We start from the raw sequence: 144179 nt of genomic DNA on the forward strand, positions 1-144179 counted from the left end.
GTAATTCGTGAAGTGATAAAAGTATTTTTTTGGTGACCCTTTTATGATATCACACTCTTTTTTTCTTTTTTTTTTGCTGTTAATTACAATTATATGCAATGAAATTAAGACTAAAAATGGATTAAACGTAGAGAGAAAAATAGATAGAAAATACAGGGAAAATTTTTAGATCTAACTCAAACTTCAGGGTAATTTAACTTATAAGTCTTTATATTTTCCCCACGTCTTTAAAATCACTTTGATGAATTAAAACTTGAGTTTTTCGAACATAGATATGAATACTTTTTAAAATCCCCAAACTATGTAATAGAATCCTGAAATCATTTTGTTTGTTAGATCTTTTCTCATATAGTCTTTTTGGACATTAAACTTTTTTAGGTCTTTTTGAAAAGAAAAATCATGATTTTCAAATAAAATATTAGATTAACTTTTTTTTTTATATGCAGCTCAATTTTTAATAATTTTACATAATTCTCCAAACTTGCTAAGCGCCAAAAAGAAAATGAAAATAAAAGAGTTTCAAATGAAAATAGAACATTATTTCGCAATGAAGTTTAACATTATTTTTTAATTAAACAAAAAGTAAAATTCTCATTATATTTGCTTATTTTTAACCAGAATAAAGCAAAAAGTATTTCATGTATATTCTACTTTTAGTTATTACCTTTGGAATATTTGGGACATTCGATTATGGAATCGAATTTCCTTTATAGCAACATATTTTTTGAAAAGCTTTGATACAATATTATTCAACTAATATGCTTATCACTATTTTTAAGAAAAAAAGAGAGGCATAAATATAAATTTTCATCTATTCTTTTATCTGTGCAACTTAGCACTCTATTTGCTTTTTTTAAATTGATTCTGGAAAGTTTCAGAATTTAAGAAATGTACTCTTAAACTTGATTTCGATATATTTTTTTCAATTCTTCAAGTAAGTAAAACTAAAACCAAATAATACATATATGTATTATGGAACTTTGTTTTGAATGATGTTAACATCAAATACCCCTTTCTATCCTAAGATTAAATTTCTTACATTCAAACATTCAAAAAATATATTTCTAAGTAAAAAAGCGTTGAAGTAAGAATTACATTTTTGAAGTTTTAACTTATGTATGAAATTATTGTTTAAAATTGTCGCAAATTATTAATAATGAAATTTTTAAATTCATTCATTCAATTTAATAATGAATAATAACATTACCAACAGTTTGGGTGCCACTGCGTTTTTTATTTATCTATTGATCTTTTACAACCACACGTGCTTGTTTTTTCGCTTCGAGTCAACAACGGTACTGCTTAAAAAACAAATCAAATAATTTTTCTCTTATGTTTATGATGAAAAGGTTAAATTGGAATATAAGTATTGGATATTGGATATTAATATTGGAAGATATTGAATTGGAATATATTGGAAGATTGATATGTAAAGTATTCGAATACATATTTCATGACTATCCCTTTAAAAGCAATAGAAAAGAAATAGGAATAAAAATGCTGTGAAATTGTTTTTTAATTCAAATTCATAACTAAATGGAATCTTTCATTCAACTCTTAATATTACTTTTTACGTAACATACGATAGCTGCTTTCAGTTAATTTGTTTTATTCAAAAACCAAACTAAGAACTGAAGAAAATATCATTTATTGATTTTAGAAGATAAATATAAAGTATTTGTGTCAGCTTTTTTTTTGTCTTCTCGTACACGAGGCACATTAATACAGAGTATTACAATTCGAATTCCAGATTTTTAAGAATCTCTATGTTTTAGACGTCCGTAATTCAAAATTACATTCAGCAAGACGGATGAAATGTGTTTAATTATCTTTACAGCATATTTATAGAAAACTTTCAAATTTTGTACGAAATCCATTTTGAAGAAGTCGCTCTATTCGGCTGTCCAAACGCAAAAGTCGACACGATTACAGCATACTGGTTTTATTTATGTATTATGCTTTTTTAATATTATCATCAAAAAGAAATATTCAAAATTTAAACGGCCACGGCTTAAGAAAATCTTTGTCTACCTGTAATAACAATTTAATAAGAATCTGTTAACTCTTGACGTCGTAAGTAAAATAAGTAATAAACTACCAAATATACCTACTATAATAAACTACCAAATATTATTTTTTTTTAACTATCGCAATATGCAGTCACTGCCATTTGAGAATTTCATTTTTTTTAAATTGGAAAATATTGAAATGTACGCGTAATGAAATTTTTATAATGTTTTAAACGCGTAAGAACTTATTGCTGAGGACACATCGGAATATGTGCTTTGCTAATGCACCAGGAATTCTTATGTCGATTTGTACATTGAGTAGAAGAATAACCACACATTGCATTGAGAAAAGGGCATTAAAACAATTTTGATGAAATAACCTCAATTACTCGCTCTCGGTTTAGGGTCAAAATTTACCTCTTTCTTTACTCTCAAAATTCATTCTTACCTCGGGTCAAAATTTACCCCAAAATTTATCTTATTAATATTTCTCTATTATGTAACTTCACATAAGACAATGGAAATATCAAATTTTACTTAAGTTACAAACTGCTATTACTAGAAACAAACTATAAAATACAAACTACTGTATTCAAACGAAGAACTTGTAAATTTTTCTTACTCCCATCCAATAAATCCTACAATTTTAGTGTTTAATGTTGTTGCACTGCAGATGGAAATGAATTAAACAGTGATTAATTTTTTTCAAGCAAAAGGGACTACATCAGAGACAAAGTACAAGAACGAAATGAACAAAACAAAACAAGTACTAACATTAAAATGACACAAAAGCAACACAGTAACAGGAAAAAAAAATAGGAGAAATGTAAAAATACTTCAAACAGAAAAAATAAACAGAAAATTTAAGTCGAGAGGATTTGTATGTCAGTTCAAAAGGATTTGCGCTCATTGACTTTTCATTAAAAGGAGATTTTTCTCAGTACGCATGAGATGAACTAAAACTGGAAATCCGTTTCTTTGAGGCTGTTTTTAGTTTATTTAGTTTAGTATTTGGAAAGTCCATTAGACTATTAGCTTACATTTCGAAGTATAGAGTATTGGATTTCTTATCCGCAATAAAGAAGCCACTCACTAATTCAGAGTGTGTGTGTGAGAGAGAGAGATCGCATCACCCTTAATTCTAAAATGTCACTGATTCATTTTATCTCGGAAACTACGATAAGCAAAAAAGTATTTATTATTTGATTGTATAAAGACTTCAGTTTTGTACAAAATAAATCTATATAAACCGAAAACATTAAAAACTCCAAAAGGACGATAGTATCATTTTATATAAGTTTATATGGATAATAAATTTTAAATCTCAAATGTGCAAACAAATAATATAACTTCTTTTTATTGCTATTTTCTATTAAAGGTCAAAGAGTCCCTTCTTTTTTTTTTTTTTTTTTTTTTTTTTTGAAATCTACCTTTATTTTTGAAAAGGAAAAAATGGACTTTAAATTCTAAAACATCCTTATTCGAGAAGGCAGAGAGCACGAAAAAGGAAATTGAGAAGGTATTTATAACCTGTATAGATTCAGAAAGGAATTTGCCGGTTCGCCGTTTCTGTTCTGTGAGAAAACAATACGCAATGCAACGTGGAAGTTAGCTAGAGTGGAGCCACAGTTCGAATGATTACACACTACGTAACAACTGTATGAAACGCAAAATTGCACGTGCTGTTTACTTTTTATAAAAAGCTTGCCCTAAGCTTCGCTATGCTGTCTAATGATGTTGATGTACTATTAACCTTGTTAAAAAAATTAAAAAGATGACTGAAAGGTATTAAAAATGTTTTTATTTCTGAAATATTCTAATCATGTATAATTAATAAAATATATGACTTTTTAATTTCTTTATGTGAAAAAACATAAAAGTTTTGGAATTTTTTGCAATGAAATTACGGTTCAACTGAAATTACTATTTCATGAATATTCGTAAAAAGACGTGAAACCAATATTTTAAAAGTAATATTTTTAATTAAAACACAAATTAAATTTTTATGGCTTAACAATTGCTAGAACCCAAACAGAAAGAAAAATTTGCAATGAGAAAATGTGCAATTTTTACTAATCTAATTATTTTTTTAAAAAATTCTGGCTTTTTATGGGGAGAATGAAAGGAAGAAAAATTCACAGAGATTGAAAACTGTAATGTAGTATTTGATTTAAACAATATTGCTTTTAAAATAATTAATTGACATTCGGCCTAATTGGGATAGCTATCCAAAGCGAAAATTTGTTTGATCAAGCAACAAGTGCCTTTTCATCTCCCTTCAACGGTCAATTATTTCGCTTCGAACAGTTGCTGGGAGGAGGCGCTGCAATCAAAGCACTCACTCCCGCGCTAGTGGACCAACAGTTTGACTTCAGAATTGACAGGCAAGCGTTTGAAGTCAGTGTGGAAGTGAATGGATATTCCAACAGCATGGCTGGACTAATAGTTTTTCTACTTGTAGTAATTGCTCAGGGTAAGTAGGAAAATATTTATAGTGTTTCAAAAAATGTTTTCATAAACAAAAGAATGTTTTCATAAACAAAAGGTAGAACTCAGTATCCATGAAATATTAATTAATATGCTGATTATAAGAAAATGTTATTTTACTTTATAATCAGATGATGAAATGATTTTATGAATATAATATATGCAGAAACCATTTATGTGAGTTGAATGTGCAATTTAAAATATTATTTATCATAATCAAGAATAAAATATTATTTCATATTATAGCAATTAATAATGCATTATTTCTTATCACGACTATGATTAAATGTTATTATTTAGCAATTTAAAAAATGGTGATATAACGTTACGCTAAAAGTATAAAACTAAAACCTTTTTTTTTAAATATGTATCAGAAACTCAACGCTTAGGGTGTTTTTTTTTACTTATGAAATTATTTAATATGGTGATAACTATTTTTTCTGAAATTTATTTATTCTAAAATATACGAATTCATTTATTTGGAATAAAAGATGATTATATTCAAATGTTTCGTTTCAAATAATTCTCTCTTTTTTTTTTTTCGTACGGGAATAAACATGTGCAAAACATTGCTATTTTCCTAATTTTCTAGTAAATCTTACAGTAATTGGTTAAATGGATTTTTGAATAATTTCCGAAATATAATTAGTAGGTAAAAAACATAAATATTAATTGAACATTTTTCAATGAATTAATTTTTTTCATTAAAAATCAAATTAAATTTAAATAATAATAAATTTATTTTGTTTTATTATATATATATATATATATATATATATATATATATAAAGTGTAAAATTATATTATTATTACATTTATTACCACACTATCCTCTGTGAGAAACAAGGAAGTTAAACAATATGACGATAATCTCTTTTATTGTAGATATTTTCTTTAATGGATTGATCCCCATGATGTAGCAATTTAAATAGTTTGTTATGCAATTAAACTAATGCTGAGATAAATAAATTTTAATAAAATCCTTTAGAAAAGCACTTTTTTATTACTGTAATAAAATATGCATTTTTTCTTTTAATTAGTTTCTATTTTTTTTAGTTCCCAATTTAAAAAGCATTTTAAAAATTATTTTTAATTGAATTATTTCTGTATTTAAATTTTCTAAATTCAATTTCCAGTGCATCAGATATTTTAATAAAAATTTATTTAATTTATCAATCGATAATTAAGTCTAAAAATATAAAAGAAACACATTGTCAATGAGACACAAAAGAATACAAAAATTTAAATATTTAGTCCAGGTAGTCTCAAAAGAAATCTCTAAGGATTTGTGCAGGAAATTCGTAACAAAGTCCATCTTTAAAACCATGGAACATGTCATTCAATAAAAACATTTAAAAACTAATCTAGCGTTTGCTGATAAATTTCCAATTAATCAGAAATCAGAAAATTGAAAATAAATACAATTTTTAACAAAATTATTATGCATTTTTATGCTAATGTAATAATTTTTACATAATCAATTTATTTTGTTTATTTGACAAAAGCTTATTAGAAAGAAAATTCTATAACTTTTCCCACTCAATAGAAAGTTTCTCTTAATGTTTTAAAATAGCTACTCTATCAATTGTATTTAGAAAAATATTTTAATAACACTGTGTAAAAAATTTAACAATCTTTTCTCAACATGCAATTAGGAAAAAATAGTTTCTTTGTAATACAGTGTCAAAATTATGACTTTTTTGCTTATTGCATGTAATATATTATTACACCACGCCACCGTCTTTCTCTTTGACAGGGACATGGACAGCAAAGGTTAATAGTAAAAATGATTTGGATTAAAAATAATTAATTTCTAGACAATTCTTCAGTGAAAATTCTCAAAATTTAATTAGGAAGAAAAATGCTTATTTAATTTGAACCACAAATTCATGAAGTCCAGACTATAAATATATAAAAGCAAGAATCGCAAATATCATAGAGCTCTCTAGTCCTCGCCATGCTCAGAAAAAGGACCAACCCGAAAACTAAACTTCAACTAGTTTTCCATCTTTTATAATACAATGAAATGAGTCTGTCTAGATATTTTACCGCATCTCAAGAACTAAGCTTTATTGAGATACGTGACATTTCTAATGTTAAGAGAAAATTTGGCACCAAATACACTCGTTAAGTCAAAAACGCTATAACAACATTATCCATTTATCAGCAATCGGCAGATTATCATATACTACGTGGTTTTAATACAAATTCAAAATATTCACTCTGATAGCTCTCTTAATAAAATTTTTCACGTAATCTAACATATTATACTATATTATTTAATACTGTAATAAGAATTGTTTTTCAGTTCTGATATCTCCTTTTAGGAAATTGAGTGGATTATCTATACTTATAATAAAGCTCAATATGTGTGTGTGTGTGTGTGTGTGTGTGTGTGTGTGTGTGTGTGTGTGTGTGTGTGTGTGTGTGTGTGTGTGCGTGTGCGTTGGCGCTCTACAGGCCAGACCATACGACTTATAGCTACCAAATTTGGCACAGGCATACGTTGGAGGTCAGAAATGTGCACTTGGGGGTCTCTTTTTTTGAATTTTGAATTAGAATTTTAATTATTAATTAAAAACTAACTTTCCCGCCAAAAAATCTTTTCATTTCCCCCAAATGTGTAAGATTTCAGTTTTTTTCCCACACTGATGAGATTAGGCTTAACATATTTTCGACCGATTATTTCAAACGATTCTGATTATTTTCTTAATGTTTGATGCATTTAAAATTAAACATTGTTAATTAATCGATTTTTCAAGATTTATTCTGAAGTACTTTTGAATTAAAATAAAAAAGAATAAAGGAAATTAAAAATTTCTAATCTGCGTAGCGTTACCGCAACTGGCGCAGAAAATTCACGCATTTGCGTTACCATAATTGGCGTTGAAAATTCATGCATGCGCATTGTGTTCCGATTGTTGACAACTATTTTCAACGGATACGGACTTGGTTTTGACGGTTTAACATGTTTTCGACAGATTATTTCAAACGACTCTGTTTACTTTCTTAGTGTTTAGTGCCTTTAAAATTAAACATTGTTTATTAATCGATCTGTTTATGATGAATCTGAGAAAGTTTTGTTGAAAACTTCTTGAGATATTACATAAATTATGAAGGATATTCTTTAGTGCCCATAAGGTTTAAAATACTCAGTAATTCTGTTTTCAGTACTCATATTTAAAAAAAAATGCTTCGTTTCAGTAAAAAAAAAAAAAAAAATACTATATTAATTGCAGTTTAATTATTTGCACTTTAATTTAAAGCATAAATTCTACTGGAGCTAACAGAAAATTAGAGATACATATTACGTTTTGGCTGAAGGCTTTTATAATATTATGAGTGAATTATATGACTATTAAAATTTGAAGCTTTAAAATATTTTGATGAAGAATCTATTAAAATAAAAGTTACATAAAATATTTAATAATTAAAATTTTAACGAGCATTAAGATGGGCAAACCGGCTGGTCGCCAAAGGCGGCTAATATAAAATAAACATATGTAAATAATTTATTAATAAAAAGTCGTTTGCCCATGCGTAGGAAATTATTCTAAGCTATAATTATTTCTAATACTTAAAAATAAAAAAAAATATTCGTAAACTACTAAATATTTTTCTTTCATATATTTGATTTTTAAGTTTTACAAAGAAAATTTTTAACATATGTTTAAAAAAATATAAACAATGCATCTATGCGAAAAAATAAAATAATAAAACACTTATATAAAAGTTAAAATTATTTTTTAGCAATAAATTCACATGTACAGAGCTTGGAATATATGCTATGCATAATTAAACGTTGTTATATAATTTTGTACCTACTCAAAAATATTTTTTTCTGATAAATTACACTTTACAATCATTGAAGACATAATACTAATGCTTAAGTTTTTCAATCTAGCCATTATTATCAAATACATGGGAATTGTTTTAATTCTTTATAGAGAAACAGTAACTTAAATTATATTTTACAATAGTGAATCTTAATTGATAACAAATAGTGGCTCGTTCTAAATAATTTAAAAATTCTTAATGTGTTTAAACCAGATAAATAGTTTTACTCAGACGAAAATTGAAATTAAAAGTCTTATTCACAAAATGTCAAAAGAATTCAAATGTAACTGTAGTTATAAAAGAGACATTTCGAAGTTTAAAAGAATGTTTAAATTCGGTGAAATTGCATATAAATATTTAATTAGACATTACCACTAAGAAAGCTTGCTCTTCGGAACAATTGTCCTATCGTATAAATGAATTGTTCGTTTGCACACAAATCTAACATTATTTTTTGAAACAATTCAAAAGTATATAACATTTCTCAATAATTTAAGATGTCTCTTCTAATTTATAGAGCCTTTCTTTCCTTTAAAGGGAATTAAATATAAAGCAAATAAAATCTTCAAAAATATAATTTATGTTTGAATTAAATCACTAGTGTATGAAGGTATATCGGTTCCTTAATCTTTCTCTTTAAAAAGATATTTGAAAATGTTTTAATTGATTGTAATCTGAAACCTTCTTCATTTAATTAAAATCATATTAATTTGATTAATTATTTGAAGTCAATATGCATTGAAATCTTTCATCTCAACTTGTAAACTATTATTAACCAAACATATTATTTAGTTTTCGAACCAAAATTTTAAAAATTAAACAACCCGGTTTAAATTATTAAAACTCTTTTAAGCGATAATAATATTTCAGTTAATAAATCCTAAAAGTTATATTTTTATTTTCTATACAATAAATTATTTGCTTTTGTATTGTTATTACAAAAGGGAAATTGAACATCCATCAAATACTTTAATTTAAATGAATGATTAATTATATTTTAATGAAGGAATTGTATATTTGAAAGTATTTATTTAATGAGGAAACAATCCTTGGTACCGATAATCATCTGTATCAAATTATCGACTTTAAAACTTTCGAATTGCTTGCACTACTTATCTCCATTCCCCGTAATTTTAATCATTAGTTCACGAAAATACAGAAATATAAAATTTTATCTCAAGGAAATATTAATAAGGTCTTAATTAAATATTATTTTCGAAAAGTATTAATTTCATTCTGATCTCAGCTTGTCCAACATATGCTTAAAATATCCATGTCATAGTTTACATTTTTAAATCAGGTAGCTAAGAAATTGTAATGTAAATGTAAACGAATTCATGAATAAATCTTTAAAAGCATGAAATTATGTTATTTAATGGGGTTATTTATAACTACTGTATATATTATCCTATGATTTGTATTTTTAATTTAACAATAACAATAAAATTATAAATTTAGAAATATCCCATAGTCAAAAATTAAATTTTGAATGGAATTAACTAATGATCACATGATAATATTGGCATCCATTCTTCAAAAAAGTCTATGATGTGCAATGTAGTGTAAGATAAAATGCATTTGTAAGGCACATATGTCAAGAATTTATAATACCATCCAAATTGATTCCATATTTTCCTCTCGATTCCTTGCAAATTATACAAAAATGTAGCAAAGATATTGAGGCATTTATAAAAGTTTGGCATCTGACATTAGGACTATATTTTGATTTTTTCTCTTTGCATAATAAAGCATAACCATAAAATTTAATTCCCTGTTTGAAGGCATCTACATCTAAAGATAATGGAATGACTGAAATCAAATTATATGCCGAATCTTAACGCCCCCCCCCCCAAAAAAAAATTGCCAAAAAGAACTAGAAGACAAGTTTCCAATAAGAAATATTTTAGCTCAGTCAGATTCCAAACCCGAACTAGAAATTTACTCATAGAAAAGAATGGATTGCGCCTAGATTCAATTAAAATTCGACTGAGAAAAAATAGACAAATAGATGATAATATCAAATTCGTTAAAAATAATCTTTTATTAAGAAAATCTCCCTCTGCTAGTTGAAGCACGCCATTTTCTATCGTGAAAAATGATAAATCGCTAAGAGTTTTTGTACTTTTTTTGAAACGGCGGCGGAACTATCTCATTCGAAGTCCTTTTTTATGAAATTTGGTTTATTTCTTGGTGACTCAGTTCTAACATATTGAGCTTTATAGTTAGGCCTCTATCTACTAAATTCTAATAATAATAAAAGAAAATCTACGAAGCTGAAGAAAGGGCTTTAAAGAACTAATTAAACTAAATACAAAGAAATTATATATGTGTGCGTGTAAAGAAAATCAAAAATATATGCATTATGAAATTTCAATTAAAATTGAAATTCATTTCTGAAAACAAACTAAAAAATATACAATTGTATTTGGAGAGCTCTAATGCTGCTACTACTAATACCAAGACAATATTAGCAATATATATATATTGAATCATAAAGGAAGAAATTAAGAATCCGGCCTGAAAACTTTCTCATGGTTCACCCTCAGGTGGGAACTCAAACAAGGGATTTTTTCTGTGAGGGGTCCAATTTTGTCCAACAATACTGACCCACGTGACCCAAAAATCCCCTGAAATTGAGGCCTTAGAGATAAACCAGTTTTTACATAAATGAAACAACAAATTACAATATCTAATTTAAGAGAAAATTATAATAACATAATATAAACTATAAAAGAACACTCACAATCAATTATAGAAATAAAAAGGAAAGAACATACCAATAGCAGGTCAAATCTCTACAAAAAAAGGCTTTTATCACGTTTCCCACGTCCTTACTGCATAAAAACGCCTCGTCATTAAAAGTAATAAACAGTTGGTGGGTTTCAGCGAGTTAGTTGACATGTAACCGAAAATCTATTTTTAGCCTTGCCAAAAGATAAATAAGATGTCAATTCTTCTCTTATTAGAACTTCTATATTACATCAGTTTCTGGGAAATTCATTAGTAGTTAAGTTTTTAATGAGATTATTTGTTGCTTCAATATAAGAAATTTTGTTATTACAATCTCTTTTAATCTAATTAAATTAATCTAATAATCTTGTGAGAAAAATTAAATTTTTGAAAATTTTAGAATTTATATTAGAATAGTAATTACTAAGCTTAATTATTTTAAAGTTGAATTCATTCCTTTTATCATATCTTACCAACTAATGTTTTACCATTAGAAATTTCGATTTTTAAATCCAGATAGGTAGCTTCAAGTTGATTTGTGTTTCTTTCAGTTAGCACAAAATCTTTTGGATAAAAATTAGTAACAATATTAGTATTATCTAAGTTCAACAAAAGCAAGTCATCAGTATATCTCCAACCATTTATTAAATTGTGTTTAATTATTTTTTTCTCATAGTAATGTAGGAAAATATTGGCTAATACACTTCAGAAAGCTGTTCCCATTGGAATGCCCTTTAATGTTTAGAAAGATTAATTCCATTAAAAACATAATTTTCTGAAATATTAAATTTACATAATTCTAGTCAATTATTTTTTGTAATAATATCTTCATTTAAATATTCGTCATATATAAAAGTATAGACATTTATGAATTTTTCATGAAGCAGAATAGGGTATAAATTTTCAAAATCATAAGTATTAAGTTTATTAATGTTGTTATCGTTTATAAAATCCCAAACTTCTTTGTTACTATTAATTATAAAGTTATCTTCATCTTTAATTTTATTTAGGATAATTTTCAAGTATTTAAAGAAATGTTTTCCCGTATAGTTATTACAACTGCAGGTACTACAAGTCACAAATCTGAATTTTAATGATTTTTTGTGAAATTTTATTGTTGGGAACAAATAAGAATAGTTTAAAGAGCAAGTTTTAATTTAAGATTTTTTTGCGAAAACTAGCATTATTTTATCAAATTCCTTTTTCCGGTTATTCTTTAAAATGTAAGTTGCATTAGAGTTATATTCATTATATTATACTTCAATTGGCTTTTCATAATGAATAAATTTAAATTTAATTTTTCACGAGAGGGCAAGTTTTGTACAGAGATGAGATTTTGTTAGGGATTTTTTTGACAAGGGTCGATTTAGAAAAGGTATCTTTAAAAGAAATCCATAGGCGTTAAAAAATTTTATTCCTTCTCACAGGGCGTGAGAACTGCACTAGTCATCAATTTCTAGAGAGAGTGTCAGAAATAATTAAACAAAAAAAGTGAGATCAAAATAATTTCTTTAAATAGGCGTGCAGTTTTTATGTGAGTTAATTCTTTATTGTATGCTACTACTGCTTGCAAATAATGATGTACTGTAAGTAATGTAATATTCTCGTAAATAGTTAATTTCATTTTTCTTAAAATACTGTCATCGAATAAAAATATTATCCTATAACAAATCTGTAATACTCCTTTCCTATAGAATATCTGTAATACTGCTGTCCTGAAAAGACGGATTTATAGTTATTCTAAATGAAATCCAAATGGATGCAAGTTGCCTAACCTCGGTAATAACTTTAGAACCTTGTGGTGACTTTGGCGATAACGATAAAGTTTCTGGAAAATGCAAGTATTATAGTGTTATCTCCATTAAAAGCCAGTATCTGAAAATACTTCCTATTTTATCATCGCATTCGGATATGTAATTCCTATCTTATAGAAAATCGCATACCAGCTTGAGAGACTATAAATGGGAACTGGCACTAGGAGTAATTCCCTCTTTGAAGTGTCCATCTCTTTCTAATCATTATTCCTGTTTTCTCTTATACAATCTGCCTCCTGCTTGTGTTTAGAGCTTCAACTGTGAAATTTATTACCTCTGATTCATATTTTTCATGAAATTAAGTGTCGTTTCCCATTATTTTAGTATTGGATTTTGTCATCCATAGGACGTTTTTCTGTAACAATACTCAGAATAAACATTTGATATAACAATTTTGTTTCTGGAAGTATGAAACAATATTTTGTGAAAATACACTTTACACTTTGAAATCGTTACTGTGAGTGTTACGTACGTTGAAATTCTGTGAGTGTTCTGATCTTGTGAAACATTTATATTTCTAATTTATATGAAGGATATTTTCAATACATTTGTTGAATATTACGTCGCCAATTTTTTATTCGATAGTTACTTAATTTGAGTCTGTGCTTCTTTTTAACGTGATGCTCTTTACGCTATCCGTAATTTCACTAAAAACTGTCGCACTACAAAAAAAAAGAGAAACTTTTTCCATAATTTTCTCAATAACTCTTGCTGCTCTTCTCAATCACAAAGCATAGTTTGCTTAAAATCTGCTGCATCCAATTTGGAAAAATAGAATTAGAAATATATCAAAGAAGGATTCAGAATATAATATAAAAAAAATATTGTATTTAAAAACTTTTCCTTAAGGATGAATTAAAATTATACATTATTGAATTTGAAAATTTAAATGATTCAATGTAAGTAAAAACTTGGTTTTGCTTTTCACTCAATATAGTTTGATGAAATTCGATCTCAGAAGAAAATATAAATTTTTCCTCTTCCGATATTTTTAAAACTCTATTGTCAGAGAACATTATTTTATTATTTTTTAAAAGTTAAAATTGTCTGCTTCAAAAAGAATCATTTAAGAATTTTAGTCAATAAAAAATATATTTCTTATTACCAAATATATTGATTTCATAATTAATGATCAAGGATAAGTCTTTCTTTTTCATTTCAAAAGCCTTTTGAATTTAATAAGAAACAGTCTTTTATTAAATTATTTAAGGAAAAAGAATAACTCAATCGAAAGCATAAATTTTATTTGAATAAATAAAGTAAACGATTAAAAATTAAAAATAATAATCTGATTTCCTGCAATTTCTGATTTAATTTAAATTATTTGTTTCGGTAAGCATTTTAAATTATCGAAACATACTTAACGTTAATGGAACTATAAAAAGTTTATTCCTAAATTTTTCATTTTACTTATAAAATATTTTATTTCTTCTTCTATCCATATAAATTTTAAAGATTATTTTTAAATCCATGCCATGATTTTACTTAAAATTAACTATTTTCAATTTCAAAGTAAGAGGTTTGGTTAGAAAATAAAACATGCTTTACTAAACTTCTTTTGAAACATTTAAATATCTAGTTTTAAGTCTCAAATAAATTATATTCCTTTACCAATTTGTAACAGAAAAAATATAATTTTATCCAAAATCCTAAATAAAAAATTATCAAGAAGCTTATTAAAATGGTTATTCATTATAATTATTTTAAAAGAATTCCTTTTTAAATTGATTAGATGCGTTTGAATGCTTTTTTTACATTTTTGCTGAATATTTCTGATTTCAAATTTTCATACCTATTTTCAAAATATTAAATTTAACATAATTTTAATTAGAATTTATATGAATTTTTAAAAAAGAAATGCATTTTTTCAATGCTTTTGAAATGAAAATTAATATATATGTTGGTTAATAAAATGAAAATAAAAATGCATGTCCTTTTCTATAATGAGTTTGCTGATGTAGTCTACAGTAACATACAGTGAGTTTGCAGTTCTGATATATTTACTTTAAGGAATATTAAATTTAAAATAATTTCAATTTCACTTTTCCTGAATTAAAAAAAAAAGAAATTCATCGTTTGGATGTTTCTGAAAGAAAATTAGCATATATGTTGGTCATTAAAATAAAAATTAAAATATACATCCTTTTATATAGTGAGTTTGCTTTGTCGCTTAAAAACATTATTATAATACGAGATAAATTATATTTAAGAAATGACTAGATTCTAAAATTAAATAATTAGGTAAATTATAATCCATAAAATTTTATCATATACCGAATAATAAAAATTAATGCTCCAGTCTAGAACTGACATGTGTTTCCGTCTGACACAAATGGATGATTCTCTGAAAAATAGTTATTGAGAAAAATTATCACATATCGATTGAATTAGAGAATGATTTTTCCTTGCACATTGTGAGTAATATACATATTACTTATCTTTATTCTATACTGGTGAAAATATATATTTTTTTCTCTCAAATTGAAAGGAATATAACTATGTGAACATTATTATACTCTTATATATCTAATATATCTTTAACTTATCTCTTATATATCTCTTAATATATCGTTATCTTATACTCTTATATATCTTATATATAATATATCAAAGTTAAATCTCCATGTACGAATAATAATCTTTAAAGAAAAAGAAAGAATAATTAATCTTTAAGGAAATATTAGATGAGTATGCGTATAATATTTCAATGAAGTTTAATCTGTATCTGATTAAAATCGTAAGAAGCAATTTTCTAAAACAATCTAATACTCTTTCTAATCAGAAACAATTTTCTAAAGCAATTTAATACTCTTTGTAATCAGAAACAATTTTCTAATACAATCTAGTACTCTTTCTATACAGAAGCAATTTTCTGAAACAATTTAATACTCTTTCTAATCAGAAACAATTTTCTAAAACAATCTAATATTCTTTCTAATCAGAAGCAATTTTCTAAAACAATTCGGTACTCTATCTAATCAGAAGTAATTTTAATAAACTAAAAATATCAGATTTTGAATCCTGTTGTATTTGCTTTTATTCTCCTGCATTTTAACGTATTTGTGATTCCACAAATGAGAAATCTGCATAGTTTAGAAGTCAATCTCATTAAATTGCATTGACACGGATGTGTTACTTCTTCAAAGTTGAAATAATTGCAATTTATATGAAATAATTTCGAAAGGATTCAGATGGTTCTGTAACGAATTTTGAAGCTACTGAAACCAAACATTATTACATTGTTTTAGGACTTACTTAAATATAGCCATAATAAAATAATATATTAAATAATTCATATATGCTTCCAAATTGATAGATACAAAAAGTAACAGAAAACACGTTCTTTTTTATTTTCAATATAAGGCTAATTCTAATTATTTCAAACCAATTGCACTTGATAGAATAAATGTATTTATTTTATCATTTTTAATGGTTGAATAATATTATTTATCTGTAAAATCCATCAATTTTATGTGAGACATGAAATATATATACATCTATAAATTTTCTTCCTTATAAAGAAGAAATTTTGGCATAGGAAGTAAAATTCTTTATATGATCTTAAAGAACCATCCTATTCTGGGTCTTCCATGAAGTTGGCTGCTTGACATTATGTACTTCTTTATTACCAGGAGCAATTGAAAGTAGCGGGGAGAAGAAATAAATGTGAGAGGAGAATAAGTTCGGTCGAAATAAAAAACAGTATATGAAGTCTCGTGGAAACGCTATTAAATAATACTAATGTAGATCAGTTAAAAAAGACTTAATTTACTAGCCAAAAGAATTACTGTTGATTATTTTTAATTTGGTTGCATACTGAGGCAAAAATAGGAAAGTTAGAAATTGTTTTCTACTCTACATTCGAATTGGTAAATAATGTTTGTTTATTTTGCAGGAAAAAAAACTTATATTTTTTAAAGTTCTGTGATTTTCATCCCCTGTGGCAATCGGGCAGTTTCATTTATAGGTTAAATTATGTTAAAATTTTTGAATTTTCTATTGCCAAGTGTAAATTTTCTTGAAACAATTTCAAGTTTTAACCGAAATTTCAAAAAACTCTTTATTTCCTATTGTCTATTAATTTCTGGAAACAACTTTCGGTGTCCTTTATAATTTACTACAAAAGAAAATATATACCCTTTGGGAACCATAAAGAAATGTTAGCAGAAAAAAAAGGAAGGTTTCAAAATAATATATATATATATATATATATATATATATATATATATATATATATATATATATATATATATATATATATATATATATATATATATATATATATATATGGAAACACAAATTTTTGAAAATTCTTCATTTCCTTTTCGAAAAAAATATTTTTTAAATTGCTTGCTCTTTGAACGAAATATAGAAAAATAAAGTAAAATAAAGTTTTTCCCTCCATCAGCAGATTTTTTTTTCCTCTTCGTTCTTATAAGTCATTTTTTTACACGTAAGTTCCTTTTATTATCTACCACTGCAATACGAAGCTTTCGTTAGAAATCTATGAAATTTAGGGATAATCAATGTGATTATCTATTCAGTATTCTAATGAATACTGAATCAAATGTTAAACCCTTCGCTTGCACAACAAGAATCATTTCACTGATTTTTCCAGATAATGTATGCCTTTTCTTTGTTACTTGCATTAGCATGGATGTCTTATAAAATCATGTTTTTTGAAGCAAAAAATTTGCTTTGAATTTTGTTCTAAGCGCTTAAATGCTGAAAAACAATTCCCGCGGAAGGAAAATCGAATTGATTGTTTTTCTGTTAGCATACGAAACAATGAAAAAAAATGCTTGTTTCACGTTTCTCAAAAATATCGATTTTTAACATTTGACAGACTTTTATATGTCGACTTTTATTTGAAATCAACACTTTTATTTGAAATTTAAATAGCATGAATACTTCCAAATTCTGTTATAACATGACATATTTTCCTTCATCTGATATCGCTGGACGCCCCATTATTTTTTTTTAAAAGCCAATGCAGGAAAACATTTGTATTGCTTAGGTATTCATTGCCAGCCGAGAGACGAAAAATTTTCGTTGCTCGAAAAAAATAAACAAGCCTGGAGTTTGTGTCTAAAAACAGAATTAGCAAATAATATTGTTTTTAAACTCGTTTGCTCTTAATTTGATGTTAATTTAATTTTTTTTTTTCATTTTTGCCACCATATTATCGTGAAGTGCAATATAAATTCTTACTACAACACAATAAAATTTTCTTTAAATATTTCGAACAATGCTGGTAAAACAAACCTCAAATATCATCGGTCATATGACTCTCTCACAAATTAGAAAGCGAATAAAACGCAATGATAACTTAATTTTTTACATATAATTTATAGATATCACAAGTTAAACCCTTCATCTGATCTACAAGAACCATCTCCTTAGTCTGGGTTATTCCATTAAGCCGGCTCTACTTTATTTCTGTACCACCACATGCAACGGTAAAACCCCAGAGAAACATAAAGAAACCTTAGAGGGAAAATAAAATACAGAAAAAAAGTGAGAGATAGAAGAAGAAGGAGCAAGCAGGGTTACCCTCCTAAACGGCCACGTGTTCGCTATTTTGCATTATCTATCTTTTGCCACCTAACGCATGGTGTAAAATTTAAGCATAATAGCTAGTGCCTTCCCCAACGCAATGAAAATTGATCGGCTTGCCTTTTCCACCCCTTAAGTTACATGGAAAAGGGGAAAGTGTTCTATAATGAAGATGAAAAGTTCCTAATGCGGTGGGCAGGAACGTTCTTTGAAAATTCGTGAAGATTACGTGCTTTAATAAAGGACAGATGTGGCAATGGGGTAGACAATATTTTAATGCTTTTAATGGTCGATGTCAATCATAAGAATGGTCTCAAGGGAAAAGAGGCAATGGATTTTACTCTAGGTAATAAAATCAATGCTTTACTTAAAAGTGAGAAGAAATACATGCTTATGGAGCTTTGTTCATTGATGTTTATGGTACTCAAACTCTGATGAATATTACAAGTAAATGAAAAACTGTATATTATAAAGCTTTAAAAACGTTTTTCTTTTGAAACACCCTATTGGATACAAAAACGTTGCATAATTACAAGCAGTGTGTCTTATTATCAACAGTGCTGTAAAAATATTTATCAAGAAATTTCATTTTTAAATGATGATGCTTCACTCATAACGTGCCTAAATTTTTAAGTCAGATGTAAATTTGTTGTTATCAATCATCGCTATATTTATATAAATTCTTAAAAGTTTTTCTGAATTATGGTACCTTTTTTTTGTTTCAGGAACATGACGTCATCAATAAACATTTCTACATTAAATAAACATGAGAAGCAAAATAATATATTTACATTATGGCTGTATAACCAATCACGTTTAAAATAAATTTGACAAGGAAATCTCCGCTGATGTTATATTTCCCTACTTCGAAGCTTTTGGACAATTTTTAGGTTATATAGTAATCACACCGTGCGGTGTAGAACAACGGCGTTTCTTATAATCAATTTTTAAATCAGTAGAAACTGCGAAATTTTTTTGAAGATCTGCAAATTTTATCGTCTTTTTTACGTGTAATAATTAGCAATTGTTGATCCATCTTTATACAAATTTTCATTTGAACAATATTTTAAAAAATTATCTACTTACCTTTTGGTAAATAATATATCTTATTAAAGATAATGGGTCTTAACAAATATTAGAGTAAATGAAGAATTAATTAATACAATCGAAACAAATCTATATTCTTTCAACAAAAAAAAAATTTATTATCTTCCAAAATTTGATATTCATGGATGCTTTAAAGAAATAAAAAAATAAAAATGATCAAAAAATGTATAGCATTACTAACAATTGATATCAGCAACCCTTACTCATTATCAAAAGATATTGAATCGTATACTTTTGTGGTTTATAATATATAAAATCTTTGTACATTTATTGGCATATATTGAGGATCAATGATGATATGGATTTATAAAATTTTACGTGCAATGTATCAGTCATAAACCCTAATAATGATATTCATGCTGATTTTTCTAATATTGATATTCTTCTTTCCGAATAAAATTCATTCAAATCCATTTAAAGTAAAACAAAACACTAAATATAGAATAGAATAGAATATACATTCAATAGGAATCAGTTTCATTCTCCAACTGTATATCTTTTAATATTTGCGGATACAGATATCTGAAATATCTTTAAAAGTCAATTATTTGCAATCAAGGAAAGATTAAAAAGATATTAATTATATAACCAAACAGAAATAAAACGTTCTGGTCACGAAACAAAAATACCATACCTGTTGATACCATACTTTAACAAATAAATCGATGCTATTGTTAGTGTGATTCATTGAAAAAATAATACAATGATAAAAGAAACTGTTTGAGAACATTCAGTTTGTCCTCTTTCATGAATGAACTTAAATGTTAGAATTTTATTTAAAAATTCATTCAGTATCCCAATACCTCTAAAAATTTTATAATCCTTTATAAGTAGTTTAGATTTGAATTAAATATTATTTATTCATATATTTGCATGCTGCACAAAGAGAAATAATAAGGTTTTGAGACTTACAATTTGTATCTTATTTTTTTTCATGAAGATTACATAAATTAACACATTAATTTATTTAAGTTTGATCACTAATACAATATGAAGGAATGTTGATAAATATTTTTTAAAAGACTTACCAAAAAATCACAAATTATTAATTTAACCTAAACCAAACTGAATAAACTAAAGTAACTAGCTAATTATTAACCTCAAAAATTACAGTTTAAGTAATAATAGAAAATAAATTTTCTATTATTACTTAAAGTAAAAGGATTGAAAAAATTAGTTCTTTTCAAAAAGTTCATGGTCTTTTTACAAAAAGATTCATTCTTTAAAAAGAGTTTTAATCAATTAAATAACTTTCAGGATTATGAAAGTATTTAAGAATGAAAAGTTAAAGCCCTTTAAGTAATTGATTGTATAATAATAATCAGAATCTTAAACAGTTGCCTCGTAAAGTATGTACTTGACGTAATGTTGCATACATTTTAACTGCATGCCATTGGCAAAAATACTCGAATTTTTAATTATGAAGGAATCTATTCGCTTGCAATCATTGGCAGTTTTTCTTGGTGGATAATCTCTGGCAATTGGTTAAAATCCAAAACCATCAATGAGAAAACTCATAGGTTGTTTCAAAATTTTATTAAAACGAAATTTCTGTCTAAGGTAGAATCTTAACCTCAATTATCAAACATAAATTATTATTCCTTTCTCATATACGAAATATACAGAAAATATTATAATCATCACAACATTTGAACTCGAGATTTTGTCGAATCTCCATGTTCCAGATCTCCTTAAATTCAAGAAATACTTATTTAGCATTATTTATGTCTGTGAAAGCATTATTCAAAACCCTGTTTCTAGTTTGGATGAAATTGTTTATATGGGTCACATTTGTAGATCTCTGTCAAATTTTGAATAAATCCATTCAAAGGAAATCTATTTGTCTGGTTGTTCGAATACAAGTGAACCCGAACTTCCAAAATTCCTCTGAAAAGTTAACATAAAAAGTGAACCTGACCTTCAAGCGCACTTCAAAAGGGCAGAGCAGAAGATAAGTAAAATTTGGCATACAAGTTTAATATGAAAGATGTAGATTCTCATCAAAGTTTGAACGGAATTTGTCAATTGGTTGATCATTCATGAGTCTGCATTTCCATTTGCATATAAACATAGTTATATGCATATATAAAAAGGGTTGTGACGTGTATGGAGCTAAGTCGTACTCTTGGCTCTAGATAGTGGTACTGAAAAAACAAGAGACGCACTCTTGGCATAAAATTACTGACATCTAAAGTCAGTGGAAAGCCATTAGAAACAACAACAACAATAGTTATATGCATATGTAAATACAGACCCATACATGTTATGTTTATAGTAACTCATAAACACACAATAATTCCTCTGAGATGTGATCTTATAGCTACATCTATAATTAAATATATAAAATTTTGGTTATAATCGGTCGTAAAAAGCCGTCCATATTCGTTTGATAGAGTCTAAAAAAATTAGATCAACGCCAAGGATCTTATTTCTACGATTTTCATAGATTCACATGCCAATGCAATGCAAGCATCCTGGGTTATCCACAATTTTTTGCTTTGAACGATGGATAAGATGTTTATTGAAGAGTATGCGGGGAAGTTTCGTGAGATCGGGGTCCACTGCCGCTGGTTTCATATTATTAAGCGTCATTTTTAATAGTATTACAGGATATAAGAAAAAGGTATCTCGTTTTCTTTTGTGAAAAATAATGGTTCCTCAAGTTGTGTTTGAGATTATAAATAGAGAAGACATACTGAAATTTCTTAAGCCTTTATTCTAATCCAAGACTTATCCTTAAGTAATGCATCTCTCTCATAACAAACGGAGCTCCAGTACCTTCTGGATTCTGGGCAAAACTAATCCAATATCATTCTTTCTTCAATCTCCTATGAATTATATGCTATTATTATTTTTTTTTCGAATTCTATCTGTACACTCGCTTTTTGCATTATTAAATCATTTAATTTAAAGACTGATTAAATATGCAAATATCAAAAACTTCTAGTACTTAACTCAAAATTATTCGTTAAATTAATATGGAAATTTTTCAGTGCAAAAAAATGTATTTTCTTAATACTGTGAGACAAGAAATAATATGAATGATGGTAAATGCGTTGTTTCAACAATTTACGCAGTTTCCTATCGGAAAATGAGTCTAAAAGCTTGGATAACGTCATTTGTAATCCGATTTCACAAATATTCGAAAGATTTTTACAATTCTTTTATCGTTTAAAAATATTTTAGTATATAAAAAGAAATCATATCTGTCATTTCAGTACCAATGTTATATCAGTTTCTAAAAGTTTCATTGAGGCAGTATGAAGACAGATAGATGTATCAATGTTATAATCTATCTTTACTTATGAATGGATTTTGTAAATTTAAATTGTAAATCATCTCTCAGAAAATAATTGTAAAACAACATTTAGATTTTCCATAAGAAGAAAAATTTCTAAATTTTTATATTAAGTATTAGATTTTGTTGACAATTCATTATGCCACTAACTGCTTACCCCATCTTTTTGCCTTGAGATCTAAACTAGGACCAAGTACCAATCTAGTGGATTAAGAAAAAAATGTCAAGAATCTTATTGCAATTCATCTTGGAAAACGAAGACCTCCTTTCGCCAAACCAGGAAATAGAATAATTTTTTATCAATATTCCTTATATTTCTTCTTTAAGTACCTTACGACGAATTCCATGAACACATTCCTCCTCGCGAAAACAGAATAATTTTTTATCAATATTCCTTATATTTATTCTTCAAGTACCTTACGATGAATTCCATGAACACATTCCTCCTCGCGAAACACACTCGATTTTGTCTAATTGAAATGTGTTTTTAAACATAGTATTTAATATCTATTTTGTTGTATAATAAAGCCTTTAAAATACATTGTTTTTCCTTTTTTTCTTTATGGTTTTCAATAAATCTATTCGTGTATATACATTCCATTGATTGGGAGTTTTAGATGTCCGAGTTCAAAGGTTTCATTATCCTGAAAGGACAGAAATGATATTATTTGTATGAGTGCATTGTAATTACAAAATAACACGGACACTTAAGAAATAAAAAGTTTACATACTGATATATCGAATGTACATAAAAAAATCTCGTTTCATTATCAAATTCATAAACTCATATGAACAATACTATTCCTTTTTCTGGAGGGTTAAGCTGGATGTCGGCGGGAAAAAGAGAAAAATATCTGCAATAACTTTTGTATGACAAAAAAAAGAAAGAAAGAAAACCCTTAGAAAAAAAAGTGGCATAAAGAATGTAATGGGCACGATTTTCACATTCCCTGACTACATAATTCCAAATTCTCTAATTAAAAACAGCGTAATTAATTGGTAAAAAAATAACATTATTGATAAAATAACATTTACACATAATCAGAAATTTAGATGATATTTAAAGACATAATTTTTTCATTTTTTTAAAATAATTTCAATTACACTGGAAAAATTAACCTTTATACAAACAATTAATGGTGCTAATTCGTTATATTAAAATTATTTTAAGACATAGATAAATATTTCAGGCTAAAATTCAAGCATTTTTTTTATTAAAACTGCATTTGCATTCTTGATATAGTATATCATACTAATATTTTCTGAAAATTTATTGTTCTAAAGATTTAAAATCATGTTTTCGTCGCTATGAAATCTATTTTATGAAATCGTCTCGTTGTATGAACTATCGTAATTTGATGTTTGTAATTAACAAAATCCTGTTTTATGACATTGATTATTACAAAAAACTTTATCATTAAGATTAATGTTAGTCTTATAGTTCAGGATGTGCATAATCTTTGAATTTCTCTCAATATAGCTTTTAATATTGTATTAACCGCCTTTTACGATGAGTTGATTGGCCTGAATTAGTGAGTTCTGAAAATTTCAATTAAATATTATGCGCAACTTGATTTTTCACATTTTATTTGACATGTAATTCATACTGGTTTAGAAATATCGTTCTCATCATACCGTCATATATATATATATATATATATATATATATATATATATATATATTATAATATCAATGAAATCAATAATATTTTAAGCCTGATTCATTTTGAAAACTGATGTAAACTTGGTTTAAATTATCAAACAGAGTTTTATTCCTTTCTCCGATGAATGTTTTCAATGAATTTCAGCTTGTGACTTATTGGAAATTCGCAGCTCTGTATTTTGCGCTTGCACTTCAAGTACATCTAGGATATATATGCCATTTGGCACTGGAGTGGCGCCAAATCTTTCCAATAACTAATGCTGCTATATTGCGCTGAAATTTTATTTGCGCCTTCAGGAATGAAAAACATATTTATAGGACGCCAACTGCTTTGTTCGTTTCAACAGAACCGTATTGACAAAAGAAGCGAGAAATGAGAACTAGATTTCAGCGGAGCAGCAATTTTTTATGGTTGGTTGAAATAGTGATTTCGTCTTTGAAAGGAATATCTCACACACTATTGATTTTAAAATTTTCATTTTTACAACTTATCAATAAACTGTTTATACCATAGAAATATATTTTCAAAATCGATTCTTCACTAATTATTTCTAGCTAAAAATAAATAAATAAAAAGGAAATATTTTTTTTAAATCTTAACTCTTTGTTTGTTTTAATTAGTCACAAGTCGTTTGCTACTAACAGCCATTATGCAGAATCTGTTTTCATTATTGAAAACTGTATCTCAAACTATCGTTTGAGAAACCGAAACATTTACCATCGTTGCCTAAAATACTATGTAATTCAATGATTAAATTTCCAATGAGCAAAAGTGTTCTATTTTTCAGTAAATTGAAGAGAATAGATTACACTTTCTGTATCTCTTCATTTGAGCAAAATAGGGCCAAAGTTTATCACAGATGACATCAAGAACATCCCCCCACCCCCACCCCAATTTTATTTATTTTGTTAGGTGAGTTTTTTGGATTGTTTTGTTCACATGCTCACGAACAACTTAGTAAAGGATTATATATTTTTTAAAATTTGAAACAATTGAAGTTAATTTAAAGTTTAAAACAGCTATTATAGTAATAAAACCAAAGGCTAAATTCACTTCTCTCTCTCGTTTCTCGCTCATGGACGAGATATAAACATTACTAGGAGGATTTCATCTTCGTTTTGAAATAACGCAACAATTTTCGTGTTTAAATCTCCTACCAAATTTAATTAACCTACCTTATTGTGCCTTTAATTATACACAAACTGACAAAATGATTTCAAATTTCATTTTTAGACATAGAAATATCTTGGTTGAATTTCGTAACGATTTATGGCTTTCTTTTTATATGCTGCATTTGTAATAAACATCATGTTATAAGACAAGACAATAAAAATAACTAAAAGTTTAATAACAGGTGAATAAATTAATTCTAAGACTGAAATAAAATTAGTGGCATAGTTTCTGATAGTTCAACAATTGTTCATTGGCATAGCTTCTGTTATCAAACAGAATGTTGAGTAAACATTCTGCTCGTGAAACAGTTTAAAACACATAAGGAATATTTTTAAAGTACTTTTATATTCCTATTTAATTTCCCTTTTTATATTGGTAAGAATGATTATTTTAAATCGATGTTCTACATATTTTGTACGATTATAGAGCTTTTGAAATTTTATAAATTTGTATATTTTTAGTGTTAATGCATTACTTAATTTTTTTAAATTTAATAATTAATTATGCAATTGATTTAATTAATTTTGACTTCGATTTTGGCGCCATCTATAAGTAAATTTGTATCAAAAATGATATGGAGATATCATAATATTATTAATAATAATTTATATATTAAATATTAAAAAAATTATAATAATTAATAATATTTATTTTTACATAAACATAATAATATAACTGTATTTTTAAGAACAGTTTTAGAGGATTTAATTTTAATTCTTAGCTAAGAATATTTTGACTATTATAACTGAAATTTTATTTTCAAAGTATTCATCAAAATTGCAATAATTCTGTGGTAGAAATCAAAATCATAAGTAATGATTTTAAAAATGCATAAGTATCTTATGAAAGAAAATGAGGAAAAATTCATTATATATATCTTGCTTGAAATGCAAATAAATATTTTAAAAACCAGTTCACATTCAAACATTTATTAAATGGCTTGCTCACGAATTCAGAGTAATGTGCATTATCTCTTATCTTTGTATTGTTAATATTAAAGTACATTCTAATTTTCTAAAAAGCATTTTTTAAAAGAAACATGAAAACTCGAGTTTTTACCTGGTTTACTGATGCATTAAATATTTGAAGCAGGAAAGGAATTTAAATATAAAGGACTTTATTTTACTCTGCATTTAAATATACAGTATTCGCTTTTAAAGGAATATTATTTTTCAATATAAATAATTTTATTTTTTTAATATAAAGAATTTTTTAGAGTTCAGGTTTTATTGCGATATTTGTATTGATATTGAAGCAATATAAATATCTCAAAAGAATCACACTTTTGCTATCGTTACCATAAAACAAACTATATAATATACTTTCAATTTCAGGAATTCTTTTTTTATCTTTAGTATTTTAAAAGACTAAAAATATCAATATAGATTCAAACTGAAAGTCTTTTTTCGTAAACTATTATTTTAATTATTTCATTTTCATTTAAAACATTAAAGAAATTATTTTACAATGTATTCAGAAATGAATTTTTATGATTCTACAATGTAATAGAAGATTTTTCTTACTAATTTATTTTACAATTTTATTCCTTGTAATGAAAATTATTGGAGATTTTAGAATCATTTACTGTCAAAACATCAACAAACAGTATTCTTGTGAAGTAAACTCAATTTCTGAAATGGAAGTTGTTAACTTAGATAAAACTTTCATTGAAGCCTAAATATATTACATATGTAGACGGTTACATAGCGAAAAGAGGGTAAAATACCATGTTGTAAAAATCCTCTCTATATGCATTCAATTACCGCAGAAGAAACTTATTTCAGCAAGTGGTAATAAAGTATGGACAAAATTATAATAAGAAAAATGCATTTAAATACAACAGTTAATATAAAGTACCAAAATGTTAGATTGAATAAAATAAATTTCACCAGAAGCATCGATATGTACTGAAAGGAAGTAGAAGTAAAAGGAAACAATGTATACATGAAATTTCTTCTTTAATTACAAACTCTATATAATATTATTTCTTACTGGCCAAAGCGACGTCACAGAAATAATAATGTGATTACTCCTGATTATTTGTATCATTTGATGTTAACAGTGATGATTTAACAAGTTATTTATCTGTCAAGTAATCATTATTCCTAAGGCATAATGCCAATGAATTTTGACAATTCGTTTATTCTAAAGGATTAAGCGTGACTTTTGTATAGGTACTTCAAGAGTAACGTGACTGTGTGATCAAGATAGTTTATTTATTATTTATTATTTTTTTATGATAAAGAAAAAGTTTGGATCTTATGTTGTTTAAAAGGAAAGCATTAGATCGCATTTCCTATTATTCTTTTTTACCAATTACTCTTTATTATTTCTCTACTTTTAAAACTCATCGGCTTATCTAGACATTTAAAGTAAATGATTTTAAGTAATTAAATAAATACTAAATTCTAGGAATTTACATTTTAAAAAAATCTTTTTTTCTGTTTTTTGAAATAACAAGAATGTTTAAGAATCATTTTTTTCTTCTTCAAGGATCAAGATTTCTTACAATAATGGTTCCTATTAATGACATAATCTTCAAAACAAATCCACTTTGTAATATACGAGAAGTTAAAATAAACCGCTTAAATATTTTAACGCCGGCCAGGCTATTTCGAGACTTGTCTTCTTTTATTTTCACTGAGAGAAGTGAGTGTTATTGTTGACGTTACATTTGTAAAACAGACACCTTAGGTTCTTTCTATTGTAGACGATGGTGTGAAGCACTTAAGAAGAGATCGTTAAGCCCTTCTAGGGTAAAAGCTTTTGCCGTTAATCCTATTAGTGAAAAAACCCTTGGAAAATGCAGTTTATTTTTTTATTTTTTTTTTTCTGTCTCAGCAAACAACGCTACCGAAGAAAACTTTCCCTCTTCGCCCTTTTATTCCATGAATAGCTCCAGTCTCTTTTGTTGTGCAAGGATGTTAATTTGACTTTTAAAGATACAAATATGTCACGGTCTTTCTTGCCTGAAAGCTATTATTTCATATAAAAGTAAATATTCAGTCGCATAAAATTCCAGGAAATACGTTGAATGAAATAGAGTAGAAGAAATTTCTTTCATTTTTTAATTTTTTTATTTGATCGATATTTCGAGGTCTCCTCTATTGGAGTTATAAGATCTTATAAATAGGATTTGCTGTTTGAATAGAATGCAAATTCGAAATAGGTTAGGAAAGTTTCTTGTTTGTGTTTTATTGAATTTTGGGGTTTGTAGGGATGTATTGGATATAAAAATTTATTAAATCTTGTTAAAGAAAATATGTTATGGATTTATATGACTATTTGTAGTAATCGCATTATTTTGCGATTATTTGTTGCATTTCTTTAATAATAAGCTTAGAAATAAAAAAAATTCAGATACAAAGATAGTTATAAGTAAATTATCATATTTGAACTTTATCAAATCAAAATATGGATCTTTGCACCAATAAATCTTTGATACCAAAAATTTTGTAATTTGATTATAAGATTTTAAACAACAAAGCTTCTATAAAATTGTATTCCTTACTTTATTTTTTTCCTTTGATTCTAAATCTTTTTTATCCGTTTTACAACTCAAAAATCTTTACAAAATCGCAGTTACTTGATGATGAATAAATTACATGTGCACAGGAGAGAAAAGTTTTGTTTAGTTAATTAATTCATATTAATTAAAGTACAATTCAAACACGAACGTAAAGATGGTCAAAAGCTAAGGCATTTTCTTCCAGATTAATAAAGTTTTGAGAATTTTTCTGAAAAGTTTCTGTTAAATGATTTAAGAAACAAAAAAAATATTAAATTAAAGATAACTGGTAATCTTTTAAATTTTTAATATAATTTAAAACTGCAATATATCCAAAATTAAAATTAGAGTAATGAAGACAAATGTGGAATATTATTTATATTTAGCAGAGAAATTAAGGCTAAAAATATTGATTTTTAAGAATTTATAAATGAAATTTTTCAATGAACTGTTTACGATGTACAAAATATTTTCTTCGTAATTTGAGAAAAAAAATATTTAAAACATGTTTGTTTAGTATAAAATCTTACATTTCCTAAAAAGGTGAATAAATATAGAAACATTTAAAACTCTTTGTAGAGAATGAACAAAGACTGCCAAAAATGCAATAGGAGTGTAGAAGGACATAAATAACAAAGAGTATTAAATATATGTATTTGTTTCATTAACATAAAATAATGCATAATAACGCAATATGTTTATTTAAAGAAGAAGTTTTGAAAAAAGAAATATTAAATTTGATTGGAAATTACAGAATACAGAGAAAATTTAGAATGTTGTATAATGTTTATAAAAAGTGCATACGATAATTTCCTAAAAGAATATTCTGTGTTAATGCATTTTTTTACCTAATAAGAATTGGTGTCACTCTTTTTATTTGTTGTCTTAAAAAAACTTTCCAATTTAAAATGATTTAATATTCTTAGATTGTCAGAAGAATCTCGGACACTATACGAGACATAAGAAAATCCTTTGATTTTTTTTTTTTTTTTTTTTTTTTTTTGTGAAACGTTTTTTTAACCCTTCTTTATTTTTGAAATACCTGCTTTGAGTTTCAGCAGTTCATTTCCAATATAACAAATATAGAATAATTATGCATTAAACAATTGATTTATTAATCATTATCGATGAAAATGAACATCAAAATATACTCTATTAGCCTGAATAAATACTACGTTTTAAGCATAGCACTATGCTAACATGAGTTTGAAATTACATTGAAAGATACACCTATTTTTAACCTTATAAGAATATGAATCACTCTTTTTTATCTTTGTCTAAAAGAAAATTTCAGTTATAAAATGATTGCTCGGACTAAGGGATTCTCTCTCTCTCTCTCTCTCTCTGTCTGTGTGTATGTGTGTGTGTGTGTGTGTGTGTGTGTGTGCGTGCGTGCGTGCGTGTGTGTGTGTACCAAGCAATTTCTTTCATAAATAAAGGTTTATTCGGTTTATAGGAGAGGGATTATTCGATTGAAAAAATATCTATAAAAATATATAAATATCAAAAATGTCAAGCAATTTCAGACTTTCTAATTTCCAGAAATGTCAAGTTAAATTTTTTTCTGATTTTCATTTACTTTAAATTAAGTATTTTTACAGTAATGTATCATATTGAAATATAACTTGAGTCAATATCTAAAGATATCAAATTAAAAATGTGAAATTGAGCTTATCTCTAAATACATTCTCAAAAAGCGGATTTCGATGGTTTTTAAAAAAAGGAATTTCGATGGTTTTTTAAAAAAGGGATTTCGATAGTTTCTCAAAGGATGGATTTCTATGGTTTCCCAAAAGAAGGATTTCGATGGTTTAGTGGTGAAATGATGATGGTTATTAATCATGAATTACATATTTAAATATCATTAAAGGCTTAGATTTTTATTTGAGACTTTATTGATTAACAATCAAATTGATAAAAATAATTTTGTTAAAATATTCGGGAATTCCTTTTACGTATATGAAATAGTAATACAAGCTAGATATGATTGATTTCCATGAATATATATTGTTGAATTAAAAAAATTATAAAATTAAAATGTAGTTTTAAAAATTATCATTGTATATAACTGCCTAAACATTTAATTTGTTTGTCTGCTTATAATGGAAACTTTTAAATAACGCCAATTTAATCTGATTTTAGTACGATACAAAATGGGACAATTCCTAAGCATTTAAAAGTAAAAAGATCAATTTTGCGTTAATAAAAGAACTATTTCTTTATTTGATTCCAGCAAAAATGAAAAATAATAGTTATTATTAATAATCCCAATATATAAATCCTGAAAAATGAATCACGATTTATCAGTTATTTTAGCTAAATCAATATAATATTTGGTTATTTTACACTCATCTATTCAAGTAAGAAGAGAATATTGCCTCTCTCAAGTAAATCAGATTAATCTTTCTTTCAGTCAAAGTTCCTTTACTTAGCAGTTCCAGTTCTTACTACCCCTAATGTCATCACCTTCCTCAAATGAGTTCAGGTACGAAATCCCAGGATTCTGTTTTCTTTCTTCCACCTTCTTTTAGTTTTCTTTTACCCTTCCCTTTCTCTCTTTTCCTATTTCTTCCAATTGTTATTACCTTTAAGCCCACAGAAGTTGGATCAACTTGGGCACTATCACTTTCTATAGCCAATAAATATCAATTATATGTTTTTTCTTCTACGTTTCTTAATACTACCCCTGCATGAAATTACAGGTTATATCAAGGCTAACAACAAATTATATTGGTATAAATGTAAAGTGAATAGAATTTTTATTCATTCGTTAGAAGGCTTCGGTGACCTCCTGGTTTGTCGACAATTTCGATTGCATTTAATTTCAATTAAATTTCATTTACATAAATTAGATGATCAGGATTATTTCAACAATTTCCAAGCATAAAAGTCTGATAAAAAATAATGCCATGTTATTTCAATTAAATAATTAATAATGTCATTTAATTTGAATACCTTAAGTATAATTTAATATTCGTTGGCGGCTTAAAGGAGTATTTATAAGCTTTCAACGGCAACAGATACGATTTCATCAAAATATGATAATATACAGGGAGGTATAAACCTATAAACAGCAACCTTCCCCTACAAACAGCATCCTACAACGTTTTGCAGCGAAATTTGGTATGTATACTATACACGAGATGCTCTGATGGAATTTGGAGAAAAAAATTAGTTCCAAAATGTCCAACAGAGGATGCCTTTTCCGGAAAAACATTAAATTTAACACCATAAACTACCAAAATGGAATACATAAATAATATTAACATTTATTGGCTAGTTTCTGATCAGTTTGTCATCGAACCACATTAAGTAAAGGTAAGGAAAAAATACGCTGTACGCTAACAGTACGCTGTTAGAGAAAAAAAAAAGATTCAGTTTGCAGAAACAAGAACAGATTAGGAAGAAATTGCACGAGAAGAGCAGCCGTTAATCGTGTGTAGGACGATGTAGAGAAAGGTGCACCAAGTCACCACCCTCATTCCCCTGCAAAATTTCCAGTCGGTGGATAGTGTGTTCAACAGGATATCATAACAGCAACTGGTCAGTTGTGGTGCTTTCCACATGAAGCGTTATGGAGTTTCCAGCGTTTCCTGTTTTTTTTTTTTTTTTTTTTTTGTTTTTTTTCATTACTCATATTTCTTTTTCTAGATTGTTAATATAGTTTTTGTATTCCATTTTGGTCATTTATTGTGTTAAATGTAATGTTTTTTCGGAATTGACGCACTCTGGTGGACATTTTGAAACTAAAAGAATTATATATTTTTTTTCGAAATTCCTTGAGCGCATCTCGTATATAGTCTATATACAAAATTTAGTTGCAATCCGTTCACCCGTTTGCGTTGTAGAATGCTGTTTATAGGGGAAGTTTAATTATAACCATCCTGTACATATAATATCTCAAAGTAATGCAAGGATAACGTAAGAGCATCTTAATTTGAGATTTTTTGTGAAAAGGCTTTATTTACATATTAATAAATACTTGATGAAATATAAAAGAAAAAAAACATTAAAATTTTTACGAATAACATGATGAAAAAGCAGAATCTTCGTTCTTCGTTTGAAGCGATAAAAATCAAACAAGTAACCTGAAGACTATTTATTTTGTGGAGCATTTTTGTTTAAAGGTAAGACGATTTGAATTTCATTGCAACATTGAAAAGTATTCTTGAAAATAACACATAAAATATTTGCATAATTTTATTAAAAACGGAGGAATAAAATTGGACTTCATTTGACTGGATATAACTGAAAAGGTGATTTTTTCTTTTGTTTTAAGCTGGGTTTTTTTTTAAAAATGTTTTTGTGGTAGTAAAGTATTTTTTAAAAATATATTGAATACTTTTATAGATAATTAAGAAAAAAAAATCTCAAACTTTTGCAAAAATTTTAATAAAATAAAAATCTAATTAAAATTCCAAAAAAACATATTTTAGAGATGAACATTTAAACCCTGTAGAGCACATTTATGATGATTATGCTTATTTTTGATAAAAGTGATCAAAATGTAAAGCACATATTCAAAATAAGTACATATGTATTTTTAGAACATATGTTATGATATATGCTTTTATTACTGTATGCATGCAATGCTATGGAAATAGCAAATAGAAAATATTAAAATTGACAGTATTTATATAAATAGTATATAATTTGACCGCCGATTTTGAGTGAGTTCAAATACCGAAATGTGCACTTCTGCATCTGTTAGGATACAATCCCCACCCACCCACCCACATACACACACAATTGAGCTATTTTATGATTTTACTAAAAAGTAAAATCAAAGAATAAATTCTTCCACAAGCATAAACACCGTAAAATAGACCAGTTGAATTGTACTTTTTCCAGGAAAAAATACAGAACAAAATATTTATTGATTTAAGTTCTTGACCAAGCTATCAAAAACAGATTTCTAAGTTTGTATCCGGAGAAGTTATAGAGAAAGGCAGCAAGACGATGAAAGTTAATATATTGACTTTTCACGTTGAAATAAAAAAGCTAATAATCTGTGTTTAATCAGGGTTTAAATGAAAAAGATTTAGGTATTTAAAGAAACCTATGAAATACAATCCGTCAAAAGTTAATTAAGTAAGGGTTAATTTTTTTAAAGAACATATTTGGAAAAAAATCATTTTTCATTCTTTTTTATAAATTAGAACAAAAGTTTTGAATGTATTCTAAAATACGTTTTATAGTGATACATATAAATAATTAAAATTGCAGATCAATATATGTATAATTTTTTTAAAAAAAATGGAATTTGTTGAAAAAAAAACAGTTTTTCCGAAAAATGTCCATAAGTAACTTTATATTACTCACAATTTGAGTGCTAAAATAAATTCCATTTTTAAACACTTCCTTATTCTTGTTTTGACCAAACGCTAAATGTATCATACTGCACAATTTAAAAAAAGAACGTTTCAAACTACATTGTCACAAAGATTTAAAGAACTTCGCCCTTGATTTAACCAAACAATTAGATTTATTAGAACGAAGCAACTAGCAACAACACGAGACTCAGAACTAACTCATCACTGATGGGACTTAAGTTTTATATTTATATAGAATGTTCGAGAACAATCAAATATGAATATTTAAGAAAGATATAGAGCCTTCCAGATCTTACATAAACGATAGATAACATTTTAAATAAAACAATTACAGTTTTTGGATAAAACACAGTTGCCCGGATTCGAACCATGGACCAACCAAATAGAAATAAGATGCTCTGATAATGAGATTTTTTTTCTTTTGAAATATAATCTTTATTCCACCATTATAACTCCATTTGAAATCGAGGAATAGTACGTTTAGAAGTTGATATTTTTCTTGGCCTCGAATTCTGATGTATTTAAAACTATTTATAGGTATTTTTGAATGCACTACTTTAAAAAAAAAGGAAATTTAAGAAAAATTATGCAAATATTGATCTGGGATTTTTACCAATTATTTCCTCCTTTATAACATAAATGAAATTTAAAAACATTTCACTCAAATTAAAAGAAAAAAATTTAAAAAAACTCTTCATACTTAGTGCGTTTTTAAGAAAATTATTCCAGATCAAATTAAGTTATCATTAAGTTTTATAGCTTTGACTATGATGCATAGAATTTTCTAGGATCTACACCTTTTTAATTTAATCTTTCTCTCAAAGATTAATATTTATTTAAACGCAAAAAGAGGGTGTGAAAATTACCATCCCTTATCTAGTAGCATATTTGAGTGCAAACTTAGATACCTGCTTTAGATAATCAGCTCAAAAATTTAAGCCGTTAAAATTGCTATTACATATTTTTTTCGATATTTTGATTACTTTCATCAGAACTTAACTGAATTATAAGTATATATAATATAAGTTGAGTATACGCATGATTGTAAAATCGACGAGAGCACAAGATTTGTCTTTTAAAGGAATATTCGTTGAGATCTGCCCATGGACATTTAAAGTATCTTTTGTCATATGTTTCTGAGAATGTTCATTATCAACCAAATTCATTCCTTTTATTTCTTATTTATTTATTTTTCATGGAACATTTTTTGGTACAAAATAACAAAAATATCGTTCCACTTGCACAGATAAATTCTTTTTATGTATTCATTAATACTTCACTTTTCAATGTTGTTATATAAAGAGCAAATCAAAAGAAGAGCGAACAACTAAAACTTATATCTCAGGGACAATTCAGCTAATTCTAGATTTGAAAAAATAATAATCTAAGATTTTCTTCTTAAGGGGATTACATTTTTCCTTGATAATATTGTTAAAGGCCGAAGATCTCACCTTCTTCGTTTTGCTGCTAACAAAATCAATTATTTCAAAACGCATCATACTTCACACAAGCTAAAAATTATTCTTCATAAAAGAACATGCCTATAAATTACCTCGACGGCACATTTACGCATTTATTATGAACCATAAATAATGACAACGAATGATCTCAAGAGGAACTTTTTTTCCTTTGAATAATCCACTTCGCAATAAATGAGCATTTGCATGGATTAAAAACATTTTCTCGGATTTAATGCACAAAATCCCTCCAACTATTCAACTTCCAGTAACAAAATATGCATTTAGGTTAGAGAACAAAATCCCTTTCAGGGGCAAATCCTTTCCCGAGGGGCCCTCCACCCCGTCCCACGTGCAGTGATTAAAACGGATTAGGAATCAACAATAGGAAGATACCTGATCCTCCCCTTGTGCGGGGATCCTGAATCCACAGAGAGGTAATGCGATTTCAGTTTTTGAACTGGAAGAAGACTCATTCATTATTCGTGAACAAAATGTATACTTCTAAAGACAGTTTTGGAAAAGTGTTATTTTGTTAAAAATCTGGTGCAGTATGGAATGAATCAACTAAAAAGAAAGAAAGCAAATTATTTATTCGCATGTAAAACATTAGTCACCCCTTAATAAAAGTACTGATAATATTATAAAAAAAAGAAAGTACAGTGATTATTTTACTATTTATAATTAAATATTTCAGTTTATTTTTAATTTCAAAATCAAAACTAAACTTGTTGAAAATCTAAATAACAACCTAAATTTGCATAAGTGATTTACATATAATTGTTAACTGTAATTCAATAAAATTAAGTCACAGCCAATAATACTTCATTACGAATGCATACTTGTGCATCCTTTGCGACAATGAATATTGTGAATAAGGAATTAATTAATTAAAACCTGTTGCTGTCTCTCCCATCTTCAGTGAAAATAGAGATATATTCTTGCCTCCATAGCTCTCAACATTAAGTGTCATACTCACAAAGACTAAGGAGAAAAACAAGTACCACAGTCTCTTATCACACATTTGCATTCATAAATAGCAATCAAACAGAGTTTATCTTTGTTTCCATTAACAAAATTATTTTTCATTTCATTTTTATAACTGTATCCTCATCTACTATGTTATGAAAATAAGTGAACACAGAATATATGTATATTTTCATTCATTTTATCTTCCTGCATATTACTATTCTAAATAATTTTTCAGAGTTGAAAATCTTTGTAAACAGTTTCATCTCAATATCATTTCTTATATGCTTGTAAATTCTGTACATAGTTATTTTTGTTTTTTTCTATTGTAAATATTTTGGTACATAAATAAAATTCCCGTAATATGCCCACCAAACCATTCAGTGACCAGAATGGTCACGGATACGGGGGTATGAGACAGTGATCTGTTCTGTTCTGTCTCTCCCATCTTGTCATGTATTTGTTTTTAATGTTAAATAATCCGCTACTAACGAAGTTCACATAAGAGCCGCCATGTAAGTAAGTGCTAACCGTGCTAAATTCGTCTCCAGCTGATTTGGTACAGCTCAAATTTTATCCTCGTCATTTGATCATGCTTCAAAATTACAGATTTTTTTAAAAGATCTTATATTGCTTCAAAACTAAAAGAAAATATATTAAATTTCTGCTGACAAATTTTTTTTGTAATAGTAAATCCATATACATTACATTTAATTAGTAATTACTAAAATATAAGTAAAAATATAAATATATCAGGAATTTAATAATAATCTTAATAGCTACCTTCAGTGACCAGTTGTCTACTAATCATATAATTAGAATTGCTCTGGTCATGTAAACTAATTTGATTTAATATATTTTTTCGCTGCAAATCAAATTAATATTTTAAATTAAAAATTAAATGATAAATATTCTACTTTGTTAGTAATGACTACAAGTAAGCAAAATAAATTGAATAATAATCTTGATGAAATCAGTCGAGCTTTTATGACTTGGAACTCTTCTCAAATTTTAATTTGAAACATTTCTGAAGAATTTAAGCGCTAATAGTGGTGAAGACACCATTGATAATCCACCTAGGTCTCAAAACTTTTTATGCGAAATATAAATTTTCAAAAACAATAGAATGGTCGAAACCAGAAAACTATTTTTCTGTTTTATATACCTATAGAGAATGGATAATTGCGCATTTTCTTGAAACTTCCTTTAGACTGGAGATGACGAAAAACAAGCAAATTTTGATGACATATATAGAAGTCATAAGATTTCATGCGATATAAAAAATGTGCGAAATCGGTTAAGTGGATGAAAATGGGTGATTCCTTATCGACTTTTCGAAGTATTTTAAATAAAGAGATGTTATTGATTTATCTATCATCTTATGCCTTTCAAGATTTTGGCATTAAATCAAAAATAAATGTACGTAATAATTTATTTCCTTCGAAATTATTTTCATTATAATTAACTCTATGGGATGTTGTTGAAGTTTGTAATTCGAGTGTGATGGTAGGGAATCTAGAGAATGAATTGACTAAAATGTTTTCTCATTATTACATTATGGGTCAATATTATGAGATTAAATCTCAAATATACCTCTATAATTTCAATGTGAGATTTAATTTAATCAAATAAAAAAGTGTTTTATTTAATTAAAGACAGAAGAAATATATATATTTTATACAATAATTTCAAAGTTAATCAAATATCGTTATTTAAAAAAATTATGTTAACATTTTTATTTTATGGTAAAAGTAAATACATCCAAAAATGGGAAATTAAAGATAAGAAATTAAACTATTAAGGTAATGAACCGAAATATATCGATGCGTGGCAAGAAATCTAAATTAAACCGGAGGTGTTTAAGAGCTCTTTTCTTGGCGTAATGCTTGAGCTTGCTTGCTGCTTCATAATCACAGCCAAATTTTGTTTACGTACTTTCCTGAGTATGCGGCTTTGTTTACAGAAGAAATAAAAGTTTATATCTTGTTCGATACGGATAAAATGATATTACAGTGTTAGTAATCTGCCTAAAACTGAAAGCATTCAAAATTCTTCACCCTCTCAGTCTCTCTCTCTCTCTCTATATATATATATATACATATACATGTAATTTTTAGATGTAAAATGTTTATTTGCCTCTCTTACGTTTAATCTCTATTTAAATCCAACGCTTTCAAATAAATCCATTTTTTTTTGTAATGAAACGATATCCTATTTGCATGTATATAACTAGACAATATATTTCAATACTATTATTTTTTAAGTTGATCACTCGGAAATCGCAGGATGCAAAAGAAAACCTACTAATTTCAACCCAAATAATTCATGCTGAATTCCGCGACCGGTAATACAAAAAGATTCAAGATTTTATTTAATCGACAAAAACCAAATTATTATATATTACCAACTATAAACAAACGCAGCCACCAAAAGCGCCATTTTTATCTCAGCAGCATTCCACTCCAAGGAAGGAGGACCAAACTTTAAATAAGAAAAAGGATATCTCACAATGGTTAGATATCATCATTTTAAAAGGTATTCTCATACTCGTAACGTGCATAAAGGAGATGTTGTGTCTTTACCTTCAATACGTAAGACCCGCGGATACTTTCGCTCTGCTTTCATCTTCTTCCCCCGCGCACGTCAGAAAAGTTGTGCACACGAGACCCGAATAAAAGTAAATCCAGTCCAATGGCAGCAGTGCGTGACTCTTATTTTTCAAGGGGTCACGTGCTTTTATATTGGAAAGAATACTTTTACGGTTCCTTCTTGGAGTATTCGGTGAATAAGCAGAAATAAGAGATCACGTAGAGGGTAAGGGCGAGGCTAAAAAAATATAAATAAATATAAAAATATTAAAAAAAAAAAAAAACGTTGGAGTGGTAAAGCTGTTGCTCGTTGCGGACCCGGGAGAGTATAAACTTTTGTTATTTACTACATCTGCAATTCTTTCGTGGTCCTATGGAATATATGCCATTGTGTCTTTTTGGTTTGGGTTGCATTGGTTTTGACTTCTTTTTGTACTTCCTGGGATGCGAAACTTCTTTCGATAAGAAAAACATTGGTTCAGATATTTTTTTTTCTTTGAGCAATTCAAAGTGATTAGTTGTTTGAAATCTATTCTGGTGTGTATATATATATATATATATATTACAAAAAATTACAAAAAAATAATAGGCTATTTTTGTCAAATTCTAAATCCTTCTTGACCCAATGGCACACAGGTTGCACTTGCTGATTTCTTTTGGTTTAATTAATTTTTTTTTTTAATTTTCGGAGATTTAAATTATCTGAAGGACGAATGTCTTTTGTTAAGAAAATTAACAACTATGTTTTCTTTTATTTGAGTCCTTTAAAGCGTATATTATTATTTTTAAATTTTTCAAAAATATTCTTAGCTTTTTGTCCATTGAATGTGATTCTGTATATATATATATATATATATATATATATATATATATATATATATATATATATATATATATATATATATATATATATATATATATATATATATATATATATATATATATATATATATATTTACACAAAAGTATTAGAATCAAGTTAATAGGAAAAACAAAAATCAAATAAAAATTAAACCAAAAAAATATAAAAAAAGAATCTGGCCTGAAGACTTTTTCAAGGGTCACCATCAGGCAGGCATTCAAAGAAAGGGATTTTTTCTGTGAGGACATACAGACATTGTCTAATAATGATTCCTCGTGACCCGAAAATCCCCTGAAATTATGCTCAAGAGATATACCATTTTAACAGAAAGGGAAAACAAAATAACAAATCAGAAGAAAATAACCACAACAAAGTAAAAATACAATAACAAAAATAACAATAAAAACAAAAACTAGCACTAAAATTAAAATTAAAAACGAAAAGGCCAGTACATACCATCCAACAGTGAAGGAAACTTTAAACAATCGATTGTGATTTCCTGTTTTTGAAAGTTAACGGTAAATTATGTAAACAGAGGTAGGCACCCAGCGCCATCTATTGAGTGATCCAATATGCAAGTAAATTTCTATTTTTATTTAAGCCAAAAGATTAATCCCAAACCATACCTTGTTTAATTAAAAAATTGACATTACAGTAATTTCTAGGAAAATCATTTTTAATTAAATTTTTAAGGAGGATATTTGATGCTTCAATATAAGAATTTTTATTATTGCAAACCCTTTTGATCCTGTTAACTTGTGAGAAAATTAGATTTTTGAAAATTTTAGAGTTTAGATTGGAATGGTAGTTACATAGTTTTGTTATTTTAAAGTTGAAATCATCCCTTTTATCGTATATACCAACTATTGTTTTATCATTAGCAATTTCGATTTTTAAATCCAGAAAGGTAGCCTCAAGTTGATTTATATTTGTATCTTTTAGAATTAAATCTTTTGGATAGCAATTAGTAATAATATTAGTATTGTCGAAGTTAATCAAAAGTAGGTCATCAATATATCTCCACCCGTTTATTAAATTATATTTAATTATTTTTTTCTCATAGTAATGCAGGAAAATATTAGCTAAAGCACTTGAGAAAGCTGTTCCCATTGGAATGGCCTTGACTTGTTTATAAAAATTAATACCATTAAACACGTAATTTTCAGTAATATTAAAATTACATAACTCAAGCCAGCTATTTTTAGGAATGATATTTTCATTTAAATATTCGTCATATATAAAAGTGCAAACCATTATTAATTTTTCATGAGGTAGATTAGTGTATAAATTTTCGAAATCAAAAGTATTAAGTTTATTCATGTTGTTATCTTTAAGAAAATCCAATACTTCTTTGTTACTAGAAATAATAAAATTGTCTTCATTTTTTATTTTGTCCAGGATAATTTTTAAGTATTTAAAGAAATGTTTACCCGTATAGTAATTATAACTGCCAGTGCTACAGGTTATGAATCTGAATTTTAATGGATTTTTATGAAATTTAACTGTTGGGAATAAATAAGGATAGTTAAGAGAGCAAGTCTTAGTTTTGGTTTTTTTTGCGAAAGCTAGCATTCTTTTATCTAATTCCTTTTTCCCGGTGTTCTTTAACATATAAGTTGCATTAGAGTTATATTCATTAATTAAAAGTTCTTTATAATAATATTTACAAATTAAACAGAAATTATTTGCTGATTTATCTATTACTGTAATAACAAATTTTTCTTTTAAATTTTTTATTTCGTTTTTTAATGTTTTACTAAAATTTTAGTAAAACATTTATTATTTTGTATTATTATTTGTAAACATTATTTATTTTAGTAAAACATTAAAAAACAAAATAAAAAATTTAAAAGAAAAATTTGTTATTACAGTAATAGATAAATCAGCAAATAATTTCTGTTTAATTTGTAATTTCTGTTTAATTTGTTGCGATTTCGAAACTGTTTTGTTTCGTTTTCAAACTTTTTCCTACTTTAGATTGGTTATATATATATATATATATATATATATATATATATATATATATATATATATATATATATATATATATATTAAATTAATTGTTTAGGCAAAAGTTTAATTTCAAATTATAAAGATATATTATATTATCTTTGTCAATCTGCAAATATTTATTATTCTGATGGAATTATATAATATAGCTCGCGGCATACGCCCCTTCAAATTTCAGTGATTCCGGTTGATTTATTCATGTTTATTACTTACGCGGATATGAGATATCACTTGATAAGGAAGAAGATGTTTTGCGAATGAAGATTAAATGAATTCTGGTGCATATTTTATTTGAAATGTTTGTTTTGCAATTCTTTTCATTCTTTAATCAAGATGCCCAACAAAATTGCTGCGATATCTTCACGATATTGCAAGGTATTCAGAATTTTGAGTAACATCATGGTGATATCATATAATATCTTTCTAACGTGGATATGGTATCCTTTAATTAAAACGCAATAAATAAGAATTCATTAAAAATACATTTGAAAATGTTTAGTTATTTTAATAAATTAAATGATTAGTTATTTGAGTTCAAATTAAAAATAAATTCATTGGACGATTTTCATCGATTAAATCGTTAATCGTTGTGACTTTTTGAAAGTATGGGCTATGATGATTTTGAATATTTTGGTCACTCAAATTTTCTTATAAAAGAGAAATAATTTTAAGGCAAGTATTTATTCATTTATTCTTGATGATTCGTAGAGTTCTAATCACCCTTTTTCAAACAAAGAGTGAAATTAAATTAAAATATTGAACGAATGAAGAATGCTTTTTACAAACACAATAACAAATATAAACAAGAAATAGAACCATGGACATATTTCACAGTCTCAAAATAAAGTTTAAAAATTCGTTTATATTTTTTGTAAAGAAAAACGAGCATGTACCGCGAACAGGTAATGTTTTCCCGGATCTTATATTTTCAATTTTTTTTATTTATTTTTATTTATAAATTTAAAGTAAGTGACTACGTTAAAAAGTAGTTTTTTTTTTTTTGCAAAATTATGATTTTTTTTTATTTAATACTTTTAATGTTTGAACACGTTTCTTTATAAAACTATTAGAATTTTCTTCCTAAGTCTGGTTTTTGGGGGGAGATGAAATTATGACAAAACCCTCATAAATTAAAATCTAATGCATATTATTTTGTTCAAATTTGGTATAATAATTCTTTAATATGTCCTGCAGTTCTTGAACTGAAGAATAAGTAAGCTATTCATTTAGAAATAATTCATATATTTTTTAGTGTTTCACAATATGAAAAAAATTGAATTCGTGTTATTTATCTGTAAAACTCTAATATTTAAAAAAATTGGATAGAAATGCAGTTCATTTTTTTTTAAATTCAGGAACTAGATAATATATTTCTTAAGCTATCACCAAAATCTTAAACAAATCATATGATAAATCTCTAAGCTAGAAATTTTTGCTTAACACCTCTTTTTAGTCCCCCCCCCCAAATGCCAATTCTTCCTCTTTTTAAAAAAAAACTTTTGCCACTTAACTGGTATATTTTGTTTTCATAGATTTTTTTTTCAATTTTTTTAATATAAATATAGAAAAATATAGAAAACTATTAAATATAAAAACTATTTTCGAACCTTTTTCGAAGAATTCACCCCGCACGTTGTCACAGGCCTTATGTAAAATTTTACTATCGAATAGCCATGAAATTTCGTGATGAAAATTCATATCATATTGTTATATATCCTTCGACTAATTTAAAATTCAAATCACAATAAAATACTCTGGCATTTTACCGTGACTAAATATTCAGTGAAAACATATTCCATTTTTTTTCTCTAATTCCATCACTACAATAGACTACAGCTCATCTGAAGACCTCTGAAATAGTTTAAACAAAAATAATTAAGTTCAAAAGGCAAGTATAACAGCTTGTACAAGTTATTTTTTTATTTTTTCTAATTAATTAGTGATTATGGAGGCCAATTCAATTATAAAATCATTAAAAAGAGGCTAATTTATTGACTACTGATATTACGAACTACAGGTTTTGAATTTAATGAGATTTCATGCTAGGAAATACATCAATGTTTGTTGAAGTTCTGCCCGGCACTTTGAGAAACTCTACAGTACGTTAGATATAATGAATTGAATTTCAGTAAAGGGAATTCACAGCCGGTATCCTAGTAGAATTTAATGAATTGATTAGTATTGATGTGTTCTGCCCTTTGTAACTGTATTGCCCTTGAGATTCCCTTCTGTAATCTACGTTTAATGGAGTTGATAAGAATGGATTAAGTGCAAACTTTCTATGCTTAATACTCATATGCAGGTAACTACAAAAAACTTGGCGATATATGAAACTCTAAAGATCATGCATTTCAGGTGTAAGTGTTTTATTTATCCAATAATGATACGAAAAACAAGAGATAAATTCTACTGGCTACTGTTACTATGACAAATTGTTGATAGTTTCGAAGAATTGTATCTCCTTTTTTTATTGCAATATGATCTTCAGAGTGAAAAATCAATTGGAGTTAGAAAAATTATATCTGTGCTACGTGACAGGAACTGCAGTACGATGTGTTATGTACTAGGAAATTACACTTGAAATAATTAAACATAATAGAATATTTAACATTTCTATCATTTCTCAGTTCTTGTTGTTTGCCTTCATTTCTTAAAATATATGTCTAGACTTGGGGTTACATGTTTCAGGTGTCTTTCTAATGCCATTTATTAGTTTCCAGAATGAAGATCACGTAATGATTGGAATTAAAAAAAATAGCTGTTATCTTAAATGATTTATTAAATTTTTCCAGTGTAACTGTAAGAGTTGGATTGTTGTTCTTTAGAGCATATGTTAAAATATTTGGGGGGAAATGTAGTGCCATTACCTTGAGCGGTATGATAATAAGAGATGCTTATATTGGCAAAGTTTCTTAAATAAGTTTCTCCTTGCTCTGAAAATTGTCAGCAACTCAATTTGACTATATTTAGAAAGCCAAGAGACATTCAATTACAGATACCTTGCATAATATGTTTTTTCTTCTCTCAGGTCTGAAAAAGAATTTCTTTAAAAGAAACCATTTTGTTTTTGAGTGTAACATAGAATAATGATTACGTCTGTTTTAAACTGAGGAGACTTTTGTACTTTTGTGATATAATAATAATGAAACAATAGATAGAATTACAAAATAGATTTTTTTTCTGTTATATCTACTCAAATCTTGGTTTATATACTTATACTATTATTATATACTATTATACTATTATATTATTATATACTATACTTATATACTATTATTGGTCTTTCTACTAAAAATATGGTTTATACTTTCGTTTTAAGACTCCTGCAAGTTTTACTTGCATATAAGCAAAAGAACATGAAATTGAAATTATTTCAATTGTTCTTGTGTCATCTTGCTTATCGAAATTTCTATAGCCTAGTAACATTTTGAAAGTTTTTGACATTTTAACTATATCTACTTCAAATTTGCTTTATTAATGAATAACGAAGATATTTTGTTTTTTTTTTCTCTAATATTGACTACATTGAAGCAATGAGAAGGCAGATAGAAATATGAAAATATATATTTTGATAAAGTTTTCACAAAAATTTCATATAGTGTATAATACCAATCAACATTTAAAATCAAAATCACAATTAAATTACTGATGCAAATATTTTGATTGAATGCATAGAATCAGATGGGTTTTTAGGAAAAGTGTGTGTGTGTGCTCGTATGTATATGTTTATATATATATTTTGAAAAATTATGAAATATCAATAGTTTAATTCTTTTCTAGGGATTTTCTTTCGTGCAATATATGCTTAAGTAAATTGCAAAAAGCCCATAAAAATTAATATATAGGTATACGTATTTCTAAATTTATTCTTTTTTAATTTAATCCTGATCTAATTAAGCTATCATGGTTATCAAGTTAGTGGCCCATTTTATAAATCGCCTTAAAAACTAATTTTTTGTTTATTTAAAGTTTTCCTCTCAGATTAATAGCATTTTATTTATACACAGAGAATTAATGTTTAAAATGTTTTTCTTCCTCTAACCATTTTACTACTCCTATATTCATAATCAAATGTAGTATAGTGGTCTGCTTTATATAATTAATTCAGTAAGTAAAAGCCGCACATTTTTTTTTATGTATTTTTTTCCATATTCTGATAGATTTCAAGACAGATGAGAGAGAATAAATTTAGTTCATCTTCTAAATGGGAAAAGATTATTCTTTAATTTATTCTTCTTCTTTATTCTTATTCCTTAATTATTTTATTTTTTAAAGCTATGACCGAGAATACTTACATACTGAGAGAGAAATATTTGGCAATTGCTAAAGAAAACAAAACTATGTTAAACGGCGTTTAAATTAACTTTTTATAAATTGAAAATAATTCTTCTAATTAAAATTATCAGTTTCACTATTGAACATTGGAGGTTAGAACATCAAGCAGTTAAAGCAAAATTGTTCGCCTCTTCATTGTGGAACCAATAATCGCAAATCAACTAGTGTCAACATTAGTCCATATTGTAGTTCAAGTACTAGAATTTATGGATTACATTTACCACCATAGTGAAGCTTTGCATTTCGCTCTGAATACAGCTCTGCTGTGTTGCCAGAATGTTAAAGTCATATTGGAACTATGGGTTTTCCAATCCGAATTGACCACTGAGATTAGTTAGGCACCGTTAATTGAAAATGCTTTATTATCTATAATTTCAAACAGCTGTCTAAATAATGGCAATTGTTGATTCTTTTTCACAAGATTATAACAAAATATCAATGCAAGTCAATCTTGTTGTGATAGCAATTAATTTGATGGAAAATCTGACGAAATAATCTAAATAAAAAAATTTATAAATCCTTTCACAATTTTTTTTCACTATTTGTCAAAATAATGGTTGCAAAAATTAATAGCATTCATAGACATGAGTCAGACTTTATTTCATATTACTTTTAATTAACAATTTTTTGTGAAAATTAGTTGAAAAAATAAAAAAAGCGCAAATTTACATAAATATTAAAAGAATATCTGGAATTTTTTTATGAATTTTTCAATAATATTGCATTTCTGTCCAAAATATTCGCACAGAAAATATGAAATATTATTCGGAATAATTTTCTGAAATTGAATCTATTTAATTAATAGATTAATTAATTTAATATATTGAATTTGAGAAAATATCTATATAATTAATCAGTTTAAATGGAACCATTTACGCAATTATATCTAAAATATTTATTGAAAAAATGGCACTTTCTCAAAGCATAACAGAAAAATTTATATTGCTGTAAGTTATTAAAATTAAAATTCTTCAATCCATTATTGAATACTGTTTATTGTCTTTACTCTCAAACTTCTCAAATATTTCTCGTTTGTGAACATTACATCATTTTTAATGCCTATTTTTGTTGGACAAGGAATTTTTGGTCAATAAATGTAACAAAGCAAAATGATTCCAAGAGCGTTCACATGAAACACTTCAAGTATAGAAGCTAACCGATTCAACTTTCATGAAATGTATTCGTTTAGTTTGTTATAAGAGGAAAAGAAAACAAGAAGAAAAGGAAACGAAATTAATTATCTCTTTCCCATTGGGAGAGAAAATTAAATCTCTCCTTCCACGAGGATAAGAAATTCAAGCAACCATGATTACTATAGATAAAGAAAAGGGATATTTTCATCTCAAGCATCGATTTTTAATCTCTAAAAGATCTCCAAAAGAGTTTTTTCTGTATACAAAACAGCTTACAGAAACGTTGGGTCTGCAGGATATCGAAAAATTGGGTAGAAAGTCTGTAGGATATTGAGAAATCTGGTAGAAAGTTTAACGAAACAGCTTACAGAAATGTCTGGTATGTCGTATATTTAAAATCGGGTAGGAAGTTTGCCGAATTTTTCAACTGTGGGAGAAAGAACGTAAATGAACAAAATTTTTAATCACTAGCCCAACAGATATTTGGAAAAATATTTGATATTATTGTGCATTCATCACTATAAACAAATTAATTGCGGTTACATTTTTCTAATTAAAAAGCAAAATTTAAAAAGTTATAGCGAATTATTAAAATTTATCGTTTCGGAAATAATAGCTAAAGATTAATTTTGACAAGTATTTTCTGTTTCAAAAAAAAAAAAAAGTATTGTAAAACGGTCAATGCCTCCGGTAGCTGATGTTGGAACAGAGGATAGCCGCTGTAGGGAACAAATCCTGTCGGTGCTGCTACGTTCAGTGGTTGCGGGGTGGTCGGCTATACGCAAGAAGAAACCGCTGTAAGGAGGTTTTTGCTGAACAATAAACGGCATGCATTGAGAGAATTTTCCTTAATAAACTTGAAATCTAGAAAATGTTGGAACGTAACCGGTTATCTATTTCTATCTAACTAACTATATACTAAATTTTGGGCACTTAAACTCTAAAAATTTATTTATTTACTAATTTGCTGCTCATTTTGTGTGGAAGAAGAGTTTATTAATATTTGAATACTATTTTTTTTTTAAATCACATACCATTTTTACCACAAATACTATTTTTTAAATTACAAATCAATGTATTTATACTTTCATTAATGCATTCATTTCGGAATTGATCATGTTTACAATATTCTGCTATGATTTTAAATTATACAAAAATGCGAAACTGTGACAGAAAAGAGATGTAAATGAAATGAGTAGTCGAATGTAAAAAAAGGTATTCCGGTAGTACTTCCATTGTCTGGAATTCAATACAAAAGTTAGGGAAAATAGTCGCGCCGAGTGAAAAAGTGCGATACTAATATATTTTCCTCGGAATGAAACCAAATTTCGGTTTGCACTTTGCATTTAAAAGAACGCCGAAACGCGTAAAAATAAATCCATTTCTTTTCTGCCTTTTAGAAAGGTATCACAAATATGACACTCTTGAGAAAATATTAGAAAAAAAAGTACCTAAAATTTTGTAACGCGTGTTGGTGAGTTCTGCCGATTGAATTTGTCCCCATATATTTTAAACTCTCTACATTTTATATTGTTCTATTTTTGTTTTGTCATATAAAAAGTACAAAATATAATATACAAACAAGTATAAAAAGGAAAAGTATTGCAATATTAAAAAAAATTATATTTTGACAAATATCTGCGTTTCAAGCCAGCCTGAGACAGAAAAAAAAACATTCTTGGTGTTTCATTATTCTATCTGTGAATACGTTACTAAACACACGGATGGAATTTAGTAGGTTGTCTTTGCACTAAATACTATCATTATATTTTTTATATTAGATTTATATCTAATTCTGAACACAGTAAATTTGTCTGTCTGCATATTTTAGTGAAATTCAAGATGATAATTAGACACTGCAAAGAGTTAAAAAGATTGATAAAGTTTGGCACATGTTTTTATATAAACTTAAGATCAGTATGGAATTTTAAATTACATCCGTCGTGGGTTTGATTGTTTATTGGTGTGTATATTTGCATACATATAAACGCGATTATTTAAAAATACAACGACATTAGATTGATGCAATTTAATTTTTGATATTGTTACTAAAATTGCAATTCTATGTCAAGTTATATTTTCAATCCATTCGAAAAAGCGCCCAAAATGCGTATTCGTTTTTTTTCCATTATACTATGAAACGTACAACCATTTTGTCAGAAATATAAAATAAAAATTTTTGCCCCCATGACGTCCATGGTTTTATCCCTAATTCTAAATTTTATGCAGTAGAAAGGGGGAGAGAATAACAATTTTATTATTCTAGAAAGAAACAAAGCATGAGATAAAGTTTCAGGGACACATCTCCCACTGGTTTCTGCTATTAATCAGTTTTGTTCATCGAAAAACTATTTTATCAAATTATAATGTATTAAACTTTTACATTCATACACTCACTATAATATTTCGATTAATACAATATTCGAGAAAATTTCAACAAAATAATAATTTTTAGAGAATATATATTAATTAAACCGCTGAAATATCCTTAGTGGCTGGGAGATAATAGTTGCTTTTTATTTTATTTTTGTTCTTACTGGATTAAAATATATTAGAAAGCACCTTTTAAGAAAATATAAAGAATTAAATGTGTATTATAGGCGTTTCATTATAAAACAGCTTAACAGGACTATGCTATAGCCCGTTTCTCTCTTACAATATTCTAATCTTGAACACAGTCTCGTCCTGCAAGATATAAGTATAGTATTTTAACAATATTAACATTAAGTTATATCCATGATTTAATTTATCCAAATGCCATAATATTTTTTTTCACTCAATAACGATTATTTCCTTCGACCTTTACATAAATGCTTCAAAATTTCATTTACTGTGCATCGCTGTATGAAAACATTACACAATGAAAGGCCGATAATAAATTCACAGTAATCACATAGTCATAAAAATTGGGATTCTAATATTATTGAAAATTTATCCAAAAAATGAATTAGGTATTATGAATTCATTGGGAAAATACATGAGTGTAGTTCAAAGTAATAATTTAATCAAATCAGGCGTAAGCTCAAAAAATTAGACAAAAATTATTAATTCTTTAAGTGGAGGAATGTTTGATTTTAAGACTGTCGAGAGTATTTAGTCATACGATCAATAGTTGTTTAATTAATCTTTTACTACTGATGACAAAAAAGATTTATAAAACAAATTTGATAACAAAAAAGACTGTGAATAGGCCAATGCATTTCGAAAATTGGTAGCACAAATAGAATGAAGAAATTAAAGAATGGAATAAAAAATTCATAGAAAACAAAAAATTGACGGCATTCTTCTATGTAAAGAAAATTAAATCGAGGAGTATTTCACACTAAAATAATTACAATATTGTTACGAAATTTCCGGGTTCGTTTGGATAGTGGGAGTTATATGGTGTGGAGAACGCTCAATCAGCAGGCGGCAGTAGAAAATAAAACAACGACGTTTATTTACACGAAGACACACAGCACAGCACAAAGACGACAACTATATACAGCACAAAGACGACAACTATATACAGCACAAAAGACGATTATCTTCAGCCGAGACGTGCATCATACAACAAGTCTCTACTGTAGACTGTAGAGCACAGATTAGTTCAGCACTAGCTTCACTCCGTCGTTGCTCCGCTTGTCTCTGGAAGGCCAGTTCTTTACCGTCGATCCCGACTACGACGACCCTGGCAGCCGCGGCCGCCTCCTTTTATAGGTCTCAGGGGGCGGGGCTAGAAGCCTCTCAACCAATCAGGGACGTTCGAGGCGTATCTCGGTTCCTACCGGACGGATGGGGAAAATTCTCGATGTTTCGGGTATAATCTATTTTGGCGCCAAAGTCGCCAAATTCGTCGCCAGGTTGCAAAATGGTCGCCAAATTTGTCGCCAAGCTCTGGGACCTCCTATGGAACCAACTATGCTGGGAAGCACCATCACAGGTTCGTAACAATATTAACTCTTAGTTAAAAAGAAAACACATAAGCTAACAGATAACTTTCTAACAACAAAAGACGATTCGTATAATGCGGCATTTATAGAGAATTAAAAGACAGGTTCAAAAGCAATCATTAAGTTTCTAAAAATAACAATACATGTTTGTTACAAGTATTTTTTATTACTTGTAAAATGCAGAGAAAGGTTAAACTGGTATTCATTTTTTTAAATTTTCAATAAGTTCTGAATATATAATTTTTAATTAAAATTCATTAGGTTTCGAGAGCCTTTTCAGAAATTTCTAAACGTGATATACGTTTGTAAAATGAAAAGCAAAAAGTAGCAAGTTGTTTGTAAACTAAATAAACCTTATTCGGTACAAAATTATAATGGCTCTTTGGTGTATGGAAATCTGCCACTTTTTTATTTTCTCGTATATGTAGTACAGAGAAAGTTTAGTCGTCAAAAATTTCGGACTTCAGATTTTGATGAACTTTCAAGTTTTAGATCCGTCTGTCTATGACAAAGATAACTAAAAAACGCTTTAAGCTAGATGGTTGAAATTCGGTATACTGTCTTTACACTAAATTTGAATATTTCTTTCAATTTTTGAGTAAATTCTATCAGAGAAAAACCTTCTGGCCGACTGTTCGAATGAAAGTTAACATGATAATTACAAAACCAAGAGAGCTTGATAGATAAAATTCGGTACACAAATTTAAGATCTATTGTATAGGAACTTGTCAGATTTTGAGCCAATTCAACAAGGAATTTACCGTCTGTTGGTTGTACTTTCAGAAACATGAAAACCCTATTAACTGAAAAACGCAATGACTTATGTATATCTAATTTGGAAAGGGATTTTGTGGCTACAAGTGCAGTTTTTTTTTTTTTTTTTTTTTTTTGTCAAATTTCGGTTTCAATTGGTTGTTAAAGCATGTCTAAAAGACAAATGTGGCTTTGGGATTCTTTTAACCGTATGCCAAGGATTAATTGCCAAAATTCTCCTCAAGGATGATACGAAAATGCTAAATTCGCGCCAAAAGTTAATATTTCGTAACTATTGTACTGCAATGCCGTGTAAGACGTCCTCAGGAATGATGCCTTTAATACAGAATATGCGAGAAAGTTTTTGGGAGGCCACTACCGCTCGTCTAATATAAATTTGATGTCTCAAAAATATTCATAGTCTAGTTTTATTAGAATTAAAAAAATATTCACTCTTTTACTGAATATTCCAATCTCTTTAGTATGTATAATCATTTTTAGTTTACATTATTAAAGCTTAACGTACGTCCAGTTAAAATTATTAAGTATTTATTATTAAGTATTAAAATTATTAAGTATTAGTTATTATACTTACATACATTCGAAAGTACAAACTGACTGATTTTATTCATTTATGTTATTTACCTTTTATCGTATTTGATTGAAAATTTGATATAGATTTATATTTTAAATTCTAACTGTGCCTTATTATACTTACATACATTGGAAAGTACAAACTGACTGATTTTATTCATATATGTTATTTACCCTTTATCGTATTTGATTGAAAATTTGATATAGATTTATATTTTAAATTCTAATTGTGCCTTATTATACTTACATACATTCGAAAATACAAACTGACTGATTTTATTCATTTATGTTATTTATCCTTTATCGGATTTGATTGAAAATTTGATATGGATTTATATTTTAAATTCTAATTGTGCCTTATTATACTTACATACATTCGAAAATACAAACTGACTGATTTTATTCATTTATGTTATTTATCCTTTATCGTATTTGATTGAAAATTTGATATGGATTTATATTTTAAATTCTAACTGTGCGTTATTATACTTACATACATTCGAAAGTACAAACTGACTGATTTTATTCATTTATGTTATTTATCCTTTATCGTATTTGATTGAAAATTTGATATGGATTTATATTTTAAATTCTAACTGTGCGTTATTATACTTACATACATTCGAAAATACAAACTGACTGATTTTATTCATTTATGTTATTTATCCTTTATCGTATTTGATTGAAAATTTGATATGGATTTATATTTTAAATTCTAACTGTGCGTTATTATACTTACATACATTCGAAAATACAAACTGACTGATTTTATTCATTTATGTTATTTATCCTTTATCGGATTTGATTGAAAATTTGATATGGATTTATATTTTAAATTCCAAATGTGTGAAGTATATTTTAACTAGATAATACTGAATGTACTATTAACACATGAACTAATACTTTTCGTTCTCTGAGATGTGTTCATTTATAAAAAAAACTTTCGGCTATTACAATTGGTAATAGCCGAACATACGGACTTGCTCTGAATGGATTTCGTTTGAAACTTGATATACATTCTACAAATGTAATGTAAAATATATATGCCACATTTCATGTATCTCGTTTACAGTCCTTTTAAGTTGTTTACAAATAGACCAACAGGCATATTTCAGAAATGTGTTTTGCAGTCTCACAGAGGTCTGAAGCAAGAAGATTCGACAAAATGTTACAATTTTACAAATACAAACTTCTTTTGACGATTATAATACTTTCTCTTTGCACACTCGGTATACAAAAAAGTAAAAATAGTCCTGTCTAAGCCTCCCATGAGTCCACAAATTATATTGTTAAGTAAAAAAAAAAGAAAAGAAAAAAAGAAGTTACGATTTCAGTTACAATTTAAGTAAAAAAAAGTTTACTTTCTGCTTTACAATATATTCAAGAAAGGCTGTTTTCTACATTACACAATGATAGCCAAAAACCTTCAATTCTTAATTTATCTCAAAATTTATTATCACTATCAGGTTATCAAGAATTAACTATACTATATATTACTGATATTTCAATATTCCATAATACTCTGTCATAATTGTATGGTGGCTTCATACAAACAGAAAAATCCACTTGTTAAAAAATGCCATCCAAATGCTTTCACAATTCACTTTTAAATTGTAAGAAAATGATGTTTCGATGATATTTAAACTGATGTGTAAGTAACAAATGGAAGCTTGTATTAAAGGTGGGGCACAGTGAAGTGTTCTCTAAATCATCGATTGAAAAAAAAAAGATCAACTCCCACTTTCGACTAATTGGTCAATTTTGGCATTTGGATACACGATCCATTAGAAATGTTTAATAGTAATAATTTTCAAATTAACAGAAAATAATGTATATACCAGCGAGAATTCTCTCGCCTTTCTCGTATGCTTCTAATGGCACTTTCTACTATAGACAATATAGTACTTTCTTATCGGTTCATCTTATAAGAAACTATTTCCCCTGAATATATTAGAATGGTAAGAAAAAAGGTCAAAAGGCATGGCAAAGTCCGTAAGAGCGAGTGTCGCCATCATCCAGTTTTTTTTATGTTTCAAATGCATGTAAATATATAGACCGATAGATTCTTACTTCGTTGACATGAATGACAGCATGACATTGATTTGGATCAAACCTTAAATCATTCATTCTTTCTGATATTAAAAGTATTATTTAACTGTAATAATATTTTAATGCCCCAAACGCCAAATCAACGAAATTAAAGTAAGTGCCCGAGGCACATAGACATCCTTGCGAAATTCCTTCCCTTTCGTTAAGTATGATTGATTCAATACCTAAGGCACGTGTAGAACCGTTCGCTCAGATAGATTTGAGGAATAGTGAAACTTTTAGAGAGCACTCAAAGATGATCTGGTCATACATCTGTTTAATAGTAATCACTTAAGTGGGATAACCTTCAATATATGAACCTCTTCAGAATATTAACTGTCATTGCAGATTTGAAGGATGCAGAAAAATTTTCTTACCTTTGAAAGAAAAGCTTAGTTATTCCAATATTCGTTGGCACTTGAATGCAAATTACCTTAGGAATGAAAGAGTTAAGTTTTATTTATCTTTCGAATTTTGTTTCAATTTGTTATTATTGAGTTCATATGCGTATAGACAGATCTAAAAAATGCTTTACATCTAAAATTTCATAAAATTCTGAAATTTTGTTGTTATGATCATTTCATCTGACTTATTAAGTTTCTTTATATATATCGTTAGTTATATCGTTCGATATGCGTTTCTTCGTTAATTCGATATTTAACTCCAAAAATATAAATACCGTATCAGGATAATCTAGAACTTGAAGATTCATCGGGAACTTGAAATGATTTTTGTCAAGACATTACCTTTGTAAGGTTTCTAAAAAAATTAGCCACAGAAGTTTCTCCCTTTATTATTTCGTATTCTTTAACAAGACGAACTATTCAGAGTTAATTTCGCCTTAATTTAAAGAACTTTACACATTCTGGAACAGTACCTCTTTCAGTTCATCAGTTTTCATTAAAATTAGATACATATCTACAATTTTGCTGTGCAAATTTACTATTGTAACATTGAGGAATTTAATTTGAAATGGAATACCGACTTGCAATTGTAATATAAAATCTACGTATCTAATTTCTTACGTATTTGTTCTGTTATTGAATAATGGCATTCATAAACGCAGAAAGACATACAGACAACTAGAAAAAATACCAAATATGTGTTTTTTTCGGAATTATTGTTTTATTTTCTGAAAAATATAAGGAATTGGCAAATTCGATGCGGAAACTTTTCACTATAATGTCATCTTTTCTTCATATAGTTCTTCATACTTAGGAAAATGTATTAGCCATGTCAATAAAGGTCCACCTTTCATCGAATAAAGAAAATGTACTCATTTTCATTCAAAATAAAAAAGAAACTTATAAAAATATCTTCCATTAGAGGTAGCACTATTTGTAAGACAAAGCAGCTTTCAAAACTTCTCGCATACTCTTTGGTAAAAGTTTTGGAGGCCGCGGTGACAAGATCTCGGCTTCAGAGCCGGAGGGTTTCAGGTTCGAGACCCGATTCCACTGAAGAACCGTCGTGTAAGGGGATCTGTTGCACTTTAAATCCGTCCTGACTGAAGATCCTCCCACTGGTGTGGTGTGGTGTGGAGAGGGGGCTGCCAGCTCAGGTGTCGCCCTCGTCATCTGACCGCGGTTCAAAATTACGAGGTCCGTCCCAAAATAGCCCTAGTGTTGCTTCAAACGAGACGTTAATATAACTAAACTAAACTTGATAAAAATTTTATCACAGAGAACACCTTGAATGTCACTGGTATGCAATATTTACGAAATATTAACCTTTGACATGAATTTAATATTTTTAATGAACCTATTGTCTGATCCTATGGGAGTTTTAGTAGAGGGACGATCAGTACCTGGCGTGTTTTAAACCGGGTTTTTCCAACCGATTGAAATAAAAATTTGACACAGAACTTGTTGTTACAAAATCACATACCAAATCTGATATCTTTAAGTCACCGTATTTTTGATCTATCGAATTCACATGCTTCTGAAAATACAGACCGACAGAGGGTCAACCCTTGTTATATTTAGCTCAAATCAAATTCGATAGGTGTCTAGATTATAGATGTTATGTCTCTGTATCACATTTGTTTTTCATGTAGACTTATTCGTTTTGCAGTTATATTGTTAACTGATTTTCAAGCAACCAGTAGACAAAATTTCTTTGAAAGGATTTTGCTCTAAATTTAGTAGAAATCTAAACATTTGGTGTAAAGATAATATACTAAATTTCATCACTCTATCCCAATGCATTTTTGAGTTAACTTTGTCACAGGAAGACAGAGAGACGGACGGACCTTTTACAATTTATTTTATTTATTTATTTTTTATTGGGGATGGTCTAAAACTTGGATATTTCTCAAAATGTCGAGTTCAGATCTTTTGACAATTGCTATAATTTCTCTATACTTGTATACGAGAAAATATTAAACAAAAACAATGAACGAGAAATGATTGCATTAAATTTTATCATCAAAGCAATTTTGATTCTCCGCATAAGACAACCGTTCTACAGAAAAAGCGCTCTGCATTGATTAAACAAATGGTAAACTAAGGGAAGCAAGAACTACTGAATTCAGTTGGGAAGGGATTCAGGAACTAAAACCCAGAGATGCTTTTCTAGAGCTTCCTTAATTGATTTCGCAACATGTGGCTGAACACTAACAAGTTGAAAACAACCTTTACTGACTTTAAGCATATTCTAGATGTTGTTTCTGCTTAAATGCCCATTCATATCCATTTATTGTAACTTGTTACGTTTACCTTTCAACGGTCGAGAAATTTCCAATAGATCATGGTAAACAGCAACTTTAGGGTCTCTTCAGATATACAACTTCCCTTTATGAACGTTAATGTTCTGTTTCTGTATTGATAAACCTTAGAAAAGAAACTGTATTTTCAGACGTTAGAGATGGTTCTAATAAAACCATAATTTTCTCTTACATAAAAGATTTTTTTTTAATTCGATCAATTTTCTGAACATTCAGGCCTTGCCCAATATATGCAGATATAGTGAAGTGATGTTTGGACAACATTTAATCAATTGTGATTATATTTGGTGAGAAATTTTATAATGCTTTCATTTTTCTACTCTCCATTTTTGGTAGTTTTTCAGTGTTCTTTGCTATGTATCTAGAAATAAACTTCTTTTTAATCGTCAAAATTTTTTGGAAGCTGTGTTTGATGAAAAATGCTTATCCTTAATTTTCAAAGAAAATACAATGGTTTACCTTGTAAAATAATGAATATTATTTTTTACACCTTTGAATCAAAGCTTGACATCTTAATAACATTAAAATTATTATTGTTCATATTTTGAGTTAAAAAGGGATTAGGCTTATGCTAATAAAGACTTGACTCGAAAATAAAATATAAAAGTTGCTATATTTGAAATTCATACTAAATTGAATTTGTTAAGTTAAGGTAGGAATCTAAATAACTTTTATAAACTAAGCTCACTCACTTTTATAACTAAATAACAAAAAAAGTGCTTATGCTGATAAAGACTTGGTAATAAAATATAAAATTTGTTATATTTGGAATTCTTCCTAAATTAAATTTATTAAGTTAAGATATGAATCTAAATAACTTTTACTGTACCAATTTCTTTCCACAGTTATTGTTTCATTATTGATGTAATTTTTTAGCCTTTACCAAAGTATGAAACTTATATTTCCAACAAGTGTTCGTGGAAATCAAATTTATCTGCTCTATTTTTTTTTCTCCTGGTATTTTGAAAATTTTTATTACAAAATTGATGTTACCCTTGCACAATTGGATTTATTTTTCTCCAGGTATTTTGAAATTTTTTATTTCAAAATTGATGTTAGCCTTGCGGAATTGGATAGATTTTTAAAATACACATATACTCACCATTTCAATGATACTTTCAATCACTAATAACTGATACTGATCATGATTTCCGGTATGTATCTATTTTATTTTATCTATGTATTTAATACAAGAAAATAATTTAACATAATTCAATATCAACATGTACTTACACTCACGTTATCAAGATAACTCACGGTTTTCCAACAAATTTTGCCAATAATATGTAGAGCGTTTATGATAAAGGAAAAAATGGAAATAATAAATTTTGGAATTTAGCATATTGTTGGTTTGGGAAGAATCAATTAATCATCATTGTAAAGAGAAATGTCTTTAACCCTTTCACTACTGAACCGCCACAACCGCCCGGGCAAATTTTTAACTTGTGTATTGATTTCTGTTTCAAACGAGAGATGCACGATTAAAAAATGGTTATCAGCAAGGACGCCATCGCTTAACATACTGCACCTCTCGTATGAAACAGAAATCGGCAAACCAGTAAAGGATTTGCACTGCCGACTGGCTCAATCATTATTAAAAGGATTAATCGGTACAAGAAAGATAAATTGAATTAAAATTATTTGGAATGTTTACGAGCACCTTTATCATATTGATGATATTCCTTTAACAGTTTTTCACATCATTTTCTGATATTCTGTTGTCAGACTAAAGTACATAGAACTCTGAATTTAAGAGTGGAAGTGAATATGGCGTAATCTTGAACACCATAAGAGTTCTCTGAAAGAGAATTTGGTTTTGATTTTAAAAAAGTTATTGAACTTCACTGAGAAGAATAATTATTTGATTTGTAAAGCTTGCCAGCCAAACGAAGTTTCAAAACTTTTAGGTTCTAAATTAAATGAAAAAAAAAAAACTATTTAAAGTAACTGCTTTTTAAAAATAAAGAATTGTGGCTAATTTTTTTAATTAAATTAACAGTTTATAGTATTGAGGAGAAGAAATATTCTCAGCAATATAGTCAAAATAGAGAAAATTTATATTACAGTAATATTCTTTCCTACATGGAATTAACTTTTTTTCATACATGGACAAAATATGAATCAGGAAATTGAAACTTTAAATGCTCAGTATTGGACAAAAAATTTGCAATACATATTATTACATATGGACGATCATTCCTCAAAATATTCATTTTGAAAAATTTTAAGAAGTATCTAATGTAAGAAGTAACTAATATGATCATAAAAGGGTATTTTCTACATAGTCACTGTGAATTTTTTTTAAAAAATAAACTTCGGTCATTTTAGTGAGGAACAAGGACACAAATTCCATCAAAATATCAATATAATAATCTCAATCTGTAGCTTGCAGGTACACAGATTACTGTTGAAGTCTGAATACGGAATATTTATTACACATAAAAGGAAATCATATAAGAAGTATATTTCCATAAATCCGTTGTGAAAGTTTTTTCTTCTATTTTCATTTTATTAGACTTAATACATCATATTGAATTTTGGCATAGAATTATTATTTTAATATAACATTACTCTTTCTATTTTAATATGTAGAACTTTATTTCTTTATTTCATTCATTGATATTGCTTTAAATTTTATTCATTAATTTACATTTGACAAGTATTTCATGTAGTTATATTTACTAATTTATATCTCCAACTGGGAGGTGCCTCAAAAATGTGGATGAGAAGCATCAAATATAGTGGTTGGTTCACGCCAGCCTGGTGGTCAGAAATGAGGCTACCTATCAATGATGGGACATGCTTCCCACGGGATGTTTTGTACCGTGGCCAGTGATGGCCCTTAAGACTAAACCATCGTTCCCGCCTGAGTTGCGGCCAAGGCAGTCCAGACATCTTTTATCCAAATGCCTTACTTAGGCGGGGCGGGGTAGCCAGAGTGTTTAGCAATTTACAATGCAATTGTTCTAAACGGATTCAATCGATCAACTAATTTAAATTAATCTTATTATTGATTTACTCACGAGGAAGTTTCAATGCTATTTGAATGCTGTTGGTATATCACTAATGAGATGTAATTTCCCCTTTGTATCAAAAACAAGAGATAATGTTATAAAAACTATGTTCCATTTAGAATCAACAACTCAAAATTATCTTCAAATTTCTTGAATACCAATCGCAATAAAATCAGTTTTCAATGAAGTAATCATTAAGATTAGATTGATTCTATTATATTATTTGAAGCAGAGACTGTAATAAACTACATTTTGGAGTTTCTTGCCTCTTGGTTTGGACTTTGTTTCTGAAAAGGAAATTTATCTTCTTTGAGGGTTAAGTTATTCCCAGGATTGTTCAAATTAGTAATTTTATGATATGGGATGTGGTTCTGGAGATTTGCTTCCACCCTGTATAAGATTAGATTAATTTAAATATCAGCTTCTATTACCACGAATACATTATATTACTATCGTGATCAGGATGTTAACTTCTGGTAAACAGTAACAATTGCACTGCCCAGAGTATAAGGGAAGATTGAACTCATGAATGAAGTTGTTCTGTGTAATATTTAAATGAATTCATCCACATATATTTAAGAATATATATATATATATACTCATGTCCATAAATTAAGGATGATTCAGAGTCACGCGGAAATCAAACTCTAAAATACATATATAACCTCTAACTAAAATAATAACTCTAAAATACAAAATGACTACACATGTCTTCAAAAATTATATGCAAATTGCAGGAAGCCACCAGATGACACCGATAGTACTTCACAATAACGAGAGTGTAGTATAAGGAATGCAGGAAAAGAAATAAAATCGTTCACAAGCGCTTTCTAAGCCTTTAAGTGCAATAACCGCATAGTTAGGAAACAAACGACACATTTGGATGTTTTTTACATGGTAGAATTATCGGACGTCTGGAACGTGGCCATACCCAGCTGGAAGTATCCGAGGAACTTGGGATCGCCCAGAGTGTCATATCTAGGCTTTGGCAACGATTCCAAGATGATGGTAATGTCAGTAGACGTAACAGCACAGGTCGCCCCTGAGTTACAACGCCGAATGAGGACCGGTATTTGGCAGTTACTGCCAAAAGAAACGGACGGACCACAGCATCACACTTGTCTCGTCAGCTCTCTTTAGCCACTGGTATGACAGTTTCAAGGCAGACCGTGTACAGGCGCTTAGGGCCAATTGGTCTATATGCTCGTAGGCCTGCCAGATGTGTTTCACTTACTGCAACTCACTGTCGCCTGCGGTTTACCTTGAGCAGAGAGCATGCATTGTGGACACGGCAACAGAGGGCTTGTGTGATGTTTTCTGACGAGTCCAGATTTAGCTTGCAGTCTGATTCTCGGCGGAGTTTCATATGGAGAGCGCCAGTTACACGTTACCACCAAGAGAACATCACAGAACGACACCGTTATGGTGGTGCAACACTGTTCGTTTGGGGACGAATTATTCTGGGTTGCAGAACTGACCTGCATGTTAAAATTGGAACCATGACAAGCCAAATCTATCGGGACGTCATTCTGGAACAACATGTGCGTTTGTTTCGGGGCGCCACGGGCGCAGAATTCGTGTTTATGGATGACAACGCCCTGTGGGACTGTAACTGTCTGTCAAGTAGTTGAATTCAATTTGATTTAAATTCTTTTTCATTCTGAACTTTGTCAGACATTTGAATATTTGTGATTTCACACTAGAATCAAAAAGATCTCTTCATATTAACAAACAAAACTTTGCATTATTGATATTAAATAATTTGTTTTGTTAGAAACTTAGGAATAATTCTTATTTAAATCCCACAAATTTAATTTTTTAAAACGAGTTTTTATTGCTACTTCAATTGTTACAGTACTTATGTCAAAAATGTAACCAAAAACCATATTTATATTCCAATAATCTCATTTTGAAATTGAAACTAACTTTAATTTTAATCATTCAGCAATACGAAGTAAAAGCATCGGGTTGAAAAAGAGAGCTTTCACTGAAAATCAATATTTTTGAGAGAATCAAGAGTGTTTTATTTTCGTATATTGTAAGAAAGCAAACATCAGGGGAAATGTAAACATGTCTTTTCTAAAGAAAATTCATCATATTTCCTTTTCTAATTTTTCTTATTCAAAAAATACAGAAGTTTGAATTGCAGGAAAAATAGAAATAAGGATCTTTGCTGCTATTTTTATACTCCTTTCAAATGCCAACTATTTTATAAGAGAAATGAAGAGAATGATGGTGCATATTTTTATAGTGCTTAACACATAGTCATGCTATTCTTTTTTATTATTACTCAGCAGTGGATAAACTGAAACTCGTCGTTTTGAATTTTTGTTGCCATTAGAAAAAATGAAATGTTTGTTCATCTGATAATTTCAATTTTTAAGACAATTTCATTTCTTCCACCTGTGCTTATTCCGCATTTTTTTAGATAACACTAGGCCTTTTGAGAAAAAAAAATCATATTTATTCAGTTAATCAGCTCGTTAGCCATTCTTTCAGAAAAGAAGAAACTCATTAAAAAAGAGAATTTTCCAAACTAATTTATTACGCGACTTTATATATATATATATATATATATATATATATATAGTGGTTATAAAGCATTTTTATAAAAGGTATATGAAAGAGAAATACCTTTCAATCAGCAGATCATTAAAATAAAATAATAGAATATCCCACCGACTAGGAAAAAGAAATAACCTCATTAGTGCCATTTATTATTTAAAAAAAAGGGAAACATTAAACTTAGTGTGTTATCTCAAGATATAACAATATTTTTCATATATATATTCAGCATCCAACTGCCTTGAAATTTGTATTCATATTAAATATCATAACTTCTTTAAAGGGCTTTTTAATCCTGCTGTTTTACGAAATCAAAACTTTGAATCATGTTTCCGTTTGCTTTAGATGTGTTACTTTCCAGCGCAAGCGAAAATATTATTCAAAATTTTGATTTCGAAAATCAGGTGAACTTAGGATTTTATGAAGAATCAAAGCTTTGCTTGTATCTGGATTACAAACACAATCAATGCTTTAGCTCTTATGAATATAATTTTTTTCCTCATTTTTTATTGATAAAACTGTGTGATTATATATAATATGATGTGAAAGTCATATAAAAGGTGTGTGTAATATAAAAGGCGAAAATAAATAAAACTTTTGGTGTCAATAAACACAAGTGTCATTAATCTCCATTGGATTTTCTGTGGAACGACATCTCTATCTTATGAAGAAATATCCAGCTCTCGAAGAGTGCACAAATATTTAAATAACATTGTGATGTTTACAGGCCAAAAAAGATATGATGTGTACACTGTCATGATATTAAAGGAATATGTGCATGTTTGCTATGTCTTACTGCACTGCGTGTTTGCTTGGTAGGTCGAGCGACATCATGGCTCTGAAGTTTACCGACAAATGTTTGTCGGGAGGTAACTAAATTGGATAATGGTGTTCGTCAGTAACATTCGTTTCAGATTCATTCCATTTTGGATACGACATATCATTTTTTGTTATTAGATACCAAATATGAAAGAGATAAAAAAAATGTTTCTAAATTTAAATTATAAAAAAATTAAGAATTCTTCTGTATTCTCATATAAATGGATAAAATATTTTATATATTTATGTCCTTTCCCACACCAAAAGAATAAATAAATAATAATTAAATTATTTCAGAATAAAAAAAAGGGATAAATAAATAGATAAAATCTTAATAAATGGATAAAAAATGAGCGATAAATTAACACTAATAAGTGCATAAAATGGATATAAATAAATGGATAAAATATTTTATATATTTATTATTTTAAATATTTTCCTACCAGTAAAATAGATAATGAACACTGAAATATATTTCTTTATGTCACAATTTTTTTGTGTGAAGCATTTTTTTTCTGTAGGATTAAAATGTGCTGACATTCTATTACTATATTGTTAAATCACAAACTTTGAAGCTTCATATTCCCTTAATTTTGTATCTATAACCAATTTTGTAATATTACACAAATATGGATATCAGTTTTCAAAAAAAAAAAAAAATATTCATACAGAACTACAAATAGATTGGTGGTACTAGGATATCGAAATTCTAATTTTGAAGGCGGTTAGTTCCAAAATTGTTTCGATATAAACGATGAAAGGTGATTTCTTTTAAGCAGACTCTTCAATCATTTTAATTGTGTGCGTATTTTCGTTGGAGCCTCAAATTTCTGGTAATAATTTTAAAATCCATTGTTTTATTGAAAATCTTTTTTTTTAAATCTGACCGATATCAAATTTAATTTAAGAACAAACCGGTAAAGATGAAAAAAGATATCAATAATAATAAATTAAAAGCACATTTTAGTTCAACAAGATGAGCTATTAAAAAAATGAATTTTAAAAAGCTCTCTATGCTTTTACGGAATGTTTTTTCCAACTTTGAGTGTGAACACTCAAGCATTGGAAAGCAGAAATTTACTTCATTTTAATAAGTTTGAAATTTTTAATACTTATTTCAAGTTTTTCACTATCAATTCATTATTAGAAATATTATAAAATCTCAGAATGTTAATGAAAATTATATTTTCAAATTGTTGAAATAATTTATTACCAACATGAATACATAAATGAGCAAATTTTTATAGTTCTGTCACACTAGGAAATGAATAAAATATGTATTAAAAATTTCGTCATGAAATAAGTAATTAAGTCGAAGTTTTTGAATTAATATCAATTAAATTAACTTTTATATAGGCTATTCGAAAAGAAAAAAAACTATTTTTTTTAAATTTAAATTGTTTTTTTCTATTTTTAGTCTTTAATTTTTAATTCATTTTTGTAAATATGATGTAATCTGGAAATCATTTTTTTCTCGTATTTACTACTAGGTGTTCTTATCTATTCAGCATAAAAGGTTAGTTTAATTACTCTATTAATTTATAAAGAGTTTTTAAAATATTAAAAAAAATAATATTTCCATCAAAAGCACACAAAATTCAAAGGCTTCAAAACAAATATAGGTTTGGAAGCAATTAAAACAACAAAACAAAATTTCATTTCCAAACGTTAAGCAAATCAAGTTAAATACAAATATATATTAAAAAAGATGCCCGATGTAATTCCTTAAATGCGAAGCAAAATCAGTTTCAAATTAGCCTTCCACTTAAACTTATAAGTTTGAAACTTTAGTTAAGCGAATTTATTTTATTAAATCGATGTTCAGTAGCATTCTCTAGAACGCGAATGATGACACAAGAATATTGGAGTGATAACCACAAAGAGTGAATTTCCTCGAATTTGCTCAGCCAACAAGCGTGATAAGAAAACGAGATAAAGATACATGATGATTTTACTTTTAAATTTCCCTAAAAATCCCCCCAAGAATATGCTTTTTGGATTCAAGGATATTAAAACATAAAAATTCTTTAAAATCTCGAATTCGAACTTTTTTTCAATTAAAATATCTTCTCTTTGCATATTTTGTATGCAAGAAAGGAAAAATATAACAATAATCTTCAAAAGTCTTTTGTTAGATATCTACTATTTAACCATAAACTGGCTATACTGACTAGCCGGATGGCACACGGAAGAACTTGAATGACCAGACCTTCGCAGCAACAACACTGACGTGAATTGTGATTGAAACCTAAGGGTATTAATGACCACAATACAACCCTTTCCTGAGGAAGTATGTCCTATTGACGATGGGAGAAGCAGACCCCCACCTTTTCGTGTACCCACAAGGGTGGCAAGAACTAATCACCATACCGAAAGTTTCTCATCTTCATTACGAGGTGTCTCTTGTGGGACTCTACCTACTACCTAAGAAGCAATTACATTTCATAGTTTGAGCTCTAGATCAAACGGTCCACCCTACAGAACGCTTGAAGTATTTTAATATAACACATGTCGCAATATACAGAAAATAAATACATGTTATCAGATTAAACTGTAATAAATAAACATTTACTTATAATTTTCCAAGTAAAATCTTTCCGTTGTCACATTTTATGGTATTTAATTTTTTTCTCTGTTTGATTAATAACTAAATATATTATTTCTCGTTGAATTATTTCGATATTTAAACGTTTAATCAGTGACTGCTTCATTTAAACAAAATTTTGAAGTTATTACAGAAAGCTTAAAACCTTATTTAAATGAGACTAAATTCTGAAATTGCTTAAGAATTATTTGCAACTGGATTCTCCGAATTACTTAAATGTGAAAGTCTGCTAAATCCATCGAAAAAGATCCTGCGGCTATTGACTTAATATTGCAATCCATCTTTGTGAGTAATTTATTCCATGAACTCAGATTTGAAATTAATTGTTTGAGAAGCTAAATATATTAATCCCAACATCGCTGGGGTTTTAATTGCCTCTAAGCAAGAATATAATCATACCGAAATCGTTCTGTCGGACGATTAATGGATTTAAGGGAAATATTATGTCTATATGTTTATTGCACAGTCTCAAACTTTTAAACATCGTGCTTACTAGCATATATTTAATAAATAAAATAATATATGTAAATAGGTTTTTTTCGAATTGTTTGTATGTAAGTTGCTTTGCTTAAGAGTTGTTTCTATTTTTAATTCAGATATTTCACTCTTAAATCTACATTGTGTAATCATGTATGAAATGTGTATTCAAACATAAGACTTACCGTCCCTTAAACTATTGTTGTATAAAATATTAATAGACTGAATAAAATAAAGTTTTGCTTCTAATCTGCTTTTTTTAATACGAATTTAGAAATGCACTTTCTACACATATAAATGCGTAAGTATATGTACGTAAGTGTATCGATGATATAAAGAACAACAACACACTTCGTTGCTACACAATTTTACTTTTTCGTATACATAGTATAGAGAAAGCATAATAACCTTTAATATATTGGAACTCCAGATTTTAACGAATCTCCAGACCTCACTGAATTCAAAATACACATTTTTGGAATATGTTCCTAAGCCTCTCTGTGGCAAAAATAACTAAAACCGCTTTGGGCTAGTTTTTGCTATGTGAAAAAATTATTTGCTTTGCAGTTGAAATTCGCTATGTGGTCTTTATGTGGTACAGGTTATTTATTAAATTTTGAGTAAAATCTGTTCAAAAGAAGTCCATCTGTCATGCTGTTCTAATATAAATTAAGACGATAAGTAAAAAACGAAAATAGCAAGATAGATAAGACTCGGTGCAGAGATTTAAAATTTATATTGTAGAAATCTGTCAAAATTTGAGCCGAAACTAGTAACGAGTTGACTGTATCTCCATTTGTACTTTCAGAAACTTGTAAACGTGGTAATTCAAAATGACTTAAAATTTCAAACCTAATGATTTAAAAATATCTAATTTAATATGTAATTTTCTGACAAGTGCAGTTTTATGTCAATCTTTGTTTCAATCTATTGAGAAAAAAGTGTTCAAATTCGATTTTCGGTAACTATTAATTGCATATCAGGAATAAATCTCCAAAAAAATCGCCAAAGATGACACGATAGATTCAGTAAAAAGTTAAATTCACGCCAAATGTTAATACTTCGTAATTGTTGTATGCCAGTGCCACACAAGACGTTCTAATGCATGGCACGTTATGGGGATGCGAGAATGTTTTGGTTAGACCATTCACGCTGGTTTTATTTTGCTTTATCAAAGGCTACTCATCTAGAACGACCAGTTGGTTTAACGGAGATAGATATGATTTTATGCTCATGATTCTGTCAAATGGCCAGGCATTAAAATCATACCCTTTTAATTATATTGCATATATTCTGTTTATTGTGTACATGAACATTCAAGAATTCTTTCTGTTCTTTTTATATAATTACTTTCCAAAATTAATAATTCCAGCTCCAAAATATTCTATATCGGTTTATTTTTTTCTAATTTATGCAGTATCGAAAATTCACTTTATATTAGTCTTTTATACGAATATTAAGGAATTTTTCATTCATACCTTTTAACAATGGAAGAAATCTCATGCTTAAATATTTCATTAAATAATAGAAGCTATTTGAATTTATTGTCAATATAAGTTATTAGAAATCAAGGAAAAAAGTATTTTTTTAAATTGTTGAAACTCAGGAAATATTTGAATGATTATTAAATTGGTATCAATAGATCATAATTTCATAGATCTTGAAATATCATGAAAACCACTTATTCTACGAGCTTTCGGAAATTATCGTGGGAAAATGTCAACATTTTTTAATTAATTTTAAATTAATTAAAATTAAAATTTAAAATTTTTTTTAAAGAACGCCGAGGTTTACATTTCTAACTCCAACTTATATATGCACCAAATTTGGAGCTGTATATTGAACGTTCTAACCTGTAAAGCTCTAACACACAGAGAGAGAAAGATATCCAGACACATGCACATTAATCTTTATTATTAATAAAGATTGAATTGCTGAATTTTTTTACCATTTTTGAAAGCTAATTATCTGAAAAATTTACATATTGTTTCAGATAGCGAAATTAAAGTACCTCAACGGACAATGTGTAGTTTGAAATAAAATAACCAGACACTTAAAATGTTAAGGGCACAATGATGTCAAAGAACTCCGATTCATTAGATAAACACTTTTTTTAGATTACCATGAACATCGAATTATATATAAGATATTTAAATTAAATTAAATATAACCAACATTCCTGTGAATAAGCTAATCGCCAACGGTGGATACGTTTTGAATGAAATGTTTAAAGAAAAGTTCGTACTTAAACGATTTCTGCAAACTGTTGCGAACCAATTAACTATCACAAATTTTGCAGTGTAAGATAACATGCATTTAGAGAATAGGCACATGTCATTTAATAATAAGGGAAACAAAACGCTCATGGGATCTATTTGGCACATTACAAATGATAACTAAAAGTGAGATCAAAACAATGTTCAATACAATGAGAAGTTCACGTCATGCTCTGTTCTTTTAATCAAGTGACTACAACTGCATATAAATGAGCTGCTGAGAGTAGATGTTAAAGGTTGTCTAAGACGGTGAAGTCATTATTTTTTCGTTAGCGGGTCCCAGATAACCCCAAAGTTAGATTGCAGGCGCTATTGAGTTAGCATCACCATTCAACGCCAAAAGGTCACACGTCTTTTTTCCAGATCTCCAGAACTGAAAACTACTAGGGATCAAATGTACTGATTCCAATAAGGTTGCAATACTGTGCTTATAATAAATTACTCAATATTCATTTTTCTGTGTTCTAGTTATATATTTCTTTGCACCTCATTATTCAGATTTAGTATAAGCTAATCTGCTAAACGAAAGAAGGTGACAAAAGACGTCATTTGGACAGTAAAAAAACAATAGTAATCCTAACCTATTTCTTATTATTTGTAACTTATAGCAGAATTAATGAATGTGCTACTATTTGGTGAAAGTCCGAATTTATAACGATTTTATACAACAAGCACACATTTTCGTGTACAACAAACACACATTTTAAAAGAGTAAAGTAAATTATATAAAATGGTACCATTTTTAGCAGGATACGGGAATTTAAAACGAGTTAAAACAAACGAAAGAGTAAATTTCGCTTGAACTAAAACATTGAGAATATTATTGCACCCTTGTTCTAAAGCTGGTAGAATGAACAAATGTTTGGTAAATATGACAGATTACAGGTAGAACGGTATTTGCGATATTCAATATTAAAGATTTTCAACAATTCGCATATTCAATATTAAAGATTTTCAACAATTCGCATTTTCATTTCGACAAGCTGTCGGGTCTTATTGTCCAACTTTAAATCCAGGTATCATGCATAAATTGAGAAATCTTATAGAATTTATCCCTGATCTTTTATAATATGTATGCACCCTCTATAAATCATGTAATCTTTGTTATGCTTTTAAATATGCTTTATGTAAATCATGTAATATGCTTTTAGATCAATAATGTGAAGAAAAGAAAGTATTCTTAGAATAAATATGCTTTTAGAACAATAATGTTGAGAAAAGGAGGTATTTTTAGAATAATAATACTTTCTGAAAAGGAAAGTATTTTTTCCTTTGCAATGCATCTTTAAGTGTAGGAATGTAAGAAGCCTTTTAAATTATAACTTGTTCCCGATTTGTAGCAAATTCATTTTATCCACCATATCATGAAAACGATAAGAGATAGGATAGATTTTCTACAGCGTTTTGTGATCCGCATGAGCTCTTCTACTATCCTCTTTCGTTAGACAGACTAGGTTAACTCATCTTCTTTATGAAAATGTACTCACTATGCAACTGTTCAAAAGAATATTATTTACTTTATATTTTATTTGGTGGTTCATTTTTTTTTTTTCATTTTAGATTTTTTTTTTCTAAAAGTATTATCCTCGAAATTTTGCACCATTTTTATGTCTTTCAGCATGGAAATGAGGAAAAAAATAAAAGAATAATACTAATAAAATTTGTCGTATGTCGTGATACGTCGAGTTGCAATTCCTTGACTTTTCATATTATTATTCCCCTTCGACTTCGATCACCTGCCATTTTGCAATCTGGTATAGACTTTAAATTCATAAAATAGACTAGTCATTCTTTTTCATTACTAAGCTGGAAACAAAGTCAAAACTAAACAAATCGCATATTTAATAGGAGAAGCTATCGATCTTACTAAGCAATTATAATTCACATTTGATGGCAATGATATTAATAAGCCTTTGGACTCACAAATATATAAAAAAATGTACAGACATACATGAGGAAATCGCTCCTTTAGGAATCAATACTTCAGACCCAGATAGTCTAGAATAGTAAAAGACTTAATAGTTAGAAAGGATAAGCAGAATAGTAAAGGATTTGACAAAAACTAAGTTGGATCTTGGTGCATTAAAAAAGGAAAGGTATTTTCTGCACAATAAAATTTGATAAAAGACATAATTTCTTAGCCCGAAAAATGACTTTTTGTAATTATATTTGTCTATAGATAAGGTAAGTTCAAAAAAACTTTGAGCTTGTCGAAATGAAATTTAGTACGTGGATTGTACACTAAATTTTTGGATTTCTATCAAATTTTAGGCAAATCCAACCAATGGAATAATGTCTACTTTCATCTGATCCCGAGTACAGTGGGATATGATTACTACTGAACGTAAGGAATAAAATTTATTACACAGCATTATCATCTCAAAAGTATTCTTTATTAAATTTTGAACCAAATCTGACAATGGGTCGACAATTTGTTGATGTATATATTCGTGAATGTGCAAATGTGTCAACTAGAAAACGCAACGACATTGATAGTTGAAATTTGGTCAAAATTGTTGTATTTGAATTTGTATCAAAATTTTTTCAGGTAGCGAAAAGAGGTCGAAAAAATGAGCACTCGGTTTTCTTCAACTTGCTACGAAACCTGAAACGCTTACATGCTGAATTCTAAGGAAGATACTCTGCTTATGTTGTACCGTCCTCGTTCTTTCTTTTTAATTTGTTGGTTACATTGTAATAATATTTGGTCTTTTTCAACACCGATGTGAAATAAATTGGTAAAATCGTTCACATCTGTGAAGCTAAAGCACTAAAGCAATATTAAAAAATGTTAACAGTTTGAATTATTTTTTTTCTGAATTATGTAGATAGGAATTTGTGGTACATGTACCCCTAATCGTACACTGTATTATATCTGATAGTACAATTTCCACTCAAAAATGTTAATGAATAAAAATACAGGATCCATTTAAACAATTTGTTGCCTTTTATAAATTTAAAAATGTTTTTTATTATGCATGCTTTATTTAGGATATAGTGATTTCTAATTGGAAAAATGCATTTAAGATCGACCATACATTCTGATTCTTATATATTTAGTATAAAATTTTGAAAATTCGAGATCCTGATAATCCTTTTCTTGAAATCAAAAAAATTTTGGACTCGAATTTCAAGATTCAAATTAAAATGTTCGGAGTGAAATAACTCTTTCCAAGTTTCTCAGTTTGGCATTTCATTTATTTATTTTCCATTTACGATGAGACCGTGTTTCCAGAATGCTACTTTTTATAATTTTTAAGTATTGAAGTGCTATTAACCATAGATACTTGAATTTTTTATTGTTTGTTTAAAAGAAAGAATTTGACAAATATATTTAAGTATTACGCCATTTCTCCAGCTTTCTCATTTTGGGTTGTTCCTGACTACTACTGCTTACTTATTTACGAAACCTAAAACGCTTGCGAAAATTTTGCGCCGAATAATCTGCATCGATTGCGAGCTTCCTCCATGGACAGGTCTCCAATTCCTAGTGTAATAAAAATCTGAGCTCTGACGTTCACAGCATTGTCCAAGGTTTAAATTTTTAATCGCGGGTGGAATAACACCGTTATAGGAGTATAACTAAAATTTTCATGGAGATGGCTCCTTCTTGTTATACTTTGATATATATTTTCCATTGATATATATAAAACATATTACCACTTCGTTATTAAATAATTTTATTCAGTACAACTGTTTCATAACTTCTATTTCTTCTAAATTCGTATACTTTTTATACATATGTCTTAGAGCTGTAATTGTAGATCAAAACTATAAATTTTCATAAAAATATTCATCAAATGTCACAGAGATGAACAGTTCCTTTTATGTAAGGAATATGCATTTTTCTTCATTATGCTGTGAAGTTACATAGTAAAAAAAACATTTATACATAGGTAATATTAAATAAAGAATAATTATCTTCATTGAAGAAAAATATTAAGGTACATATAAATTTTTTTACGTAAACATATTTACATATATACAAAAAAAATTATTCACTTTCAGATATTGTATTTATTTGCACACATTTATTATTCAAATTAGAGAGTATTAGGCATATTTACTTTCTGAATAGTTATCTTGTTTATAATTACGTAGGCTGTCTAAAATGTTTACATTCATACAAAGAAAAAGGATATTTTTACACCAAAATCTTCTACAAAGACGATGATTATACATTTATTTTTTCTATTGTTTTAACCCCTCCAAAATATATGTGAAATCTTTTTCTCCTAAACAGTTATTAACGTAGTTCACAACTACTTCATTCAACTAAAATATTTGTCCTCTAAGTGCTTAGTTTAGCTTAGAGAGCAAAAAAATAAGATTGGAGCCATGACTGGCAAAGAGTGTCATTCGTCCCCTCATTCGTCGAACTTCGCCATTGTAACCTCTGAGATATGAGGCTGAGAGAAATACACTTTTTCTTTCGTTTTCAAAATGCGGCCATTTGTCAACAATTTCTCGTGTCAGCTTATCAAGTAACATTACATAATATGCTCAGGTAATGAATTGTCACTTTTTAGGAAAATATATTAAGACGATTCCACAACCATGCCATAAAACTGTCGTCATTATTTTTTCAAATGAAGAACATATTTTGCTTATTTTACTGGCAATTCTCCCCTTGTTGTCCAATGTTTTGACTGCGTTTTTATACCTGGGCTATAATGACGAATCCAGATTTCATCTACAGTGATTGATTGGTGAAAACATATTGATTCGTTGCGCTTGAATTGCGCCAAATGCCCATTCGGAAAACGTGAGCAAACATGGCACCCAACGAATAGCCAGCTTACGCATACTTAAATAGCGGTTCAATATACAGAAAACACGTTCTTTAGTTAGTTCATAACTTCTGAAATCTCTTTAAATTCGACACGATGGTTGTCCAGCACCATTTGGCGAATTTTGGCAATGTTTCGTCAGTGGTCGCAGTTTTTCGCCATCCTGAACGTTCATTCTCGCCCAAAGTGGTACTGCCATATTTAAATTCAGCTTCCCACAATTTCACAATGGTCAATGATGGTTCAGAGTCCCTGTGCACAGCGTTTAACTTCTCTTTAATCTGTACAGGCATATTACCTGTCAAAAATAAGTATGCCAGTATCATGGCCTAGGATCCTGGTCTTTCCCGTGATATGGACGTCCCGGCTTCGATTCCCGGTTCGAGTATAGTTGTTCTTCCCCGTGTGTTCTATCTGTCAGGTGTGTGATAGCGCCCTCTCCCCCTGTAAAAAACGGGGTTGTGCAAGCGACTGTGTGAGTGTCATCATTTGACACCATAGTTAGGATAATAAAAATTCTATTTTTCAAACTAAACTGAGTAGAATACAAAAATATGCAGCAGAAGAATTCAAACATTATCGGTTTTTAAAACTCTATATATTTTAATTAACTCATAAAAATCTATTTACATATTTCAAAAAGAATTTGTGTTTAAATTAGCTTACGGCTGTTATGTTATAGGTCACTTTATGTTGCAGTATCAAAGCTAACATAGAAATTTTTAGGTCTTTCCGTAAAGTTTTAAATTTTATCAGTTTTCTATGTAATAAAACGTTAATTATTTGAACCGGTTCTGTTTTGTCCTAAGTGAATATCTATGCAGAAAATAAAACTAAAAAATGTTTTTTATTCCTCTGCATTTAGATGTGTCAAGAATTTGAAGCAAAGATTATTTGAAAAGATTATTCTTTACCATTTGGAAACTCACGTGTATAAGGATACCTGCAGAATGTAAATAAAAAGTAAACTCTATTTCCAGTCTCGTCTCATGAACGTTTTCCCAAATAAATTATACTTAATTTGATGATCTTCAATTTCTTGCAGATGTACCTCGTCAAAACCATTTTCATTTGCTAAAAATTCATGTCTTATATTTCATTAGAAAAAAGTTATTATAAATTTATTTCGGCCTTTTCTTTCTTTCTCTGGAGTAATGAGCTTTCTAAAAATAATTAATTTGGTCTAAAATTCCATTAACTGATATTTATCAGAATACAGAATAAGCACAGTTAAAATCATCAACAGAATTTTAAAAATTGAATTTCTTTTATTAATTTTGGTGATAAATTAATACACAAAAGAGAATGAGGGTGTGGTGACTGCTGGTGTGAAAAGCAGGCGAATTACTTTTATGTTTGCAAAACGATGCTTCGGAATGAGAATCTATCTATTAAAGTTTTGTTTACTTTCTTATAATTGAAACTTAAAGAGAGAGAATATTGAGATCATCAAAAAATTCGAACTCTAGATTTTGATGAATCTCTTTACTTTTCACTGAAACTGCAACTTTTTTTTCAAATTTTGATTGAAATTTGTCTGTAGAAACTCACTTTATCTTTTAAGTGTATATCAGTAAGATAATTCAAAGATGCTATTAGCTAAGCAAATGCAATTTCGTCGCATGATTTTCATCACTAGAATTTATAGATTTGTATCAAATTTTTTGACTAAACATTTCATGAGATTAACAATCTGTCGGTCAATATAATCATGTTAATGTGGAAATAACTTAAAATCACGATAATGTTAAATGAAGGAATTTTAGCATAAGAGTTAAATTATTGGAGGTCTTTATTTAATATTGTATTAAATCATCCGAAGGTGAATCTTCCTGTCTAATAAGTGAAAATAGAGACCTATTCTTGCCTCCAAAGCTCTCAACATCAAGTCTCATACCAAAAAAAGACTAAGGGAAAAAACAAGCACCGCAGTCTCCTGTCACACATTTCAATCAATCAGAGATTGTCTTCATTTCCATTTCTCCAATTATTCTCCATCTGATTTTTTTTACTGCATCCTGATCTACTATATCATAAAAAATAAGTGAATACAGATTATATGTATATTTTTACACATTTTATCTCTCAGCATTATATTTCTAAGTTTATTACTACAAATTATATTTCTAAGTTTATTACTACAAATTATATTTCTAAGTTTATTACTACAAATTATATTTCTAAGTTGAAAAATTATGTAAACGGTCTCATCTCAATATAATTTCTTATACAATTGTAAATTCTGTAAATAATTATTTTTGTTTCGTTTCCCTACTGTAAATATTTTGTTAATTAAATAAAATTCCCGTAACATGCCCACCAAACCGTTCAGTGACCAGAATGGTCACGGATACGGGGCATGAGACGGCGTTCTGTTCTGTCTTATGATGTATACATGTTGTGTCATAATTTGCTAAATGAAATATATTTTGTGGCCTTTTCATCAAACTAATAGATCTATAGTTAATTTTGGAATTAATTTGTCAGAGTAAAAAGATCCAAAAATACTAATTCTGTTCTTTCCATTCACTTAAGAAGTTCGACTTTGTGGTATAAATAAACAAAAATGTTGATGATGGTACACTGTTATAGGACTAAAATATATGAAAGACTCATTATTACGATTTGAAGAAGCTAATGTAAATATTTTTTTGTATTTAAATTAACACTGATAATTTATGATAGCAATTATTTATTTCCTTTTAAAGTTATAAATATTTAACAAGCATATTTTGAATCTATTCAGTATCATTTAATCTAAATGAAAATATACTTTTAATATATCTACAATTTATTAATATATATACATATGCAATATTTAGAAAATATACTTCAGAAGAAAATAATGTCCTATAAATTTTAATTGCATTTGAATTTATTTAGGATGATAAGTGACAACTAAAGCATTCAATGTATTGAGCACATTTCCAAGGTTCATTATGTTGCACTTAGCAATCAGCCTTCCAGATGCTTATCAAATAAAATCAATGACACTCCAACAAGGAACTACAAGTTTGCATGTAACAGCATTAAAAAAAAGAATTCTTGGAAAGTTAAGTAACGGATCGCAAGAATTGCCTTTTTGGCCTGCAAATTTGACGTCCACCTCTTCTTGGATAAAAGGGCATTTTACTTCTTGTCGAATCTCACTGCAATTATATGGGAATGGAAACACCTGTTCCGAAAGTTAGCAGCGTGCTTTCACAATTATGCCTCTTTATACGCCCATCTCTTAGTTTGGAGAGTTATTGGAAACGCTTCTTACACGGAATGAATTTTTTATCAGACAAAGAATAGTTTTGACACTTTTGAAAGCGCCGCCTTTTGAATATTAATTCGTTGGTGGAAAGTGGTCTATGGTCACGTGATCACTACTGAGCCTGTCAGAAATTTCACAAAGATCGATGGCCCTTGCTTTCCAACTTGAAGTGGTAGCTCATTGTTTTTATTTTTGGGGGCCTCTACTGAATAATATTTCTTCCCATTTTGCTCTCAGATGTCTCATTTGACACCCAGGAGAAGATTAAATGCAGATTGCTCAAAAACTCTTCAACATTCAGTAATTTCTCAAAGGAGCCTCTATTATAATTTTTTTTATTCTATTTCTTTTTTGTTTCCTTTTAAATTAAAAAAAAATGTGGGATGATTTATTTCTCTATGGCGAGTGATAATACGCCAATAATGGTTCTCTAAAGTGTTTATAATGCTTTTTAATTAATAGAGTTTAAACATGCAACTTTGGGACGATATTTTTTTAATAAAATTTAGATGAAGAAAAGTTACAACTTCGTGACTTATAATTGTTAGCAAATTTATGTCAGATTAAAATTATGTTATTAAGTACTTGCTATTCACAAGAATTTTAAAAAAAATTATATTAGCAGTGCTTAGCTTTTGAGCTTGAAATTTTGTATTTTAACTCATTTCTTTTTTAAAACCTGTTGAAAATTAACGGCACCTTACATTTTGAGCAACAGAATCCAGCAGCAACGTAAGAAATCGCTTTCATAAAAAATAAATTTATTTTAATGTTTAAATTATTATAGACATAACGTTATTAACATCGCATAATGGCTTGGCTATGAATTAAATTTACAATTATAAATATTATGAAAAACAATTTTTTTATTCAGGACAAAATCAACGAATAGCATAAGCGCTCTTATTAAAAAGAAAATTAATTTGTGTAATCGATTAGATGCCTGCTGTTTTATTAAAAATAATTAACTCTCTTAACTACTGAATTTATATGCTTGCTTTTTTTTTACTTTTTATTATTAAAAAGATTGAGACTGTTTAATATCGAACTATATTTTGTACAGTCACCTTATTCGTATCGCATGAAAGAATCAAGGCCAAAGTATATAAAGAGAAAGTTCCATTTATAATTTAGAATTACTAATTACTGCGCCTTACTTAAATATGAATGTACGACCTTTCCTATACGAAATTATCTTTTTACCAGATAAAGAATAGTTTTGAATAGTTTTTACTTTTGAGAGAAATAGCTCTAAGATAAAGAATAGTTTTTACTTTTGAGAGAAATAGCTCTAAAAATCTTTCTAAAAAGTAAAATTTAAAAAAAAATATATTTAATTAATTAATTATTAGATAAATTATTAATTAAAATTACTTAATATATTAATTAAATTTTAAAAAAGTAAATTAAATGTTATATAAAGTTTAATAAAAATAATGTTTTCATTAAACATATTCAAATAACAGTAAAGGAACTTAAATCCTCTTATTACTTAAATCATGTTTTTGTGCCCCAAATGTTTCTTTCATATTTTCAAGATATAACATAAAATGCTTTTAATCAATATTTAAAAATAGGATATCTACTTTCTAGATTTATCCATTTTGCTTTTTCATTTGAATATGAAGCCATTTAAGCGAAATCATCTCCTCATGGCTCTTGACTATTATCTGAATGACAGGTCTCAGATATAACATGTGCATTGAGCTATATTGCACTAGCCCATGCATTTGACCGAAATACCTTCAGGATTATGATACGGCCATAGCATAGCTGTATAGGCCATAGCATAGAAGTATCCTTCACAAATGCTAGAACATGCTAACTTATCCCGAGATTATTCATCCATATTTCAGGGTACCAGCAGTTACCTCTCCTTTCTGAAGAGAATCGTTAAGAAGATAACAAAAATTAGACAATCTTCCAAGATTTTCTTAAGAATCTCCTCGTTAAGATTTCTTTAAATCTGAAATAAATAGTTTCTACGTTATGTTTGCATGCCTGCCTCGCTGTCCGTCTGTATGCCAAAGGGATTCATATGTTTCAATAATGGTACGAATTATACAGATTTAATCTAATGTACAATAATTTTGCCGACATTGCATATCTGTATCGAATTTCGGAAGAATATATCAAGGTAAAGACTAACTGCCCTTGTGCATATGAACTAAGTAATCTGAAAACACTAAAAAAAATAATAATAAAATTTGACATTCAGTACTTTTATCAAAACTGTGACATTAGTAAGGTTTTATGAAGCAAAAGTAACCTTACTTCATAATCAATCTTATCATTGAAAATGAATCTTATCAAATGAATTATCTTAATCATATATGATCAAGATACTTCAAGCAATAAATTTATGCATAGATTGTATTATATTTTAGACAAATCTGTAAATATGTTTACTCTTGTTCCCAAATGCGTATCCAATTCTTTCCAATATTTTACAGGCAAATCTAAGAATGTAACATGACATGGAAATACAGAGTGCGCCATAAATACATGTAAACTTCAAAAAAATCATAATAAAAAAGTAATGTTCGAAGAAAATTACGGTTTGCGGGAATTCCCTCAGAGAGCCTTTGGATTTTTTCCATAATGATTCAAAAATGACTGACCCATTGTCTCTCATATATCAAACTGAAATGGTTTATACAAATCAGGAAAAGACAGAACAGTAACTTTTAAAACAAAAGATGTTCAATATGACCACCATCATAAGGTATTAAGCAAGTGAGGCGTGTAACCACCTATTGCAGTGTAGGACGCCGGCATGCTGTAGACGACACGTTTAATGGCATTTTCTATCTCCACCTAAGTGGTTGGAGAGTCTCTGTTGACACGAGACTTTAGGTATAGAGGTATGGTAAGCATAATAGAGTCGTGAGGGATACTTATACATTCGGATTATCACTCAGTCCTCAATTAATGTGTCGATCAGGAACGTTTTGACAGTACGAGAAAACGTGACGCGAAGTACCCTCCTGCAGGAAGGTGATGGCAGGTAAGGACGATCCAATATGGAATCGCAAAAGCGTAAGATATATCGTTCTGCAGTGACGGAACAGGTTTTCTGTAGAACATATAGGACAACGTTTTTCAAAACAGAAAGGGCTCAAAATGAAAAACTCGTTGAAAATACATCAGACAGCCACATTCGGGGAATGTAGTGGTTTGGTCGTGTACTCACGAGGGTTTGATATCGCCCAGATACAACTTGCGTATTGACGTCACCAATCAATGAAAAGTGGACCTCAGCAATCCATACATCTCAACATCCACATGATGCTTAACGTTCCATTTAAACAAGCGCCAATTTTGCAAAGGTTTGTCTTACATTGGAATCTGCTAGAAATAACTGGTAAAGTGCCTTTATATAGTATGGATGCATTTTCAAGAATCTGTGCAGAATGCGTCAAACTGACGTTACTCATTACTAATTACTCTCTCCACTTCACATGCACTGCTGCCAAATTTCCCATGATACTTTGTACAACAGGGTTGCGGTCCGCACTGACGGATAGTCTGAAACTTTGTGGATGATCCTCCAAACTCCCCAATTCCTCAAAACGCAGTACTAAATTCAGTATTTTTTTTCAATGGAATAGAACATTTATTCTCCATGATTCCCACATTTAGTGCAGATTCACAGATTCACGGTTCTTATAAAAAAGTTTAACTATCAATATTCATTTCGGTAAGCGATAGTATGCTTCTGGAATCAAATAATGTATCCATTTCAAATTTTGGGTTTTATAACTATCCTGACATGCACAAATCGTCTCACTTTGACTTCATTTGATCATATGTCATATCATTACATAAACTCATCTCAATCATTTTTTTTTTCAGATACCCTATCTCTTAAACTCAGAGATTTCAATGTACCAGCAGTTGTCATGAGAGGTGATCCGGTTAGGCTCAACTGCTCTTATGATCTAGAAAGAGAGGTATTATATTCCATCAAATGGCACAAGAATAACGTAGAATTTTACAGATACTTACCTGCCGACAATCCACCGGAACAGAAATATGAACTTCCTGGAATATTCTTAGATGTAAGTACAAAACATTCAAAACTATCTATTAGTTTCCAAATTAAAAGAAAAAAAATTATTTAAAATCCGTTCATTAAATTATCTACGAAACTTTTGTTGTTATTCAAATAATTTAGAAAGAGCATTACTGAAGTTTTTTTAAGCTTTTGAATACAACATTGTAAAATTATAAAATAATCTTAAAAATATTATGACAAATTAAATGATATGAAATAAAAGATTATCAACAATTCAAATTTAATATAAATAAAATGTTTTTATTTTTCTGAAATTTGTGTTGCTTTTTTAAAATAAACAATTTTTCTGTTCAACTAAGGAAGTAATTATAATATTTGAACCTAACATATAAAAAATTGTGATAGAAATCTCTTTAACCAACTTTTAAGATATGTCAGACATATTAAAATACTATTTTTACGATGTAGACAGGATTAGAAATGCGAAGAAGGCTTAAGTTAATTATATGAAAGAAAATGCTAATCCAGATAAAATGCAGGACAGTCTGAAATAATATTATTAATTACAGAGAAAGAAAGAATATATTTATAATGTCCTTGAAAATTTAGTTTAAATAATCCAAAGGTTTGTTTGTTTTTTTTCGTCAAATTGTATTTTTTTACTGGAAAAAAATACGCAACGACAATTTTAATGGCTTAAGTTGCTGAGTTGGTTATACAAAACTGATATCTAAGTTTGTACCCGGAGATATAGGATAAAAGGAAAGGGAACGAAAGTTTTAACATCTGTATTTCATGATTAAACAAAATAAAACTATTATTCTTGGAAAAAAAGTGTATTAATAAGTCGTTGATATTATAAATACTTATGAATGAGCTATGACAACGTCATGTGTATGATAAACAAAATGATAATTTAATTAGATAGAAGATAACTTTAAATTTGGAAAATTATTTTTCATTTTTTTCAATTTATTTTAACGAACTTTTCGAAATTCCTCTTAATTACGTGTTATATTAAGGGAATTAAATGGCAAGATTTTCAGTTAATTTTATCACTACTTGCATTATTATTATTTTTTAAATCGACATTGTCAAAACAAACTGAATTGTCGAAAAATCCTTATATGTGTTCTTTTATCAGTCTAAGTCCAACGAAAGAGGGGGGGGGGATCTTCTACACTTGTTTTAAAAATTCAGATTGTATCATAATGATCGATTTTCAAAAAAAAAAAAAAAAGTGAGGAAAATGGAAATTTGAAATTAACATTCAATTTCAATTCTCAGACTTGAATTATTTTTCCCGCTGATCTTACTAATCTTAATTTTCGATGTTTTTTTGAGAATCAACAAAGTAAGATTTATATTTTTATTTTTCTAAAATTTAAATTTTATCACTGTTTTTTGAAAGATTACCGCAATGGTAGCATCTGAAATCGTACTGCAATATTTTTAGAAGAGGATTTTATTAGATGGGAGGGGGGAATCCTTGAAGATTCTGCTTGCTAAAATGTATTTATATTCATTTTTCGATTATCTTGTTTATTTCGCAAAAATCTTAGTTTTCAAAAAAAAAAAAAATAATCCAGATATTTATATGAAAATTTTAACAGTTATTTTATTCATATAAAATCTACCTAAGGGAAATTTTAAAATTTTTTCATTCAAGTTTTTAAAAAAGCTTTCATTTTTTTCAAAAATTTTCCTATTTTAAATTTATTCTTGGCCTACTTAAGTGACATTGCATTTCATGGTTGTGACTTAAGTAAGCCAAGAATAAATTTGACTTGTAAGCTTACTACTATTGCAACTAAAGTGCTCAATTACCATGAATTTGTATTCCATTAAATATCTCTCTTAATCACTCTTAATTTATTACCCTTACAAACTCTTATTTAGGTTTCTGACCTTACGTTATACCATAAAAGATATATATATATAGTGTACTTGTATATCCATCCATATATCTAAGTATATAAATTAGTATTTTCTTTATAATGAAAGCTCCAAAGTAAGAAATATACATATTATTATTGTAGCAAACCTATGCCCAGAATCCAAAATGATATTGAGAAAACAAACTTGTATATAACGCAAATTGCAAACTACACTGAAAAAAGTTCTTGTCTATTTATCATATTAACATCTATGTACAGTCAGTGCATGACAATCCCATTAATGACGAAGCAGGAGTTGAAACTTTCCTATGTTTTATTTTTACACATATATGGACATGGACATTTCTAAACTACCGGACATTTCTAAACTACCTACCCAAGACAACACAAAGACAAGAGAGAGAGAGAGTGCATGGTGCCTCGTCGGCGACTCGAATTCATCTGTTTAAGGAAACATATTTTTCCCTTTTCTCCACCGGAGGGAATTAAAACTTTAACATCCACCCCCGGATGAAGATCTTCATAAAATTGCATACTGTAAATACAATAAAACCAATAAATTCACAATAACACAAATTAAACAATTAGTACGGATACAAATACAATTCTGATTATTAATTTCCATTATATATATTATAAACTAAAACAAATAATAATAACATTAATGCACTTAATTCTCAGAGGGTAAAATAGCTGTATCACGAACATTTCATTTTAGGACATTACCATTTGGTAATTTAATATTGACTACTCTAATTTAGTTGTCACAACAGTGGAAAAGTTCAGCGATTCTTCCTAACAACCACTTTGTTTCAAATAAATTTTCAATTTTTATCAGAACAAGTGTTCCGAGCATTAAATCATTTTTTGCTAAATTTCCATTTATAACGTTGTTGTAGACTGCAACGATAGTCGCGCTTTCATATTTTTCAAACATTTTGAGAGCATTTTGTAATTGTTTGCCATTTTGATAATCTATTTTTATTTATGTCGAATAATAATTGTTCGGCAATTCCATTAATTGGTCTGCCAATTAAAAAATGACCAGGTGACAATGTTTCAAAATCGTCGAATTCTGGAGATAGAGGAGTAAGGTCTAGAATTTAGGACGTCTTTAACTTCAGCCAAAATTGTTACAAATTCTTGAAGAGTTAGTTTTTGATTTTCAAGTTCGTGTTTTAAGTGGAATTTAAAGGATTTTACTCCGGCTTCCCAAATACCTCCAAAATTCGGTGATTTAGAGGTGCAATGAACATCCATTCAATAGATTCTGAAATTAAAAGTTCACTTAAACATTCATCAGGAGAGTTGATAAGATTTTACAGTGTTTTAAGTTCTTTGTTTGCACCGACAAACGTTTGGGAATTGTCAGTAAGAATTTTTGAACATTTATCTCTCCTTCCAAAGAAACGCTTTAAACTTGCGATACAACAGTCATATGTTTGATCTGTTACAAAATCAAGATATATAAATTACCGCATAAGACCGCGCAAGACGCATAAATTACCACATTGTTCAATGTACTTTCTTCTGATTTCTGAATTTTAAAAAGAATGGGCCAGCCAAGTCAATATCAGTAATATTGAATACATGATTAGGAGTTACACGATCAGCTAGTAGATCACCCATTAATTGGGATGTTAAAACAGGTTCGTTTTTCACACAAGTAATACAATTAAATATAATTTTCTTACAATTGTGTTTACCATTGATTGGCGAAAATTTCTGACGTACTTGATACAACAAAGCTTGTTCTCCCAAATGTAAATATTTCTTAAGATAATGCACTGAAATATTGTAAGGTAAAACATGATTTGATGGTAACAGAATAGGATATTTTGAATAAACATTGAATTTTGAATTTTTTAACCTGCCGTCCAATTTGAGAATATAGTTTTTGTCCATAACTACATTTAAAGTTGACAGTTTACTTTTCTTTGAACATTCTTACCTCTTTTCAAATCTCTGATTTCCTCCTTAAACTTACCACGTTGAAACATTAGGATTAATTGGTTTTCTGCCTGAATCCTTCATCAACCGTAATGGGCCCTGCAGTCCTTGACTGAGGGTACCTGCAATTAGCGGAAAATATAAAAATATATGAAATTATACGAATAGGTTTTATATAATCATTTGTGATTTTGAGAAGTTTATCGGGAAAATCATCACAATTAGTTCCGGTTACAGTCATTACTATGTTGTTCGCGGGAACATAGTTTTTCTTAGTTTTCTACCTCAACTTCGTTGAATTCTCTGTTCATTGTGTTGCCAAGGCATAGATCTATATTAGACAACCAGTCTGGACCATGCCACCAAACCTCGTCTTTCCTCTGCAATAATTCCACTGGTCTCGGTTGGTTTCTCCTGGATCTCCCGTACGCGATTTCTCACTAACTCCTTCCACCGTAGGGGGTCTTCTTTTATCCAGTGAAGGCTGATTTGCGAATCCGACCAGAAGAAGATGTGGTCAGATGCAATCCAGGAAAATGCTCGTTTTAAGTATTCTGCTAATCTGGCAGAAACAAGGGCTCCCATGAGTTCGGGTCTGGGCAGACTCAATTTTTTCAATGGAGCTAGGCGACATTTCGCCACTATGAAACTGGGGGTCACCTTCCCGTTGCTCACTTTCCTGAAGTAGGCCACACAACCATAAGTCTTTGGGCTTGCATCGGAGAAAATGTGAATTTCAGCCATTGGAGTCTCTGCATCAAGGAAGTAAGGACGAGGCAAAGAAATCTGAGACATACTTTTTCCTCATCCTGCCATGACAGAAATGTTTCTTGAATGACTTGTGGTAGTGGTTCATCCCATTCCCAGGTGTTCTGCAGTAACAATTTCATTCTGACAGTAAAAGGGGTTATCATCCCCAGTGGATCAAACAGCATCCCACAGATGCTCAAAATCAATCGCTTTGATTGATTACTGTCCTTCATCTTGGAAATTTGGTGAATGTCAATAGTAAATTTGTCGTTGATATTGTCCCAAATGAGTCCAAGAATTTTTAATGGCACACCTAATTCTTTAGATGTTTAACGGCGGTCAACATTAGCTAGTTCCCAAACTTCATTTAGAATTGGGGAGTTCTTAGCCCATCTTCGAAGATTCATGCTGACCTGACTTAAAATGTAGATAATTTCCTTGCTTACAGCTTCGGAAACGCTTGATGTGCTTGCTGCTAGGTCGTCTACGTATAAATAATTCAACATTTTACAAGATTCATCATATTCACTTTCGAACTTTTCTAAATGCAGTTTAATGACTGCGGCAAGTATGAATGGGCTGCATTTCACTCCAAAGGTGACTCTTTTACTTTGGAATGTTTCATTATTGTGAGGGCTGAAACTCAGATTAGGACCATCCCCTTTCTTCCATAAGAATTTCATAAATTGCCTCTCTTCCTCGGCGATCCCCACTTCTAAGAAACCACGATGAATGTCTGCACTAAATGCAATTTTAATTGCACAACATTGCGTAACAAGATTTCAAGCAAATCAGGACTTAAATCCGGTCCCCTCACTAAGCAATTGTTTAACGATAACGGGCCTTTTCCCTTTGATGATGCGTCAAAGTCAATCCTAACTTTTGTACTGTCCTTCCATTCACGCACTACGGCATGATGTGGAAGAAAATAACCTGTTTTAATATTTTGATCTAAATTCTCATCTACTCGTTCTATAATATCTTCTCTTAAGTGTTTCTTAATGATGCCGTCGTATTTAACAAATAATTCCTCGTTTTTATCTAATGTTTTGTTTAAACCGAATAAACGATATTTTGCAACTTCATAATTACTGCTTAATGCCTTATTATCTTCCTTCCATAATAAACGAGTTTCGTATCTTTTGTTTGTATACGTCGTTTTTCGTTCAAACGATTTTAAAGTTTCTTTATATGATGGAGACACTTGAGGAGGATTTATTGACCCATAATGCTATTTGTCATGATCTGACTGCATGTAGAGTTGGGAAGCAATCTCTCTCTTTATATCAAAAATATATCTTTATTCCACACACAACTACATCGCGCACTCTGTCCTTCGAAGCTACTCTGGTTGTATTCCTAAGGCGGGAATACTGAGTCAAGCTGCGCTCAAGGCTATTTAATGAGTAATGGATATGAAACGCACATCACACTTTGGCGCACTTTCTCCGAGAGATTTAGAACGATCGCTATACACTTCTTTATCCGGATTTATCCCAATAGTTTCTAATAACCACAAATCGTTTACACTATCAAAGCTCAATTCTTCACTCTCGACGATCAAATGGTTAGCAGATATCTCCTTACAATCAATTTCCTCCTTCTTTACCAGTAGTAAATATCCGAAAAAACTATCAGCGGCAATCAATCTTTTACCAATCGTTATATTCCTTTCGCCTAAAATCTCTGAAATATAATCCGAACCAATAAAAACACCAATCCTCTCAGAAGTACTAACATTTGCTAACTCAATTCCCTTTTCCAACGCTATGTTTCTAACAAACTGCAATGGAGTATGAATTTTCGCCGAAGTAATTGAGTCAAAAGCAACTGCTTGTATGTCAACAACCGAGTCCGGTGTTGCACATTCCTTAAAATAATTTCCACCATATCGTAAACACGACTTTCAAGTTTCGCTTCCTAAAGTGTGAATAGCTAAAACTTCCCTGCTCACTGTTTTCAATATCAATTCCTATACCACCTCTTTCAAGATGAAGGATTTATTAGCTCCGCAATCCAACATACAGCGTAAGCGCACCCTTCCCCTTCTCCTGTTCACTAAAGCTGAAAATGTAATAACACCGATCCAGGGGCCCTATTTTTCCTTTTATTTGATTCAGTGCTGAAAGATATCATTGTAGAGGCAGAATTATTTTCTTTGGGGATAAAAGTCCCTATTTCGAATGGAGGGGGAATATTCTTAGTTTCGGTTTCGGATTTCGGTCTTTCGCAAATTAAAGAATTATGCGAAAAAGAACCCCAGAGCTTACAATTTTGATACTTACTATTACAGAATTTTCTTATATGATTTTAAAAACATATGAAGCATTTTGCTTTAGCCTTTAACGATTTTTTCCTTTCATTAATACTAAATGAGCAATCATGACTCGTGTGTTTTTCAGAACAAAAGATAGATTTTAAATTACTAAGTCTGTCACCGGAAGAAAGATAAAAGTTTCTTTTTTGAATAAATTTACGATTTAATTCATATTTATGCTGAAATGAGTCAGCATGTGTAATTAAGGTATTTGTATGCGAAGAATATCGATTTTTGTAACCTTCATCAGTTTTGATTCTAAATTAATATTCTTTTGTATTAGAAATTTTTGGATTTGCTAATAATGACGAAACTTCCCTGCATTCTACTTCAATTCTTATGAATTCTATTAAATTAGTAATATCAAACAATTCACTTGCTTTACGTTGACAATTATAATTTAAATTTAATTCTTCTGGTAGCTTTTGTAGTATTATAAGGCACAATAGGTTACTATAAGTACCTGTAGCTACATTTAATGATTGCAACGATCTAATTTGGGTTTCTATTGCATCATACATTTTTCTTAAGCCCGCTATATTTGAACAAGTTTTTGCAGGATAAATTAATAAAAGTTTTTTTAATTAGTAAAAGTAATGAGAAGATATAATTATGTCTGTTCCGCCAAATCTATTTTTAATAACTATATCGATGAATCATAATTTTTTTCAGTAAATGAAAATCTCGATACGGCATTTTAGACAATTCCACCAAGATGCATTTTTAGATAAGTAAATTTCTCAATTTTTGTTAATGAATCATTTTTATGAACTGCAACTTCGAAGGAATTCCAAAAGTTTATAAATTGACTGCCTATCGCCCTGAAAGATTTGTATATTTAATTTCGGTAAATTAACACTTTGATTTCTTAAGGGGATAACATTTTCCGTGTTATTTGTAACTGGACTGTTTGTCCTTACTTGTGGAATATCACTCAAATGTTCTATTTGTCTTTCTAGCTTAGATGTTAGTTCGATAGCTTGGTCTTTGTAATCTTCACATAACTCAATTTCGCTTGCAATTTCGCTCTATTTAATTGGATATTATCATCCACGCTAATTAAATCCTTTCATTTTTCCTTGAGCTGAGCTTTTAAATTCACAAGCTCATTAAGTTTAGTTTCTTTTGTATATTTATTAGAAATTTCTTTACTTAAGGTATTTTTTTTATTTTAGTTAAATGAAGATAGTTCGTAATCCTTTTCCTTTTTCTTTTAATCTATTGATATCCGTTTTAAACTAAATCATTCAAAAAACTTTAAACAAATAAAAAATGTGCCCACCTCTGGTTTCAGATCTTCACTGCGCTTCCTCTAAATTGTCGTGCTTTAGAAAAAAATTCAATCACGTCCGGGTCACCACGATGTACAGTCAGTGCATGACAATTCTATTACTGACGAAGCAAGAGTTGAAACTTTCATAGGTTTTATTTTTACGCATATTTGGACAGGGGCATTTCTAAACTATCACAAAAGCACACCACAACACAAACACAAGAGAGAGAGAGTGCATGGCGCCGCGTCGGCGTCTTGAATACATCTGTTTAGAGAAACAGATTTTTACCTATTCTCCACCGGAGGGAATTAAAAATCTAACAATCTATATGCTGAACTTGACAGTATGCCGAATCATAAATTTCAAGTTTTAAATATTCGAGGGAATAAAAATAGTTGATAAGAATAGAATTCTTCCACCTCTCCAAAAATTTACACTATAATCTCTGTGAACCCAAAACCCTTAATTATTGCAGATTTCATCTTACATACATCTAATACATCAGCTGTATGCCATTTAACAACAATTATAAACCAAACGATTCTTATACCTGCAATCTTATTCATTGTTTATTCAAATCATATGAATAATATTCATATAAAATTTTTATAGGATAAAGCTGTTTTTACCTCATATGAAGATCTAAATTTCTCAAATAATATGATAAACAAAAATGTAATATGATAATTTTAGATAATAGCTAGTGCATGAATAAAAATAACTATTTGGCTTATTTGCATTACCGTTGGTAATGTATATTCCAACCTACAATACCATCGAGTTTGTGCAAAGTACACATTTTCGATTTTTTAGTTTTTTTTTTTTTTTTCAAAACGGATTGCAGCAACTAAAAACTAGAGAAAAAGCACCAATAGATATACTATTTTATCCATGCTAATTTGAAAGCAATTATAGCTTTAAAAAAACCTTTGTTTGAAATTTTTGAGGCTTGCTAAAACAAATAATGTACTCTTACATGTGAAGCAAGTGATGATATAGAATATATAGCTAATAGAAATTAGAACTTTCAGTAAATGCATGTCATATTATGTGTAATAAAAATGTTTTTCTTGTTTTAAGTCTCTCGCACACTGAATATACAAAAGAAAGTAATCCAATTTTCAAAAAAATTGGATTTTTAGATTTTTATGAATTTTTAAGCCTTCCTAAGTTTGAAAAAGCATTCTTGGTACTATGCTTATATATATAACGTAGAAATGTTTAGTAAATGATTCAGACGATTCTCATTCAGATGAGATGTTGGTGGCCTAGAGCTTAATATATGTCAACTACGGATGAAGTAGAACTACTGAAAGTTGATGTTGTCTGGACTCAAACTCATTTTATCTACATGTTAAGCAAATTTGTGAAAACAAGACAGACTTAGAGTACGTGAACAAATAAAAACTCGAAATCCAAAATTAAATAAAAACATGTTACATTACATTAGAATTGAAGGTTATATCTTGCATATGCCTTGATTGCTAAAATTATAGAACGCTTCAAATATTGGAGCAAATCCACCAGGTATAGAATATATTCTGTATATATGATTGTCAATTCTATTTTTTGTAAATCGCATTTTACCAAATTTGACAAAAATAAAAGTTACCGGTATTTAGATAGCACTAGCAAGAAAATTTAAATCCTCAAGTAGTAAATTAAAATGAGCTCGGAATTAAAAACCAAAATTGCGTAAGTGTCTTTCTGTTTATAAAAAGACAAGAAGAGATGCCTGAGGCCTGCTCACCAAATGGCACAGCTTCGATTTCAAGACCACGAGACCAAAAGTTCAATACTCATTTCTGCCTAATCGTTGTTGATCCTTTTAATAAATCGTTAATTATTTTTTTCCATTGTATGAAAACGAGACAAGGCTCAGATGCTATCCCCGTCATCTGGCCAAATAATGAAACCTATCCTGAAGAATTTCTGCTTCAAATTCTTAATCTAACAGAAAAGGGTTAACCCCCAATTCCAAGACAATATCTCTTTAAATATGTATGCGTGCGTGCGTGTGTGTGTGTGTGTAATGATATGTGTGTAATGATGAATTCAAGAGAAGCTTTGTAAAATTGCTGAATCGGCTAAATGCCTAACTTTCCCACACTCTGAGTAAAGGAACAAAATACCGCTGACGTGACAAATTCTTTTTTAAAAAGATCCCTGTGTTTTCCTTGCCCCGTCGGAGCGTGTAACGAAAACCGCTGTTTTCAAAGAAGCAAAATCGCATTTTACGCTGAAAGATCCTATATTTAAACATTCTATGCACAAGCCGTTCAAATTTGGTAATTAAAAATAAACTATCAAATTTGAGTTTTTTTTTTTGCATTCTTTAATATAATAGGTAAAAACAATTAATCCATTGAAAACTAAGTAAATTAATTTTTCAAAAAAATATTGATATTGCTATTGTTATAAGCAAATTAGCCGTCTTTTTGTTTTTAATATTTCTTATATTCAGTTGCCCATTTCGCTTTATTCTTTTCAATTTTCATTCATAGAAAATATTCCTGACTTCAAAACTGTAATAAGAAAGAACACATACTTTTTACTGCTTAAATCAATTAATTGAAGAGTCATCACTCATTCGCTTTTATTTTTACAGACACTTTTAGACAATATTACTTTCTTTTAATCGGAATATTTTATCTTTTTCCGCTTATAGCATGAACTCTTTAATTCTTAATCTTTTTCAGGAAAATTTGACTTTCGAGCTTACTTAATTCTGTGCTCTCAGACGTACTAGGACTGATTATTTCGCAAAATCTTAAGTAACTCCTTAAAATCTAATTACTTTTCAGTTTCAATTAGGTAAATAAAGACCATCCAGCCAGTAGGTTATTTACTTATTTACATAGGCCACAAGCTCTGATAAAAGCCTAAATTAGATAAAGCTTTGTCAGCAGTAATGCATTTTAACTAGTATTCTTATTTGAAATACCCTTATGTAATTAAGTAAACTTTGTTAAATGTGACGCTAATCTTACATTTTAAGACTAATTTCTTTATTGTTGTTCCGTTATAAATGGTTGACCGAAAATATACTTTGCGACAATATAGTATGATGATATACTATAATGAAGAATTTTTGAAAATATAATTGCATGAACGAAGTACCAAGAAGTAAGTCCCTTCTTCCATCTTTAAAAATAGTAGATTTTGACGACCAGTTGGTTCACCAGGAAAATGGTTATATTTCATTTCAGTCAGAAATAGTTTTATTCCATGATTCCCTCAAACAGTACGTTATTAAATACAGGTTATTTTAATTGTCTTTCATGTATTCTGTTCATTGAGTACATAGATCTTTACAATGGAATCCATGGCATCATAGCACTATTAAAATTGTGAATATCTGATACATCGGGCTCCTAACAAGCGCTGACTTCTTATTTCAATTCTTTGTTTGTTTTGTAAATTATACAGATATTAAAGAAATCCTTCTTCTCCAGCTTTCATCAATATACAAAAAAAAATCACGCGATTCAATGAACAACGAAAGTGCTTTGAATCTCAAGGTGACAATCTAATATATAGTGGGACATTAAATAATTTTTTTTTTAATTTCCGAAAAAAAAATGATTATTAAATTGACTTTATTGCATTCTTTTGCATGAACATTAAATTGTTATCATTGTGACGATAAGTTTTTGAACTCTAGGATGAAAAATCATTTTGGGTAAATATCGTTTTTGTATTGTGATATTTTCAGAATTTAAGGACGAAGACCATCGACATTTCGATTAGTTTTTAATTAAATAAAATTTTAAATAATTGCGGCATATCCCCACCCTTTATAGTATATATGTGCCGAGTTTGGTAGTTACAGGTCAAATGATTTGAATGGACATCGCTAACATATACAGATACATTCATTTTTATTAATAATAAATGAAAATATAAGATATTGTTTCGTTTATACAGGTAATTCTTGATTGCTATTTCTTGTTATAAACTTTATTTTCCTAAAATCATTTAGATTGCATTTGATTTCTTGGTTTGATTTCGTAATTTAAGCATCGTGTTTATAGTAGATGAACCACGTATATGTGAGTCAAGGTCAGTGATAAGAAAGTTTCTTGTGTTAGACCCAGAGTTTTAATATTATAACCTCTTTATAATATCACAGAGATAAAAAGCGTGGTTTTAAAACAGAAGTCACAATATTTTTATTTTTCAGAGAAAACAATGAGAATTTTTTTTCATGCGAGATGGTTAATTCTTGAAATTAAAATTAAAAAATACGCATTAAGTAGAAAATTGCATTTATCAAGTTGTTCTATTTATAGAAATTGTGAAGAAAGTCGTTGATCTGTATGATTCTTTTTTTTTTCTAAAGTAGTCAAAAATTTACAAATGCCATTATGTTTCAAACATCTATAAAAAATCCTCATGAGAAATTAAAGAAGTGCTGATTCGTTAGTAATCCATACATTTAATCAAATTAAGAGGTCAACAAAGGAGAAAAATTGGAATTCATTCAACTAATTAAAATTAAAAGTACAACTATGAATGCTTATCTTTTGGCGATTGGAAACTCTCGTATCTACTAATCACACTATACAGTTGAAAGGCCTCAAATGTCCATTCGATGGAACTACAGAGGGTGCCCGAGACGCTTGATTATCACTGAGAAATCAATTCCTCTTTCATTAAATGTGATTGATTGAATACACGAGGGCTACTCCTTTGTTCTTCAGAGGCACTCTTTAAGATTTATTGGAAAATAGGGAGAGTTTCTGTGAACACTCAAAGAACACCAGAACATATATTTGCTTAATAACCATCAGCCGAACAGAGCATTCTTTTGAATACTAACTCCTTAAGAACGGTTTCTGAAGAGGTTAGAGCCTTTTTCTCGGTATACCTAGTATTCTGAGGTACCTGAACTCACATGATATTAAGAATGAGAAAGGTAAACATCGTAAATGAGTAAATTACAATATTCGTCTTGTACATAAAAAAAACTCATGTTTTCTTTTCTTTCACGTATATTTAATTATTCCTGAAGAAATAAAATCACCCATTCGTTTTTACAATCTATATTTATATTGCCGTGGTACCAGTTACATTGCCTGGTGATAAGGTCTTGGTTTTAGAATTGCAAAAATTTAAGTTTGACACCCGATTCTATTAAAGAAATATCGTGCTTTCTGACTTGATATTGTAAAATATGACTCCATAATTCACATGCCCTTCCCCTGATGTAGTGCGGAAGTTTGAAAAAGGAATGCCAGCTCATATGTCGTTGTTTATGTTTTTCTTAATCTGAGGACCATCCCCCAATATTCTTAATGTTGTTTTCATATCAGATATTATTATATAACTAACTAATTCTGTGTTTACAAATTCTATGCATTGACTCATTTATCTTCAACAATGCATTCCACAAAATAACAAACATAACTGGTGGTAAAAACTATTCATTTATTGATTTACTGAGTAACAGACAATTAAATTAACGAAACGCAGTCTATATTGTTGTTTCAAAGAAACTAATTGTCTTCATGTCAGTAACTATATTTTACGTTAATTTGCTCATTTTGCTTTATTTGTTTCAATTTTTATACAGTGAAGAACATTCTTGACTTCGAATCTGTAATATAAAAAAGGCCATAAACTTTTTTTTACAACTTAAATCAATTAATCGAAAAGACACCATTGATTCACTTTTGCCTTTTTTAAGACATTCTAATACAATATTACTTTCTTTTAAGCATACTAATTAGTCTTTGCCAAATTGAAAGCATTAATTTCTTCAATGTTCATTCCTTAGAAGAAAATTTGATTTTCAAATTTCGTTAATTCTAAGCTTTCAGACATACTAGGGCTGATTAATTCTCTAAATCTCAAGTAACTCTTTGAAATCTAATTACTTTCAGCTCCAATTAGGTAAATAAAGACCAGCAGTACAGTGCGTTATTTACTTGTTTCTATAAGCCGTAATTTCTGATAAGAGAGTAAATTTGTTAAATCTTTCAATGTCACAATTATGTGAAATAATCTAATAACTGTAATCAAGTACATTTTGTAAAAGGTGATAATAGTGCTATATATCCTTGAAATAATTTTTTATTTTTTTTTATTTTTAGGAATAAAATATATTTTGAGAAAACGTAGCATGACCAAAAAAAGTTAAGTTACTAAAAGTAATATGAAACATTCTATATAAATTGTTTTTAAGTATAAATAGAAAACAAAGAAAATATATTGTCAAAATATATATATTGTATTTTAATGGCATCGGATAATACTGAAAATGTTATTTAATGTTATAAACAAAACTCCTAGTCTTAGTAATCAAATAATTTCGTATTTGATTTTTATGAAATTACATGGATATTACTCAAGATATCATATGTGTAGGGTAATTTAAAATTAAGCGTAAAACTGTTAGATTAACAAAACATGAGAGGTATGTTATAAAGCATCCCTATAAAGAAGAGGATACACGAAATTCAGAAAGGAAAAGCTAATAATCGCGAAAATCCATGCATGATAGCATTCATAGATGGGAATACTATCTATAAACTAAGCATTCCTAATACTACTGATATGTACCAAAGAATCTTTAAATCGCTGTATAATGTGCACTTTTGAACCGAAACCTATCAAAATTCATAGATGGGAATACTATCTATAAACTAAGCATTCCTTATACTACTGATATGTACCAAAGAATCTTTAAATCGCTGTATAGTGTGCACTTTTGAACCGAAACCTATCAAAATTCATAGATGGGAATACTATCTATAAACTAAGCATTCCTTATACTACTGATATGTACCAAAGAATCTTTAAATCGCTGTATAGTGTGCACTTTTGAACCGAAACCTATCAAAATTCATAGATGGGAATACTATCTATAAACTAAGCATTCCTTATACTACTGATATGTACCAAAGAATCTTTAAATCGCTGTATAGTGTGCACTTTTGAACCGAAACCTATCAAAATTCATAGATGGGAATACTATCTATAAACTAAGCATTCCTTATACTACTGATATGTACCAAAGAATCTTTAAATCGCTGTATAGTGTGCACTTTTGAACCGAAACCTATCAAAATTCATAGATGGGAATACTATCTATAAACTAAGCATTCCTTATACTACTGATATGTACCAAAGAATCTTTAAATCGCTGTATAGTGTGCACTTTTGAACCGAAACCTATCAAAATTCATAGATGGGAATACTATCTATAAACTAAGCATTCCTTATACTACTGATATGTACCAAAGAATCTTTAAATCGCTGTATAGTGTGCACTTTTGAACCGAAACCTATCAAAATTCATAGATGGGAATACTATCTATAAACTAAGCATTCCTTATACTACTGATATGTACCAAAGAATCTTTAAATCGCTGTATAGTGTGCACTTTTGAACCGAAACCTATCAAATTTGACGAGTAATAATTTCTTAGTAGCTATCATTCACTGAGAAATTCCTTCTTATTTTTCATTAAATATAGTAAACGTTAATCAAAATTTTAAAGTTTTACAATAGTTTTAATAACTATATTTTTATTCAGGCCTTTTGAGATAATCTTTCTGTTCATATGTTAATTCTGTTATACAGTTAGAAGTAATTTTAAAAATCAAATAAAAACACATTAAGCAACTCTAAAATTTTAGCGCACTGCAATTTTACAGACAAGACGTTAGAATCATCTATAAATTTTTTATTCTTTTATTTTTTTCATTTTATATTATTGAGATATTTAAGTTTTTTTTAATTAAAATTAATTTTTTTTTTAAATTTGCAATTACTAAAATATTTAAACTTTTTTGATGGATGTAATCCATTTCACAATTATTCAAAATTCTTCTATCCACAATTATGCATAGAATGGAATCCACGCTATAGATGAACAAATTGATGAACTTTATCAAAATAACTGGGCATATCTTTGACACTTGTAGCAATAATGAGCAATTCAGCATATCCATCATAATTCAATATTAAGTGGAATTTTAGCGAACTCTCACAGTTGCTATAACACAAAAACGATTTTATACCATCTTAAAATTATATATATATATATATATATATATATATATATAATTTCTAAATATAGGAGACATATTTGACCCGAAATTGAAATTCTTTTCATGGTGTCATCAAATATTTAATCGTGGGATTTTCTTAATTGTGATAAATTAAAGATGAATTTTTCTTTAATTTTTGTAATTCACATGGCGAATAAAAAAATAAATTCACAATATCGTGAAAGTGAAAGATAGATCTACCGGGGAATTACGATTTTAATCATTGTGATATTACAAAATTCGTCTCTATTGGGAAGATTCATAAGCAAGATGATTAGAATAGGTGTAAGATTGTTAAAGTTGCACGGCTTGAATATCTGTCTCAATTTGATGTTTAATATATTCTCGAGTGGGAATCATGAATATTAAACTATGCACAAGAATTTTTTTGAAGCTAAACGAAAGCAGAATTTTTGGAGAACTAACTGGTCAAGAAAAGGAGCTAATAACAAATAAAAATGAAATGAAATGAGTGTTTAAAAGAAAAGATTCAGATAAAACATTAAAATGTCATATATGAAGTAGAGAATCAAAAATAGGCTTTCTCTTTGTTATTATAAATTTCATAAGAAATTAAAATTGCCTTGAATTGTATTAAATCTAATTTTCATGCTACACTAAACCAACTGGAGTGATTTCATGAAACTTCTTCACAAACTGCCTAATAAACTTGTCATGCCAGAGATTCCCTTGCATGGCATTATCATACAATAATTATGAAATATTAACTTTTGGTGTGAATTAGCATTTTTACTGAATCTATCATGTTAGCCTTGGCGCGTTTTTTGGCGATTAATCCCTGGCCTGAGGTTAATGGTACCGGAAAATTTGTGATTTAGACACGTTTTTCTCAACAGATTGGAACAAAGATTTAACACAATAGCAACACTATAACTCACATCACAATAACACAATTACAATAACTCACTTGTAGTCACAAAATCTCGTATCGAATTTGACATATTTAAGTCATTATGTTTTTGTGTTATCGCGTTTACATGTTTCTAAAAGTACAGACGGCAGAAATTCAATTCTTAAATTTGGCTCAAACTTTGACAAGTGCCTACATTATAGATGTTACATCTGTGTACCTAATCTTATCTATCTAGGCCTTCTAATTTTGTAGCTATCGCGTTAAAATACATTAGAACAGCCGTACAAAAAAAAAACATTCTCTGAACAAATTTCATAGAAATTTGAAAATGTAATGTGAAGACCGTATACCGAATTCATCTGTCTAGCTCAAAGCGTTTTCGAGTTATCTTTGTCACAGACTGACAGACATTTTCCCAAATTGTGTTCGAGTTCAGGGAAGTCTAAAACGTAAAGATTCGTCAAAACCTCGATTTCGAAATTTTTGGCGATTATTTTACTTTCTCTACACTACGTTTACGGGAAGGTATAAAGGCACTAAGATATAGGTAAACTGTTACTTAAATTAGATATTACTAGTATCCCTAGCGCTCTGCACTCCCTTCTTCTAAATTAGACTTAACAGACAAACAATACAGACAATTTTTACACCAGATAAATTTCATAGAAGCCTTATTTATGAATTCCTTTGTGGGATAGGTAGGTGTGTTTGAAGATGAGCAGCTTTTGACGTAAGCGGAAAATGGATTAAACCGACGAAAACGCCCTTAATTTCAAATATTAAAAGTACAAAAGACACAACTGATTATTTATTCTATTCACGTACTCGATGCAGAAAAGCTATTATAGGCTCTAAAGATACGAAGATATGGTCCCAAAAGTGTTATTGCTTTTAAATTAAAGCATTGTATTTGGTATAAATCACAATATAAGTTATTGCTAAAGAGCTATCATATGAATTACAGCCCACAACTTTTTTAGTCGTTGTCTGATTTTTAATTGCTTGAAATCTCCAGTATGGTATGCCTATGAAGATTAAAGATAAATCTGTTGGAGATATACAAGATACCATTATAATATAATACTCCATACTCCTACTCGTAAAATCGTTACCATTTTCCCAAAAATATGTAACAGAATTTTTATAAGCTTAAATTGTTGGATTCATTTTCAAAAATAAGATTTTAAGTGTGAATTCGGATATATCACCGGATAAAGAGGGGGTGGAAAATAGATGTTTTAACAATGGTTTTTTGCATTTAAATAAAAAAAGTATAATCCTGAGGGAGAAACAATGAATTAACATGTTGTTGATATTAAATGGGCCTATGGAATGAGATTTAAGCATTATATTTTTATTAAGTCAGAAGTACAGTACCGTTTTGGAAAATATTTGTCATTTCTTTTTTATTTATTTTATTTATTTGAGTGAAATTTCTGAACTTCACTTAAATATGTGTTATATAGAAGGAAATAAATGCTAAATTTACCAAATCTTCATCTGCATTACTTATTTAAAAACTTCAACTTTATTATAAAAAATAAAGAAAATAAGTACTGTCTATGAGTCAAAAGTAGTAAAAGAACATTTTATAAGTCAGAATTCAAAGACTGAAAAGCTTCCTATTCTAAAAAGTATTATTTTACTATTTTATAATAATGGTCGATTTTCAAGAAAAACGGAGGAAAATTATTTAAACTTTTTTTTCTCAATTTTCAAGCCTCACTTAATTTCCCAATATCTTTAAACTCGCGAATATTACTTTTTAATGTTTTTTTAAGAATCAATCAGTTCACAAACTAAGGCTTTTTTTTTTTTAATTTCCATCGCTTTCTTCTGAAAAATGTCTATTATAAAATCATATGAAACTGTTAAATGAAACTTCTAAATTAGGATTATTATTGGTCCTAAAATTCTCATAGTTAAAAAAGTGCTTATAGTCATTTTTCAATATCCTTTTTGTTTTACCAAAGTTAAATTTCTAAAAGAAAAAAAAAATGAAAAATATTTTTTTCTCAAATTAGTAGTTTTTTTAATTTACACCTGACAAAATTAAACTATTATAACGTTGAACATCTCATTGTTTAGGTATATTTAATACTTACAATTATCTATTTCAAACTTTACTTCTCACATTAATAGTTTTTATTTAAATGAGGAACATCGGTGTTAAAAATTTTCATTCCTCCTTTTTCTTAACTGGTAACATATCCAGATGCTCAATTAGGGGACCTCTTTTTCAACAATTTAAGTCAATAAAACTGCTGATACATTTTTTTACAGTATTTTGTTTTTTCTTATGAAATTTAATTGGATTATTTGGTTTCTTTCCCAAGATAATAAAGCTCTTCTTTGGTAAAAGTACAAAATAGTGCCCAAGCCGTCATGGTCTTAGAAGCGGCAGGGTTGCATTTCCATTGCTTCTATTAAGGCTTTATATAGTTTTAAAAATCTTCAATAAAGTGTTTTTTTCTTCCTATAGCTTGGATGGTGCAAAGAAGGCTATATTTTCATGTACAAGACTGATGTTCATTCAGAAGGGACTTACCGATGTGAAGTTTCTACAGAAGCACCATTTTTCAGAACAGTTAAGGGAGAAAGTGAGATGAGGATTTACGGTACGTATAATGTAGCTAAAATCTTTTAATGACTTTCATTTATTAATGTTTTAAATCATATTCTCATCTGCATCATTCATTCAAATAATTTTAGATTTTTAAAAATTTAAAAATCTAAAAATCTTAAAAATTTTAAAATAAATTTAATAATTTGAAATATTTTATCATTCTATAGAATACACGATACTAACACACATTCTAAATACTATAATACAGCATTTCATAGTTTGATAAAATATTATAATGAAAAAAAAATATTTCAAAATCGGTCCATGGGTTGTTCGATGTAATACTAAAATAGGTTAAGTAAAAATAAAAGATGCGTTATTCTATACGATAAAACGGATTCACATTATCAAAAAATACTTGAACTAATTAGTAGCACATAACCAGAAAAAAACAATTATAATAAACAATCACCAAAAATAATAATAATAATGGATAAAACAGCACAAAGAGCTCAGAGATATTTCATTCAACTTCTCGCTTGTGCTCAACTCATTAACTCATTACTGATTGACTACAGTTCCATCTCACGTCGTTGTATAATTTCTGAGACAGAACAAAGAGGTACTTAAAATGATCACGAAATTCGATTCCCAATTGAAGAATCACCAAAATTCTGGAATATTCGGTATCCAATATTTTTATCACCAAGTTCTTCGCCAAATGATTGCCAAGTAAATCGCAACAAAAAAAAGTATAAAATGCTCAGAAAGATATCACTCAAATATTAGCTTGAGTTCAACTGACTTAATCAATATTGATTGAATTCAAGTCTGTTTCTTGGCTTTGTACATTTTCTGTTACAAAACAAGGATGCTTCTAAGTTGAATGCGAAACTCAACTCTTAACGTTGAATCGCCAAGGCTCTCGAATATTCAGCATCCATTATTTTTGTCACCAAATTCGTCGCTAAATGGACATATAGTTAGTTGCCAAGTCCGAGGACACTGATCCGACATCCATTCAGATCTGCTTGAACTATATATAAAACAATCTTCCTTATCATGAAACTTATTGCGCAGAGAAACAATATTAAAAATTCGTAACAATATTTTCTAGCCCCAATATGATTAAGCCATTTTTTCAGTGTCAATTTTCTGTAGAAATCATCTAGAGGGTGCGGCAGAAAAACCCGGACAAACAATTTTTAATATAACGTGATTAAAATAAATAAATTAATAAAATATAACAAATAATAATAAGAATAGACTTTTACTAATAAATAAATTTAAGTTGTTTCAAAGTGGTCAGCTTTTACAGTGATGCAGAGGCGCAAACGCTTATTGAAATTTTTAACAAAGGGCCGCAAGTCTTCTACCTTTAATCTATCTCATTCTCTCAGAAGCCATTGTTTTAGAGAGTCCAGACTTTTATGTCGTTTAGTGCAAGCCCTAAACATAAAATGGACCATACACTGTATTCATGGAATTGAGATTCTTCTTGTACTGTGCACACTCTCCAGAAAATGCGCCTTGCACCACTCTTCTGTCTTTTTAGACTTGTGAGCTAGAGCGGAGTCTTGTTGAACTACCACTTTACATTGCCGAAGTGCATTTTGGCCCACGGAAATATAACAGATTCTAGAATGTCCCACTGGTACACTTTTTGATTTATTTCCAAGCCCTCATCCGCAAAAACGAGAGATGTTTTGCCGTTTGCGCAAATTACGCCCCACACCATGAGCGACTTTGGAATTTTGCAATGTTCAAAAATTGCTGAAGTGCTTGGAGCGTCTACAGACTAGATCTTATAATTCTAGTCGTTATACTGGCTTTTGAAAGGTAGAGAGCTTCTCATTAATGAAAAGGAATGTTTCTCATCGCTGAATTGCGGTCCATTTCAAGTTTTTGGCTTGTTTGGAGCCGCACGAGTTTGTTTTCTTCAGTGAGAAGCTGGGCTTTTTGGAACTTGTAAGGCTTCAGTGAAAGCACTGTTTTCGCCATTCGTTGCACTCATCGGTCCCTTATTTCCAGTTCACGGGTGATCTTTCTCAAAGAAACCCTCGAATTTCATTAAACTCGCTTTTTGATGGCATACGGCTATTGAAAGTGTTCACCATACTTTTTTTTCACTTCCTGGACTGTGACCATAATTGCCAAGCTCTTTGGAGCGATAGATTGCATCAGACAATGTTTGCCAAGGCACAGTAAATAAACAAACGACTTCATACTGTCGTTCTCCTTGATTAAACAGCTCTAAAATAGCGTATCTTTTTGCTTGGCATCGTAAAAAATCCAAAAAACTACATAAACAAAAAGATGCATTATAAAATATGTTATAATTGAAGTGGTAAGCAAAAAGAAATGAACAAAAATTAAAGAGAAATTAATTAGCTTCTATTCTAAGATATAATAACTTTATCCGAGTTTTTGTGCCGCAAACTGTATATATGACATTTTCTCAGTGTTTTTTTAATTATTATTTGCTAGCCGCCTTTGGCGACCAGCCGGTTCGCCAATCTTAATGCACGTAAAAATTTTAATAATTAAATATTTTAAGGAACTCCCATTTTAATTGCTTCGTCATTAAAATATTTTAAAACTTCAAATTTTAATAGTCATATAATTCACTCATAATATTATAAAGCCATATCGAAATATGTATATCTCTAATTTTCTGTTAGCTCGCGTAGAATTTATGCTTTAAATTAGAGTAGAAAGATTAAGTTGCAATTAAAATAATAATATTTTTTTACTGAAACAAAGCATTTTTTTATAATATGATTACTGAAAACAGAGTCACTGAGTGTTTAAACTTTATGGGCACTAAAGAATATCTTTCTTAATTTATGTAATATCTGAAGAATTTGTCAACAAAATTTTCTCAGATTCATCATGAGCAGATCGATTAATTAACAATGTTTGATTTTAAAGGCATCAAACACTAAGAAAATAAAACGAATCGTTTAAAATAATCGGTTGAAAACAGGTTAAAAAAACTACTTAAAAAACCATGTACTTAAAACTATAAGCATATACAAAAAATATATAACTAACATAAATACAATTTAATTACAAAAGCATGCAACTAACCTAAAAAGAATTTAAATCATCCGTTGATAATGGTTGTCATGTCAACAATCAGAACACAATGCGCATGCGTGAATTTTCAACGCCAGTTACGGTAACGTAAATGCGTGAGTTTTTCTACGCCAGTTGGGGTAACGCTATGCAGATTATACATTTTTAATTTCCTTTATTCTGTGTTATTTTAATTCAAAAGTACTTCAGAATGAATTTGAAACATGGATTAATTAACAATGTTTAATTTTAAATGCATAAAACATTAAGAAAATAAACAGAATCGTTTGAAATAATCCGCCGAAAAACATTTAACCCTAGCCTCATTACTGTTGGGAGAAAAAAATGCTGAAGCCTTACTCATTTAGCAGTGGGCAAAATGAAATGATTTTTTTGGCGGGAAAGTTAGTTTTTAATTAATAATTAAAATTCTAATTAAAAATTCAAAAAAGGGACCCCAGGTGCACATTACCGACCTCCAAGGTATACATGTACCAAATTTGGTAGCTGTAGGTTAAACGGTCTGGCCTGTAGAGCGCCAAAAATACATACACACAAACACACATTGAGCTTTATATATAAGTATAGATAGATAGATTTATCTATTTGCAAGTTTTTTTTCAAGGTGTGCTTTCTTACCACCTTTCGACTTGAGTCATTTTCTAGAACTATGTTTTTATATCATTTTTAATTTAGAAAGACAGAAAAAAAAACTCTCTGTTCTGGTGTTTGTTTCAATCTGTTTTTCTAAAGAATTAACTAATATTTGCAATCTTCTGAAGTTTTAGTTTTGTTTTTGACAATCAAAGCATGTAATACTCGTGACAATTTCCCACCTGAAATATTCCATTCTAGTCATGATTGTTAGCATATTTCAAAGTGTTAAAAATTATTCTTAAATTACTCTTACCATAAACTTTGCAACATTTTATTAAATTGCAATTATAAACTAACAGCATTAAGTAATTTAATTGATGTTAACTTAATTCTTATTTAATCTCTAAATTTAGAAATGATAAGAATTAAAATATTCTGAAGATATAAAATTAAGACACTAAAAACGTTATACCAGAATATATATACCAGATAATGTATAAAGAAATAACTTGAAAATCACTTTTTGATTAGTACGTTATTTTATTTAAAATCCCGACTCTTTTTATGGATCATTTCAGTGCAACTAAAAGACCTTTATATCGTCGCGGTAATTTGATAGGCATTTTTACCATTCATATACATTGTTCTTTCCTTCTTTTTCTTTTTTGCCTATGAAGTATACAAAAAAAAAGTTTCTTGATTGTTAAAAATTTGAACTCGGTATTTTGACTAATTTTCACGTTTCAGACTTTCTTAGTCCAAAAAACACGTTTTTTGGAATTATTTCTTTCGTTTGTATGAGAACACGTTAACAGAAAAACGCTTTTATAAAGGCGTGTCAAGTGTCGTATATTGTTTTCATGCCAAATGTATAGAATTCTTTCAAATTTTGAACGAAATCTAATAAGGGGGAATCTGTTTTAGGACTATAGTTTTAGTTACCTGCCTCTCTGTGACAAGGTAACTCCTTAACATTTTGAGCTAAAATAACAAAATTTTATATGTGGTGTTTACATCGTATTGATAGATTTCTCTCGAATTTTGAACCTAATTAGTTCTCAAGAAGATTGCCAGTCCGAAGTGCAAGTAGTTAAGTTAAATGCAAACTGTTATATAAATTTTAAAAAATAATTCTTCTCTGCAAGTTGGAACGCAAAAGTAGAATTCTTTTCATTTAAGTTACTATAATCAGATGCCTTTCAATCCTCAGATAAAACCTCACGGGTTGAGTCTTCCCGTCACTTTTTCGGATATTCTTCAATGAATTCCCCACCACCACCATCTCTGCATAGAATTATGAACCTTGGATAAGACCACGAATGCATTGAAAGGCGTTTGCTAGCATCATGCTAAGAAGTTACAAATTACAGATCTTTGGAATGAATCTACCATTTTTACTGAATCTATTTTGAGAATAGGTGTTTTGGACGTCTTTTTGCAGACCAACTCGCATCAAAATTTGAGACGGAACAACAATTGTAATGAGAAGACAATATAACGAATTTCATTGGTTTAAGTCAGCGCGTTTATGTATTATTGCATTTATATGCATAAGAAAGGAAAGGCAGATGGTCAACCGCTTGATAGATTTTGTTCAAAAATTGATACAAATCTTTATTTTAAATATTAAATCTGTGTACTAAGTTTTATTTACATAGCTCTTTGCGTTTTTTAATTATTAAGTCCATTTTTACTCTAATAGTCGGACAGGCTTCCTCGGAACAGATTTGGCATAACATTTCATAGAAATCTTCAAATTTGTTGGAAAGAAGATACATGAAATTTTACTTGTCTGCCTCAAAACGCTTTTAACTTATCTTCGTCACAGAAAGATTCACAAACAGACAACCATAATGCCAAAAATGTGTTTTTCGTGCTCAGGGAGTTTCAAAACGAAGATTTCATCAAAATCTCCAGTTTGAATTTTTTTGAAGATACCTTCTCTGTACTTCGAATGCGATAAAGTAAAATTGGAATATTACATATCGAAGCAACCATAGGTAATGTTTAAACTGCAATCGAAAAATTATGTATTTATTGTAAAATAAATAATGTCAAAATACAAATATTATGAAAATAATGTACAAATCGAGTCTTGTTGCAAAGTTTATATTATTGGAAAATATTATTCTAGAAAGTGCCAAAAGTTCATATTAGTTAGAAAGAATTTAAAATTTATCCATGTGGGTTTGAGTGTTGATCTAACAACCAATAATGATGAGAATTTGATCGTTTTTAAATATTGTTTCATTAAAAATTAAAGGGACTGGCACAACATTTAGGATGGCCACAACACTTAAAATAATGAAAAAGTGAGGCTGTCTGCCTTTTACACAAATTAAAACATAACAAAATCATAAGGCGGCCGTTTTTCGTACTGCGCAAAGTTCTTTCAATTTTCTACTTCTTGTGGGGAAAAAGTGAGCGCCATCACGTCACTCTCATGCGTGTTGCCATCGCTTGGGTCTAAATCTTTCCCCTTTCTCATGCATTTTAAACATATTCCAAGAAATTAATTATCGCTTATAAATATTCTTCTTTCAATTAAATGCAAATAATTGTGTTTTATGATAGAAAGTTCGAATTTATCATTTGATTTTTCATTTATATTGACTGAAAAAATTATCTGCTTTTCTTAATAAATATAGGATTTAAAATCTTGTTTGTTACTCATTTAAATATTTAAGTTATAAATATTAATTGGAGTAAAAGGATATTCATCATCAGTTTTTTTAAAAATATTCTAAGGCACATGTGTATTAACTGCATGCGATTAGCAAATTTTAGGATTCGCGGATCTTTTTTGCCGGTTAATCACTATGAGCCGGTTAATAAAGGCATCCATACTTAGGTTAAAGCCACAATTATACTGTTTTATTGTTACTATACTTTTTAATTTACTATGCTCTTAATAATTCCGCAGACATCAAACCAAAGGACCATCAAATAAACTAAAGTTTCGCAAGAATTAATGCATTTAAATAACAAAACTGGTTTATTGCACAAAATATGCAGAATTTTATTAAAAACATTACTTTATATAATGAAGATTGCAAAATGTAATTCAATACTTCAGCAGCAAACTCTTTTGCGTTCTTGCAAGATAACTGATATCCAGATAGTAAATTGGTTGATCGCAATAACGAGAATAATGATGCTCATTTTTTAAAAAAATGTATAAAGAATTAAAATGCGCTCAGCTTCTGGAAAATTTTAAGCTGATCGTTGCTTATATAATGTTGCATTAAATCCTTTCTCCTCTTTTATTTTTATTTAATTAACTTTATTCAAGCTTTTAATCTTTACTCTGCGTGCACTTAAACGACTTCAAACTATGTAAAATAAAAATAAAAATATAAAAAAACTAGACGTTTTATTTCATTTTTCTTTCGAAACTGGCAACATAAATTGTTGATGACAGACACAGTCAGAATTATCATTCAAAAATCACTTTTTAGCTTTCAATTTCGAAGCAATTGCAGCTATCAAAAATCTTGAAATACAAAAGTTGTTCGTCTTAATGAGCAGTTAATTTGGATGGTTTAATTTAATTGCTTATCTTCAATATTAAGGCAGTTATAGTGAAATGAAAATTTCAACACCCTTTTACACCGTTTCCATCTCTTTTGAGCAAGATAACCCAGTTACGAACTCATCCAAGGTTTTTACATTTCTTAAACATATTTCAGGCTGGTTAAAATCCAAATAAAATAATCTAGTTATCTTCTCCACAACACTGGAAAAGCATTATAAGCTCGCACGCACGCACGCACACACACACACACACACATATATATATATATATATATATATATATATATATATATATATATTCTTTACAATAGATATCTTCCTATAGGAATCTATCTAAAAATTTATATAACATTTAAGCATGTATAGCGTAGACTCGTCGTATTCAGTTTCGAACCAAATCTGTCAAAAAGTTGACCATCTATCGTTTTTACATACATTTTGATATATCATCAACATGTATGTAAACGTGATTAATTCAAAATGTGGCAACGTAGATAAATGAAGAATTTAGATGAATGATTTGGTTTTGTCAAAAAGAGTTTTTGAATCTTCTCCGTGTACATAATAAATATAGACAAAGTATAATTTCTATTAACAAACATCTCAATATCTGCTCAGTCAAGTTTATCTAATTACGACGGTTTCATTTAAAAAAATCATATGTATAAATTGCAACTAATACATTTAAAATATAATAATTTATTCGTTAACGATAATTGACTCTATTTTTATAAGTTTTGAAATAAACATTTTAGAAAGGTACAATATTTATTATGATTTTATGTATGCTAGTTGATATACCTCACGTTGCTCGAAACTAAATTACTTTCATGTAAAATATTTTTAATGTAAAAACTCCATTTGCATAAAATATTACAAAATACTAAACCATTTACAAATAGTATTTATTGATATAAAAAAGAGATGTAAGCGGCATATGGTAGAGTAGTTCAAAGTCTGAATGTTGCCACCAAGAGAGCGCTTACAAAATTCCTCCTTTCGAAACCATCTGCGTTAAAGTTTGTAAAGCATTGATAACAAATGAAAGAAAAATTGCACAAAACTAAAATTGGTATTGTTGAAATTATATAACGTTTAACCATAAAATGGTGGTAATTTTTGTTAACTGAAATCGTTGCTGCCGTCAAAAATGTTTTTCACTTATTCTCTAGCGATTTCTGCGTCTCAGTTTCAGATACTTTTAGGCATGATATTAAATTGTTTCTTTCTTTGAAATTAATGAAAAGCCTGTTAAATAATGGATCCTAAAGTAAAAAAAATTACAAAATATTGATAGTTTAGTTTAAAACATTAATTTGAATGTGTTTAGGTTTATTTAATTAATTCCAATTGAAGAATTATATTGTGCAGAAATGAAATTGATATCACTGAAATGGAAAAATTTTGAATTTTAAAACACTTGGAAACTATTTCTTATGGAATAATTCCTCCTGGAATTACTGTGGAGAAATTTAAATTTTTGTATAATTAATTAAATATTTGATTAATATTTGAACTTATAAAATTGAAGTATTCTTTCTCTTCTCCTAAATAGTAAGCTTTTAAAGCTTGATTGAATTCGACCTAGTTATTTAGGAGGAGATATGGAACATACATACTTATATATCTATACGCATAACCGTAATAATTTTTATTTATTTTAAAATTGCTAAATATTTGAAAATGTACTACAGTTTAAAAATTGAAATTTTTAAAGTTTTAGTTCTAATAAATTTCTAATGCTTTACAAAATAAACATAATTAGAAAACCATTACTATGGAATATTATGAAATGTAATCATGCACCTCTATACTGTTGGCGAAAATAAATATTTTTATACATCTTAAATCAAGATTCGATTGTAGTATATCGCTTAGAAACGGTCCTTTGAACGATTCTCTAAAGAGATCTATATAAACATAACGTTTCATTTAATCTTTTAATGGAGTCGAGAGATTTAATTTACCTTATGTTCTTTAACTCTTTCATTTCTATTTTTTAAAATTAATTAAGAGTTGAAAGCAATTTTTCCGAAACTATTTTAAATTCAATATCATGGAATCAATTCGAAAATTTTAATTTAACCATGTCTTAAATTAAAATGGTACGATTGTTTAGTAACAACTTTACTCATTTCAGGCTAAAAGCAATTTAGAAAATGTCTCAACATTAATTAAATACTAAAATTCTTTCAAGAGAATCTGCGATCTTTACTTAAAATAATTAGTTTAAATGATTAATTAGCTGGTTCTTCAAGGCAGAAGAATTGAATTAAGAAGAGTGTCTGGTTCTTTCTTCTTCTTTATCCATTATTAGAGCCTCTTTCGTATCGCAATCGCTTGAAAAAAAAATGGTTTTCTTCTCATTATCTTAGTTAAAAAGGTAACATTTGGAAATTTATAGACGTCTCTTTATTAAATACGCATTTTCAGTTTAAACTTTTAAAATGAATAAATCAGAGTAAAATATAATATTTAAAAATAAAAGGTGGCTGTAAAATAAGACGATGTGTTTGAAATTCCGCTCTAAGAAAATTTGTTAATCCAAATGTAATCAAATTTGAACAACATATTATTCCCACCATCCATTGTTTTTATTGAAGGAAGCTGCATAATAATGTCAAAAAATACAAAAGAGGATAATGCATTCTATAAATTATACTCTGATTTGTTTTTAATTAAAATTGAATACATCAAATTTTACTTTATTTCCAAATCTCATTCCTAGTTTACATGAACTATATATTTGACAATTAGCATATTTCCCTAAAATATGATGATAATAAAATATAAAATGTGCAAATAGTGAAAAGTTGAGATAATCTTATAGCTTCTAATTTATTTTATTTAATACAGCAATAAACTTAACATGATAAATTGAATAAACGATTGGTCATAATTTGGCTATTATATGTATATAAAAGTATTTCGGAAAAAAATTTAAATAAACAATGTCATTAAAAATAAACAAACAGCGAAGAAAGAGCTTTGAAATTTTTTCCAAAAACAATTTAGAAGTTCTTTATATTGCCACGTAGATACTTTAGCGTAGGACTCAATGAGACACACAAGAAGTAGAGCTAAACCAATTTATTAACTCAACTCTGAACTGAGAATACAGTGACTGACAAATCTTCTGCTTTTATACTAGCAGAGAAAGTTCCAGAATACTTTTCTGGAGACAGTAAGAAAAGTCCAGAACACTTGTTTGGTAAACTAAAGAAATTTTCAGTATCATCTGGAACATGAAATAAAGGAAAAATAAAATCAAGGGATTAAATATTTACATATACTATGAAGCGCATTGTCTCTAGCGGGATTCGAACTTAGGGTCTCTTGATTATCAGACCAGCGCCATGACCATTCGGCCATGGAGATTCGACTGTATTTTCTTCAATGCGGTAATATCTTACCTATAAAAATATTTAAAAAGAACTGGATTATGCTAACCGTAATAAAATATATTAGGAAATTGCAATCTTTACTGATTCTTTTCTTATACTGATAAATGTTTCATGTCCATAGCTATTGTCTTCCAATCATTTTGTTCCCAACTCCGGCAGAATGTCATAAGAAACTGCGGATTAGTCACTGTCAGGGATATCAGCAACCCACAGAGTACATAATCGCGAATTCTTACCACCCTTAAATTTGAAACATGAACCCGAAAGCGTACGAGTCATGGCCTTATCAAATGAGGCATTCTGGGGCGAATTCGAATTCATAGGGCTATATCTAGGCTAGTTCATCTGTAAACTACTGCGAATGTACTAATTGAGCACATAATTGAATCTGAGAAGGTATTTGCATAATTATAAGCACCAGTGAAATTTCATTTGAGAAATAAAGAATTGTTTTTTGTTATAGAACAAAGATAAATAATGACGATATTGAAGCATTTGTATGTAAATAAGAGCTCCATAATCGAACTCATATCAAATCCGATGACATTTGATTGAGCAGTAAGAATATAGCGGTCACAATAGAAGAGTGAACCGAGTTGAGAGAAGGATTAGTAGAGCAGTTGTTCTTCAGAGAGTCCTGACCAATGTCTTATGTATTTGTGGCTATTTAATAACAATTTGCTGATTTTGTGTTGTTTATTCTTACAAACTATAATATGTTTCATATGTGTTTTTTACTTGTGTTTCGTATCTTCATGTAGAATAAAGCATCATCCTAGATGATGCTGGTCTTTTCATCATATAATCACTGGACGGGATTTTCTTCAAGGGAAAATCAAATTAGTCTAAAACAAATTTTCATTAATAGTCCTTTCTGATATTTTTCCAGTTAATCCAAGTTCCCCTCCTGCAATAGTTGGGGTAAAGAATCAATATGGGATAGGAGAAATGGTAAATGTCACTTGCATATCCTCTCCTTCTCGACCGCAGGCGTTCCTGAAATGGTGGATCAATGATCAGGAAGTAAGTTTCGATAATGAATTTTCTCATCCTTATTTTTATCTAATTTGATATAATTATGTTTTAAGCTACGCAGGATGTTGAGATTTGTAATAGTTGCAAAAGAAAAAAAAATCTAAAACAATTAAAAATAACCTGCACGTGACCATTTCGCATTTTCAAAATTATTATAACAAACCTTAAAATGCTCCTAATTATTATACAAAAGAACATTACAATTTTTAGAAATAATTAAGAATTCTAAAATTTCAAGACTTAACTAATTAAAATAATTTTAACTAAAGGAGAAACTTCAGAATTTTAAGTATAAGATGAATTAGAATTCTGAAATAGCTTGGAAAATAATAATTCGCAAATGACAAATTCAGAAATGCCATTTACTTAAACAGAATAAAAATAAAATTATTTTCTCTTTCTGTCTGATCATGAAACCAAGAAGGGAAATATTATATAGGGAACATATTGTAATTGTCAAAAATTCGAATTCGAGATTTTGACGAATCCCCACGTTCTATATCCCTTTGTAGCTCGACAAACACCTTTTTAGCTCCTCTGCATGTCTGTCTCTCAGTCCATCTATATGTCAGTGACAAAGATAATTCAAAAATACTTTGAGCTAGACAAATAAAATTTGGTATATGATCTGAAAAATGAAACACTAATGATTTACAATCATTGTCTTTGCCACTATAATCCATTATTCAGATAAATGCAGAACTCTCTGAGGGTTCAAATAATAATCTATGTAATCGATAAATTTAGTTTTGTGAAAAAGGGGGGAAAGTAGATATCGTTTCTATCCTTTGTTAGCAATAGACACAAAATCTGTAAATCGTTTGCAAATTATAGATTTTTCAATTTGTTTTCGATGTGATTACAAAGATTTTAAATTAACTGCAATATATTCGAATTTTTAAAAAGTACAATTAATGATTGCAAAATGCTTTATAATCTTTTTTTCAATGATTAAATGTCGATTTTTTTTAAAAATTATGATTTACATTTCGGAATTTCAGGCTAGAAATGAAGATATATTTCGACCCAAACCAAAAGAATCTGCAGACGGGCTTTTCACTTCTGAACTTATTTTGAATTTTCGTGCTAAATCACACCATTTCAGGACAGGGAGAATGAAACTTGTCTGTGAAGCCATTATATCTCAAGCGCACGCCCTACGCAGCGAAGAAATTCTCGTTTCGAATCATTCAACGTCACCTAAAAGAACATATTACACAGGATTTGGTAAATATCATTTTTGCTATGTTGCAATAATATCTGTTCGCTATGAATATGTTTTCGCTTTTATGTTTTCACAGTTATCGATCTGAGCTAAATCGCCAAGAAGAATTGTCAACTATTCAGCTGATCGATATTTAGAATAATTGTTAATATCAATTTCCTAAGTTCAAATTATTAATCAATTATAATTATTAAATACAACTGCCAAGCATGCTTAAAAAAACAGAAATGTGTACGTTCTTGTTTTATAACGCTTCGAGGAATTTAGGACTAGATTTAACTACTATATACACAGTTTGAGATTAGATAAGAAGTATTATGGTTAACGAATCGTCTATGGTTACCACTTGGTTCGCCGAGAAAAATAGTTTATTTTCAATAGTTTATTGTCTTTTATGCATAACTCAATGCTCATTATTCCCTCAATCAAATATTTTTAAGCATCAAACTGAAACACACATGAATGGTGCGAAATTTTAATGGCCCTGCATCTGCTTTGTTCACTGTGAATATGAATTTTCTATACAGAGTCAAGTTCCATGACGTCATAATGACCCGAATAATCTATCTTCAAAGTTTTGCAGTATTTGAAATTTAGTTTATTATTCCCCATATAAACTATACAGATATTAAAAATTTAATTGCCATTTGTTTCTAAAGAATTATCTTAATAGTACAAAGCCAACATAGTATTTAATTTTTCGCAAAATATTTTCAATGGATATAAAATAGTAATATTCTGGTTTTATCAAAAAATAACAAATTGAAATTGATGAAAATATGGTGTAATTATTTTAATATCATTAAGTTTCCCATTGATTACAAAAAATTATTATGAAAAAAATCAGTGAATACAATGTTGTAAAATTTTTACTGTGAATCATCGTGCTCTTAATCTTTTTAGTACAACAAATAATACAGCTAATATAGAAATATTGATTTTGCTTTCGGTTTTTATCACAATGACTTTAATGATGGAAAAAGTTAAATGGTTTATGTGACTCCCTGAATTCAAATTGGTCACTATTGTCCAACACCAACTGAAGATATTGATAAACTCTTAGATGCCGTGTTTAGTGTGACAGTTGAAATCATGGGCAATACTTAAGGGAGTATGGAAATGTCACCTTGACATTCCTCGAATTACCAAAAGTGTTTGCATTGACATTTACTGACCTAAGTAATTTTATTAAAACTTTTATGCCACCTTTAAATTTCTTGAAATAATTATAAGCCAAATTATAATAATTTTTGCTATGTTTTTGTATCAGGGAAGAACTTTTTGATCACTCTATATAATTGAAAATAACAATGTTGATTATACTCTAAATTTAGTAAACATTTTTGGCTAACTTCACAAATATATTTGATTTTGTTTTCCAGATATACCTAGCATAGTGTTAGTACACTTAATATAGTATCATTTCCTTGATTTACAAATATTTTTACAGGCACTCAAAAAGATGGACCATCAATAACCGGTGGTAGAGGCAAATATGGTGTGGGAGACATAGTTGATATTAATTGTACATCAGCGAAATCTCAACCTCCAGCGGAATTACACTGGTACATCAACGATAGAGAGGTGTGTATAATTGCGAACTATAGAGTTCAATATTTTATTCTCTTTGAAAAATAGCTATTTCTTATAAAAAAATAAATATCCTTTAGAACTTAAGCATATTTATTTTGATATTTGCTTCCATTTCTCGAAGGCAAAACCGGAATATCTGATGTCATTAGAGCCAATTTTCTACAAAGATGGTATGATATCAACGAGATTAAGATTACGATTCATGGTCAAACATCGACATTTTCAAACAAACGAGATGCGCTTGCGCTGTACGGCTACACTCTCTGAAGTGAAGAAAATGTCCAGTGAAGCTTTGGAAGCGGAGATTTCTGAGCAGCAGATGTCTGACCTTCACGTCGATTTTAATACAGGAGCAGGTATAAAAGCATATATTTATATATATTTAAGCATATAAAAGCTCCTAAATTTAGTAATTATAAAAAGCATTTCCTATTACTTCGAAATTTACTAATTCCATTTATGATTAAATATCAGTAATTAAATTTTGGTTTAATACAAGAATGCGCATTAAAATATTATTAATACTTCGATTTATTCGCATATTTCAGTTCACAGTTAAGTGTTAAATATAACATTCGAATTAGAATCATTTTACATATTATATTAGGAATATTTTTGCTTAATGAAAAATATTAATGTTAAATATGAACTCTATTATCTGATCCATTTAGTTGTTCCGACAATAATTTATAGACCTCTTTTGAAAACATTTTCAATCGTAATTTGCTAAATCTGATTGTATTATGAATAAAGAATTTGACATTATAAGATATTGTTAATTACAATCCAAATAAGAAATGTTATTATTTTGGATTTTATGGCACGAGCACTAGGTCTGATCATGCTGCTCAAATCATATAGTTGGATCCAAATAAGAAAAAGCTATGCAACGAATATCAACCCCTTAATCATATTTAGACTTCAAGAGTAAAAAAAAAAGTTTAGTTGATTTAAATTTTCGTGTCATTTATTATGCATGAACTTAAAACATGTATCGATTTTTTTATCGATATCGGTCATTATATTTGTTTTCAAGTAGAATAGCAACTAGAGAGAATAACTTATGTAAAACATAAATCATTATCTAGTTTCAATGTGCAAACAAATACATATCATAAAGTCTTTATATACAAATCTACATTAGTGTAACAAAATATCAGAAAGTCAGGAATCAAACAGGATAAATTAACACTAATACTAAAAACAAAGCAATTTTCTCCAAAGATTTGTGCTTTCCTCTACTTCCCTCAACTGCAGATTTCTAGTTGCACTTTTAAATATTTATCAATCAGTAAATCACTTAAGAAAACTGCGCTTCCCTAGTTATATTGTTCACTTACATCTTATAAATTGGTCTATTCTGTCGCTAGCTATGTGCATTATTTGCCAACGATACTTCATAATTCGTTGAAATCACGTGAACTTTTTTTGCAATATTATTATATAGAAAATGCTGCTTAAGGATAAACTATAGATGATTATTAAAAGTATGGAAACACCAAAAAAGAATAGAAGAATTTTTACTAATAATGTCTAGAGCCCCCTTCTTTATGCAATACGGCTTGGATTCACTTGGGAATTGAATCGTACAAATCATGAATAATGTTTAGAGGAATATTGCACCGTTCATAATAGAAATATTGAAAGTTCCAAGATGTCGGTGGAGGATATCGATTTTCAGACTGAAAGCTCTAATAATGGTTCGATTACATTGAAATCGAGGGACTGTGCGGGCCAAGGTAGATATTTCACTTCATCCTCGTGTTCATACAACCAACATTGAACAAATCCCGCTGCATGAATATAAGCATTATCATTCTGGGAAACTCCATCTCCTTCAAGAAGCAAAGTTTTTTAGGAGGGACTTGGTCAGCTAAAACTTCTCTAACTTCTTTCCTTCCTTTCAGGGTTAAGATTCAGCTAGCAGAAAACCAAGATAAGGTTGCCATAACATACCATATCCATCTCCGTGCTTAAGAGACGGAAGGAGACAAATATATCATACGATTTTGCAGGTGTTTTCCAAACACAATGGATTTCTGCACACATCCTATTGTGGGAGAAAGTGTGAAAAATGTTTCGTCTGGCCATATATTTTGCTTCTGCTTATCAATCGACTAGGTTTATGGCATCACTGCAGATGACGTTTACCCTTAACATCTGCGACAAGTGGCTTGAGAATTGCTGTTCTGCCATAATATTCTGTTTATGAAGGTGCCTTCTAACATCAGTTATTGATGCTGGAGAATCCAGATGCTAATTGAACTTTGTGGTTACTTTGGCTTCCGTTGTTTTCTTTTTAGGCATAGCCTTCAATCAGTCTTTTTCACTCAGATTCTCTTTTTTTCTATCCACTACTTTGCTTTGTCGAGCTTTTCTTGTCACTTTGTATGTACACTGTCATGATTTTAGACACCGTACCTCTAGAAATTTTTAAAAGCTGAGATGTATCTATCAGAGTTGCTCCAGCTAGTCGGGCTCCTATAGTTTAGCCTTTTTCAAAGTTTGAGAAGTCTGATATTTTACGCTTTTGATAAATTCAAGTCTTATAGAACTTAAAGCTATTGCCATGATATATACTTTTTATAATTAAAAACTGGTTACTAGGACTTTATTTAAATATTTACGAAGCGCATTCTTAAAATTCACTTTTATCCAAAGGTGTTTCCATTATTTTGATAAGCATCTGTATCACCTCTGGTCCTATAAAACGTGTCAAAAAATTAAAAATTGAACTGATATCAAATTTTTATCCGCGTTTGAATGTTTGTTCGGTTCTCGCTGTCTGCCATAGTAACTAGCGAGTGTTCCAATATATTGCAAGCTAATTATTTAAATGCCCTAAAAACTATATCTACTTATAGCGCATTGCATCAACTTCAAATATTAATTTTTTTACAATTAATTGTGAAATATGAATTTATAATCCTTTTTCTTTTCTTTTTGTCTAACTGCAGTTCCCAGTAAAAGTCTTCGGAGGTTTGAAGAATATAATCCCGTCTGGATCTTTATGCTTCTGTCAATTGTCTCAAGATTTGTACTTTAAAAGAAAAAAGAAATGTTTATGACGTCAGATCTGCTTGTTTGTCAAGTGGTATGACAGAATGAAGAAACTTGTTTGCAGACCTTGACACATTCATCACTTAACGAAACATCAATCGATTAATCGACTCTACGATTAATCTATCAAAATTGATTAAGTGACAGAAAAGGACTAAATTTACTTGTTGACTGAAAGAAATGATGAACAATTTTGACAAGGTGCTTATTGACAATTCATTGTCAAAATAAAAAATTTCACCTATTTGATTTTAACCTTCATATGTGTACCAATTCATCGTATCAATGAAAATTTTTATCTGTGCTATAAATGTATTCTGCGTTAACAGAAATCATTCTTACTCATTGCATGTATATTGATGTGTTAAATACTTCTGAGAAGTATGTATGTTTATGAGTTTTAATTTAAAGGAAAGTCTCAAGGAAGAATGTCTTAAGAAATGAATTCATGATCATGAGACTGAATCGGAGCAGAAATCTATGTTTTTGAATTCATTATATTGCTCTTATTTATGAAATATGTTAATAAAAACAAAGTGAGATGATAGTGCATTTTTTTGTGTTTTTTTTATATAAAAGTTGTTCTAAAAGATTTTTTATTTGCACATCTGAGCTTTTAAGGAACATTACTAAATAATTATTATGTAGAGAAATAAAGAAAGAGGCTACTGGGATAGCTTTCAAGAGCAGCAACAAATAGCATATAAAGTTTTCTATAAAGTTATAATATATTACATATAAAGTTTAATAATATACAAAATTTCCAAAAAGTATTAAAAATATTTTGTGTGTGTGTGTCACCACATTCCCCAAATGAAAAAAAAAACATTTATTCTAGAAGGATTATTCTGTTTTTTTTTTTTCCTTATGTCTTTTATAAGAACGTTGCTCAGAAGAAATTGCTGAGAAGGAATTTTGAAACTCGAAAGTAAAAAATGGTCTTCACTAGAATAAAGGAACGTCGCTTGGACCATCCAAAAATACGTTCAAACGTGTTCCAAAAGACTTTCAGCCACTTTCTTCTGAATAATAACGTTATAGAAGAAGTATAAAATTGTAGAATAGTACTTTTAGAATAACATCTCTTTCTTTAGCGCCATGAATTAGTACGAATAAAAAGTACTTTTAGGCATTTTTCACTCAGCTTCTTACTTTTGCGAAAAAGTTGAATTAAAAATGAAAAATAATGCAGATATTGATATGATATTTTTTAAATACTGTAATACAATATAAGATGTACCTAAATTGAAATTTTCTTTAATTATATATTTTTTACTTTATACCTGAACTAATTAAGTTACCTTAACATTCGATGCCTCATTTTATAAAATTTCATAATGAATAAAAGCTGCTCGTTTATGATCGATGTTTAATTTCTCTTTCCTAATTCATTCATATCTGATACTATATGCATCTGAATGATATAGTGGCGTGTTTTAAAACAATTCAGAACATTGAAAATGCAAGTATCAATTTCCGACATATTAAAGCATAATCCGCCTTTACTATTACACTCATGTTCTTAAAAAGTTATTTTAGATGATTATAATATATTGTTTAAGCATCTTTCCTAAGCTGTTTGTTGAGCTGTTTCGATATCTACTTTGGAAACTCCAAGATCATTCAAATTAAAATTTTAATTTTCTAATTATTTTTTACAAAATTATGCTTTATAGAATCATATCTTCAACAAATTATTTGGATGAATATATTTTAAGCTAAAATGGATGATTCCATAAAAGTGGAATCATCTAACTTCCTTTAAAATATACAAATAGACGATTATTTCAATTCCATTACTTACAATCCAAGTTGGCTATACGTGGAAAGAAAATTCCGGAAGAGTGAATCACAACTGAATCACCTACTACCTGAAGCTTCTAGAAAAAAAAATAATAATTAAGTAGATGTCCTCTTAAATATGGAGTTTCCCTATTTGATATATAGATTACACGTTTAAAACTAAATTCTGAAAAATATAATGGACTTTATATCTAATAAAATATTTTGGATTATTTATTTCGAATAATAAGACATCTTTTTGTCTTCGTTGTACAAAACTTTTAGAGAGTTCCATAAAAATGTCAAGCAACAAGGATTTACGTCATAAATTTTAATCAATTCAAAGTTGTTCAACTACGAAATTGACCTGCAAAAGTAATAGTTAGCATCATGAATTATTAAACATGTTTTTCCTTAATTTTGATTTTTTTTTTGTATAAAACATGAGGCATATTTTTTTATCAAAAATATTTTACTTTACTGTATTTTTTAATTATCTAATGAGTACATATTTAGTTTCTAAGTGTTCCTCTCTTTTAACTTCTTGAGAAGTTTTGGCTCCTTTAACTATTTCGGGTTAGAACTAAAATATCAGGTAGCCTTTTCTACTATTTAGAAAAAGAGAAATTTAATGCCAAACATGAAATTTATTTCCTGAATTGTCTCCTATAGTAAAAGTTTATTATTTGTTCCATTTTATTTTTCCTTTTTATTTTGTAATTTTCATAGATTAAGAAGAAACCGAGGTTAGACAGAGTGAGACTAAAAATCCTCCCCTGAATCCCTCTCTTCTCAGCTATAAAATATTTTCAGTATTAAAAAAAATTATGATAAACGCTAACATATTTAATAATTTTTCTATTCTAAATTATACGAAAATATATTGTAAAACCAATTGTATTCAACCCATACTTTTTTACATGATATCATGAACTGGAAGAAGGCATGATGTTATCGCTTCTTTTATGGAAAACTTCATTCGTGTTAATTATTCATTTAGACATATTCACAGAGTACAATTTCAGGATGCTCAGCCCATTCACTCATAAGTTATTTCCCTTTATTTTAGTTTTGAAGGGCGTTGTTTATCGATAATTCTCATTAAAAATAAAGTAATATAATGTCATTAGAAACTTTATCATTTTTTAATTGTGAAAATGTGTGAATTTAGTTTTGAGCAGTAATATGTTTAGTCTTTAGTAAATGATATGGTTTTGGTAACAAGAAACCATTCCAAAAGAGTTGTAAAGTAAGTTTCTTGAAATCATGCCTCGGGAACATAACAGTACATAATTTTCCATATAAGGATACTGCTTAAAAATATATAATTTCCAAATTCAGAATTGAACCTATGTGATATTTATGTCAAATGACTGACTAGAAAAGAATACAATAATAATTCATTCTGTTAGTTATTTCCAACAAAACGATCAATTTATTAAAATACACTAGTTTTCTATTGTTATATATTGGTGACTATTTAGGTAACCAGAACTGTTGGTTATATTTAAATCACTTAGATATAACTTCATATCCATGATTCCGTCAAATTATCAGAGATAAAATCAGTGTTATTTTAATTATCTTATACGCATTATCTTCATTGTTTACATGGAGCTTTCTAAAGAGACCAGTTCCATGGCATGATAGCACTATTCAAAATAATACATATCATGTTAGTTTGTTATATTTTCTCAGTATTATTACTTTTTTTATTTATCTTGTTAACAATACAGAAATTAAGCTTAATATTTCTTTAGTTTTCAACAATGTATGGATAAATTATAGTAGTGGATGCCAAAATAGTTTGAACCGAAGTTAGCATTTGTGAAGGAAAAGTTTCAGCAGAAGTCTCTTCGGAACATTATCGACCCGACGATTCATCGTCCCTAACAACTTTGAGGACTTTTTATCCCCAAATTCCTATTCGGGAGGCACATTTCGAATCTTTTATTGTGCAGACTCACGAGATCTTTGAAGACGATTCGTTTTGGTTCTACTGCATTTGTATTTCTAATGATATCTCGTGTTATAGTAGCAATTTCCAGCAACAGATTCGACACATCAATGTTATTGGATTTCCTTACAGTATAGATAGCTGGTTTCTCCACTTCAAGTTTCAAAGCTCTATGGCACATAACAAATCAAAGATACGGATTGCTAAAATCGTCAGGACAATTTTTACAGCCATTCTGGAGAAATAAATGCGACAAATGCAAAAACTTTTTTTGCAAAACTATTGTCAAAGTTACATTATGGAAAAATAATAGTACTATTAGAAGGCTATTTTTCTATCATTCGAATAACTGTAAAATATTCATTTTCAAATTAAAAAAATAAAAAAAAAAACTCCAGATTTTAAACAACAATTTTATTAAACACTCCCATTTCCACAGCTGAGTCGTACCTACATAAAAATTGAATTGTTTATTTTTTCCAATTGCTCCTCGTGTTGAATAGATGGTACGTACTCAAAAGTAAAAAAGCTCGTGGAGAGATTGGCTTCACCACAAATAATAAACACGCTATTAAATATTTGATGAAACAATCAAAACGGTTTGAAATTCAGGGCAATAATGTAATCTACAGTTGAAAATTATACTTTTAATTTTTTTAATTGCTAACTTTTAAGAAAAATTAGCATGAAAATTAAATTGGTATCATTAAAATGACATATTTTAAAAAATTTTGAAACGATATAAAATACATTTTTGTGTAGAAATACTTTTGGAAACTGTTATGGAAAACATGCAGAATTTTCGACTTAATTGTTAATTAATTAAAATTCTAACTGAATATCAAAATAATTGCCCAAAGTAAGTTTTTCAATCTTCTAAAGAATATATATATATATATATATATATATATATATATATATATATATATATATATATATATATATATATATATATATATATATATATATATATATATATATCCAAATTTGTAAGATTGTCCCATTGTAGTTTTGATGTGAATATGTTTTACTGCTAAAAAATGATATTTAAAAGCAAACTCTTAAATAAACATTGGGATAAAGAGCAGGAGTACTAAAGAGGTTTCTACAGGTGTTGCTTTAAACGCAATGCTAAAACAGTTTTAGTTTATGAAATAAATAATAGCGAACATTCTGAATGTGTCTATAACTATAACTGTAATATCCATAGAAATAAATATGCTTATTTACAAATCTCACAAGCAGTCGATGCATTTTCTAAACATCTATACCTTTTTATCTGCATAGTACCTGATTTGCTACTTATTTATTTTTATAGCACCCCGTGATAAATAGCAAAATCAATACATAAATAAAAATCAACACCAACTTTGCTTTGACGACCTTGGCGTAATTTAAATATTGTCAAAAAATCCGTAAATAAACCCTTCTTAGCGAAATATTGACAGCTTATGTAAAACGGAGCCTAATGATCTTAATGTAATCTAAAAAACGCCATTAAACCCGTTATCTTGATATTTTTGGTGCAATATGAAAAACATCAAGAACTCTAGAGAGTAGTAAAATTAATCAAGTACCCCTACTACTTTAATAATAAAGTGTATTTTCGTATAATGCTGGATTACATTATATGGAATCATAAATTTTAATGAAGCCACAAATCTGTAATTAAATAGGTACACGAACACAAGGAAAAGATGAAGCACAAGACAACTAAAAGTAATATGGAAAAATAGTTTTTGGATGGACTTTAATCTATGATAAATCTGTCTAAGCTGAATGTAATTAAATTCGCCAAATATTGTGTATAAAAATATCGAAAGATTTTCACAAACTTATTCAACACGAAATCTTACTTTCGTGATGTCCAAGAGCTAGAAATCACTTATTAATAAATTATTTTAGAAATTTCGTTTTTTAATAGAGAAGTTTATCTTCGAAAAGTGGTTTTCAAATATTTGCCCTTAACAATATCGATATGAAAAATTTTGATTATTTTCTAGCCGTAACGCTATTTTAATATGATAGATAATGTTAAGCATAGATAACTCATTTCAATTACAATAAGAAAGTTGTTGTATTCACCAGGAAAATATTGTTTTCACCCACAAATTCCAGACATTGTTTTCATCTCGTCAGACTATCACTTCAATTGGAGGGCTTGCATTTATTAAAAGTTTGCTATATTTTAAATAATGCTAATGGACAGGATTTAAAAACGGCTATGAAATTCAATGCTTCTCTCATAGTTTATTACCTGTTCCATAATCTTATAGTTTGGTCAGTGCTGCTGGAACAAATGTGGTTTAGCAGGAAATCTTTCAAAATTACATGCATTTTTTTAAAAAACTCTGTCCTGATCTCTATAAATAAATTGACAAACCAAGTATATTTTATTATTCGTTACGTGTTACATATCATAAATGAGGCTGCTATGGGAATACTTGTTATTAGTAAATGTAAAATAAATCTTTTAATTTTGAATGTTAAATTTAATAAACCGCTAAGACGTTAAACCACACAAGAAAAATATAATTCTTTATAATAAAAAATGGAAGGTAATTTTGACCATTGTTAGAAATGCAATACTTTTATAAAATGAATAACTAATCCAATAGTTCTTACCCAGTTTCAAAAGTAATTGAAATTCGATAAATATGTATATTTTTGTTCAAATTTTCCTCAATTCAACCATTTCTTTAAAATCCTTCCATTTTTTATGACCTTTCAGAAGATTCGAAAGAAATGAAATAATACTTCCATGTTTTTATTATGAAAAATGTAAATTCATAAATTAAATTTCAAAGTAAGATAATCCAGAATATGACATTTTATTCCCAGTGGATTTGATGTGATGAAATGAATATTTGAACATTTCTATTTCAATGTAAAATTCAGGTATTTGTTGTCGATACCCTTTATTTTTAATCTTTCACTCTGTATTATAATACTTTAATGAACCCAATTTGAATGCATTCTATTTTATTAAAAATTTCCATTTTATTGAAATTTTATAAGAGCATATATGAGTTTAGCATTCTATTAAATACTTTATAAAAAGGAGGTATTCTTATTTGAATATCAATGTTTCCAAGTTCTCTAATCTCATTCTTTTTTTAATTAGTTGAGTTTACTTAAATGTTTAAACATGTCTTTATTATGCACAAAATTAATAATTGATACGAGATTTCAAAAACGCCTGCATTTGTTCATAAAAATAATTTTAGTGAAGAAATATTTAATTTTAGCTGTAATGTAAAGTTGACAAAAAGCATTTGTCAAAAGAGTGGGTATGCAAAAATTTTAAATTAAATTGTCTCTTTATCTTATTATTGCTGGTTTGTCAGAGATACGGTTCATTTTTAAATTCCTTTATATTGCTTTGACGTAGTTTCATGTTCATGATTCCGTCAAATTCTCAAGCATTAAAGTCATGTTATTTTAATTGTCTTACATATGAATTTTCATTGCGTATATGTAGCTTCCCTACTAGAGGTCAGTTACATGATATCATAGCGTTAGTTAATACGTAAATGTCCGATTCATCGAAATTTAGAGGTAATATAACTTCATATTTTTATTATTTTTTTAATGACATAAATATTAAGAAGAATTCTTCTATAGCTTTATCACGCGACCAGGTATTTGATAAAAAAATGGAAAAAGTTTTCATTTAAAACATTGAAACTTAATAAGTTACATAAACTTAAAAATACGGTTTAAAGTTAATTTAACCTAATCGAAAAATTTCGTAAAAACTAAATTGGTCATCATTAAAAAGAAATTTTTGGACTATAGAACTGTGTAAAAATGATTTTTCTGCTGGACTGTTTTAGAAACATATCAGGAAAAAAACTTCAAAATCTGACTTTATTTTTAATTAAAATTATGAAAAGTCTCTTATAAATTAACGTAAAATACAGGATTTTCCTAATTACGAGAGATAGAAATTTACTAGATAGAAAGATTTATGTAAAGATATTTTATTTAAATTAATTGCTGAATAATATTATTTCCTTTACAAAGCAGCGCGAGAACTATTTCTGGACGGGATTCAATTGGGATTAGATGAAGAAGGAAATACCTGAATCTTCTATCCAAACTTCATTCTGCACCAGCGGGAAGGCATTTAACCCTAAATAGATTTATCGTGCTTTAGACCCCTTAAGTGGTGCTGAAACTGAATTTCGAGCATCTGACTTCGAAGCCAAAACTTTACCACAATGTCCTTGCCACCGATGTAACGCGATATTCAACCGGACAAATGCCGCTTGTAAAATTCTGATACAATTGCCCGGTTGTATAAAAACTAAAAATCACTAGATGTAGAATATTTGAAACTTTCAAATAATATGAAACAATATTTATATATATTAGCAAACAAATAGCATTGTTTTCTCATCTTTATTTACAATTCGTCTAAGGACAGAGGAAGAGTCTCACTACACCAAATATGAAGAAAATAAAATGATATTTTTCCCGAATATATTTACATTTTCTAATGAAATTTTATTTAGCTACAAATTGGAAAGAACTGCTCAGATTTACTAGTTTGAAAGTCTTAAGGGTTTTTTTATAGGATTTCCAGTTGCCATCATTAAAAACTAAAAACCTAGATTTTTTTAATATTCAATTATGTAACTGTTATATTCCCAGAAAGTTACCCGTTTCTAATCTAAAGCAAGAAAGATTTGAATTTTGAGAAATATTGTTTCCATTTATTTTTGTTGTAATTTTTTTACGTTTTCTAAAACTATACTGGAAAGAGACAGCTATACTCCTTCTAAAACAGATAAATCGATTTTTAGTATTTTATAGCTGAAATTTACATACATAAAGTTGCATATGTAACCATTAGATTATTTAAATCCTACTGAAATTTTTCGTTTTATTTTAAAATGTCTAGACATTCAAAAAATATTTTTGGTTGTGAAAGATCGTTACATCAGAATTTTGTGCATAGATAAATGTGAAATATTTTTATATGGAGGGTCTAAACTAGCTAATGAATTAAATAACAGAAGTTCTACTTCAAGGGTCACAAAAAAAGAAATATAAAATTTATTAGGAACAAAAATTCTTGAAATATGTTAGATAATATTACGAATTTGTAATGTTGCTTATCTGTACAGTAAGTTTCCAGGTAAGTTAAATTAAGTTAGTGATTTTGCGATGTATTTGATAACTTTTGCAATATTTTATTACATGTGCGTCCTTATTTTTGTATAGTATAAAACATCGATATTTGTTATTGAGTCTGTTGAAGTTTTCATGTACACTCACTAGATGGATTTTGGATATTTCCCATAATAATATTAAATAATATATTAGAGTGAAAAAAATCTCATATATAAAGGAAAAAATTAGTTTCTCTTTGTTTCAATATAAGAATGTAGTTTATAGTTTAAAGTTAAAATAAATTTAATTAAATTCGATTTGCTATTAGCGTATTAAAGAGTTTAAAAAATAGATTTACTGTTTTGTAATTTCAACTTGGAGATCTTTTGGTTTTTGGTCACATTGCCAGGTGGCGCCATTGTCGCAGAATCGAAATTTGATTAACTGATTATTAAGGTCTAAAATTATTAAAATAATATATAAACACCGGATAATACACAAGTGCAACAAATTCAAACATCTAATTCATCAGAAAATATATGAAACATTAATCATAAAATTTCATTTTTACAAACATGAAACAGTTCAAACAGATCTTGACAGGAAACATGACTTATATATTTAATAAGAAGTATCCATATGTTGTGTATAATTAAGATGTACAGATATGTTCCGTGTTTCCATTGAGAAATGCCCTCTAAAAGCATCTGGGAATATCTTCTCTACTGAAGTCTTATGATTTAGAAAAATAGTCCGGAGATATTATTTTAACGTTTCATTGTGAAAAAAGAATTTTATATTATCTTAAAACTTCAATTGGATACAGATGTGTTTGTTGTTTTGTAGAGTTGATCTACAAAAGTTGCCGCAGGATTTAAAACTGTGGAATATAGCACAACTATATTCAGGAAGGTGCGAATGGGCCCCTCTTATTTAAATTAGTCTCTTTTATTTCAATCAGGATAGGAGTTAATTAAAATTTCAGTAAAATTTTGGCATTTTTCCATCATTAAGTCGAATAATTTCATAGTTCAAAAATAAGTTTAAAACCATCTAAAAATGTTTAAAAATTATTATTTCCTCTGATATTAATTTCGATGTCAATAATTTCTTCTTTAATTTTAATAAATAGTTAAAAATATTTTAAGTGTATATTAAATAATACTTTCATCGATTTAATAAAATTCAATTACTTAGTTCTACGTTCAAATAAATAATCTGGTCTGTGGAGTATCTACCACGCACGCCTACATACACGCATTATTACCATTAATAAAGTATAAATAGATTTTTTTTTAAAGTCAAATTTCAGCAAATATTTTGATTCGGGGGAGGGGGCGGTATGTCTACTATATTTTATTGCTTTTTTTGCTTCTACTTTTACTTCCTTATTTTATTACATTAAAGTTTTCACTGAATCTATAATTCGAGCATTGGTTAAACTTTCAAAATGAAATTATTTTAGACAATTATATTCATTAACAAGAATTTATACAATCCGATTCAGTTCTGAAAAAAATAGTGTATTTTTATTAAGAAACAGTAAATACATAAAACTTAAGTACTCTTTTTGATTATCTAGCATCTCTTTTTGATTATCTAGCATCTAGTTTTCTAGAATGTAGATGATCTAGAAATTGAAATGTGGCGGAACAGCGAGTTCCGCCACATTATATATATATATAATGTGTATATATATATGTATATATATATATATATATATCGAGAGAGAGAGAGAGAGAGATATAGATAGATAGATATATAGATATATATATATTTATATATATATATAGATATATATATATATATATATATATATATATATATATATATATATATATATATATATATATATATATATATATTATATATATATATTACCTCACTTCTTTCTATCTTCTCAAGCACTACTTAATTTCTTCAAAGTCATTTTTGCCACTGAAGATACTCACATTTTTTTTTATTTAAGTCTTTGACTCATAAATAGATATTTTACAATAACTGGAACTAGACTAATCATATCAACACTTAAAGCAAAGAACTGAATCGCTTTTATAGTTCTGAAAGTATAATACGTTGGAAAACTTGCCATCCTTAAAGAAAAACACAATCTTTAGAGAAATGTATTCTTTTTTTCCTCTTTGGTTTCCAAAGTTTAAATAATAGTAAAAAAATTACTATGCGTGTGGAGATTTTATTAGACCCTTCTGAATCTCAATATACATTATATTTACCACCTGTATGCAAATGATTATTTTGAATAAAACATTTTTACTGTAAACTTTATTAACATTTCAAAGTTTCAGTCTCTTTGAATAATATAAAAACTTTTGTAAGATGAAATAAAATTTCCTTCGAAAAGTGAAACATAATTTTGGGAAACAAGGTAAGTTTTGCAGCTAATTTTCTACGCAAGATTTGCATTCCAATGAAAAGACCTTCTATTCCTACCCCCCCCCCCTTCACAAAAAAAAAATCTTATCTCTACATTTTCCATCTTTGAGAGTAGAACTCCTTTTTCCGTGCATTATTACCATGTCATTAATAAGCTCTCGAAGATTTCTACCGTTAAGCCAATAAAATCGCGTAGCAAAGCGAAGGAAATTTTATTACCGCTTCGATCCTCTCTCTTTCTCTCTTGGGTTGCAAAATAAAGTATAGAAAAGAATTATACATAAGCTGTAAGGGAAAGACAAAAAGAAGGGGTCGGAGCAAGAAAGAATAAAAAGGTAGTGCATGAAAAAAAAATAAAGCATCTGGAGAGAAGTGCAGTAAAAAAGTTAAATCACACCTTACCGGTTCAATGGAATTGAGGTCGACATTTCCTCGCATCGATCTCTTAAACTTAGTTCTTCTGCCTTTCTGCAGAAAAAAAAATGAAAAATAATTTTTTTTTCAGCCCCACGACGGGCTGAAAAATAACAGCTGAACTAAATTTGATTTCGATATAATACAAAAAGAAAAGAAACTTTGCGCACTTCTTTGCTCTCCTTCCGGCATTATTGTGAAGGAAGAAAGTCAAGAAAGCTACGAAGAAGAAGGAGAAGAATAGGACAGAGTTAGGAAAAAAAAGAAATAGTTTTTCTGAAAGAGGGCGGTACCTACCTTATTGTTGGAACGAATAAGTTTAGTGCCCCGGGACGTTTTATAGAGAGACAGAGCTCTTATAGCAACATTTAAAATTATTACACATCATTTTCAGTTTAGAGGCTGAAAATTTTTATTTCGGAATATGCATCTGTAAGCAACAATTGTTAATTCAATTTGGACAACATTTTCGTGAAACTTTTAGCGTTTTTACTTATCAAATCAGAAAAGAGCAAAGGAAATCTTTTTAAAACAATTATCATATCCATCTAGTATTCTTTTTCTTCTTAGGAAATTAGCCGCTTCAGCGATCTCTAATAATAATAAAAGCGTATGTGTGTGACATTTGATGCTCTACTTGATAATCTCTTGACCTGAGAAACCAAATTTCATCCCAAACTTACTTCCGGACATTGTAAGATGTACTTAAAGAATTTTTTTTCTTTACAAATTTCAGTTTGAATTTTAATTAATGAAAAATTAGGCGAAATCTGGTATTTTTAGTGACAAATTTTGAAAAATATCGACGCGTAATATTTTTTAGTGGTATCTAGTGATAGAAATTAAACTGAATACCACTCGTTAACAATTTATTTGAGGTAGAAATTTGTCACCTTAGAATATGCATGAGTGGAGGATAGAAATTAATCCAGTGTGATACGCAATTCATTAAAATGCATTATAATTATTAGGTAAATAAATATCTACTAATAATAAAGGAAAATGTGAGTGTATAATATCCTCCTACAAACCAGAACACGTGATCTGTAGCTGCCAAACTTGGCACAAGCATATTTTGAGAAGTGAGAATATTCCCCTCTGAGAGATTTTTTTTAGTTTGCATTTAGAATTTTAATTAATTTAAATTGAATTTATTTTTTAAAGATTTTCAGTGACAGCTTCTAAAAATATTATGGTACAAAAATGACTTTAGACAGGAGGCTATATCCTTCGACTCCAGTTTGGGCATCTGGAACATGATTGGCTGGTCTGGTCATGTGATTCACTGACGTATTGTCCCTATGTTTCCCTGTGACGTAATTTCCCTTTTAATGTGTAATCACGCATTCTATTAAAAAGTACATGCTGTTTGATATTCAAATGCTCTTGTGCCAGTGAAATTCAAATTGAAATTCAAAATTGGTATTGAAATATATATTTAATTATAGATTACAAATGCGAAATTTATATATAATATTGTAGGGAGAAAATCCTGTAATAAAAGGTCGTTGTATTAGAATTCAGCGATAACAAAAACCTTCGAATAATTTTCATAATAATATTTCATTTGCAAATACAATTTGAAATTCTTCAGAAATCGAAAGCAAGAAGACTTTTACCTAGTTGAATGCACAGCATACATTCAATTCCCAGCTAGATGAGAAATTTATTTACACAACTGAAGATAATTTTTTGACTATCTTTTACATCAATTGCCAATGAAATGCTTTTTTTTTAATTATAGAAATAGTTGTGTATTAGATTTATTATCAACACATGTAACTTCATAAAAACATATGTGCGAAATATTTCATGTAAATTAAGTAGGACTTCCTAAATGTATTTTAATTGCTTAATGATCTGAAAAAAATGGCATTGAAGATTTTTAAAATTAATCAAAAATTGGTTCAAAACAATCTTTCCCTTGCAATGAGTAAACGTCAGCGAATCACATGGCCAGACCAGCCAATCATATTCAGGATGTCCCCAACATGGAATCGAAGAATATAGCTGCCTATGATTTTAGCATCCTCTTAAAATTAGAGAAAATATTCTTTCAACTTTACTACTTTTTCCTATTTTTATTCAATTTTTTAAAATACATTTTCAGCCTTTTTTTATAATAATGAATTTACAAGTCATGTGAAATTTAAATCGTTTTAATTATTGCTACTAGTATTTCATTCTGGCACTTTTTCAGTTGTTATTAATCAAAATATGAAGATTTTATTTTCTCTTTCATTTCAGCATGTTTCAATATGAGTATGATTTTAATAATATTTTACTTCTTTTTTGTGCTTAGAACTAAAACTTAACATTAGAATCTCGCAACGGTGAATATTTTTAAGTGCACCCATTTGTAATGGTTTTTGATTTTTGTTGTGATTTAATTGAATGTATAAAAATATAAACAGAAATTGAGGGAATTGTTAGCACAGTAAATAAAACAGTGCAAGATTTCTAAAACAGTATGGGTTCATGTCTGTCAAAATTTGTAGTAAAAAAGCATTTTTCTGAAGAAATTTTTAAGATCAGTGGTTCAATATATTTTATTGTATATTTTACGAAAATAATAATATCGGGGTACCCCCTGTTCCTGTCTAGCAACGAAATAAAATTATCAAAATGCAGAACAATTTTGCAGAACAAGTTTTTCATAGATGAAAAATTTTCTATTTTATATATGATTTCAAAAAAATTACATACATCATTTTTACGTAGTATTAGATTTTATTTTCCGCTCACAGTGATCTTAAAGAAGAAACTAGTAAACAAGGTTAACCAAAAATAAAGATAACTTTTGAAATAAATTAAAATGAATTGCAAAGAATTAAGTAATCCCTCCAAAAAGTAAATAAGTTAAGAAAATAAATACTTCAACGCCAAGAACAAACATCTATTTCTTGACTTTTACTAGTCTTCAATGCAGTCAGATTAGATAAAAGAGAAACTTCCTACAAACATGTAATCAGATTTCCTGATGTTAAACCAAGAAAAATAAAATCACTTCTAAAGTTTAGAACAGACCTTGTTTTTATGTAAATACAAGATTAACGAGCATTAAATTAATTAGAAATAGATCAGCTTAAACTTCGGCAGTTTGGAGTTGTAAGTTCAAACAAACTGAATTTTAAATTAAGGACGGATTCCTTCATTTTTGAAATATTTAGTAATGGGACTATAAATACGGCAGAAAGTATTTGAATTACGGCATTTAATCATTGGAAAAAAAATAGACATTTATAATGAAATGATTTCGATAGTAAAAAGTCTTAACATGAACGTCAATTAAAATATATATTAGAATCTCATCCTGTATTCTTATATTTTAAGTGCTTTCATTTAATTTGATATTTTTCAATCTATAAAGACGGAGGTTTTAATCGATTTATTTACTCACTTCATAGTACACCAGAATTTTCAAACTTTTTTGTGCTTTATATGATAATATTCATTCATAATATTTTTAGAGCTTGATAAAATGTTAATCGATTCATTTAATTAAATTTTGATTTCAAATGAACAGCCTTATCTTTTTATGAATTTGGAGAAATTTGTCTTCAAAAATCAATAATATTTATAATAATAGTTAAATTAAAGTTTGATAAAATAATTAATATCGATATGAATTACTTAGACTTTAATATCCTAACTTTTAGAAAACAAATAAAAATGTACTTTTAAAAACTATTTGTGACAATTAATAAAATTTATTTTTAAAATATTATTAAATGCCTTATAGGTAATCAACTTATAACATTGCGCTTCTGTAAGTTTGTTTCTTTATAACAAATTTACAACCAGCGGTAATGATCTCCCTGAAACTATTTCAATACATTTTACTTGTGTTATACAATATATTATACTTGTAATAATAATGCACAAGTATAACATATAATATACTTGTTATAATATTACACAAGTATAACATATAATATACTTGTAATAATAATGCACAAGTATAACATATAATATACTTGTAATAATAATACACAAGTATAACATATAATATACTTGTAATAATAATGCACAAGTATAACATATAATATACTTGTAATAATAATACACAAGTATAACATATAATATACTTGTAATAATAATACACAAGTGTAACATATAATATACTTGTAATAATAATGCACAAGTATAAAATATTCTCTAATATGTTACATTTGCGTATTATTAACTGCAGTCATTGGTGAATATTGGTTAAGTAAGAGCCAATTAGCAAGCAGTCTTTGGTGATAAATAGTTGAGATGCGATTAATATGCAGTACCATAAAACCGATTATGTATTTTTTACATATTTTTCCCGATCTATTAAATCTAAAAGTCGATACAGAGCTGAAATTATACATCCAAAATCATATAGCGAATTTCAGATGTATTAGACATTTCGTTTCTGAATTATTGTTTTTACATGCTAGTGAGAGCAGAGACCTGCAAATGTTAAACCTCTGAATGGATTTGTTTTTAAATTTGATAGATGCCTATATTTTAGATGTTAAATCTGTGTGACACATTTTATCCATCTAGCTCCTTTGTTTTGTGTGTTAATCGTGTTGATTTATATTCAAACAGCCGGCCAGAACAATTCATGTTAATGGACTTCAAAATTTATTTGAAATCTAAAAATTTGATATAAACGAAATTTCACTCGTTTAGCTCAAAATTTTTTTTCAGTTATCGTGTTTGCAAACAGTCAGGCAGATATAATTCCAAAAATTTATTGTGGAGCTGTGAAACGTTAAAATTCGTCTCGGCTGCGAACTCGATTCGATTACAAAGCCTTTTAGCATTTTATTCCGTACACGAGGAAATGCACGAAAAAAAAATCAGTAAAGGATTATAAGTCTAAGGGGAAAGAATTTAATATTACCTTGTTCAACTTTACTTATACTTTAATATATTTAAATATTTGACTTAACCAAAGTTTTCCAAAATGCATTTAAAAATTATAAATTATTTATGCTTGGAAATATATTGAACTCAGAATTAATATTCTTTATTTATGTACATTTTTATATTTATTCTCATACTTAGAATATAACAATATAAGGAAAGACAGAAAGCTAATAATTTTACTCGCTTTCCTTTGTAAATTATGATACTTTCTATTTTTTCATACCACTACTCGAGCAAAATTTTATCATAAAGTATTCAAACGACTATTATTATACGAGTAAAAATACGTATATTTTTCTTGATGTTATTGTGAAACAAAGGAGTCTCCAAAATATATACTATCCAATAACATAGCTTTTCGAAATTTCTGTTTTTCGTTTTTACTCAATCATCGAACAAAATATTCTTCTTCTCGGGAATTCTAAGCCAGTATATTTCCAGATGTAACTGAATTCTTGAATTCTGAAGTGAGTCAGATTATTTATTAAATAAAAATTCGTTACTTAAGTGAATGGCTGAGTTGGAGAATAGGTAAAATTATTTTTTTATGCACACGGGTACACTTGATAATGTATATTGAAAATAGAAGAAATAATACTGTGTTTGTGAATATTCTGAATTTTGTTCTAATATGCAGAGAAACAGAAAGAACGATCTTCAAAAATTACGCTTTCCAACAAATAAAATATTAGAATATATCCAGTCAGCAGAAAACATAAAAAAAATACAATTCAATGTTATTATTTCTTGTGAAAGGCTACTTTTTTCCTTTGTTGAATTTACTTCTAACGAAGTATAAGTCAAAAGAATGAAGCTTTTCCCCCTGAAGCTTCCAGTAAACGAATTGAATAGAAGTTGAAATATGCATTGTTTTTTAGCAATAAAAAAGTAATGTGATCAAAACCTTTTTAGTGTCTCTTTTATACATAGAATTTTTATAGCTAATAATAAATCAGAAAAATTAAATTTCTAAATATTTTTGTCTCGTGTTATAATCATTAATCATTATCATCAGCAAATGAATATTTCCGATTAAAATAAATATTTTAATTGCAAGATTTCACTAGGAATAATAATTTTCATTGAATAAAATTTCTTTATATAGAAATTACTTTATATGATTTTTCATGCTCAAAAAGAGGAATTTTAACATTTATATATATTAAATTCATGCTAAACTTTTGAAATTTTAATTTCAATTTATATTACTGGTGGAGGCCTTTTATACACAAGAAGCGATGATAAAACTGACGTCCGTTTACATCACGATACAAGTGCCAAAGATCAAAATTTTTCCCTTCAGTGGTTTTACAATGAGATTTTGATAGGAATTTCTTTGACACGTGTAGGAAAGGGAAATTTATTTATCTTCAGAAGAATATTGCAAGAATTAAGGATTTTTATCCCTTTACTTGGAGCTGGAGAATATAATGAAGTGAGAAGATTTATAGTAAACATAATTTTTGTAATTTATATACTTGAAGCAGAGTCGTGGTCGAAGACAGAAAAGACACTTTGAATTTTTAACTTCGTTTTATTTCCATCCCGAGAGGCATGATTTTTTGTACAGGCAGAAGCGACAAGCACAACACAGAACGATGCAACACGAAATGAGGAAAAGTGAATGAAAAATGTATCCCTGTAATTTTATACCGTGAGATTTTAATAGGGATCTCCTACACGTGGCAACCACAGGCAAGGAAATCATAGTGATCTTTTAAAAGAATTTGTTTAGATCAGTAATTTTAATCCCTTCATTCTAAGCGTCAGAATCGCTGATGAAAGCATTTTTATAAAGCTTGTGTTGAAGTAATTAAATAGAAATATATATATTTATATTTCTATTTAATTACTTCATAGTATATATAGAAATATATATATATATATATATATATATATATATATATATATATATATATATATATATATATATATATATATATATATATATATATATATATATATATATATATATATATATATATATATATCTTCCTCGTCTAATACATTGAAATTTGATCAGTTCTGAATAAAATAAATACCTGTATTCCCTAAAATATATATGAATAACTGAAACTGAATTCAAAAACAATAACAAACTTTTTCTTGAGTATTTCAGCGACTTCAGATCTCCTTTTAGGTCAGTTACAATTTGAATTAGAAATCTGTGCAGACATGGATGGTCAGCAAATTTAATCATTCATGGAGGTAAATGTTTACTCTTAAGCAATTTCGATTATGAGCAAGTCCATCATCTGACTTCGTCTAATTTCTGGCTACCAGATGATATGAATAAATGAAACTAGAATATTGCAGGTAGAGAAATGTTTAGATACCCAAACTCAGATATTTGCTTTAGAATGCCGAATTCCGAATTTGAAGCTATTAGCAAAATTTAATAGCGCTTTTTAAACCATATTATTAATTGGTTTTAAAATGTAAAAATGTCTGAAATGCGCAAAAAACTACATTTTCAATGAATTGCATTTCAGTTTCCAATAAAAATATTTTTTCTTGAGCCAGAACAATGGCCGCTGATGATAGTGTCTGAGATTCATACATTCAAATTAAAAGGAAAGGCTCTTGTCTGTCATTTTGTTAAATGTGATGTCATGGTTTATTTCAATAATAACGAGAAGATTTGGCAGTTTTATTGAAGGACCACCTGCCGACAGCTCGTAAGAAACAAACCATGCTGCAAAAACTCTTCACCAGAGGACACAATTCAAATATTAGTATTTAAAAAAAAACTTTATTTCTAAACAATCAAAAAAATTTATTGTATTTTAAAAAATTATCGTAGTGTCCTTTTTTAGATGAATGACTTCTAAGACAAAAAAAAACCCGAATGCGCATTAAAGTAGATGATTTTCAACCGTAGCAACATGAAAATTAAACAAGATTCAAATAATTGCTAAAACGAAAATGCAAAGAGAAACGAATTAAGAGGGTAAAATCAAGCCTTGCATAGAAAAGAAACAGAAAAAAATCTGAGTTAGTCAAGCGCCAAGCTTGGACTAAACCTAGCAACCCAGTCACCTTTAATTTCAAAAGAATGGATTTAGTCTTCAGTAAAAATGCTGCCATTGTTTGGCGGAAGAACTTTAACGTTCTTTGGACTTAGTCCCGGTGATGCCTCAGCTTGAGTATCTATTACTTATTGAATAATTTTTTTATTTATTTTTCCCTTGCTTTTTTTTTACTTTTTATTTCTCCTCATTTTCCTGTTGACATAAGATTCGACTTTCATGTTGATTTTGTAGAAAAGTTCATTGTCATTATCGTTGTTCATCAAGTGTGAATAAATAACCTTAAATGTTTAAAAACAAGCTTTTAAAATAATTTCAAGAAATGATGAAGCTCTGAAACCCTAGTAAAAACACCATCATTGGCGATACCACAGCATGTTAACAGAAAAAATTGTCACCGAAATATAGCTGATGCTAAATCTTTTGTCAGAAGAATTTATTCGCAGAATATGAAAATTTATCTTACTGGTAAATTAAATTTTCATAATTGTTATAAAATTATCAGTTCTTGTTTAAATTTTTGGAATTCTTCTTCAATATCATTCATAAAAACCACACGAACTTTTTCGTTAGAATCTATGCATGAGTGATTTCTAAATAACGAATTAAAGTTATATTTCTTGTTTTGTTATATAACACGCGATGGCAAAATGGAGAAAGAATTTAATAATAATTTCTTAACTGAAATCATCCAAAATTTAATGACAAAGTAAAGAAACGTTGTAGAATACTGACAATGAACTTTTCTACAAAATCAACATGAAAGTCGAATCTTATGTCAACAGGAAAATTGATGGATTAGCAATTTGCACATAAAAAATTCAATATCAAAAGTAAATAATATATTCTACGAATGTCAAATGCAACTTGATAAAGATTAAATACAAAAAAAAGCTGATAAAGTCTTCTCGTTTCAATGACAACACACATGCTAAAAATATCTTAACAAATAAAATTCTTTCATTAGATAATGATTCGGATATTGAAAAAATCAGCACGTGTTTAGGAAAGCCCTTCTTTGTATAAAAAAATATATCTAAATAAATATAATTGTTGAATTTGTAGTTTCATATTGAGTGAAATCTAAAAAAGCAAAATTCCTCAATCGAGGTCTGTTTTTGACGATTTTAGTACATTATATGAGAAAGTAAAAATGGCTTTTTTTTACTTCCAGAATAAAATCTCAGCCTTAATGGCACGAAATACATCACAATATTTTCAAAATATTTTCATAATATTATACATATTCAGAATATCAAAGGCGTCGTAGATATGTCGTATAAATATATTATGCTAACAAGAAAAGTCATGAAAATGTTCGTAATAAATCAAAGCAAAAGTTGTATGTAAACCTTCTTCCATCTGTATTTCACACCAAATCTTCTTTCTGTGAGAGAAGGAAGACACTTATGTCGGATTAATCTCTGCTTTTACATCCGAAATAAGGATTAAATTATCACATTAAGTAACGTGTAGAAATTATATCTAGATCAAAATTTTATGTAATGCAGCAGAAAAGCAGACAAATGAAGAGAAATTCAAGTAGACAACTATGAAAAATGGAAAATAAGAATTGATTTTTTTCCCGATAAACAACTGTTTTATAAAGAAAAAGAAATAAAATATGATTATAAAATTAGTGGATTTTGTAAAACGTATGATAAGAAAGGTGTATTTTCCTAAATATTTGGCTTAGACATGCAATTATATAATAAAAATACACTCATGATTATCATAATAATAAGAATCATCAACGGAAGGATCCAATAATTCTAGGTACAATTCCCTCAGAAGTCAAAGAACTATAAAAGCAAGAAATCATATAGAAAAACGTATCATTAAAATATTTCTTAGGCATTTGGTTCTATTCCTGGTTAGATTATGAAGAAAATTTACAAACTGCAAGAATTCTTTCAGGAACGTTTCCCGCCTGTTCAAAAATCATTAGTTCTGCAGATCTGATAAGTCGATTTATTCAATAAATATTTTTATTTTCATGATATCGTAAAACTGATACTATTTTATACAAGTATTGCCGTCAATGAAAAATGCCCAAGTTACCAACTGCACTTCTGAAATGTAAAAGAAAGTATATATGATCTCATTTTACATCTTTTTGGAGCCAAGTTTCTCAATTTTCGAATCAACTTTTTTTTTTATCAAATTCAGAAAATTGCCAGTTATTTCTAAAAACTCTAGATGTTTATTCATTACTTTTAAGGAGTTAAACTATATTATTAAATAAACCAGTAATGATATTTAAACCATTGCACTATCAAATTGCGATGAAACTTTTCATTAAGTTTTATCATATTAGTTTTACCATATTTTCTAAAAGAAATAAATAAAAACAAGGACCGTCATTTGAATATTTCGTTCGAATAACTCAATGAATAAATTTTCTTTCTTCATGTGTGTGTGTGTGTGTGTGCGTGCGTGTGTGTGTGTGTGTGTGTGTGTGTGTGTGTGTGTGTGTGTGTGTGTGTGTGTGTGTGTGTATTTTAAAGGTCACTGAAATTGTTTCAATTAAAAAAATAATAAATTGTAATAAGAAAAATTTATTTATGCTAAAATAGTTTCATAGGAATTATCATACAATTTTAATTGTATATTTTGATTGAAAACTCGGAAAAAAATTATTTTTAATTTTTTGGCAAATAAAGAGCAAAATTAATCCTTTTGTCTAATTTTTATTGCTTTACAATATTCCCGTAATAAGTTTTTATTTATATTTTCTAAAGGCTTGTGATGAATTTTTAATATATTTCTCTCTTCATATCTCTTTTAAATTTGCGGCGTTGCTTTATTTCGAAAGGACTTTTTTTTAAAAAATCAGTCCATTTATTTTAAACTCAACGTCAAAGCAGCAATGTTAATATATATATATATACGTTTAACGACGTTTAGGGGGTGAAAATCACAAAAATATAAGGAGTTGGCAAACTGTTGGAAACTGTAAAAAATTCATAAAAAAAATAACAAAAGGTATTTTAACTAAGAATTTTTTTTTTTTTTTTTTTTTTACTGAAAGCACATTCTTAATTGCAATTTTTCATGTAAGTAACATGCCTATTTGATGAACCAGGGGGTCATAAATTATTGAAAACAAACAAGTAACTTAGAACCCTTATGTGCAAAAATATTAAAACTTTAAGAAAAATAAAAGCTTGAAAATATAAGAAATTTTATACTCTTTAATTTGATATAAGTCTGTAATGTGAAAACTGAGGAGGTTTTAAGATATTCAAGAAAAACTAAAATATTTGCCAGGTAACATCGTTGCAACATCGGTACCAATGTTTACAGAGGGCGTTGCCAAATTCGAAAGGTAAATTTAGAGAAGTGATAGCAGGCATTAAGGAGATGAAAAATTACCACAAAACATAGGGTCACAGGAGATGTTTATTCTGTGAAAATCACAAAAACTGACATCGAAAAGACAATTAGCCTGCAAAGAGAATGGCCCTAAGAATGCAAGGATTTGGAACAAGGTAGTCGAGAAGAAGCTTCCTCGTATCTAAATTTTCCATGCGTTAGAGGAATATAAAAGCAGCTAGCATTGCAGAATTGATGGTTCGAGGAATATAAAAGCAACTTGCATTCATTAAAGAGTAGTGCAGAATTTATATTCGATAAGTTTCATTCTCAAACTACATGTCAGATTTCACGAATGACGAATATGCGGATATGCATTTAATTCATGACCGAGCGGATGGTAATGGACGGCTAGCACACAGAATATACCAAAAGCAATATCCAACTAGGCGTTGTCCACACCACAGCACCTTTGCAAATATTAATAGACAGTTGCGGGAGACAGGATCCTTCAAAATAACGAGGCCAAATGCAGGGCCCGAACACCTCAGTGGCGCAAAGTACCTTGTTTTCTTGCAGCACGTCCTTCCGTGTTTACTGCAGGAAATACCGGCCATTGCACGCCAGAACATGTGGTTAATGCATGATGGTGCACCAGCGCATTTTTTGAATTGTGTGCGTAACTACCTAGATGATACATATCCTGAGACGTGGATTGGACGTGGCGGACCTGTTGATTGGCCTCCACGTTCTCCGGACCATCAATCCCTTGGATTTCTTCTTCTGGGCCTTATGAAATTTCTTGTTTATCAGACACCTTTGGATACATTGAAAGATCTCATAACGCGGATCATCGTCACTGCTGGGGAAGCACACCTAGTATGTTTGAGCGCGTCCGGTGGTCCTTTAAACGTCGGTGTCGGTTGTGTAATGACCTTCGAGACCGCAACATTGAGCAATTTTTATAAAAGATTCTCATCGTCTCCTTTCTTGTGTTAAAATGTATGTGCTTCAAATTTATGCTGTATCTGTATTGAAGAAAATAGATTTTCACCGTCGTTTGCGACGTTACATTTCTTTGAAAATTCTTATCGCCTTGATGCATACTATTACTCCTCCGAATTTTTTGATAGAATTTAGCAATACCTTCTGTAAACATTGGTGCCGATGTTGCAGCGATGTTTCCCGGCAAACATTTTAGTTTTTCTTGAATATCTTAAAACCTCCTCAGTTTTCACACTACAGACTTATATCAAATTAAAGAGTATAAGATTCCTTATATTTTCAAGCATTTCTTTTTCTTAAAGTTTTAATATTTTTACAAATAAGGGTTTTAAACTACTTTTTCGTTTTCAATAATATACTACCCCTTGGTTCATCAAATCAGCATGTTACTTACATGAAAAATTGCCTTTAAGAACGTTCTTTTACTTAAAAAATATTCATAGTTGAAACACCATCTCTTATTTTTTTTTATTAATTTTTTACAGTTTCCAACAGTTCTCCGACTCCCTATATTTTTGCGATTTTCACCCCCTAAACGACGTTTGGGACTCCATTTTGTTTTATAACTAACCTTTTTTTTTATAACTAACTATTGGAGCCTTTTTCTATCTGCTCTTATGCTGACAATGTCATATAGCGTCATCTCGAACCTGATTTCACCCTGATAAAACTGAGTGCATATTCAAAAATACAAGTAATAATATATAAGCTGTAAAATGAATGCTGTAATATAGCAGATTGTTTCAAATAGCCTATTAAAGTATGTTTATTCATAATTGTTTTTTATTTAAATGATCAGTTTGTATGTAGGTATGATTGAAAAATATTCTTATGTAATCAGTGTGTGATTCGTATCTAAATATTTTCTCCGAAAGAACACAATTTTCCAAAAAGAAAAAAAAAGCTGCCTTGCGAAGCTCTGTTTCCCAAATATTTTATATGATATGGATATTTATTCGATGAAATTTTGATTGTTGCTGTAAAATTGCCACATTAATAGCAGTTATTTATAATCAATCTTCACCATAATAATTCATCTGCAAAATCGAAAGATTTAAAAACAATCATGCTTTAAATCATTGAATGTTGGAAACATTTTTATAAAAGAATTATTTCTAACAATAACTTTAAAGTGATTAATCCCTTTCATGCTAAAATAATTATTAATTGAAGAACACTGTTATTTCAGAAAAAAAAAATTGGGAAGAATAAAACACCATTTACGTGTTAACATGTTCCCTAATAGCACTTATATATTTACA

The 144179-nt window shown here is 28.6% G+C and overlaps 1 protein-coding gene across 1 annotated transcript; it reads left to right on the forward strand.

The window, feature by feature from the left end:
• Positions 1-4401: 4401 nt before the first annotated feature.
• On the forward strand, positions 4402-119463 carry LOC129961839 (uncharacterized). The gene is made up of 8 exons (XM_056075422.1): positions 4402-4482; positions 81623-81828; positions 101389-101524; positions 112975-113108; positions 114122-114347; positions 115796-115929; positions 116060-116294; positions 118896-119463. Exons 1-8 carry the CDS (start codon positions 4440-4442, stop codon positions 118982-118984), a joined length of 1203 nt encoding a protein of 400 aa, XP_055931397.1. The 5' UTR covers positions 4402-4439; the 3' UTR covers positions 118985-119463.
• The last annotated feature ends 24716 nt before the right edge of the window (positions 119464-144179 follow it).

Source organism: Argiope bruennichi, chromosome 2 (genome assembly GCF_947563725.1).
Source record: "Argiope bruennichi chromosome 2, qqArgBrue1.1, whole genome shotgun sequence".
Taxonomy (NCBI): domain Eukaryota; kingdom Metazoa; phylum Arthropoda; class Arachnida; order Araneae; family Araneidae; genus Argiope; species Argiope bruennichi.

Coding starts and splice junctions, on each gene's coding strand:
- LOC129961839 (XM_056075422.1), top strand. CDS start 4,440: ATGGCTGGACTAATAGTTTTTCTACTTGTAGTAATTGCTCAGG. Junction 81,829..101,388: donor TTCCTGGAATATTCTTAGAT/GTAAGTACAAAA, acceptor TTCTTCCTATAG/CTTGGATGGTGCAAAGAAGG. Junction 114,348..115,795: donor AACATATTACACAGGATTTG/GTAAATATCATT, acceptor ATATTTTTACAG/GCACTCAAAAAGATGGACCA.